We start from the raw sequence: 144,179 nt of genomic DNA on the forward strand, positions 1-144,179 counted from the left end.
CGAGGAAACAGTTAATGGCGGGAGACTCTGCGGAAACCGGTCATGAACCAGGGGGAGGGGCAACCAGGAGAGCATCTAACTCCCCCTGCTGACATCAACCCTAGGGATCGCGGCCTCATGCTATTCCTGGTGATCCCTAAGGCCTAGCACTGGTGTACCTGCTGTGGCAGCCGCGTCAGCTACTGTTTGGTAGTCTCTTCCCAAAACAGTGCGGCTGTGTCCGTATTCCATCTACTAAGCGGAATTGATGCCTTACCTTCTCTTCGTGCTCCGGCCACAGCCTGGTATCATCTGCTGTACCTGCTAGTATATCTGACACAGACGCCCGCCGAAACAACACTGTACTCGTGGGTAAGTGTTGTCGCGGCCCGGCGGAGAGTTGTTGGAGCGACTCTTTCTAAGCGTATAAGACGCTGTTTAGAAAAGATCACTCAAAAACTTAGTAAGACTAAAAAATAACATAAGAAAGCTTAGGGCTGCTAAAAGGTACAGCAGCCCTCTGACCATGGTCCGGCTCCTGCCAGACCAAACAAAAAACTGATTTGCCTGAGCTAGTGGGCAGGGATATATAGACAGGCCCGTCGCATCCCAGGAGGCCTGAAAGCTTTGGATTGTTTGGTGCCAATCCGCTGTCGCTCCATCATATCCCATTGTTATCCTGTGGATAACCTGTGGACCCTGCCGGAGAAAGTGCCCATATCTAATGCTTCTTCCAATGATATTGCAGCCTGTTTTATATGAGCTATATCGGATTTTTGCTCTCTAGAAGCTACAGAAAAATCCCCCTCCAACGTATCAGCCCAGGCTGCCACTGACTTTGCCATCCAAGCTGAAGCCATGGCTGGCCTTATGACTGCCCCAGACAGGGAAAATATGGTTTTTAGAAACCCATCCACTCTACTATCTGTGACATCATTTAGTGATGTTGAAGGTAAAGGTAATATAGATTTTCACACTAATCGAATCACATCCGTATCTACTGTACTTTAGGAGCCACCTCCCTTTTTAAACAATCCCCAGCTGAAAGAGTAAAATTGGAATCCCATTTTTTTAGGAATTCTAAACCTCTTATTGAGTGTAGCCCAAGCCTCTTCCATGATTTCTGTCAGCTGATCTGACCCTGGAAACTCAGTTTTAACTGTTTTGGGACATTTAAACACAGGTGCCTTGGTTTTCAACACAGGCTCTGCTGAATCCTCTAAGGATAGAATGGCTTCCATTGCTTTAATTAACTCAGCTATATCCACTAAGCTGAGACCTTCTTCCTCCTCTTCGTATGCCGAAGTAGAATTAATTGAGCTTTCATCTTCCTTTGAATCCTCCTCTGCCTCATGTGTAGCCTGTGAAGGTGAAGATTTACTTTTCATCGGTTTATCAGCTTGTTTCTTTTGAGAAGCTGCTGGTGGAATTGATATACCGTAGGTAGGGAGCTGCATGTAAGGGTTAATAGTGTAACCTATTCCTGGTACAGAAGCTGTAGGAATTATCCGTTCAGCTATACTGGATAAGGTCTGTGCAAACATAGCCCAAGGTGGATCCATCTGTACCTGACGTTGTACAGGGATCTGCCTTGTATTTTGCTGAAAACTAAAACAATTTGCACACAAACCATCCTGAATCAGATTCTGAGAGGATAATACAGTTTTGCAAGACAAACATGATATGAGTGTTGGTTTTGCTGTAAATGTACCTTCCTCACCTTTGCCGCTCTTAGACATGATAAATAATCAGCACTTTCACAGTGTACTACACAATTTGTGACTGTAATCACTTTAAACTTTCTAAAGTGACATACAATCTGGCCCTACCCATGCACCAGCATTGAGGATCAGAAAAACAAACTGACAGACATATAGTAAAGTCAGCAATCACACTAGCAGTCAGTCACATGTTATACATTAGTATAATTAGCAATATGACCACATCATCAACTACAAACACATTTTTAAGTATGTAGGAGAACATATTACTGATCATGTTTAAATGGATCTAACACATTCAGACGCAATGTGAAAGAAACAGCAGTAAATGTATGCAGACTCATGCAATAGGCACTTATCTAACTATTCGTATTCAAAAGGTAGGTAGAGATTATGGGGTCATTCCGAGTTGTTCACTCGCTAGCTGTTTTTAGCAGCCGTGCAAACGCTATGCCGCCTCCCACTGGGAGTGTATTTTAACTTAGCAGAAGTGCAAACGAAAGGATCGCAGAGCGGTTACAAAGTTTTTTATGCGCAGTTTTAGAGTAGCTCAATACCTACTCAGCGCTTGCGATGACTTCAGACTGTTCAGTTCCTGTTTTGATGTCACAAACACGACCTGCGTTCGCCCAGCCATGCCTGCGTTTTTTCCAAACACTCCCAGAAAATGGTCAGTTGACACCCAGAAACGCCCACTTCATGTCACTCTGCATCCAGCAGTGCAACTGAAAAGCTTCCCTAGACCCTGTGCGAAACTACATAGTTCGTTGTAACAGTACGTTGTGCGTGCGCATTGCGCCGCATACACATGCGCAGAAGTGCCTTTTTTCTGCCTCATCGCTGCACAGCGAATGAATGCAGCTAGCAATCAACTCGGAATGACCCCCTTAGTGCTGTATAACCCCTAGTCAGTAGAGTGGGATACAGGGAGACTCACCTCGCTTCCAGGATCGATCAATATGTTAGCAAACGCTGAGTGGATCCAGACACTACTAGTGTACACTGCCACTCCATGAACCTATAGTGAACACAGACGCACCGGTCACACAGCCGCCTATGCTGTGACCGGGTCTCCTCACGCACAGCGTCTGAGACGGAAGCGAGGAAACAGTTCACGGTGGGAGACTCAGAAGAAACTGGTCATGAATCGGGGGGAGGGGCGACCAGGAGAGCGTCTAACTCCCCCTGCTGACATCAACCCTAGGAATTGCGGCCTCATGCTATTCCTGGAGCCTATGATCCCTAAGGCCTAGCGCTGGTGCACCCGCGGTGGCAGCCGCATCAGCCGCACCAGCTGGTAACGTCTGCTGGACATGCTAGTATATCCGACACAGACGCCCGCCAAAACAACACTGTACTCGTGGGTAAGCGTTGTCATGACCCGGCGGAGAGTTGTTGGAGCGACTCTTTCTAATATACGTATAGGACGCTGGTTATAAAGATCACTCAAAAAACTAGTAAGACTATAAAAATAAAATAACAAAGTTAAGGGCTGCTAAAAAGCAGCAGCCCTCTGACCATGGTCCGGCTCCTGACACACCAAACAGAAAACTGATTTGCCTGAGCCAGGAGGCAGGGATATATGGACGGGCCTGTTGCATGCTGGGAGGCCGGAAAGCTTTGATCGATTGGTGCCAGTCCGCTGTCGCTTCATCATATCCCATTGTTATCCTGTGAATAACCTGTGGACCTTGCCAGAGAAATATACATTATGGTAAGAACTTACCGTTGATAACGGTATGTCTCCTATGTCCACAGGTTTCCACAGGATAACAATGGGATATGATGGAGCGATAGCGGATTGGCACCAAACGATCACAAGCTTTCAGTCCTCCCAGGATGCAACGCGCCCGTCCATATATCCCCGCCCACTGGCTCAGGCAAATCAGTTGGATTCCAAAGCATTTAGGCAGGAGCATTATGTAGAAACCTATTCAGGCAAGAAGAACACACATGCACATCCTTCCATGCAAGAGGGAAGAGTTTAGTGAGTATAAAGAACTTCAAATCAGGTGCGTCAGTGTGGGATCCCTGTGGAAGTTGGAAACCTGTGGACATAGGAGAAATACCGTTATCAATGGTAAGTTCTTACCATAACGTATATTTCTCTGGCAGGATCCACAGGATAACAATGTGATTTCCCAAAGCAATTTTTAGTGGTGGGGACGTTCCTGATTGGTAGAAGAACCCTTCGCTCGAATTCAGCATCATGAGAGGCAAAAGTATCCAAGGCATAATGTCTATGAGTGTGTTAATGGAAGACCATGTGGCTGCCTTACATATCTGTTCCTGCTGAAGCACCATGCTGTGCTGCCCATGAAGGACCTACCTTATGAGTAGAGTGAACAGAGACATTAGCAGGAACAGGGAGATCAGCTTGAGAGTATGCTTCTGAAATAGTCATTCAAAGCCATCTTGCCAGCGTCTGTTTAGTAGCAGGCCATCCTCTCATGTGAAATTCGTAGAGAATGAAGAGAGAATCTGTCTTTCTGACGGCACTGGCTTAATGCCTGGACTACGTCCAGCGACGCATCTCCCAAAGAAAGTCCTGATATCTGAAAAAACGGGACTACAATTTCTTCATTAAGGTGGAATTTAGACCCCACCTTAGGAAGATACCCAGATCTAGTTTTGAGAACTCCTCTATCTGGATAACATCAGAAAAGGAGATTAACATGACAGTGCTCCTAAATCTGATACTCTTCTAGCTGAAGCCATGGTCAGTATAAAGAGAACTTTAGCTGTTAACCATTTAAGATCCACTTTTTTAAGTGGTTCCAATGGAGCAACTTAAAGGGCTTTGAGGACTAGACTACAGTCCCAACGCACCGTAGGCGGAACAAAAGGAAGGCTGAATATGCAGCATTCCCTGGAAAAAGTGCGCACATCCTGAAAATTTGCCATTTTCTTTCGGAAACCATGCAGTCAATGCTGACACTTGCACTCTCAAGGAAGCCATCCTTAACCTTTATCCACGCCCGCCTGAAGGAATGCTAGAACCATGGAAATTCTGAAAGATTTTGGGCTCATAACTCTTCCATTACACCAATGATTATAGGATTGCTATATTCGGTGGTAAATATGAGCCGAGGAAGTCTTTCCTGCTCTAAACATTGTTTGATTCACCTGTGAGAATCCTCGACTTCAGGATATAGATTTCAAGATCCACGCCGTAAAAGACAGTTGATCCAGATGTCTTGTGATAACAAGGACCCTGCATTAGCAAATCTGGGCGTTTGAGCGTTCAGAAATGGAGCATCCATCGACATGTTCTACAGATCTGTGTACCAACACCTTCTGGGCCAAGCCGGAGCTATTAAAATCACGGCACCCTTAGCTTCTATTATCTTCCTCACTACCCTGTAGCAGGATGATTGGAGGAAAAAGATACGGCACCTTTGTTGTATTTTCCCCACCATCCTGGGTAGCACGATGATCTGAGGATACACATAAGTGAAATGAAATTCCCACTTTATCGAAAAACGTACACAAAGATCACTACCTGATCCCTTGTTTGGGTCTTTTGCCGATGGGATGTCCTGAGCTCTATCTCTGGCAAACCCCACTTGTCTACCAGAGTCTGAAAAGACTTTTGGGTGTAGAGCCCATTCGCTTAACTGAATGGCGTGTCGACTCTGAAAGTCTGTTCTCCAGTTTTAGGACTCCTGGAACGATTACTGCGGACAAGGCTGGAAGATAGAGTTCTGTCCACTTTAGTATGCGACTTACCTCCTTCCTTGTTGTTTAGCTGTGTGTTCCTCTCTGAAGGTTGAGGTACACTAATGCCATTGCCTTTTCTCTGTGGATCTGGACTGATTTTCCTTTAGGAATGTCCCTTGCCCGAACCATGACCATGTATATGGCCCGAATTACTAACAGGTTTATCAGCAGCCAACTTTCTTCTGTAGTCCATAGTCCCAGAATATTAATCTTTCGGACAATGGCCTTCCCCAGCCCCGAAGACTGGCATTTGTTATCAGGAACTCCCAACCTGATATCCAACAATGTTGTCCCCTTGTCTAAACGGGATATCTGTAGCCACCAAGCTAATGACTTTCTTACCTTCTGTGACAGTATCATTTCTGTTCGTTTACTGTCCATCTAGCCCACGTACAACACCTGGTATTCACAGGTGGTCTCCCATCAGAGATTTTAATCAGGCACAACACTGGTTAACTTCCAACATCAGATGAGATTGAACCCATCCAGTGTGATGCGGCTGTAGACAAAATCAGAAGCTGCAGAAGTCTTGAGTGGAATTGTTCATACTCCACCATGTCGAATGTTGACATTATCAAACCCATCATTCGCATGCTGCGTGAATTGATATTGTTTGACTGTGTAACACCTCCTGAGTCCTTGACTGTACCTTGGATATCTTATTCTGAGGTAAATATTTTCTGCAGGCTTTGATTCAGTTCAGCCTCCCGTGAGTCATCCGTTGTGACGGAACCAGGGATGACCTTGCCCCATTTATGAACCACCTGTACCTCTTCAGACAAGTTATTGTCTGTTCAAGATGGCACAGAAGCCTTTCCTGTAATTGTTCCAGAAAAAACAGGGTGGTCGAGGTATGGCAATTTTCTTATCCCCTGCTTGCGGAGATAAACTGCCATAATTTATTTTGGAACATACTCTGGGGCTGTGGTTACCCAAAGGGTAAGACCTAGAACTGAATGCTGCTGAAGGATGGTAAACTTTGAAATAACACTGATGGACAGTGCTATAGGAACCTGTAGCATCCTGACTATCCAGGGATACTATGTAATCTACTGGCTCCTTACCCATATATGGAGCGCATCCATGTGAATGGAAACTGGTCATGAACTGGGGGAGGGGCGACCAGGAGAGCGTCTGACTCCCGACCACTGACATCAACCCTAGGGATTGCAGCCTCATGCTATTCCTGGTGCCTTATGATCCCTAAGGCCTAGCGCTGGTGTACCCGTGGTGGCGGCGCGCCAGCTACTGTTTTGTAGTCTCCTCCCAATACAGTGCGGCTGTGTCCGTATTCCCCTTCTAAGCGCAACCAATGCCTTACCTTCTCCCCGTGCTCCGGCCACAGCCTGGTATCATCTGCTGGACCTGCTAGTATATCCGACACAGACGCCCATCGAGTCAGCACTTGTACCGTGGGTAAGCGTTGGTGCGACCCGTTGGAGAGTTGTTGGAGCGACTCTTTCTAATAGAAAGATCACTCAGAAAACATAGTAAGACTATAAAAATAAAATAATAAAGTTTAGGGCTGCCAAGAACAGCAGCCCTCTGACGATGGCCCAGCTCCTGCCACACCAAACAAAAAACTGGTTTGCCTGAGCCAGTGGGTGGGGATATATGGACGTTGCATCCTGGGAGGACTGAAAGCTTGTGATCGTTTGGTGCCAATCCGCTGTCGCTCCATCATATCCCATTGTTATCCTGTGGACCCTGCCGGAGAAATACTGAGTTCCAGTTAATTTATCGTTCTGATCATGGATAATGCGGATGTATCTGTGTGGAGAGGAGTATTCTCTCTGGAGTCTGTGTGACGTAGGGAGGTGAATGCCGGTTAGCTGGAGGAGAGGCTGTGCTGTCCAAACAGCTGCCAGTGAGAGCTCTCTACGGCGCAGCTGTTTGACATATGCCCAACAGCAATATAAATAGTAAAGAAGGTTGTAAAACCTAAGAGAAGATTTTTGTGAGATTTAATATTTTTCTGTAGTTTATATTATGAGCAACGATCCCTATTTTTTTGCTATTTTCTTTATATGTTCAATAGCAGATATGTGATTTCTTTAATAATAAAGACTGTCCTATAAACAATAAATGAAGGCTCTTGTACTCTGCAGTGATCTAAAACACATTAAGTTTGATTCATTAGTCCTCCAACTGGGGGACACTGGGAACATGTTGGGAATAGTGGTGTTGGAGGAGTGAGCACTTAATTCCAGCTCATCCGTAGATCCTGCTCCTGATACACTTTGCACGAAGGGAGCACTTTTTAAGTGCTTTGGGACTGTGGGAGCTTTTCTTCAGTGCTGCTCTGGCAGCTTTAGTTAGTTTTTATTTTAACCTATTCCAGGCTGAGGTCTGAAGACTGCAGCAGAGAGACTGCAAAGTGATGGCCGGTACAAGAGGTACCATAGCAGTATCTTCACAGCTGGGCCCACGATGCTGGGACACTACCGGGCAATACAATAACTGCTCTCCAGCAGCCACCGTACTGCTGTGCACCATAGAGATGGCTGACCGGATATATAAAACCTCTCCTTCATTCCGAGACAGGTCTTTTATGTTAGTTGTGGTAGGCTTTTTTTCCCCAGGGGTTTGTATTAATTTAGTGGTACAAGCCCCAGTTCATAGAGGCTTCACTCCTAAGACTCCACCTCCCCAGCTGACTTGCAAACTCTTTGTAGATGCAGCAAAGGTTTTAGGACCGTGCGTGCTGTGATTTAGCTTTGGATGCCAGTCATATGAGAACAATAATTGTGGCATCTGTAATTTCTGCATGCCGGAGCATGTGGTTAAAATCCTGGGAAGCAGATGTGGAGTCCCAGAAGGCCCTGTAAGTTCTGTTTCCCAAGTGGGGTCTTGTTGGTCCTAAGCAGGATGAATTGGTGTTTAATGTCCCTAACCTAGAGGTCCCAAATATTTGGGAATGAGGGTGTGAGAAAATGGGTTGGGATAAGAGAAAGCAAGAATGGGGAGGTGAAAGAGAGAGCAAGAGAATGAGTGTGGTCAAAGAGACAGAGGACTAGGGGAAGGTGAGAATGAACAGGGAGTGTGTGTGTGTGTGTGTGTGTGTGTGACAGCTCCTGCAACGCTAGCTGGCAAATGACAGGTTTAATATACTTGTCATATAGATCAGGCTTTAGAGACCGGTGGAACTTTAGCTTTTGTGGAAATACAAGTCCCACCAAACTTTGCATGTCATGTAGTTCCACAACACCTCAATTTACAGATTGCCTAGCAACAAGATTTAACAATAAATTTGCATATTTGCACAAATGACTCCACCTTCACCATAAACCTTAACTATGTTCAAATTAAGCCTGTGAAAAGAAGTTTTAACAATGGTATTGAATATCAAACTTACAACTGTTATTTCACAGTTTGTCTTGTTTGAAGCTTTAGCAGGGGCAATTGAATGTCCCCGTAGCTTACTAATAAAACGCATTTATTTATGTTTTTGCCAACATACGACTGTCACTGCGTTATTTGTAATCTGGAATATTATTTGATTGTGCATGCTCCACTCATGCCTAATGCCAATCCTATTTGTAGCATCTAAAGTGATGAGAAATAAGATAAATAATGCCGGTGTGTTTTATTGAACACTTATAGAAAAATAAAACCTAGTTTATTGTCTTTAAAGTCCAGCCTTACATATTAACAAGTTCTCCAAAGTGCGATATTGGTCCTTTCAACTTTCAAGGTGACTTATCACATGGTTATATTGGAGAAGAGTCGAGAGTGACAGAAATAGACCATTTTAATCTGTTTATTACAGACAATGCAAACTGGTAAAAACGGTTTCTTGTATCTTCCTATGTCCACACTTGTGTTGATCAATTTGTCAAACTGCAAAAGGGAGTACACCCGAAGTAGGCATCCCGACACGATGCTGAACCACAACTCCCAGCATGCTCCAGAAGCCATTGGGAACTGTAGTCCAAGAGAAGATTGATAGTTTTCAACGTAAACCTGTTATAAACTATAGGTAGATTTGTGAATAATTTACAGTTATTTGCTGAAAGGCACAATGAAAAGAAGAAAAAAAAAAAAAAAAAAAGAAATAAAATATATTAGATCCCATATATTAAACACATAAAATGTCCCAAATTCAGTCCAGTCCTTTATATTAAAAAAAGTGTTCTCTAGTGTGCACTTCATAAGCACATACATTATCCGAGTGGCTCAGTACAATGCATGTACAATGTATATACAGACATATACTCATACATGGAATGGTCGAATGATGGTCGGTTCCTCTATAACAACCAGTTTTATATGATAACCGCAGAATACAACTTTCAAAGCCCTGTTACTCCAAGATAGAGAACTAATTGGTACAAGTCGTCTTATAACATCGTATAAAAACTTCCTAATAGACAAGAATAAACTTGATGTATAAAATGCAGATCTGTACATTCGATTTCTGTACAATTATGTTCAAGTCTTTGTTTTGACGAGCGCAGAAGAATACTGAGTGTAAGCGCCAACCGCTGGTTACATGATGTACGTCCCGTCCTTGTAATATTTTATGGTGTCCGTGTGCTTGGTCATGACTAAGACATCATGAAAGCCTGTACTAAGGCCAGACATGTGCTGGAAGTAAGCCTCCTTCTCCACTTGTATCGTGAGATTATTAACTCCAGCGTCTTTTAGTACTGATGTAACCTTGAAAAAAAGCCAGGGGATATTGGATCAATAATAATAGGATGAATCACGTAGACAGGTGAGCAAAACTGTAACAATGTGTTTCTGATCTGAAAGTTATTTCACACAATTTATTTTTTATTATACTCTGTTCCAGGGGCCCTCTGCTGGCACTCGCACATGGCGCAGCTGTGGGGGGCCTCTGCTGGCACTCGCACATGGCGCAGCTGTGGGGGGCCTCTGCTGGCACTCGCACCTGGCGCAGCTGTGGGGGGGCCTCTGCTGGCACTCGCACCTGGCGCAGCTGTGGGGGGCCTCTGCTGGCACTCGCACCTGGCGCAGCTGTGGGGGGCCTCTGCTGGCACTCGCACATGGCGCAGCTGTGGGGGGGCTCTGCTGGCACTCGCACCTGGCGCAGCTGTGGGTGGGTGGGGGGCGCTCTACTGGCACTCGCACCTGGCGCAGCTGTGGGGTGCTCTGCTGGCACTCGCACCTGGCGCAGCTGTGGGGGGGCATTGCTGGCACTCGCACCTGGCGCAGCTGTGGGGGGGCTCAGCTGGCACTTCCACCTGGCGCAGCTATGGGGGAGCCTCTGCTGGCACTTCCACCAGGCCTGTGGGGGGCTTCTGCTGGCACTCGCACCTGGCGCAGCTGTGGTGGGCGACTGCCGGCACTCGCACCTGGCGCAGCTGGGGGGGGGGGGGGGCTCTGCTGGCACTCGAACCTGGCACAGCTGTGGGGGTGGAGTGGAGGGGGGCTCTGCTGGCACTCGCACCTGGCGCAGATGTGAGGGGGCCTCTGCTGGCACTCGCACCTGGCGCAGCTGTGGGGGGCCTCTGCTGGCACTCGAACCTGGCACAGCTGTGGGGGGGGGGGGGGGGGGGCAACTGCCAGCACTTCCACCTGGCACAGCTGTGGGGGTGGAGTGGAGGGGGGCTCTGCTGGCACTCGCACCTGGCGCAGATGTGAGGGGGCCTCTGCTGGCACTCGCACCTGGCGCAGCTGTGGGGGGCCTCTGCTGGCACTCGCACCTGGCGCAGCTGTGGGGGGCCTCTGCTGGCACTCGCACCTGGCGCAGCTGTGGGGGGGCGCTCTGCTGGCACTCACACCTGGCGCAGCTGTGGGGGGGGGGGGGCCTCTGCTGGCACTTCCACCTGGCACAGCTGTGGGGGGTGTTTAAGGTCTAATAACTTTAAAATCCTAATTTCTCTATCCCCTCTGCCTCCTCTTCAGCAAGAAACTCTGCTGGGGTAACACTAATTACAACACAGGTTATGATCTTTCACTGATGTTGTTCTCTCCTTTACATTTACAGCGCTGCAGGACTTTAGTTTAAAAAACAAATAAGCCAATCAGTGTAAGGATATTGCCTAAAGTCACACATTCTCCCACCAGCAGTTTTCTACACACAGTTAAACTTGAACAGGAAAATAATAACAATTACCTGTTGAACAATCCATTGTTCCACAACATCTGACATCACTTGAACATGTATAGTCCCTGCAATAATAGAGGCTGAGTGACGCCAAAAATGTGGGTCCCGGTAAGAGATCAGACCATCGATCTTAGAGATCTGCAAAGAGAAATATATACCAATATATTATATTCAACTTTATACAGCTGTTTCCCAGGTAAAGGTGTACACATTAAATGCAGACTTAGATTGTGAGAGAGGGTCGTACGCTACATTTGTGCAAGTATATTATAGCTAGAAAACTCTGTATAGAGCAGGGATGGGGAACCTTCGGCCCTCCAGCTGTTTAACTACACATCCCAGCATGCCCTTCAACAGTTTTAGCATCGCCAAATAGCAAAACTGTAGCAAGGCATGCTGGTATGTGTAGTTCAACAACAGCTGGAGGGCCGAAGGTTCCCCATCCCTGCTATAGAGGAACCCCATCTCAGTGATTTGTGACCCACGGTGTCCATTGCACATATACATTTTTTTTTTCTACACACATACTGTATATGACAAGGCTGTACTTAATCTTTTTGCATCACAGTATACATAATACAACAAATCAGGAAAGTGCTTAAATTATGTAGTGCAACTGAACTACTCCTTCTTATACATAATGCAAATAACTTTATGCAATCCGCTATAATATATATATATATATATGTGTATATACATACATACACATATATAGATAAAAGATTTCAGCTTACTGTTTTAAAGTTATAGTTATGTTGGTGCTTAATAAATACGGTACTTTGCCACTGGGGGAATCCGGGAGCGTGTCTAATGTGTGTGTCAGCGAATGCGCCCACAGTGCAGATGCGCTGTGTGCAACGCACCGCTGGCCCACACGTAGTTACGGCCCTGATACCATGTAATCTCTGCATAGACCTGTATTTTGTTCTTATTACATATGATGCTTGTTTCTCCTTTACTACATAATTAGTACTAAACGTTGCAGCTCACAAAGTCTCTGTTGATGTTGTCTGTCGTATGGGGGACAAACATTTGAGACGCTGAGAGTTCGGTATCCGAGAACCTATATTTATAACTTCTAATACTTAATCAAATGTGTAATACTGCTGCTACCTAGTGTCATACATAGAGATCATGCATTAAATACATGGCTAGTGTAAATTCACTACAAAATGACTTATGGGGACAGATCATCAGCAAAAAAAACAAAAACCCAATGAATTAATTTGCAACCTTTTAATTTGATTTAGACATGTTCCCTAATACACTTCCGGAACACGTTATGTGTATAGCCTAGGACTACTTGCACTAGTTACGGAGACTTGTACACATTTCACAAACTGCACTGGAAGTAATCTACTTCTTTCAACATAAAATACATTTTGCATATATAGAATTTACATTTTGCACATATAGAATTTATCTCACTTGTCCACACATTTTAATGAGAATTAGCCCTGGCTGTCTGGCACTGGGACTAATTGCTGAATAGTGCTGTCTGGTGTATTACAGTGCATCCGGAAAGTATTCACAGCGCTTCACTTTTTCCACATTTTGTTATGTTACAGCCTTATTCCAAAATGGAATTACTTTATTTTTTTCACTCAAAATTCTACACACAATACCCCATAATGACAACCTGAAAAGGTGGTTTTTTTTTTAGTTTTTTGCAAATTAATTAAAAATAAAAAACTAAGAAATCACATGTACATAAGTATTCACAGCCTTTGCTCAATACTTTGTTGATGCACCTTTGGCAGCAATTACAGCCTAAAGTATTGTTGAATATGATGCCACAAGCTTGGCACACCTATCTTTGAGCAGTTTCACCCATTCCTCTTTGCAGCACCTCTCAAGCTCCATCAGGTTGGATGGGAAGCGTCAGTGCACAGCCATTTTCAGATCTCTCCAAAGATGTTCAATCGGATTTAAGTCTGGGCTCTGGTTGGGCCACTCAAGGAAATTCACGGAGTTGTCCTGAAGCCACTCCTTTGATATCTTGGCTGTGTGTTTAGGATGAAAGATGAACCGCCGCCCCAGTCTGAGGTCAAGAGCGCTCTGGAGCAGTTTTTCATCCAGGATATATCTATACATTGCTGCATTCATCTTTCTCTCTATCCTAACTAGTCTCCCAGTTCCAGCCATTGAAAAACATCCCCACAGCATGATGCTGCCACCACCATGCTTCACTGTAGGGATGGTATTGGCCTGGTGATGAGTGTTGCCTGGTTTCCTCCAAACATGACGCCTAGCATTCACGCCAAAGCGTTCAATCTTTGTCTCATCAGACCAGAGAATTTTGTTTCTCGTGGTCTGAGAGTCCTTCAGGTGCATTTTGGCAAACTCCAGGAGGGCTGGCATGTGCTTTTTACTAACAAAGTGGCTTCCGTCTGGCCACTCTACCATACAGGCCTGATTGGTGGATTGCTCCCGAGACCGTTGTACTTCTGGAAGGTTCTCCTCTCTCCACAGAGGAATGCTGTAGCTCCGACAGAGTGATCATCAAGTTCTTGGTCACCTCCCTGACTAGGGCCCTTCTCCCCCGATCGCTCAGTTTAGACGGCCGTCCAGCTCTAGGAAGAGTCCTGGTGGTTCCGAACGTCTTCCATTTACGGATGATGGGGGCTACTGTGCTCATTGGGACTTTCAAAGCAGTAGATATTTTTCTGTACCCTTCCATAAATTTGTGCCTCTGTCTCAGAGGTCTACAGACAATTCCTTTAACTTCATGCTTGGTTTGTGCTCAGACATGCACTGTCAAGTGCAGGACCTTATATAGATAGGTGTGTGCCTTTCCAAATCATGTCCAATCAACTGAATTTACCACAGGTGGTCTCCAGTTAAGCTGTAGGAACATCTCAAGGATGATCAGTGGAAACAGGATGCACCAGAGATCAATTTTAAACTTCATGGCAAAGGCTGTGAATACTTATGTACATGTGATTTCTTCGTTTTTTATTTTTAATAAATTTGCAAAAATCTCAAAAAAACTTTTTTCACATTGTCATAGGGCATATGGGGTATTGTTTGTAGAATTTTGAGGGAAAAAATTTATTCCATTTTGGAATAAGACTGTAACATAACAAAATGTGGAAAAAGTGAAGTACTGTGAATACTTTTCGGATGCACTGTACTTCAATATTTAATAGTGTGCTCTAAGTAAGGATACTACAGCCTGGAAAACACACTGAAATGAATTGGGTGTCAAGAAACTCTGTTCTCCTTGTGTCCTGGGCATACTCACAAACGCATCCCCCGTCCTTTAACTACCATCTCACAATTTCCTTAGGAGCTCCCCAATCTCTCTCCAAGTACTGTATATTCTCCTGAGACCACAGACAGCGTACACTCTCTCCCCACATTTCCCGATGAAGCTACTGTAAAGTGCTGAGCTCTTGATGCATGCTGTGTATATATGCCATAAGCACACAGCTCAGTACTAGTCTATTACATAACTATGCAACACAGATCAATAGACCAAACAGCCTCACCTTCTCAAGGGCAATGTTTATCCCCTTCTCAATTTCAGGGGGCATCCTGAGGAGGATCACCTGGTAGGCGTCTTTCAGCAGGGGAATAACACTTCCAAAAATGAGGACGGCAATGAATAGGGAACACAGAGGATCTGCTATGAGCCAGCCAAACTGCTGAATCAGTATGGTAGATACTATAACTCCCACGCTGCCCAAAGTGTCCGCCAGCACGTGCAGAAACACACCTGGATGGGCACAAGAGTGGTCACTTCCATGTAGCACAATGTAAGCTGTACAGTAGATGTAACAATGGTGCCAACATCAGGAGTTACCATCAGGTCTGTAACCATTATATTGCATGACTTCTCTCTTCTGCACACACTTACCGCGCATGTTAGCATTCATCCCTCCTCCGCCAGACCCATGGGAATGGCCATGGTTGTGAGTATGTCCATGGTCGCCATGGGAGTTGCCGTGACCATGTCCATGGCTGTGGCCATGTCCGTGGTGAGAGTGGCCGTGGTCATGAGATGGGCATCCTCCTCCTCGTGAACCCCCATGGGAGTGGGCATGACTAAAGGCACATATACCAACAAGGTTGACAAGTAGCCCTCCGACAGAGACCGGCTGGCACAAGAAAGAAGAAATGGAGTTATTACTGGTAAAGCAAGACAGAAAGCACTTTGGGGGAGAGGTATAAAGCGGTGAAAACAGTAAAGTGGTGGACCAGTGGAGATCAGCTTCAAGGTAGAATTTATCAGGTGCATTCTATAAAATTCTGAAAAAAGCTCCGCACAGACCATAATAATGATGAAAGTATTATACCAATCAGTTTTCTCCCATATCCCTTATAAGGAAAATCACGAGGAATTGTCCTATTGTTCAATCTATTATTGTTACTAAATGGGGGTGCTCCCTGGAATAAATTGATCATGTAGACAAAAGAAAGAAAAAGTATTCCAAAATGGGGCACTCCTTTAGACTGATTGGGCTAATGTACCTAATTAGAATAAACAGAGGACCTCCCCAATAGATTAATAATAAAATAATAAGATTTTACTCACCGGTAAATCTATTTCTCGTAGTCCGTAGTGGATGCTGGGACTCCGTAAGGACCATGGGGAATAGCGGCTCCGCAGGAGACTGGGCACAACTAAAGAAAGCTTTAGGACTACCTGGTGTGCACTGGCTCCTCCCACTATGACCCTCATCCAGACCTCAGTTAGGATACTGTGCCCGGAAGAGCTGACACAAGAAGGAAGGATTTTGAATCCCGGGTAAGACTCATACCAGCCACACCAATCACCGTATAACTCGTGATACTATACCCAGTTAACAGTATGAAATATAACTGAGCCTCTCAACAGATGGCTCAACAATAACCCTCTAGTTAGGCAAAAACTATATACAAGTAATGCAGACAATCCGCACTTGGGATGGGCGCCCAGCATCCACTACGGACTACGAGAAATAGATTTACCGGTGAGTAACATCTTATTTTCTCTGACGTCCTAAGTGGATGCTGGGACTCCGTAAGGACCATGGGGATTATACCAAAGCTCCCAAACGGGCGGGAGAGTGCGGATGACTCTGCAGCACCGAATGAGCAAACTCTAGGTCCTCCTCAGCCAGGGTATCAAACTTGTAGACTCTTGCAAAAGTGTTTGAACCCGACCAAGTAACAGCTCGGCAAATTTGTAAAGCCGAGACCCCTCGGGCAGCCGCCCAAGAAGAGCCCACTTTCCTCGTGGAATGGGCTTTTACAGATTTAGGGTGCGGCAGTCCAGCCGCAGAATGTGCAAGTTGAATCGTGCCACAGATCCAGCGAGCAATAGTCTGCTTAGAAGCAGGAGCACCCAGCTTGTTAGGTGCATACAGGATAAATAGCGAGTCAGTTTTCCTGACTCCAGCCGTCCTGGAAACATATATTTTCCAGGGCCCTGACTACGTCCAGTAACTTGGAATCCTCCAAGTCCCAAGTAGCTGCAGGCACCACAATAGGTTGGTTCACATGAAAAACTGATACCACCTTAGGAAGGAATTGGGAACGAGTCCTCAATTCCGCCCTATCCATATAAAAAAATCAGATAAGGGCTTCTGCATGACAAAGCCGCCAATTCTGATACACGCCTGGCCGACGCCAAGGCCAACAGCATGACCACTTTCCACGTGAGGTATTTTAGCTCCACGGATTTAAGTGGCTCAACCCAATGAGACTTCAGGAAATCCAACGCCACGTTGAGATCCCACAGTGCCACTGGAGGCACAAACGGGGGCTGAATATGTAGCACTCCCTTAACAAAAGTCTGAACTTCAGGCAGTGAAGCCAGTTCTTTTTTGGAAGAAAATGTACAGAGCCGAAATCTGGACCTTAATGGAACTCAATTTTAGGCCCATAGTCACTCCTGACTGTAGGAAGTGCAGAAATCGACCCAGTTGAAATTCCTCCGTTGGGGCCTTCCTGGCCTCACACCAAGCAACATATTTTTGCCATATGCGGTGATAATGTTTTGCGATCACCTCTTTCCTAGCCTTAATCAGCGTAGGAATGACTTCCTCCGGAATGCCTTTTTCCTTTAGGATCCAGTGTTCAACCGCCATGCCGTCAAACGCAGCCGCGGTAAGTCTTGGAACAGACAGGGCCCCTGCTGCAGCAGGTCCTGTCTGAGCAGCAGAGGCCATGGGTCCTCTGAGATCACTTCTTGAAGTTCTGGGTACCAAGCTCTTCTTGGCCAATCCGGAACCACGAGTATAGTTCTTACTCCTCTCCTTTTTATTATTCTCAGTACCTTGGGTATGAGAGGCAGAGGAGGGAACACATACACCGACTGGTACACCTACGGTGTTACCAGAGCGTCCACAGCTATCACCTGAGGGTCCCTTGACCCAGCGCAACATATTTTTAGCTTTTAGTTGAGGCGGGACGCCGACATGTCCACCTGCGGCCTTTCCCAATGGTGTACAATCTTTTGGAAAACTTCCGGATGAAGTCCCCACTCTCCCGGGTGGAGGTCGTGCCTACTGAGAAAGTCTGTTTCCCAGTTGTCCACTCCGGGAATGAACACTGCTGACAGTGCTAACACATGATTTTCCGCCCATCGGAAAATCCTTGTGGCTTCTGCCATCGCCATCCTGCTTCTTGTGCCGCCCTGTTCGTTTACATGGGCGACCGCCGTGATGTTGTCTGACTGGATCAGCACCGGCTGGTGTTGAAGCAGGGTCTAGCCTGACTTAGGGCATTGTAAATGGCCCTTAGTTCCCGAATATTTATGTATAGGGAAGTCTCCTGACTCGACCATAGTCCTTGGAAGTTTCTTCCTTGTGTGACTGCCCCCCCAGCCTCGAAGGCTGGCCTCCGTGGTCACCAGGACCCAGTCCTGTATGCCGAATCTGCGGCCCTCTAGAAGATGAGCACTCTGCAGCCACCACAACAGCGACACCCTGGCCCTTGGAGACAGGGTTATCAGCCGATGCATCTGAAGATGCGACCCGGACCACTTGACCAACAGATCCCACTGGAAGATCCTTGCATGGAACCTGCCGAATGGATTTTCTTCGTAAGAAGCTACCATCTTTCCCAGGACTCGAGTGCATTGATGCACCGACACCTGTATTTGTTTTAGGAGGTCTCTGACTAGAGATGACAACTCCTTGGCCTTCTCCTGCGGGAGAAACCCTTTTTCCTGTTCTGTGTCCAGAACCATACCCAGGAACAGTAGACTCGTCGTAGGAACCAGCTGCGACTTTGGAATATTCAGAATCCAGCCGTGCTGTTGTAACACTTCCCGAGATAGTGCTACTCCGACCAACAACTGCTCCCTGGACCTCGCCTTTAAAAGGAGATCGTCCAAGTAAGGGATAATTATAACTCCCTTTTTTCGAAGGAGTATCATCATTTCGGCCATTACCTTGGTAAATACCCTCGGTGCCGGGGACAGACCAACGGCAACGTCTGGAATTGGTAATGACAGACCTGTACCACAATTTTGAGGTACTCCTGGTGAGGAGGGTAAATGGGGACATGCAGGTAAGCATCCTTGATGTCCAGTGATACCATGTAATCCCCTTCGTCCAGGCTTGCAATAACCGCCCTGAGCGATTCCATTTGAACTTGAACCTTCGTATATAAGTGTTCACAGATTTCAATTTTAGAATGGGTCTCACCGAACAGTCTGGTTTCGGTACCACAAACATTGTGGAATAGTAACCCCGGCCTTGTTGAAGGAGGGGTACCTTGATTATCACCTGCTGGAAGTACAGCTTGTGAATTGCCGCCAGTACTACCTCCCCTTTCTCCGAGGGCAGCAGGCATGGCTGATTTGAGGTAATGGCGAGGGGGAGTCGCCTCGAACTCCAGCTTGTATCCCTGTGATACTACCTGCAGAACCCAGGGATCCACCTGTGAGCGAGCCCACTGTTCGCTGAAGTTCCCGAGACACGCCCCCACCGCACCTGGCTCCACCTGTGGAGCCCTAGCGTCATGCGGTGGACTCCGATGAAGCGGGGGAAGATTTTTGATCCTGGGAACTGGCTGTCTGGTGCAGCTTTTTTCCCTCTTCCCTTGTCTCTGTGCAGAAAGGAAGCGCCTTTGACCCGCTTGCTTTTCTGAAGCCGAAAGGACTGTACCTGATAATACGGTGCTTTCTTAGGCTGTGAGGAAACCTGAGGTAAAATTTTTTCATTCCCAGCTGTTGCTGTGGATACGAGGTCCCAGAGACCATCCTCAAACAATTCCTCACCTTCATAAGGCAGAATCTCCATGTGCCTTTTAAAGCCAGCATCACCTGTCCACTGCCGGGTCCCTAACACCCTCCTGGCAGAATGGACATTGCATTAATTTTGGATGCCAGCCGGCAAATATCCCTCTGTGCATCCCTCATATATAAGACGACGTCTTTAACATGCTCTATGGTTAGCAAAATAGTATCCCTGTCTAGGGTATCAATATTATCTGACAGGGTATCAGACCGCGCTGCAGCAGCACTCTCCATGCTGAGGCAATTGCAGGTCTCAGTATAGTACCTGAGTGTGTATATACAGACTTCAGGATAGCCTCCTGCTTTTTATCAGCAGGCTCCTTCAAAGTGGCCGTATCCTAAGACGGCAGTGCCACCTTTTTTGACAAACGTGCGAGCGCCTTATCCACCCTAGGGGATATCTCCCCACGTGACCTATCCTCTGGCGGGAAAGGGTACGTCATCAGTAACTTTCTAGAAATTACCAGTTTCTTATCGGGGGAACCCACGCTTCATTCACTCATCTGATGGGGGAACAAAACACTGGCTGCTTTTTCTCCCCAAACATAAAACCCCTTTTTTGTGGTACTATGGGTTAATGTCAGAAATGTGTAACACATTTTTCATTGCCGAGATCATGCAACGGATGTTCCTAGTGGATTGTGTATATGTCTCAACCTCGTCGACACTGGAGTCCGACTCCGTGTCGACATCTGTATCTGCCATCTGAGGTAGCGGGCGTTTTTGAGCCCCTGATGGCCTTTGAGACGCCTGGGCAGGCGCGGGCTGAGAAGCCGGCTGTCCCATAGCTGTTATGTCATCCAGCCTTTTACATAAGGAGTACACACTGTCGGTTAATACCTTCCACTTATCCATCCACTCTGGTGTCGGCCCCACAGGGGGCGACATCACATTTATAGGCCTCTGCTGCGCCTCCACATATCCTGCTCAAACATGTCGACACAGCCGCACCGACACACCGCACACACACAGGGAATGCTCTGACTGAGGACAGGACCCCTCAAAGTCTTTTGGGGAGACAGAGAGAGAGAGTATGCCAGCACACACTAGAGCGCTATATAATGCAGGGATTAACACTATAACTGTGATTTTCCCCAATAGCTGCTTGTATACACAATATTGCGCCTAAATTTAGTGCCCCCCTCTCTTTTTAACCCTTTGAGCCTGAAAACTACAGGGGAGAGCCTGGGGAGCTGTCTTCCAGCTGCACTGCGAAGAAAAAATTGCGCCAGTGTGCTGAGTGAGATAGCCCCGCCCCTTTTTCGGCTGACTTTTCTCCCGCTTTTTTTATGGATTCTGGCAGGGGTATTTTACACATATATAGCCTATATGACTATATATTGTGTAGATTTGCCAGCCAAGGTGTTTTATATTGCTGCTCAGGGCCCCCCCCCCCAGCGCCCTGCACCCGTCAGTGACCGGAGTGTGAGGTGTGCATGAGGAGCAATGGCGCACAGCTGCAGTGCTGTGCGCTACCTTGGTGAAGACCGAAGTCTTCTGCCGCCGATTTCCAGGACCGCTTCTTGTTCTGTAAGGGGGACGGCGGCGCGGCTCCGGGACCGAACGATCGAGGTCGGGTCCTGTGTTCGATCCCTCTGGAGCTAATGGTGTCCAGTAGCCTAAGAAGCCCAAACTATCTCCAGTCAGGTAGGTTCGCTTCTTCTCCCCTTAGTCCCTCGTAGCAGTGAGTCTGTTGCCAGCAGATCTCACTGAAAATAAAAAACCTAAAATATACTTTCTTTTCTAGGAGCTCAGGAGAGCCCTTAGTGTGCATCCAGCTCAGCCGGGCACAAGATTCTAACTGAGGTCTGGAGGAGGGTCATAGTGGGAGGAGCCAGTGCACACCAGGTAGTCCTAAAGCTTTCTTTAGTTGTGCCCAGTCTCCTGCGGAGCCGCTATTCCCCATGGTCCTTACGGAGTCCCAGCATCCACTTAGGACGTCAGAGAAATAACCTTTATTATTTGTATAAAATACTGTAAAACACAGCGCCCAGAAGGTGGGCGGCGTGCCACCTTCTGGGTGCTGTGTTTTTTAATTGATCACACTGTCGTAATATGTTTAAACCATGACAAAATGGCAATTTACAATGTTATGAACACTTGACATCCAGGGTCATATTTTGATCTATATTAATGTACCATAGGATGATAATGTGATACTAAATACGTTATGAACAGAGACGCCGTTTTCCCTCAATAGGTACCCACGTGGACATATTATATATATATATATATATATATATATATATATATATATATATATATATATATATACACACACACACACACACACACACACACATATATATATATATATACACACACACACACATATATATATATATATATACACACACACACACACACATATATATATATATATATATATATATATATACATACAAATAGAGAATTCAGCACAAGATTAACCCCATAATATACAAACAAATATAGAAAACCACAGCACTCGCCACCCCAGAAGCGGGGTGCAGTGTCTGCACTCACCACTCATGGGATTAATCTTTGGTTGACTCTTTTTTTTTTTTTTTCAAATGTGTTTATTAAGTTTTCACAAGGTTTTTCATATAACAAAGTTTCGCAGTGTTGTACATGATAGACTTATAAAAGATAGAGTCATGAACATAAGTTCGTCATCTCTTAAAAGCAAGACACAGTCAAACTGGATAATATTTCGTCAGGGAGCTGATGGAGGAATCATCTAGAGGTAGATTTAGTCCCTTAAGAAATAAGACATTTTAGATGAATCGCTATAATTGGTGAGTTTGAAGCTTGACATCTAAGCCTGGGTGATGTTCTACAACACAGTTAGGTAGTCTCATAATATATTCATAAACCTCAGAAACATACAGGGTGTAAATATAAACAATTTTAACAAAGGGGGTGTAAGGGGGAAGGGGAGAGAGAAAAAAGGGGGGGGGGATGGGATTAACTAGGGGTGCTGCCTATATTCCTGAGAAGTATAGCGTATAAGAACCATTCCTATAGGTGAGTATAGCCTATCCCATAAGAGTCAGCATACCTCTCTTCTTGATTGATTATTAAATTGGGCCTGGCTAGGGGTGTCAGTAAATCCCAGCTCACCATGGAGAAAAGCGGAAAACAGTAGCTGGAATGAGGTGTTTCCCTATCATTACCTCACCATATCTTGGGGTTTTCCCTTTGGGTAGATTCTATATATAAGCCCCATTTCTTGTGAAATCCTACTGACCCATTACAATAATCAGACAGTACGTCATACCTGTCGAATGCCATATATTTCTCAAGTAAGTTAATCACTTCCCTCAATGAAGGAGACCTATGTTTAATCCAAGAGTTTAGGATGATTTTTTTAGCTACAGTGACTATCATAGTCAAAATAGGAATGAGTTGTCGTCTCCGAGTACCGAGATCCCAAACGTCAAAGTTGGCAAATAAAAGTGGGAGGGGATGTAATGTCAATTGCATGGTGAAAATGGCATTGAGATGGTGTAGTACCTTATACCAGAATTTCTTCACATGACCACATGTCCAGAAGTTGTGTATGAACGTCGCTGATGAAATCCTGCACTTTGGGCAGTTACCACTTTCTTCCGGCACATAATGGCTGCGTTGCCCCTGAGAAATGTATGCCCTGTGTGTGGTTTTCACATGAACCTCCTGGAGTACCGAGGATCGTACTGTCTTTAGCACTGAGTGATAATGTTTAAGTATAGTGTCATCTTGTATGTCTGTGGGAAAATCTGTTGTCCAGGGCCTCTCAATTTGTTTCCATGTGGGATCCTTATTAAGTTTTAATAAAGTTTCATAAGTGATCCTTGGTTTATATTTATTTAATGTACATTTAAGGAAAATGTGCTCCAATGGGTCTAAAGGTGAATGTTGTTTAGGTAGGGTAGGGAGGGTGAGAGCATAGTGTGTTAGTTGGGCATAAGCATAGTAATCCGCAGGTGTGATACCGTAAGTAGCCTGTAGTCGCACGAATGGGATAATGTGACCCCCTGGGTCGAACACCTGGGATATAGCTTTCAGGCCTTTTTGTCGAAAACGTTGAAAGGCAGCGTTTTCGATGCCCGGGCTAAATATAGGGTTGCCCCCCATTGGTAGCCACTGGGAATAACTGGGGTCCCTACCAAGCGAGGTGTGTATAGTATGCCAGGCTGAGTGAGTATCTCTGAGAAAAACATGGTTGTAAATCCGTTTGTCTATGGCCGATTTGGGAACATGTAATAAGGCCCCTGGGGATAATGGAGTAAACAAGGCGCATTCCACTTCATAATTTGTGTATTGACTGCGTTCTAGTAGCCAATCCATGGCATATCGGAAGTGTATGGCTTGAGTGTACAATGATAGGTCAGGGAAACCCAACCCGCCATCCTTTTTGGAGAGACACATTTTTTTGAGAGCTATCTTCGGTTTTTTAGATTGCCAGATAAACTTCGTACAGGCACTATTGAGGGACTTAATGCCTGCCTTAGTTATTTTGATAGGTAAAAGCTGCATAATATAGGTTAGTTTTGGGAGAAGGATGGATTTTATAACTTCCACTCTACCTAATAGGGATAGAGGTAAATCATGCCACTGTTTGAGATACTTTTCTAGTGACGACAGGATCGGGTGGAAATTCAGCTTATAAAGGTTCGCAAGGGTATGTGGGATCTGGATGCCTAAATATTTAATATGGGAGACGGCTAGTTTGATCGATGATATATCGTCCGTTTGAGGTAAACTAGGTGGCGGGCCCCTTAAAACTAATAATTCAGATTTGTTAATATTTATTTTGTAACCCGAAAAGGAGCTAAATTTGGATATGATCGAGATGGCTGTAGGGATTGAATGCTCTGGGTGTGATAGAAAGAGCAGCATATCGTCCGCAAAAAGCGATAGTCTAAGATCAGCCGAGCCTATCGATATGCCTTGGTAGAGGGGGGATTGTCTCAAGGCGACTGCTAGGGGTTCTAATGCAATCGCAAATAGTAAGGGGGATAGGGGGCATCCCTGTCTAGTGCCCCTCAAAATGGGGAAAGGGCCGGATAGAGTGCCATTACATAGTATGTTTGATGCTGAGTCTGTATATAAGGTTTGGAGGAAGTGTGTAAATTGTATTGGGAAGCCAAATTTGGAGAGGGAACGGAATAGGTGATCCCAGTGTACCATGTCAAAAGCTTTCTCTGCATCAAGAGACAGTATTGCCCTCCCTGAGTTTGACATGGCACCCTGGGAATCACTCACCGCAGCCAAAACCTTCCTGATATTGGTAACTGGATTCCTACCTTGGATAAAGCCCGTCTGGTCGGTGTGTATTAGGGTCGGTAAAAGGGGTTTCAATCTATCTGCTAAGAACTTGGTCATGATTTTATAATCTAAATTGAGGAGTGAGATAGGACGGTAGGAACCTGGATCAGAGAGGTCCCTTCCTGGTTTCGGCAGTAGTCTTAAGAGTGCTCTGTTAAAATAGATGGGAAGTGCGTTAGTGAAGAGAATTGTGTTATAAACTTTAGTCAAAATTGGTACAATGTGATCTGCCAGTAATTTGTAGTAATCCGCCGTGAGGCCATCTGGGCCTGGCGCTTTTCCCCTTTTAAGATGTGCTATACCGTCCCTTACTTCTTGCTGTGATATCTCAGAAATCAGGGTTAGGCTTTTATCTGTAGTCAACTGTGGCAGTGCTAGGTTTTCCCAAAACTCAGTTTCCTGGACTGTGTCAGAGTACGGGGCCGAGTATAGTTTTTGATAATAGTCAAGTAATACTTGCGCTATCTGTGCATTATCCGTGGTAAGACCACCATTAGTTGTTTTTAGCGGATGGATTATGGAGGGGGGGGCGGGTACCCTGGAGCATGTTTGATAGGAGCTTGCCCGACTTATTTCCAAATTTGTGGAATTTAGCATCTCTGGAAAAGGAGTAAGACATCTCCATCTTAATGAATACCTGTTCATGAATTAATTTGGCCTTTTGATAAGCGGATCTATTTTGTGGGGTGGGTTTGGCTGCAAATGAGAGGAACGTCCTAGAGATCAGATCGTGTGCTTCTAAATATTGTTTAGTTAATTGCTTTTTAATTGTAGAAGAGTGTGAGATAATCTCACCCCTTATAGTAGCTTTGGAAGCCTGCCAGAAGATGATGGGGTGTGTTTGTTTAGTGTCTGCGTTATGTGTGTCATAAGTAGCCCATGCATCTAGAACCGCCTGCTTCAGCTTGGAGGAGGTTGCCAAAGTGGATGGGCATCTCCAGTTGATATAGCTGCCCTTATCCCGTGAGAGTTGGATTTGAATCCAGATCAATGCGTGATCTGATAAATGTATTGGCTCCATATCAGCTATGAGCGTGGTTGATAAGAGTTTGGTGGAAACTAATATATAGTCAATACGTGACATTGTATGCTTGGCAGCAGATAGGCATGTAAAATTTCTATCCGTGGGGTGTAATATACGCCACAGATCTAGTAGTAGCAGTTGTCGTGCTAATTCTGGGACCCCCAGAGTGGGCAGTTTTCTTCTGCCAGTGCGCGGTTGTTGTCTATCTAGGTGTATGTTTGAGATCAGGTTAAAGTCACCTCCTAGCAAAACAAACATATGTAGACGTGGAGTTAGGATGGTTATGATGTGTTCGAAAAACTTTCTTTCATAAATATTAGGAGCGTATACATTCATGCAATAGAATAGCTGATGTTCAATCTTTAAAGTGCAAGAGACATATCTGCCAAGGGGGTCCGAAATTACATCAGACACCTCCACAGGGAAGTGTCGTCTCGCCAGTATAGCCACCCCTCTTGCTTTGGAATTATAGGAGGCCGAGGCGAGCACCACCCATCCTAGCATATTTAGTTTCAGGGTTTCAGGTGGGGTAAGGTGGGTTTCCTGTATATATACTAGGTCAAAGCGTAATTTACGGAGATAGATTAAAATGCGCTTCCGTTTTTGGGGCGAGTTTATGCCACCTACATTCCAGCAGCCTAGTTTAAGTGTCTGTGTCATCTAGAAAAAGGAGTGACGTGACATAACCCCACAGGCAGTATTCTAAGGACATTTTCAGGCAGCATAAGAGGTGTGGGAGGGGGAGGTGGTGGGGGGGGGGAGGCTAACTGGGGACGAAAGAAAAAAAAAAAAAAAAACCAACTAACAAACCTACATATAAGCATTCCTAATGAGGAATTCTCCTCAACAAACTGTTAGAAGATAAGATCCGTGTTCCTATACCGGAAGCACTATATCATGTGCACTCCTACGCCGGGGCGCCTCACGTGAACATCATGTGGAGCCTGCCAGCTTAATGCACTGGGCTCCTAATTAGAGCCTTAGGTCATAGAGGGGGGTGGTGGGGTAGGGGAGGGGGGGAGATAAGCGAAGTGCACATCAGGCAATATAGCTTAGCACGATAAGCATTAATAATTGCACAGATAACAAAAATCTAATGTTAGATCAGTGGAAAGAAGGCAACTCATAATCATACATTTCATTCACATTCAGACATGTGTGATCTTGAGCGAGCATTCTCAGCATATTCCTGGAGATAAGCCTTTGCGTCAGCTGGGCTTAGGAAGTCCAAGAAGGATGACCCATCATAGATACGCAGGCGTGCCGGGTAAAGAAGTGCAAATTTACATCCGTCCTGCACTAGTTGTGAGCAGATAGGAGCGAAATCCTTTCTCGCCTTGGATAACTCCGCAGAGTAGTCCTGGAAAATGAGAATCTTGTTTCCATTCCATATCAGATCTCTGCATCTGCGTGATGCTGTCCAGAGCAATTCTTTATGTAGATAATTAAGGCTTTTAAAAATAACAGCGCGTGGACGCGCTCCCTCTTGTTGGCGCTGCGGCCCCAGTCTGTGTGCTCTTTCTATTATTAAATCCTGGCATCTGTCAGCTACTTTGAGCAAGGATGGCAAGGTGATTCGGATAAAATCAAAGAGCGCTTGACCTTTGACCTCCTCAGGTAGACCTACAATTCTTAGATTTTGCCTGCGTGAACGATTCTCCAAATCCTGTACCTTATTGTGCAGCTGATGTATTTCATTTGCCTGTGCAGAGACTCGTTGTTTTAAAGAGCTGACGTCTGCAAAATTCTCCCCCAATCTATGTTCGGTATCTAGAACTCTCTGTGAGAGTGATGCCAGTTGCTGATTAATTTGAGCAGTCTGTGCTTTCAGAAGGGGATCAATAGCCAGTCTAACTGCCTGCACCATTTCCCCATAAGTAACAGGACGGTCCATATGTGGGATCACCCTGTCTGTTGTATCTGATAATGTAGGGGAGCGGGGGGGAGACTCACCCTCTGAGAAGTGCTGTGCTTCGATCCCGGGAGAGCGGACACGCTGAGGCAGGATGGCAGGAGAGGAGCATGCTGTGACTGTGCTGGCGTCCGGCGCCATCTTGGAATCTGCCCGGCGCTTCTCCTTGTCCTTAGCTCCGCGGTTCTTGGAGGACGGCATGGCGGTAAGATACTTGTCCATGTACTGGACTCTTCCCCTGATAATCGGTGGTGGCTGGCAGTGTTATGGAGGCGGCTAGCGCCGTGAAATCGGTAGTGAGGGGGCCCGGACAGCGGAGCTGAAGTGATCAGCAGCCGTTCATGCCGCTGCCGGAACCGGAAGTCCTTTGGTTGACTCTTATTAACCATGGTCACAGGCCTTTTCATGCACCCCTGTGTAATCTCAATTGTTCTAAACCTGTGTCAGCTGCTCCTTAGTAATTTACCGGCTGTGTCAGGTGACTAGTATGCCTTTAAAAGCCACTAGATATGTGGCAGGCATACATTAAACTTAGTGGGCATATTTGCAGTTATATTATGTGATACAGTTGCCAGGTTTTAATTCTTAAGGCTTTGTGATAGTGTAGGACCTGCATGTAGGTGGGGTACCGTGGAGCGGTATGCAGGCTTCCGTGCATTGGCCAATTCACTAACTAAACCCCCATCATTTATTTATTGATGTTGTGAGGACAAGTGAGCTTGCTATGGTGAGTGCTGAATTGTCTATTTGTATGTATTTGGGTAGGTGGCCATGGGCTGCATGCACCCCACCCTATGAGTGGTGAGTGCAGACACTGCACCCCGCTTCTGGGGTGGCGAGTGCTGTGGTTTTCTATATATGTATGTATATATATATATATATATATATATATATATATATATATATATATATATATATATATATGTGTACACACACACACACACAGGTTGAGTATCCCATATCCAAATATTCCGGAATACGGAATATTTCGAGATACGGACTTTTTTGAGTGAGATTGTGAAACCTTTGTTTTCTGATGGCTTAATGTACACAAACTTTGTTTAATACACAAAGTTATTAATAATATTGTATTACATGACCTTCAGGCTGTGTGTATAAGGTGTATATGAAACATAAATGAATTGTGTGAATGTAGAGACACTTTGTTTAATGCACAAAGTTATAAAAAATATTGGGTAAAATTACCTCCAGGCTGTGTGTATAAGGTGTATATGTAACATAAATGCATTCTGTGCTTAGATTTAGGTCCCATCACCATGATATCTCATTATGGTATGCAATTATTCCAAAATACGGCAAAATCCGATATCCAAAATACCTCTGGTCCCAAGCATTTTGGATAAGGGATACTCAACCTGTATATATTCTTGTACAGTCTACGCTCCAGCCTTATAAACTAGCTGCTGGGGTTGCATCCATATTTAGACATGTGTCACCTGGACCAGTCTATTCCAATGTAGTAATAAATTCTCAGGAGCACTCACCAGTCTTCATATGTGTTTTTATTGTTATTCCTGAGGCTATTAACACTAAAAAGACACATGAAGTAGAGATGAGCGGGTTCGGTTTCTTTGAATCCGAACCCGCACGAACTTCACTTTTTTTTTCACGGGTCCGAGCGACTCGGATCTTCCCGCCTTGCTCGGTTAACCCGAGCGCGCCCGAACGTCATCATGACGCTGTCGGATTCTCGCGAGACTCGGATTCTATATAAGGAGCCGCGCGTCGCCGCCATTTTCACACGTGCATTGAGATTGATAGGGAGAGGACGTGGCTGGCGTCCTCTCCATTAGAATAGATTAGAAGAGAGAGAGAGAGAGAGAGATTGTGCAGACAGAGTTTACCACAGTGACCAGTGCAGTTGTTGTTAAGTTAACTTTTATTTAATATATCCGTTCTCTGCTATATCCGTTCTCTGCCTGAAAAAAACGATACACAGCAGTCACACAGTGTGACTCAGTCTGTGTGCACTCAGCTCAGCCCAGTGTGCTGCACATCAATGTATAAAAGCTTATAATAATTGTGGGGGAGACTGGGGAGCACTGCAGGTTGTTATAGCAGGAGCCAGGAGTACATAATATTATATTAATTTAAAATTAAACAGTGCACACTTTTGCTGCAGGAGTGCCACTGCCAGTGTGACTAGTGGTGACCAGTGCCTGACCACCAGTATAGTAGTATATTGTTGTATACTATCTCTTTATCAACCAGTCTATATTAGCAGCAGACACAGTACAGTGCGGTAGTTCACGGCTGTGGCTACCTCTGTGTCGGCAGTCGGCACTCGGCAGGCAGTCCGTCCATCCATAATTGTATAATTATATACCACCTAACCGTGGTATTTTTTTTTCTTTCTTTATACCGTCGTCATAGTCATACTAGTTGTTACGAGTATACTACTATCTCTTTATCAACCAGTGTACAGTGCGGTAGTTCACGGCTGTGGCTACCTCTGTGTCGGCAGTCGGCAGGCAGTCCGTCCATCCATAATTGTATTATTATAATATATACCACCTAACCGTGGTTTTTTTTTCATTCTTTATACCGTCATAGTGTCATACTAGTTGTTACGAGTATACTACTATCTCTTTATCAACCAGTGTACAGTGCGGTAGTTCACGGCTGTGGCTACCTCTGTGTCGGCAGTCGGCAGGCAGTCCGTCCATCCATAATTGTATTATAATATATACCACCTAACCGTGGTTTTTTTTTCATTCTTTATACCGTCATAGTGTCATACTAGTTGTTACGAGTATACTACTATCTCTTTATCAACCAGTGTACAGTGCGGTAGTTCACGGCTGTGGCTACCTCTGTGTCGGCAGTCGGCAGGCAGTCCGTCCATCCATAATTGTATTATAATATATACCACCTAACCGTGGTTTTTTTTTCATTCTTTATACCGTCATAGTCAGTCATACTAGTTGTTACGAGTATACTACTATCTCTTTATCAACCAGTGTACAGTGCGGTAGTTCACGGCTGTGGCTACCTCTGTGTCGGCACTCGGCAGGCAGTCCGTCCATCCATAATTGTATTATAATATATACCACCTAACCGTGGTTTTTTTTTCATTCTTTATACCGTCATAGTGTCATACTAGTTGTTACGAGTATACTACTATCTCTTTATCAACCAGTGTACAGTGCGGTAGTTCACGGCTGTGGCTACCTCTGTGTCGGCAGTCGGCAGGCAGTCCGTCCATCCATAATTGTATTATAATATATACCACCTAACCGTGGTTTTTTTTTCATTCTTTATACCGTCATAGTGTCATACTAGTTGTTACGAGTATACTACTATCTCTTTATCAACCAGTGTACAGTGCGGTAGTTCACGGCTGTGGCTACCTCTGTGTCGGCAGTCGGCAGGCAGTCCGTCCATCCATAATTGTATTATAATATATACCACCTAACCGTGGTTTTTTTTTCATTCTTTATACCGTCATAGTCAGTCATACTAGTTGTTACGAGTATACTACTATCTCTTTATCAACCAGTGTACAGTGCGGTAGTTCACGGCTGTGGCTACCTCTGTGTCGGCAGTCGGCAGGCAGTCCGTCCATCCATAATTGTATTATTATAATATATACCACCTAACCGTGGTTTTTTTTTCATTCTTTATACCGTCATAGTGTCATACTAGTTGTTACGAGTATACTACTATCTCTTTATCAACCAGTGTACAGTGCGGTAGTTCACGGCTGTGGCTACCTCTGTGTCGGCAGTCGGCAGGCAGTCCGTCCATCCATAATTGTATTATAATATATACCACCTAACCGTGGTTTTTTTTTCATTCTTTATACCGTCATAGTCAGTCATACTAGTTGTTACGAGTATACTACTATCTCTTTATCAACCAGTGTACAGTGCGGTAGTTCACGGCTGTGGCTACCTCTGTGTCGGAACTCGGCAGGCAGTCCGTCCATCCATAATTGTATTATTATAATATATACCACCTAACCGTGGTTTTTTTTTCATTCTTTATACCGTCATAGTGTCATACTAGTTGTTACGAGTATACTACTATCTCTTTATCAACCAGTGTACAGTGCGGTAGTTCACGGCTGTGGCTACCTCTGTGTCGGCAGTCGGCAGGCAGTCCGTCCATCCATAATTGTATTATAATATATACCACCTAACCGTGTTTTTTTTTTCATTCTTTATACCGTCATAGTCAGTCATACTAGTTGTTACGAGTATACTACTATCTCTTTATCAACCAGTGTACAGTGCGGTAGTTCACGGCTGTGGCTACCTCTGTGTCGGAACTCGGCAGGCAGTCCGTCCATCCATAATTGTATTACAATATATACCACCTAACCGTGTTTTTTTTTTCATTCTTTATACCGTCATAGTCAGTCATACTAGTTGTTACGAGTATACTACTATCTCTTTATCAACCAGTGTACAGTGCGGTAGTTCACGGCTGTGGCTACCTCTGTGTCGGCACTCGGCAGGCAGTCCGTCCATCCATAATTGTATTACAATATATACCACCTAACCGTGGTTTTTTTATACCACCTAACCGTGGCAGTCCGTCCATAATTGTATACTAGTATCCAATCCATCCATCTCCATTGTTTACCTGAGGTGCCTTTTAGTTCTGCCTATAAAATATGGAGAACAAAAAAGTTGAGGTTCCAAAATTAGGGAAAGATCAAGATCCACTTCCACCTCGTGCTGAAGCTGCTGCCACTAGTCATGGCCGAGACGATGAAATGCCAGCAACGTCGTCTGCCAAGGCCGATGCCCAATGTCATAGTACAGAGCATGTCAAATCCAAAACACCAAATATCAGAAAAAAAAGGACTCCAAAACCTAAAATAAAATTGTCGGAGGAGAAGCGTAAACTTGCCAATATGCCATTTACCACACGGAGTGGCAAGGAACGGCTGAGGCCCTGGCCTATGTTCATGGCTAGTGGTTCAGCTTCACATGAGGATGGAAGCACTCAGCCTCTCGCTAGAAAACTGAAAAGACTCAAGCTGGCAAAAGCACCGCAAAGAACTGTGCGTTCTTTGAAATCCCAAATCCACAAGGAGAGTCCAATTGTGTCGGTTGCGATGCCTGACCTTCCCAACACTGGACGTGAAGAGCATGCGCCTTCCACTATTTGCATGCCCCCTGCAAGTGCTGGAAGGAGCACCCGCAGTCCAGTTCCTGATAGTCAGATTGAAGATGTCAGTGTTGAAGTACACCAGGATGAGGAGGATATGGGTGTTGCTGGCGCTGGGGAGGAAATTGACCAGAAGGATTCTGATGGTGAGGTGGTTTGTTTAAGTCAGGCACCTGGGGAGACACCTGTTGTCCGTGGGAGGAATATGGCCGTTGACATGCCAGGTGAAAATACCAAAAAAATCAGCTCTTCGGTGTGGAGGTATTTCACCAGAAATGCGGACAACAGGTGTCAAGCCGTGTGTTCCCTTTGTCAAGCTGTAATAAGTAGGGGTAAGGACGTTAACCACCTCGGAACATCCTCCCTTATACGTCACCTGCAGCGCATTCATAATAAGTCAGTGACAAGTTCAAAAACTTTGGGTGACAGCGGAAGCAGTCCACTGACCAGTAAATCCCTTCCTCTTGTAACCAAGCTCACGCAAACCACCCCACCAACTCCCTCAGTGTCAATTTCCTCCTTCCCCAGGAATGCCAATAGTCCTGCAGGCCATGTCACTGGCAAGTCTGACGAGTCCTCTCCTGCCTGGGATTCCTCCGATGCATCCTTGCGTGTAACGCCTACTGCTGCTGGCGCTGCTGTTGTTGCCGCTGGGAGTCGATGGTCATCCCAGAGGGGAAGTCGTAAGCCCACTTGTACTACTTCCAGTAAGCAATTGACTGTTCAACAGTCCTTTGCGAGGAAGATGAAATATCACAGCAGTCATCCTACTGCAAAGCGGATAACTGAGTCCTTGACAACTATGTTGGTGTTAGACGTGCGTCCGGTATCCGCCGTTAGTTCACAGGGAACTAGACAATTTATTGAGGCAGTGTGCCCCCGTTACCAAATACCATCTAGGTTCCACTTCTCTAGGCAGGCGATACCGAGAATGTACACGGACGTCAGAAAAAGACTCACCAGTGTCCTAAAAAATGCAGTTGTACCCAATGTCCACTTAACCACGGACATGTGGACAAGTGGAGCAGGGCAGGGTCAGGACTATATGACTGTGACAGCCCACTGGGTAGATGTATGGACTCCCGCCGCAAGAACAGCAGCGGCGGCACCAGTAGCAGCATCTCGCAAACGCCAACTCTTTCCTAGGCAGGCTACGCTTTGTATCACCGCTTTCCAGAATACGCACACAGCTGAAAACCTCTTACGGCAACTGAGGAAGATCATCGCGGAATGGCTTACCCCAATTGGACTCTCCTGTGGATTTGTGGCATCGGACAACGCCAGCAATATTGTGTGTGCATTAAATATGGGCAAATTCCAGCACGTCCCATGTTTTGCACATACCTTGAATTTGGTGGTGCAGAATTTTTTAAAAAACGACAGGGGCGTGCAAGAGATGCTGTCGGTGGCCAGAAAAATTGCGGGACACTTTCGGCGTACAGGCACCACGTACAGAAGACTGGAGCACCACCAAAAACTACTGAACCTGCCCTGCCATCATCTGAAGCAAGAAGTGGTAACGAGGTGGAATTCAACCCTCTATATGCTTCAGAGGTTGGAGGAGCAGCAAAAGGCCATTCAAGCCTATACAATTGAGCACGATATAGTAGGTGGAATGCACCTGTCTCAAGTGCAGTGGAGAATGATTTCAACGTTGTGCAAGGTTCTGATGCCCTTTGAACTTGCCACACGTGAAGTCAGTTCAGACACTGCCAGCCTGAGTCAGGTCATTCCCCTCATCAGGCTTTTGCAGAAGAAGCTGGAGGCATTGAAGAAGGAGCTAACACGGAGCGATTCCGCTAGGCATGTGGGACTTGTGGATGCAGCCCTTAATTCGCTTAACAAGGATTCACGGGTGGTCAATCTGTTGAAATCAGAGCACTACATTTTGGCCACCGTGCTCGATCCTAGATTTAAAGCCTACCTTGGATCTCTCTTTCCGGCAGACACAGGTCTGCTGGGGTTGAAAGACCTGCTGGTGACAAAATTGTCAAGTCAAGCGGAACGCGACCTGTCAACATCTCCTCCTTCACATTCTCCCGCAACTGGGGGTGCGAGGAAAAGGCTCAGAATTCCGAGCCCACCCGCTGGCGGTGATGCAGGGCAGTCTGGAGCGACTGCTGATGCTGACATCTGGTCCGGACTGAAGGACCTGACAACGATTACGGACATGTCGTCTACTGTCACTGCATATGATTCTCTCAACATTGATAGAATGGTGGAGGATTATATGAGTGACCGCATCCAAGTAGGCACGTCACACAGTCCGTACTTATACTGGCAGGAAAAAGAGGCAATTTGGAGGCCCTTGCACAAACTGGCTTTATTCTACCTAAGTTGCCCTCCCACAAGTGTGTACTCCGAAAGAGTGTTTAGTGCCGCCGCTCACCTTGTCAGCAATCGGCGTACGAGGTTACATCCAGAAAATGTGGAGAAGATGATGTTCATTAAAATGAATTATAATCAATTCCTCCGCGGAGACATTGACCAGCAGCAATTGCCTCCACAAAGTACACAGGGAGCTGAGATGGTGGATTCCAGTGGGGACGAATTGATAATCTGTGAGGAGGGGGATGTACACGGTGATATATCGGAGGGTGAAGATGAGGTGGACATCTTGCCTCTGTAGAGCCAGTTTGTGCAAGGAGAGATTAATTGCTTCTTTTTTGGGGGGGGTCCAAACCAACCCGTCATATCAGTCACAGTCGTGTGGCAGACCCTGTCACTGAAATGATGGGTTGGTTAAAGTGTGCATGTCCTGTTTTGTTTATACAACATAAGGGTGGGTGGGAGGGCCCAAGGATAATTCCATCTTGCACCTCTTTTTTCTTTTCTTTTTCTTTGCATCATGTGCTGATTGGGGAGGGTTTTTTGGAAGGGACATCCTGCGTGACACTGCAGTGCCACTCCTAGATGGGCCCGGTGTTTGTGTCGGCCACTAGGGTCGCTAATCTTACTCACACAGCTACCTCATTGCGCCTCTTTTTTTCTTTGCGTCATGTGCTGTTTGGGGAGGGTTTTTTGGAAGGGACATCCTGCGTGACACTGCAGTGCCACTCCTAGATGGGCCCGGTGTTTGTGTCGGCCACTAGGGTCGCTAATCTTACTCACACAGTCAGCTACCTCATTGCGCCTCTTTTTTTCTTTGCGTCATGTGCTGTTTGGGGAGGGTTTTTTGGAAGGGCCATCCTGCGTGACACTGCAGTGCCACTCCTAGATGGGCCCGGTGTTTGTGTCGGCCACTAGGGTCGCTAATCTTACTCACACAGCTACCTCATTGCGCCTCTTTTTTTCTTTGCGTCATGTGCTGTTTGGGGAGGGTTTTTTGGAAGGGCCATCCTGCGTGACACTGCAGTGCCACTCCTAGATGGGCCCGGTGTTTGTGTCGGCCACTAGGGTCGCTAATCTTACTCACACAGCTACCTCATTGCGCCTCTTTTTTTCTTTGCGTCATGTGCTGTTTGGGGAGGGTTTTTTGGAAGGGACATCCTGCGTGACACTGCAGTGCCACTCCTAGATGGGCCCGGTGTTTGTGTCGGCCACTAGGGTCGCTTATCTTACTCACACAGCGACCTCGGTGCAAATTTTAGGACTAAAAATAATATTGTGAGGTGTGAGGTATTCAGAATAGACTGAAAATGAGTGTAAATTATGGTTTTTGAGGTTAATAATACTTTGGGATCAAAATGACCCCCAAATTCTATGATTTAAGCTGTTTTTTAGTGTTTTTGGAAAAAAACACCCGAATCCAAAACACACCCGAATCCGACAAAAATAATTCGGTGAGGTTTTGCCAAAACGCGTTCGAACCCAAAACACGGCCGCGGAACCGAACCCAAAACCAAAACACAAAACCCGAAAAATTTCAGGCGCTCATCTCTAACATGAAGACTGGCGAGTGCTCCTGAGAATTTATTACTAATTATATATATATATATATATATATATATATAGCGTTAATGCAGTCCCCTGGGTGTAGCTATGTTAACTCAACCACAAAAAATAGCTTTTATATATAAAGTCAAAAGTTCAATACATAGTGCAAAAACAAACCGACGTTTCAACGCCCACTTTTTCACAACCAATCACCCGGAGATCTCATCGGATTCAACATTATGTGACCTGTACAACCCAGTTTGTAATTTACGTTATTTTTTGTCCATGCGGAGTTGTATATGTAGGCCAGACTATAAGGACATTTAGGGAGCGCATGGCCTTACATCGCTCTGCGATCAGGGGGGCCCTGGATGGGAAGAAAAGGGACCAACCGGTCGCCCGCCATTTTAAAATGGCGAATCATAAACTATCTGACTTGAGATATAAAATTCTGGACAATGTACCGGTATTGACATGTGGGGGTGATAGAGCGAAAGCACTGGCACAAAAAGAAGCCAGATGGATTTTTATCTTGAATTCACTTACCCCGCACGGTCTCAATGAGCAAATGCCCTGGAATGTTTTTTTTATAAACCTTAATTATGTGTATATTTTTTCTAATAGTCCTGGGCCTAGTGATAATTCTAAAATGGATGTGATTCTTAATCTGTATTATGCACTGTGAACATCTTATCTATGGTGCTTGTGCCTATTCTGAAGGGTGTTAGTGTCCGTTCCTATATAATGGTGATGAGGATAAACCTTTTATGGATGATTATTGTTTTCAATTGATTACATGGTGTCTACCCGTATTGCTGCATGCTTTAACCGTTCATTCTCCTGTGTCTCCTGTTTTTAATCTTTTATAATCTTTTATTATCTCTCTTAGTTTGAAGCACGTATGCACTTTCTATCCAATGTAAATGTAATTGTCCCCCTTCTCTGTTTAGCTGGAGCCGCGGCTAGAGTGCACATCGCGTCTGGTCACTTGGCAACGGTATGACGTAACTGACGGGCGCCGCTGACTCAGCCTTGGAGCGCGTGTGGCTCGCCACTGGCGTCCGGAAGCGGGAAGAGGTGAGACCTTACACGAGGTGGCTATTTAGGTGAGTACACTTGTGGTTTCTGTTCTTTGGTTGTTTTTCTTTATTCCTTTAGCACTGTGCACCTTGAAAAAAACGCCTGTGAGGCGTTGAAACGTCGGTTTGTTTTTGCACTATGTATTGAACTTTTGACTTTATATATATTAAAGTTATTTTTCTAAAATAAATCCGTGGAGTGCCGCCTGGTCCCTGGAGGGTGGTTGAGTTTACATAGCTACACCCAGGGGACTGCATGAACGCTATTTCCTTCATTGGAAGGCACCCCGGTGGTTGAACATACTGAGAGTGCCTGCTACTCCACTTCTTGTTTATATATATATATATATATATATATATATATATATATATATATATATAGATAGGTGTGTATATATATATATATATATATATACACACACACACATACACACCTATCTATATATATATATATATATATATATATATATGAAAATCTATTACCTTAATGGTCAGTATGACATGGTTAGGGGCATCAAACAGAAAGGATCAGAGTCACTGGGGACGGTATAACGTAGGCAGAGAACAGAAGTGCAGAGGGCCCTGACAGTAAGAGTTTACAGGCTAGGGCAGAAGTTCTCAAACGCGGTCCTCAAGGCACCCCAACAATCCAGGTTTTAACTTTATCCATGCTTGGCCACAGGTGACTTAATTAGCACCTCAGTCAATTTGATAATAATGGTGGCATACATAGATATTGTTTCCCCCATGTCTGGTATCAGAAACCTTTTTAATGATTCAATAGTTTTGGGTCTAAAGATGAATCAAAATTGTCAATAAAATGAATATGAATATTTATGTCTGCAGTGGGACTGTGTTAATGTTAGAGATGAGTGGTTCGGATTTACTAGTTTCTTTTCGCCTAACTAGTGCAAGTTTGGATTTATCTAATTGGCCATCAAAATCTTGTAAGCTGGATAGCCAATTACATGCCATTTAGAGATCCGAACATAACCGAGTAAATCCGAACAGCTGATCTCTAGTTTATGTATTAATAGAGTGCGATCACTCATCCTCAGTTATAACCAAGATTCAGATTAATCACTATACAATCTTGTGGTGGATTAAAAGGACACGTCAGTCATAGCCATCTTGGGCACACTCCTTGCCACATGTGTTAATTTCCATAATGATGAATCTCTCTTAAACTTACTGTTAACATATCGGTATTGATGTCTGGTGGATCAAATATTCTGGCCATAGCTTCAACAAACACGAAGAATGATATCACCACCAAGAAGAGCCCATTGATAAACCCAGACAGTATTTCCACTCGCCCATACCTACAATGATACGTGACAAGAAATGGAGAAGACTTATGATGTTTTCTTGTTCTTCTTCATGTGAAGTCTTGGAAAAAATAAGATTTTACTTACCAGTAAATCTATTTCTCGTAGTCCGTAGTGGATGCTGGGGACTCCGTAAGGACCATGGGGAATAGACGGGCTCCGCAGGAGACATGGGCACTTTAAGAAAGAATTTAGATTCTGGTGTGCTCTGGTTCCTCCCTCTATGTCCCTCCTCCAGACCTCAGTTAGAGAAACTGTGCCCGGAAGAGCTGACAGTACAAGGAAAGGATTTTGGAAATCCAGGGCAAGACTCATACCAACCACACCAATCACACCGTATAACTTGTGATAAACTTACCCAGTCAACAGTATGAACAACAACAGAGCATCAGTTCAACCCTGATGCAACCATAACATAACCCTTATTGCAGCAATAACAATATACAAGTATTGCAGAAGAAGTCCGCACTTGGGACGGGCGCCCAGCATCCACTACGGACTACGAGAAATAGATTTACCGGTAAGTAAAATCTTATTTTCTCTAACGTCCTAGTGGATGCTGGGGACTCCGTAAGGACCATGGGGATTATACCAAAGCTCCCAAATGGGCGGGAAAGTGCGGATGACTCTACAGCACCGAATGAGCAAACACAAGGTCCTCCTCAGCCAGGGTATCAAACTTGTAGAACTTTGCAAAAGTGTTTGAACCTGACCAAGTAGCCACTTGGCACAGCTGTAATGCCGAGACCCCTCGGGCATTACAAAGAAAGTTTAGGCCCAAAGTCACTCCTGACTGTAGGAAGTGAAGGAAACGGCCCAGCTGGAATTCCTCCGTAGGGGCATTCCTGGCCTCACACCAAGCAACATATTTTCGCCATATACGGTGATAATGTTGAGCTGTCACGTCCTTCCTAGCCTTTATCAGCGTAGGAATTACCTCATCTGGAATGCCTTTTTCCGCTAGGATCCGGCGTTCAACCGCCATGCCGTCAAACGCAGCCGCGGTAAGTCTTGGAACAGACAGGGCCCTTGTTGCAACAAGTCCTGTCTTAGAGGAAGAGGCCACGGGTCCTCTGTGAGCATTTCTTGCAGATCTGGATACCAAGTCCTTCTTGGCCAATCCGGAACAATGAGTATTGTTCTCACTCCTCTTTTTCTTATGATTCTCAACACCTTGGGTATGAGAGGAAGAGGAGGAAATACATAGTCCGATTGGAACACCCACGGTATCACCAGGGCGTCTACAGCTATCGCCTGAGGGTCTCTTGACCTGGCGCAATACCTCTGTAGTTTCTTGTTGAGGCGGGATGCCATCATGTCCACCTGTGGCAGTTCCCACCGACTTGCAACCTGTGCGAAGACTTCTTGATGAAGTCCCCACTCCCCCGGGTGGAGGTCGTGCCTGTTGAGGAAGTCTGCTTCATAGTTGTCTACCCCCGGGATGAACACTGCTGACAGTGCGCTTACATGATTCTCCGCCCAGCGAAGAATTCTGGTGGCTTCAGCCATCGCCACCCTGCTCCTTGTGCCGCCTTGTTGGTTCACATGAGCCACAGCGGTGATGTTGTCTGACTGAAACAGAACTGGTTGACTGCGAAGCAGGGTCTCTGCTTGACGTAGGGCGTTGTAAATGGCCCTTAGTTCCAGGATGTTGATGTGAAGGCAAGTCTCCTGACTTGACCACAGACCTTGGAAATTTCTTCCCTGTGTGACTGCTCCCCACCCTCGGAGGCTTGCATCCATGGTCACCAGGACCCAGTCCTGAATGCCGAATCTGCGGCCCTCGAGAAGGTGAGCACTCTGCAGCCACCACAGGAGAGACACCCTGGCCCTGGGGGATAGGGTGATTAACCGATACATCTGAAGATGTGATCCGGACCATTTGTCCAGTTAGTCCCATTGAAAGGTCCTCGCATGGAACCTGCCGAAGGGAATGGCCTCGTATGATGCCACCATCTTTCCCAGGACTCGAGTGCAGTGATGTACTGACACCTGTTTTGGTTTTAATAGGTCCCTGACCAGTGTCATGAGTTCCTGAACCTTCTCTATCGGGAGATAAACCCTTTTCTGGCTTGTGTCCAGAATCATGCCCAGGAAAGGCAGACGAGTCGTAGGAACCAACTGCGACTTTGGAATATTCAGAATCCAGCCGTGTTGCCGTAACACTTCCAGAGAACGTGCTACGCTGATCAGCAACTGCTCTCTTGACCTCGCTTTTATGAGGAGATCGTCCAAGTATGGGATAATTGTGACCCCTTGCTTCCGCAGGAGTACCATCATTTCCGCCATTACCTTGGTAAATATTCTCGGAGCCGTGGAGAGACCAAACGGCAACGTCTGAAATTGCTAATGACAATCCTGTACCACAAATCTGAGGTACGCCTGATGAGGTGGATAAATGGGGACATGAAGGTATGCATCCTTTATGTCCAGAGACACCAAAAAATGGGTGTGGTTCATCAAATCGACAGTATCTAGGTCGACAATGTTTAGGTCGACCACTATAGGTCGACAGTCACTAGGTCGACATGGATGGAAGGTCGACAGGGTTTCTAGGTCGACATGTGCTAGGACGACAGGTCTAAAGGTCGACATGAGTTGTTTTTTTTGGGTCGTTTTCTTCGTAGAGTGACCGGGATCCCAAATTAGTGCACCGCGTCCCCTCGCATGGCTCGCTTCGCTCGCCATGCTTCGGGCATGGTGCCTTCGCTCCGCTACCGCTTCGCTCGGCACACTTTACCGTTCCAATCGTAGTCCACGTGGATCGTTAAGTATGAAAAAATTCAAAAAAAGAAAAAAAAAATGTGAAAAACTCATGTCGACCTTTAGACCTGTCGACCTAGCACGTCGTCCTAGAAACCCTGTCGACCTTCCATCCATGTCGACCTAGTGACTGTCGACCTATAGTGGTCGACCTAAACATTGTCGACCTAGATACTGTCGATCTTCAGACCGGATCCCCATAAAATCCCCCCCTTCCAAGCTTGCAATGACCGCTCTCAGCGATTCCATCTTGAACCAGAACCTTTTTAGGTACATGTTCAGGGATTTTAAATTCAATATGGGTCTGACCGAACCGTCCTGTTTCGGTACCACAAACATGGTCGAATAATAACCCTTTCCTTGTTGAAGGAGGGGAACCTTGACCACCACCTGCTGAAGATACAATTTGTGAATTGCACTTAACACTATTTCCCTCTCTAAGGGGGAAGCTGGCAGGGCAGACTTGAGGTATCGGTGAGGGGGTATCTCTTCGAATTCCAGCTTGCATCCCTGAGACACAATATCTATTGCCCAGGGATCCAACTGTGAGTGAACCCACTTGTGGCTGAAATTTCGGAGATGCGCCCCCACCGGGCCTAGCTCCGCCTGTGGAGCCCCAGCGTCATGCGGTGGATTTAGTGGAAGCCGGGGAGGACTTCTGTTCCTGGGAACTAGCTGTGTTGTGCAGCTTCTTTCCTCTGCCCCTGCCTCTGGCAAGAAAAGACGCACCTCGGACTTTCTTGTTTTTCTGTGATCGAAAGGACTGCATTTGGTAATACAGTGCTTTCTTAGGTTGTGAGGAAACATATGGCAAAAAATTTGACTTACCAGCCGTAGCTGTGGAGACCAGGTCCGAGAGACCCTCCCCAAACAATTCCTCACCCTTGTAAGGTAAAACCTCCATGTACCTTTTTGAGTCGGCATCCCCTGTCCATTGCCGAGTCCACAAGACCCTTCTGGCAGAAATCGACATAGCATTTATTATGGAACCTAGTAGGCTAATGTCTCTCTGAGCATCTCTCATATAAAGGACAGCGTCTTTAATATGCCACAGGGTCATTAATATAGTATCCTTGTCTAAGGTATCAAGTTCCTCAGATAAGGTATCCGTCCATGCTGCTACAGCACTACACACCCAAGCCAACGTGATTGCCGGCCTCAGTAAGGTACCTGAATGTGTATAAATGGACTTCAGGGTAACCTCCTGTTTGCATCTTTGAGGGTAGCCGTATCCTGTGACGGCAGGGCTACCTTCTTGGATAAGCGTGTCAAAGGTTTGTCCACCCTAGGGGAGGATTCCCAGCGTAACCTGACCGTTGGCGGGAAAGGATACGCCATAAGAATCTTTTTGGAAATCTGCAGTTTTTTATCTGGAGATTCCCAAGCCTTTTCACATAACTCATTGAGCTCGTGTGAGGGGGGAAAAGCTACCTGCGACTTCTTTTCCCCATACATATGAACCCTCCCGTCAGGGACTGGGGTTTCCTCTGTGATGTGCAACACATTCTTAATAGCTATAATCATATAACGGATGGATTTAGCCAATTTTGGCTGTAACTTTGCATCATCGTAATCGACACTGGAGTCAGAATCTATGTCGGTATCCGTGTCAATAATTTGGGATAGTGGGCGCTTCCGAGACCCTGTCGGCCTCTGCGACATAGGATCAGGCATGGGTTGGGACCCTGACTGTCCTGAGGTTTCAGCTTTGTCTAACCTTTTATGCAAGGAATTAACATTATCATTTAAAACCTTCCACATATCCATGCAATCAGGTGTCGGTGCTGTCGGCAGAGACACCACATTCATTTGCTCCCGCTCTGCTTCCACATAGCCTTCCTCATCAGACATGTCGACACAAGCGTACCGACACACCATACACACAGGGAATGCCCTTTTTGAAGACAGTTCCCCCACAAGGCCCTTTGGTGAGACAGAGAGAGAGAGTATGCCAGCACACACCCCAGCGCTATATAACCCAGGAATAACACAGTAACTTAATGTTAACCCAATAGCTGCTGTATATTGTGTTTTTTGCGCCTAATTATGTGCCCCCCCTCTCCTTTTACCCTTTTCTACCGTGATCTGCAGGGGAGAGCCTGGGGAGCTTCTTCTCAGCGGAGCTGTGGAGAAAAAATGGCGCTGGTGAGTGCTGAGGGAGAAGCCCCGCCCCCTCGACGGCGAGTTTCTGTCCCACTAAAATACATATCTTTTTGGCGGGGGCTCATACATATATACAGTGCCCAACTGTATATATGATTACTTTTGCCAACAGAGGTCCATATGCTGCCCAGGGCGCCCCCCCCTGCGCCCTGCACCCTTACAGTGACCGGAGTATGTGAGGTGTTTGGAGCAATGGCGCACAGCTGCAGTGCTGTGCGTTACCTCATGTGAAGAACGGAGTCTTCTACCGCCGATTTCGAAGTCTTCTTGCTTCTCATACTCACCCGGCTTCGGTCTTCCGGCTCTGCGAGGGGGACGGCGGCGCGGCTCTGGGATCGGACGACGAGGGTGAGATCCTGTGTACGATCCCTATGGAGCTAATGGTGTCCAGTAGCCTAAGAAGCAGGACCTAGCTTCAGAGAGTAGGGCTGCTTCTCTCCCCTCAGTCCCACGATGCAGGGAGTCTGTTGCCAGCAGAGCTCCCTGAAAATAAAAAACCTAACAAAATACTTTTACAGCAAGCTCAGGAGAGCTCACTGAACAGCACCCAGCTCGTCCGGGCACAGATTCAAACTGAGGTCTGGAGGAGGGACATAGAGGGAGGAGCCAGAGCACACCAGAATCTAAATTCTTTCTTAAAGTGCCCATGTCTCCTGCGGAGCCCGTCTATTCCCCATGGTCCTTACGGAGTCCCCAGCATCCACTAGGACGTTAGAGAAAAGAAATAATAAATTGCGGGCTCACACATGAGTTATTCAGGGGCATTCGCTCAGAGCTATGGTTACTATGGCTGGACTGGCAGCTACACTACGATGTCAGTATACTCAGACACTTTCCAGGAACTTGAAGGTTCATGAACTTTGGGCCTAATTCAAGTTTGTAGCAAACCCCGATAGTTTCCGTACAAATATGATTGTGGTGGTGCTACGGATGTGCAGAACGGGTCTTGCGATGTCACTCACAGTTCTGTCAGCCGCAGCATAATTGAAATGCTGTGCCATTTGTGGGATGAAGCGGGGGCGGCACCCGGCGTCGTTCTTCAAATATCACGAGGATGTAAGAAGGTGGTAATGCAGCAGATATCAGGTCTGCCAATTTCAAGCAGCCTTGATAAGTTTCCATGGGGGCTGCTAGACTGTCAAGTGTACCAAGCTCCGGAATGTGAAACATTTCAGTACTTGGCCCAGATAACACTGGGGCAGATGTATTAAGCCTGGAGAAGTGATAAAGCAGTGATAAGTGGAAGGTTATAACGCACCAGCCAATCAGCTCCTGTCATTTTTCACACCCGTAATGATTGGCTGGTGCATTATCAACTTCCACTTATCACTGCTTTATCACTTCTCCAGGCTTAATACATCTGCCCCACTATCTTTAGATGGTATTAGCTAAAGTGCTACACACGGCAACATTCCTCCCTGGCAATCTCCACATTTACATGCAGTCTGATGACCGCGTGTGCGCAGGAACACAGCTGGTATTGGAGCTCCAACTAACATGAGCATATTAGAGATCAATTTACCGTATATACTCGAGTATAAGCCTACTTTTTCAGCACTTTTTTTTGTGCTGAAAAAGCCCCCTCGACTTATACTTGAGTCAGTGCAGGGAAGGAGTGGGGACACGTAGGGCAGTCAGTGCACTGTGAAGGAGGGACACGGAGGGCACAGCGCGCGCCTCTCCTGTGTCCCTCCTGCGTCTCCGGCGGCAGCAGCGGGTCTATTAGAGGAAGTACCCGTTCGTGAGCTCTGATTGGCTCACGAACCGGCACTTCATTTAACAGACAGGCCGCCGGAGACACAGGAGAGACACAGGAGAGGCGCGTGTTGTACCCTCCGTGTCCCTCCTTCACAAGACAGCGCGGGAGCGGCGGAACGTAAGTACCGTAACTGGCACTGGGGAAGTGCATATATGGCACTATGAGAGGGCATATCTGGCACTAGGAGGGGGAATATCTGGCACTATGAGGGCATATCTGGCTCTGAGGGGGCATATCTGGCACTGTGGGGCCATATCTGGCAGTGTGAGGGCATATCTGACACTGTGGGGGCATATCTGGCAGTGTGAGGGCATATCTGGCACTGTGGGGGGCATATCTGGCACTGTGGGGGGATATCTGGCAGTGTGATGGCTGTGTACGGCTAGATCTGCATTTCCCACCCTAGGCTTATACTAGTCAATAAGTTTTCCCAGGTTTTTGTGGTAAAATTAGGTGCCTCGGCTTATATTCGGGTCGACTTATACTCGAGTATATACGGTACTTTTTCTACATCGCAGCCTCAGTCCCTCTATATGAAGTTTAGTACATTCAGGCAATACTTAAATAAGAAATGAAGTATCGGAACCAATTTCTGATTATAAATATGCTCCGTAATGTACACTTATAAACATGTACAGTGCCACCAACTAAAGAAAAGTGGCCATATGGCAGATGGGGTTATACACGTCTATTTCCTTACTTACTGCACTTAGTGTATATCACTACATTATTTGAATAAGAGTATATTTAATGTTACAATCTAGGCTGTAAGAACGTGCAAATCCTTATGAAACGTATACACAGACATACCGGACTGTATAATGTGATCTACAAAAATATTTATCTGCAGATATAAGCACTTACTTACCCATAAGAGAATATGCGTGTTGCCTTCCATCGAGTCATCAGTGCAGCAATAAGCCCCATGACCAGAGCAGAGCAGTCAAACAACATGTGGAAGCCGTCAGATAACAATCCCAAACTATTGGTCCACACTCCGTAGAACAGTTCCACAAATGTAAATGCCTAAAACAAGAAGTATTGAGACAATGCTGTACATTACAGCATAAGGGATAGTTCTAGAATTATGTTATGGGCATCTCCTATATAATAGCCCAGATCTGTGATCTTGTGATTCATTTGCTAACGCTGGGCGGAGTCACAACAGTGGGCGGAGTTAGTCAAATGAGTCACAGATCTGGCCAAATCTATAGGACACTAGGAGCAGCTGCAGAAGCAGAGATAGTATGGACATGGCACAGGCAGGGTGCATACCTCCCAGCTTTCTCACACACACACACACACACGGCGAAAAGGGGGCGTGGCTTCACGGGAGGGCCCCGTTTTCGTCAGTGAGGGGGCATGCCCAGCGCTCTGTGAGCTGCTGGCATGCTCCCAGGGGCTGATTATGAGTCCGGGGGGCACAGGGTACTTGAGACAGGGGAGCCCTATCTCATTGCTGTGCCTGCTGGGGGTTGGTGGCGTGGCCTAATCGCGGGACGTGAGGCCACGCCCATTATGCAAATTCCGGGATGTTTTTTTTTTTTTTTTTTTTCTGTTTTTAATGGAATTTTGGCCCCTCAGCTAGGGCTAAATCCAGAGGAGGTGGTCGCTCCCCCTACACACCCGCACAGGCAGAAGAAAGCAGGGAGACTGCTGCCTCCCTGTAACACCACAGACCTGCCAATACGCAGCAGCGTGTGCTGACTGTAGCACAATGATGCCGCTGTTGCTGGCAGGACGGGGGAGCTTCTGAGCTGGGACAGAGCTACTCGAGCCGGGGGGGCCCCTAAAACTGTGGGGCCAACGGTACGTACCGCCTGCCCCCCCCTTAATCCGGCTCTGCTGCTGGAACCCCCCCTTAATCCGTACCCCCTGATGCCCCCTCTCCCTCTGTCTCCACTATTCACTGCTGCTCTGCTAAGCAGAACAGCGAGTACAGGAGCTTTCCAACTGCTCCCCCCCCACCGCAGGACACTGCGACCCGCGGGTGGGACAGACCCCAAAAAATGGGACTGTCCCGCGAAAATTGGGACATTTGGGAGGTATGGGGGTGTGTGAGGGGGTATGCCATACTTGACCCCCACATCAGCATACTCAGCAGGGTCTCTCTGGCGGGGAGGAGCGTCACATTCTGGCACACTCCACGCTTCTTAGCTGTAGTTTTGTGGGTCACCAGCCGCTGTGCACTTTCCGTACTGCCTCTGTTATCTCCAGCCCCTGCGACCCCACCGCTAGCTGCAGCGCTGCCACCCGCAGTGAGTTGCGCCCAGCTCCTTCACACACTTTAGCCGGCGGGTAGCGCTGCAGAAGTCCGCGCTGCTTGCAGGCTCTGACCCCCTCCTCCCTCCAGCATCAGCGTCTCCTGGGAGCTAACCAGTCACTCCCAGTCTCCCCTTACCATAGTGCCCAGCAGCCGTGAGGTCCGCGCCACGTGCATGCTATGACCCCCTCCTCCCTCCAGCCGCAGCATCTCCTGGGGGCTAACCAGTCACTCCCAGTCTCACCTTACCACAGTGCCCGGCAGCTGCGCGAGGTCTGCGGTGTGTGACTGAGGAGGGGGGGGAGTGATGCGGACGGGCAGAGGAAGCAGGAATACAGCCTAAGAGAGTCAGCCATGCCAAGTCTCTACCAGCAGCAGATGCCAACAGGTTGGAGTGGAACAGCAGCAGCCAGCAGCAGTGACTCCGGTAAGACACATCTGTCTGTCACCACTGTTCTGTCCCTAATACCAATCTCTCCCGTGCCCTGTGTTGTCCCTGTCACCCCTGGCCTTAACCTGCCACCCTTATCCTGGCCCTTTCACCCTTATCCTGGCCCTGTCACCCTTATGCTGGCCCTGCTACCCCTATCCTGGCCCTGTCACCCCTGTGCTTGCCCTGTCAACCCTATACTGGCCCTGTCACCCCTGTCCTGGTCCTGCCGCCCCTACACTGACCCTGTCACCCCTATCCTGTCCCTGTCATTTCTGTCCTGGCCCCGTCGCCCATGTCCTGGCCCCGTCACCCCTGTCCTGGCCCCGTCACCCCTGTTCTGACCCTGTCACCCCTGTTCTGACCCTGTCACCCCTGTCCTGGCCCAGTCAACCCTGTTCTGACCCGGTCACCCCTGTCCTGGCCCTGTTACTGCATACCCTCCAACTACCTTTTTGGCAGGTACAGTACCCGCAGCACCTCCAGACCTCTCCCCAATGCACCACACCTCCGCACCTTCCCCTCCACCACATGCGGCACTCCACCCCTCCCCCACATGCTGTGCCTCCAGACCCCCTACACCACCCGCGGCTCCCACTCCTCCGCCCCTTCACCACCCCCAGCAATCTCCAGGCCCCCTCTACCATTCACCCCCCTTATATGTCTCCCCCACACCTGCCCCCCTCCACCCGCAGCATCTGCAGACACCCTCCTCCATCCGCGGTCCCCCCCTCACCCACCCCTCCTCCACCAATGGCACCCCCGCACCTGCCCCACCACCACCTGCAGCACCTCCGGACCTCCTTCCCCATCTGCCGCAACACCTGTACCTGCCCCTCCCCTACCCATGGCGCCTATGGACCCCTACCCCACCAGTGGCACTCCCGCCCCTTCCCATCCCACAGCACCTCCGGAACCCTTCACCCATCTGCAACATCCCCACACCTGCCCCTCCCCCACCCATGGCACCCCTGCCCCTCCCCCACCTGCAGTGCCTCCGGACCCCTCCCCCATCTGCACCCCCCACTCCTCTGTCCCTCCCCCACCCGCAGCACCTCCCAACCCTTCCCCAGGGTTAAGGGGGCGTAGCCCCTTGCGACGGTGTGAAGAGCGCCCGTAGGGCGCGATGAAGCACCTAGTGTATCAATATCCATAAGCAAGCATGCATTTGCCCCTCCAGCAAGGGACCAGCACACCTCAGGATCCAGTGATCACTTACTTATACCACATGTTCTATTCCAGTTTGGTGGATCTGCGTTTGGTTCCAATGTTAACGTTAAGGTGAGCGATTGGGCTTCTGGAGCTATAATGGCGAGCTGAGTAACACACACCCTTGCAGTAAATAACGCAGTATGTGTACATTTTCTTGTAACATTACTGATAGAAAGAAACACCTAAGTTATGCACATATAAATGGCCAGGATCTGTTCAACACTACGGACACTACGGATGGCCATTAACCATCGATGACTCAAAACCATCAAATGGTCTATGGCCGATGTTGAATACTTTTACCATCAATGGTGTATAACAAGATGATTCTACACCATCGATGGTAACTGTATGCCCGATGTTTTAGTTTTTTCTTCCACCAGTCGTTTTCAGGCAGCCCTGCGCAGCCTCTGACTCTACAATGTAAGAGCCTGAAATGGTATGTCCCACCTCTTTCAGAGGCTGAGTTGTCATTCACAGCTCAGCCCCGCCCCCAGCTCTCACACAGAAGCAGAGCAGAGCTTTGACCATGGTCCGGCTCCAGCCGCACCAAACAAAAAACTGATTTGCCTGAGCCAGGAGGCGGGGAAATAGGGACGGGCACGTTGCATGCTGGAAGGCCAAAAGCTTTGACCGATTGGTGCAAATCCGCTGTCGCATCATCATATCCCAATGTTATCCTGTGGATAAGCTGTGGACCCTGCCGGAGAAAGTTACCTGCCATCAACGAAGGTAACGCAGATGGCCATCCCAACTCAACACATTGTCTGTCACTCGTATAAACAAGGGAGACTTACCAGATTTAGACAGAGAAAGTAGAAGATTTGCCGAGAGTCGTGCTCTTCAAGTATTTGTTTCAGAGAATCCTTAATGAACCTAGGCATAGACGGAGAGGTACTGTGTAGGGCATCCCCCATGAAGTTATACAGAGGGGTCCCTTCAGGCGAGTAACCCACAAGGGTGCCTTTCTGTCCCCTCCTGGACGTCATTGACAGGATGTTTGCAGCTGGAAAATGAGTCGGAATGGTACACATGATGAGAAGAGAGGTACTTACAGTATATCATACAATCTTAGAGAGCATCTGTTGGACAGGAGAATATTAGCAATTTGCTAGGATGCAGTAACAGGATAGAATGTTTTTTTTTCAATTTACGCTCTGCACACTCTTGAAAATTGGCCCAGTCCACATCATGTCTAGTAGAACCCACATGCCCCCCATTCATGCTTCAGTGCTGCAATATCCCTACTCTATGAGCTAATGTGCTGTATTCCCAGCTGTATGTTCAGACAATAAAACGGCTGCTGCTACTTTGTAAAGGAGATTGGATGATACACAGACCTACTTCCCCTTACAGCAACACAAGCACATAAAGAGTATCTACTGGGTATTGTGTGTTACTCAACCAATGAGAATAAGTACAGCTGCAACACCAATAGACAAGGAGAGGATACAACCACTTCCTCTAAAATGAAGGAATCCACTGTGCACTTAAGGGAAAAAAAAAGTAGAGTATTAGAAATTAGGTAAATGTAGAATCTGATTGCAGATAAAAACCACTTGGTCCATCTAGTCTGCCCTAAACACATGTACACACTTACACACTAGGGTCCATTTTATTTTTGGTCAGCAGCCAATTAACCTATGAGTATATATTTGGAGTGTGAGAGAAATCCGGAGTACCAGGAGGAAAGCCACGCAAGTACAGGGAGAATATATAGGGGGATATCCAATTATCCTCGGAAAAACATTGGGTCCGAAAAACGGCTTTTTCTGACTTTTTTCCCCAATGTTTCACCAATTTTTTTTTTTTTTTTACAGGCTACCAAGATTGATCGCCTGTATAAAAAAAAAAAAAAAAAAAAAAAAAAAAAAAAAAACCTTTCTCCCGAAAACACACAGGTTCAGTGAAACCCGAGTGTTTTCGTGTGAAACAGGCACGTTTTCGGACGAAAACGGGGCTGTTTCCGGGGATTCTGCTTCGCCTGCCGGAGGTAGGTGGAACAAAATCCCAGATAAACCGCGGCACGTGCCGGCTTATCGGGGCTAATGAGATAGCCCCCGGCGGGACAATTAGCCCCGGTAAATTACAGGGGCTAATTGGATATCCAACATAAACTCTGTGCAGGGCCGTGGTAAGAATCAAACCCATGACCTCACTACTGTGAGGCAGTAATGCTAACCATTACACCATCCGCACTGCCCCTAGCAGCTTCTAGGAGTTAACCTGTAATCCACCAAAGTCCAAGGTGAGGCCATCATATTCAAGCATGATTGTTAGTTCCTGAGATAAACTGCTGCAGCTACATTACCTACACCAGAAATATTTTACTCAGGGACATCAGTATGAAACAACCAGGATACATTATTAAAAATGTGCACCACAAAAATCACATTTATTCTAGAAGTTCTAAGATTTTATTCTTTATTGATAAATGTATTTGTATTTTGTATTAAATTCCAGTATATATATATATATATATATATATATATATAAAGAATTATGTACAAGTGTGGTTTCTATCACTCACAAATTCGCTACATATACACAAATTATACACACACAAACTCTACAGTGCCACCCAGTGGAAAAAAACATCATATAATGGTTGACTGCTTAACCCCGTTGTTACCAGACGTGGCCCTGAAGGCACCCCAACAGTCCAGGTTTTAGGGATAATCCTGCTTGTGCACAGATTGTATAATCAAACTGACTGGTACTAATTAAGTCACCTGTGTCTAAGCATGGATGGCCTTAAAACCTGGACTGTTGGGGTGCCTTGTGGACCACTGGCCTAATCATAAACACATTTTAAACAGAGACATAAAAGTGGACTTATTTCTGGCATAAAAAAAAAAAAAACAGGGTGGGCAAGGAAATGAGCAATTTTAAAAACTTTTTTTTTCTGGGTAGGGGTATGGTGGGGGGGGGGGGGGGTGGGGGGGGGGAATATGATACCCAACATCCTCTTGTCCACATCATGCCATTTAGCAGCCTGGCGACACGAAAATGCCGGCTCCTCCTCCGTGACAGTAACATTACATGCAGCACTAGGCTCCTGTCACAGTGTAGGAGCCGGCACTGCAGACAGTCTCCAGGGGCAACCCGGCGTCTACTTGACCCCCAGAGTGTGAAAACGGGGGGGGGGGGGGGGGGTTGGACTGTGAGGGCTTGCCCCCTTCCCGCTACATTACTTGGCCTCTAAGATCCCCAGACCTCTTGGCATGTGACTTTTTTTTCATGGGGGCACTTGAAAAGCAAAATGTATTCTTACAGGAAACATGCAATTAGATTAGATTAGAGGAATGCCTGCGCAGAGACGGAGGTCACCTCAAGGATGTGATATTCAAGAAATAAACGGCATGCTATGTACTTTAAGATAGCATATTTGTAACTTTGCAGATAAAAATTGGTTATTTAATTTCTGAGTGTTTAGAAATGCCCGTTTCCCCGCTCCACCCTGTACTTTTTAAATTCAGACATTTTGCTTCATCAGGGGTCTTTTACTAACAAATAAGAGGACTTTGGTACTTACCGATAAATCCATTTCTCTGAATCCTCTAGGGGACACTGGAGTCCTATACAGTAGGGGTGTGAAGCCTGCAACCGGAGGTGTGGCACAATCTAAAATTAGCATGGTCTGCACAGCCGGCTCCTCCCCCTTCACATCCCTCCTCCCTCAGTTTGAAAAATTTGACTGAGAGAATAGGACATGACACTATAGCACATGGCGAGGAACCGAACCGTACAACATATCAAACAGCGCCCAAGAACTCTTAACCGAATAACTAACGCTGTTTGCACGAACCGTTTATAACAAGAACTTTGAATACAGCAGGTTGACAGCACCGAGGCGGGCGTCCAGTGTCCCCTAGAGGATTCAGAGAAATGGATTTATCGGTAAGTACCAAAATCCTCTTTTCTCTTTCATCCACTAGGGGACACTGGAGTCCTATACAGTAGGGGACGTCCCAAAGTTTTCCCCCAGGGAGGGAGTGCTGTCGGTGGCCTGCAAAACTAAACGTCCGAACTTAAGAGTCTCCGGACGCAAAAGTATCAAACTTGTAAAATTTCGCGAACGTGTGGGCTGAAGACCATGTCGCCGCTCTGCAAAGTTGAGTAGTGGAAGCACCCCTGGCAGCCGCCCATGAGGCACCCACTGATCGGGTAGTATGAGCACCCGTCTGAACCGGAACCTGTTTGCCACAGGAAACATAAGCTTGCCGAATGGCAAGTCTAATCCATCTAGACAAAGACTGCTTAGATGCTGGCCAACCCTTCTTTGGCCCCTCATAAAGAACAAACAAATGGTCCGACTTTCTGAAAGACAACGTAACCTGTACGTATATCCGTAAAGCTCGGACAACATCTAATGACACGTCCCCATCTGTGAGACCCTGGAAAGATGGGACCACTATTGGCTGGTTTACGTGAAACCCCGAAACCACCTTCGGAAGGAAGTCTGCTCTTGTCTGTAGTTCCGACCTATCCTGATGAAAAACTAAAAAAAAAAGGACTCTTCCAGGATAAGGCTCCCAACTCAGAAACCCGCCTAGCCGAAGCCAAGGCAAGTAATAACGTGACCTTCCAATAGAGATATTTCAGGTCTGTTCTCGTCAACAGCTCAAAAGTCGGTGATTTCAAATATTCTAACACCAAATTTAAGTCCCATGGTGCCGTGGGAGGACGAAAAGGGGGTTGAATCCTCAGAACCCCCTGTAAAAAGGTTTGAATCTCTGGCAAGGATGCTAGCCGTTGTTGAAAAAGGATGGAGAGAGCCGAAATCTGAACCTTCAGAGAGCCCAGTCTGAGCCCTCCCTCTAGACCGGCCTGAAGGAAAAGTAGAAGTCGAGATAAGTGGAAGTTCGTTGAATTCCATCCCCGTTCCTGACACCAAGCCATGTACCATCTCCAAATCTGTAGTAGTGCCAGCTGTGACCGGCTTCCTAGCGGCAATCATTGTAGGAATGGCCGTTCATGGAATCCCTCTGTTTCTTAAGATCCGGGTTTCAATAGCCACGCCGTCAAACGCAGCCTGTTCAGGTCGGGGTGTAGGAACGGTCCCTGAGATAGCAGGTCCTCTCTCTGAGGTAACCTCCAAGGATCTTCCGCAAGTAACCCCCGCAGGTCTGAGTACCAACTCCTGCGGGGCCAATCTGGTGCGATTAGAATTGCCCACACTCGTTCCCGCTTCACCCTTTTCGGAACCCTGGGTATGAGTGGGAATGGTGGAAATATGGTAAACCCTCCTGTAACTCCAAGGAAGCGTTAATGCGTCCACTCCTTCTGCTGCTGGATCTCTTGTCCTGGACACATATCTGGGCAGCTGATGGTTTTGCAGAGACGCCATTAAGTCCACCTGAGGCAGACCCCATCTTCTCACAACCATGTCGAAAATCCGTGGATGTAGGCATCACTCTCCCGGATGCATGTCCTGGCGACTGAGGTAATCTGCTTCCCAGTTCTCCACACCTGGAATGAACACTGCCGAGAGGATGATATTTCGTTTTTCTGCCCACAACAAGATCTTTGTGGCTTCCTTTAACGTCATCCTGCTCTTTGTTCCTCCTTGACGGTTTATGTAAGCCGTCGTCGTGACATTGTCCGACTGAATCCTGATGTGTTGATTCATGACTAGGTCTTCTGCTAAGAGAAGCGCATTGTAAACTGCTCTTAGTTCGAGGATATTTATGGGTAGTTTGCTCTCCTGTAACGTCCACCGTCCTTGAAACTGATGGTCCACTAGGACGGCTCCCCAACCTCTGAAACTGGCGTCCGTTGTCAGGATCCTCCAATCCCAAATGCCGAATTTCTTGCCGGCTGCAAGGTTCTTGTTTAACGACCACCATATCAAGGAGACCCGTACTTGCGGTTGAAGTTGGATTTTCCGATGGAGAAGCCAGTGCGAGCCTTGTCCCTGAGCAATGAGGTTTATTTGGAATGGTCGGGAATGAAGTCTGCCGTACTGGAGAGCTTCGAACGACGCCACCATCTTCCCGAGAAGTTGCACACAGAGGTGCAGAGAAACAGTTTGCGTCCTTAGTACCTGAGCCAATAATCTCTGTAGGTCCTGGACCTTGTTCTCTGGTAGGAACACACGTAATAGTACCGTGTCCAAGATGAGACCGAGGAATTGAATCCGTTGAGTCGGTATGAGGTTGGACTTTTGGAAATTGACAATCCATCCATGTTGAATTAGAAATTGATGGGATGTCTGAACATCCTTGAGCAGTCGATTCTGAGATGGTGACTTGATCAGTAAATCGTCCAGATAAGGTATAATCGTGACCCCCAACAGTCTCAGTCCTGTAACCATGATTGCCATGATCTTTGTGAAGATTCTTGGGGCTGATGATAGACCGAACGGCAAGGCCCGGAATTGGTAGTGATCCGCCACCAGTGCGAACCTTAAGTAAGCCTGGTGAGGAGTCCAGATTGGAATATGCAGATATGCATCTTTTATGTCCATGGATACCATGAACTCGCCCTGTTTCTAAGCCTGCAATGACCGATTGGATTGATTCCATCTTTAATTTGTAGACCCTTAAAAACTGGTTGAAAACTTTTAAATTGAGTATTGGTCTGACCGTCCCGTCTGGCTTTGGCACGACAAAAAGATTGGAATAGAACCCCGTTCCACTCTGAGAAGCGGGAACCGGAATAATAACCTCTGCCTATAGCAATTTTAGAATTGCTGCCCGTAGTGCCCTCGCTTTTTGAGGGCACTGAGGCAATCCTGTTGTAAAAAACTGACTGTGAGGCCTCTGTTGAAATTCCAGTTTGTATCCCTGTGAGATTAAGTTGTTCACCCAAAGTTCTGGTGAGGTTTTGGCCCAGATGTCCTGAAAACCTTCCAGTCGGCCGCCCACCAAGGAGGACCCCAGGTGAGCTGGGAGGCCGTCATGCCACGGTCTTGTCAGCAGGTTTATCCTGCTTTCTGGTTGCTGCCTGTGAGCGGCCTCTACCTCTGCCCCCACGTGCTTGTGTACCGAAACCCCTTCCTCTGGCTCGAAAGGACTGTGATCTAAATGAAGTAAACGCTGGTCCCGAATAACCTCTCCTAGATTGTGGAGCGGTTCTCGTATAAGGAGTAGGCAGAAAAGTGGACTTCCCTGCTGTAACCTGCGAAATCCACTTGTCCAATTCTGGTCCGAACAGCATTTCACCCCCAAAGGGGATGGATTCTACAGCTTTCTGTGTGTCAGAGTCTCCTTGCCATTCTCTGAGCCATAAAATCCTTCTAGCCGATATGGCCGATGCAGATATGCGCGATGCTATTCTGCTAATATCCTTAGAAGCTTGACACAAGTATGAAGCAGATTCTTGAATGTGTTCCGCCAGTTGAGTAATCCCTTCTAAGCTATTTTACTCCTCAATAGCTTGTACAATACGCCCGGACCATGCACCTATGGCCTTGTTGACCCAAGCACAGACGATCGCAGGTCTCTGTGCTGCACCAGCTGCTACAAAAATTGACTTTAACGCAGTGTCAACTTTACGGTCTGACGCATCCTTTAAAGTAGTCACGTTAGGAATTGGTAAGATTGTCTTCTTTGACAACCTTCCTAGGGAAGCATCCACTACCGGCGGAGTCTCCCACTTGTCCATTACACCCTTAGGTAGGGGATAAGTTACCTGAAACCGTTTTGGAAATTGAAAGCGTTTGTCAGGTTGTTTCCAAGCCTCCTCCATCCGAGATTGGAGGGATTTAGGAATTGGAAACACTGCTGAACGCGGCTTTTGGGATTCGAACAAATCGAAATCTTCCGGCTCCCGTATTTCCTCGTCCTTAAAGCTTTGGATCTCCTTTACCGCGTCAATTAAGGAGTCCAGACCTGAAATTGCCGAGTCCTCTTCTGGAAAATCGGCGTCTAGGTTAGGTTCAATTAACTCACCTTCCTCCGTATCAAGAAGAAAACCGTCATCCTCCTCTGATTCTGGTATAATAGGAAGAGTTCTTTTAACAGAAAAAATATACTGGCGCCGGCTGAATCTCCAAAATGAAAGAACGGAAACAATGGTATCAATTAAAAAATAAAATAAAACATTTATTAAATAATATGAATGATGGGGAATAAATAAAAATAGCTGATGTAATATCAAGAGGGTAATTAAAATTATTCAATTGAGAGTCACTCAGTTTATCCTATGACCACTTGTATTTTCATTAGGCAGTAAATACTGGTATTCTGGCTAGAACTCAGTCCTCCAAGGTATCCTCATATAAAAATATGGATATTACCATGGTCTCAGATGAAGGTCCCCTTGGTTCTCAATAGCAAATCGAGGTCCAATAGCAGCAGGGGAATGGTAGAGACTTCAGATGGAAAATGATGATATGGATCCTGGAGGGTTTAAAGTCCAAATTTTGCCAGATAATTCCAGATGGTGGTTTGAAGTGCCCGTGGTCAAAAATGGATATAGCTTTGTAGCTCAACGCGTTTCGCTGGACTAGGTCACCGCCAGCTTCCTCAGGAGCATGTATCTTATGTGTACTGGGACATCTTTATATACCCCCATAACTATGGTTAAGATCAAACACCTGGCTGTAATGCTTGCCAGGTGAGAAGACAAACACATTAAAAGAAAATATATATATATTCAAAATACTGTTTAAATAATAGAGAAGGCAATCTTACTGGAATATATATCTTACTGTATTAGTATACTTTAAAAACGAGCATAGGATGAGGTAGAAAATTCAAATATTGAAAAGATCATCTGTATAGTTTCCCGATCATGTGATCCATTCCGATCACGTGGTTGGGCGGCATCCAATCATTGTGGCTGTGGTGTGTTTACTATACATAATGACAGCCGGAAAGTGTCCATATTAGGACTTGACCCGATCAAGTGACGTCATCCAACCACGTGACCGGGCAGACAGCAGTGATCCGTGTAATAGGAAATCTTACGGTCACGTGACTATGTTTTATCACGTGACCGGACAGATACAAGGAAGTGTAAAGAATGCACGTAGCGTGGGTAACGTTGCGTTCCACACGCGGAATTATTGTATATGACAGGTTGTCAAGGTGATCGCCCTCAATGGGCGGTACATTAAAAACAGCAGCATTTGAATGAAAAAGAAACGTCATTAATATACACAGGGTGAGAATAGATCATTATTACCGTATCTTATCCTCATTGTATTAAATAGGTATAGTCAAGGTTATTTTCCACATCAGTTACAATAAACCACCGTGTTTGATCAAGTATATTACATACGTATGCATAAATTAATAATAAGGATGCATAATAGTAGAAATATTAAATATAATATAAATGAAGATAGAAATAAATATAAAATACTAGTAGAGAAAATAATAATAATAATAATAGAAAGAATAAATAAATAAATTTAAAAATTTAAAAATGCATACAATCGCTTAGTCAGTAATCTATCTAGGGACTCGTACATTACGATGATCTTCTATATTAAATATACATAGATATCAAAGATTGTATAACCCAGTTATTGCATGTATATGTTGATGGAAACATTCAGATTCTATCAAACTGCAATGTATCACCTAAATTCATAAGGTATCATTGCAGAAATAGAGTCTAGAACAAAGGACTAAATAAGATAAGGAAAAGAATATATTGTAAATATAAATATAAATATAAAATCTAGAATCTGGAAGGATATATTCTAGCAGAAACTGGAGATTGTCATAAAATTATTATATTCTGAGGGAAATCCCAGGCGACTTATAGTATTATAATTGATATGTTTAATTAATAATCCAAATGGAAAAACTCTTTAATATGGTATTTCATTCCCAGTGGTGTGCTTAGTATAAGCTATCTACCATATATTGCAAGGGACTTGGTAGGTGGTGATTTGCCATGTTTTAATGTGTTGAGTGTGTATGAGAGAAGATTGTATACATATGTATATGTATACAAATTATAATATTGGTGATACCAAATATCATCAAGAGGGAAAGCTGAAAATAATTAAATAGATAAATGAATGATCAAAAAGACAGTATCACCCCTAAGGTATTGTGTTTAGTTCAATACTTTCATTAAGTCCATCTGGATGTAACGAATTCATTTTGAACATCCAGTATATTTCTCTACAGCATAATTTGTTAAATCTATCGCCTCCTCTTGGTGTGGGTATAATATGTTCTAAACATACCAATGTTAAACTTTTAGGATCACCATCATGAACTAGATTAAAGTGGCGTGAAACACTATGTAGATTATTACGTTTGATAATATTTCTACGGTGTTCCATAAATCGTACATGAACAGCCCTCGTGGTTCTCCCCACATAATTCAGACCACAACCACAAGTGAGTAAGTAAATAATAAATCTAGAGTCGCAATTCATAAATGACTCAAGTTTATAAGGATCTTCGTTGCCAGGTAATTGTATGATGGTAGTTTTTTTCTGCATATAAGAACATGTTGTACATCTGGATTTGCCACATCTGTGGCATCCTAATGGTTTTGTGGTTAGCCATTGATGTCCGAGGGAAGTTTCTTTGAATGTCCCCGGTGTCAGATGGCTAGGTGCCAGCATGGATTTTAATGATCTGTTTCTCTTGTATATTACACAGGGTTTAGAGGGCAATATATCATTCAGAACCTTATCCTGTTTTAACACTCTATAGTTTTTAGAAATGATGTTTTTAATTTCACTAGCACAATTATTATATTTGCAGACAAATCCAAATTGTCTGTTATCATCGTCTCTAGTTCTTTGGTTATTGAGGTTATTTAGGGAAGATTGTTGATGAGATTTCACCTGTAGAAGGTTATTTCTATCCATAAGAAGAACTTCCTTGTATGCTGTATCAAGGAGTTCTTCAGGATATTTACGTTGTTTAAGAGCATTCATCAATTCATGGGCCTGATTCTTGAAAGATTCTAAAGAGGAACAATTGCGTCGTAGGCGCATTAATTGTCCCTTAGGTATGTTGTGCTTCCAAGGTGCATAATGTGCACTGTCATAATGTAGGTAAGAATATGTATTAACTGGTTTTGAATAATTGGAAGTCGTAATTTGATTATCAATTATTAGGGGCTCGCCCAAAAAGTTATGCCAAGGACCACACAGACAGAAACAACTGGGGGGCAACAAAAAGAGGAAGAGACCCAAGCCAAGAGGCAGAAGGGGGGGAAGAATTAGGAAAGAAAAATCCAAGAAGAATGTAAGCAGAATGTTGGATAGTACAAATAGTAAACAAAATGTATTTAATCTTTCCTCCAAAAAACTAAATGACTCTGAACTCTCCCTTTTAGGGAAGGGTCTCAAATTTTCCCCAACCAGCGAACCTAATATGTTTGACTTATTTGTCGAACTAAATCGATATGTTCGTACAATGTGCCGAAAGCGGTATTTTGCTAAAAAGAACCTTCAGAAGTCTAAAGACGACTCTGTCCCTATCCTCCTGGACAGCGACGATGATTGTGCGGTCGCTGCCCTAGAGGAACTATGGGAACAGAACAATGTTGATCCTGATAAAACTATAAAAATTTATGATCAATCCAGGGAATTAACCAAATTTAAGAAAAAATCTGAATTTTTTTCCCATATGTGCAAAAAGCTCCCATGTAGAATCTTTTTACAAAATCACTTTGGAGGACTTCAAACATCTAGTGGTTCAACGTCAGGGGAATTCTAAATTTGCTTCCAACTTAACCCGACAAGAGAAAAGAGCCCTTAAGGAATTAACTAAGGACACTTCTCTTGTTATAAAAGAGGCAGATAAGGGTGGAGGCCTAGTAGTTATGGACCGTGCATATTATGTCCAGGAGGCCAACAGACAACTTTGTGACACAAAATATTATAAAAGGATGGACAATAATCCAACGGAAGCCTTTCTAGTCGAATTAAAATCACATCTAGATAGAGCTGTCATTAATGGGGTCATATCCAGGGAAGAATATAGGTTTTTGCTGCCTCAATTTCCCACCACACCCACTTTTTACTTTCTCCCCAAAATTCACAAATCACTCACTTCACCACCGGGGCGTCCTATCATCTCTGGTGTCAGCTCTCTTACCTCCAATCTCTCTTTTTATGTTGACTCTCACCTTCAGTCACGTGTTTCGGCACTTAGGTCACATCTCCGTGATACCACTCATTTTTTAAATAAGATTCAGACTATATCTTGGAAGGAATCGTATTCCTTCCTAACCCTTGACGTACAAGCTTTATATACACACATTCCCCATTCACTCGGGACAAGCATAATCTCCAAGAAACTTCGCGGGGATGCTGACCTCTGTGCCGAACACCAAACTTTCATTGTTGATTCTATTTCATTCATTCTTTCTCACAACTATTTTTTATTTCTTTGTCACTACTATTTACAAGTCATGGGTACGGCCATGGGGACCAGGTTCGCACCCAGTTATGCTAATCTCTACATGGGGGACCTAGAGGATTCGCTTGTGTGGGAAAGCGACTGGGAGGCGAACCTGGTCTTCTATGGCCGTTACATTGACGATCTATTTATCATTTGGGATGGGGATGTTTCTTCTATATCTGATTTTGTTTCCTATCTTAATAACAACACTTATAATTTGGCTTTCACTCACACACACAGCACTCAACGGATAGACTTCCTGGATGTGACCCTAGAAATAATTGATAATCAAATTACGACTTCCAATTATTCAAAACCAGTTAATACATATTCTTACCTACATTATGACAGTGCACATTATGCACCTTGGAAGCACAACATACCTAAGGGACAATTAATGCGCCTACGACGCAATTGTTCCTCTTTAGAATCTTTCAAGAATCAGGCCCATGAATTGATGAATGCTCTTAAACAACGTAAATATCCTGAAGAACTCCTTGATACAGCATACAAGGAAGTTCTTCTTATGGATAGAAATAACCTTCTACAGGTGAAATCTCATCAACAATCTTCCCTAAATAACCTCAATAACCAAAGAACTAGAGACGATGATAACAGACAATTTGCATTTGTCTGCAAATATAATAATTGTGCTAGTGAAATTAAAAACATCATTTCTAAAAACTATAGAGTGTTAAAACAGGATAAGGTTCTGAATGATATATTGCCCTCTAAACCCTGTGTAATATACAAGAGAAACAGATCATTAAAATCCATGCTGGCACCTAGCCATCTGACACCGGGGACATTCAAAGAAACTTCCCTCGGACATCAATGGCTAACCACAAAACCATTAGGATGCCACAGATGTGGCAAATCCAGATGTACAACATGTTCTTATATGCAGAAAAAAACTACCATCATACAATTACCTGGCAACGAAGATCCTTATAAACTTGAGTCATTTATGAATTGCGACTCTAGATTTATTATTTACTTACTCACTTGTGGTTGTGGTCTGAATTATGTGGGGAGAACCACGAGGGCTGTTCATGTACGATTTATGGAACACCGTAGAAATATTATCAAACGTAATAATCTACATAGTGTTTCACGCCACTTTAATCTAGTTCATGATGGTGATCCTAAAAGTTTAACATTGGTATGTTTAGAACATATTATACCCACACCAAGAGGAGGCGATAGATTTAACAAATTATGCTGTAGAGAAATATACTGGATGTTCAAAATGAATTCGTTACATCCAGATGGACTTAATGAAAGTATTGAACTAAACACAATACCTTAGGGGTGATACTGTCTCTTTGATCATTCATTTATCTATTTAATTATTTTCAGCTTTCCCTCTTGATGATATTTGGTATCACCAATATTATAATTTGTATACATATACATATGTATACAATCTTCTCTCATACACACTCAACACATTAAAACATGGCAAATCACCACCTACCAAGTCCCTTGCAATATATGGTAGATAGCTTATACTAAGCACACCACTGGGAATGAAATACCATATTAAAGAGTTTTTCCATTTGGATTATTAATTAAACATATCAATTATAATACTATAAGTCGCCTGGGATTTCCCTCAGAATATAATAATTTTATGACAATCTCCAGTTTCTGCTAGAATATATCCTTCCAGATTCTAGATTTTATATTTATATTTACAATATATTCTTTTCCTTATCTTATTTAGTCCTTTGTTCTAGACTCTATTTCTGCAATGATACCTTATGAATTTAGGTGATACATTGCAGTTTGATAGAATCTGAATGTTTCCATCAACATATACATGCAATAACTGGGTTATACAATCTTTGATATCTATGTATATTTAATATAGAAGATCATCGTAATGTACGAGTCCCTAGATAGATTACTGACTAAGCGATTGTATGCATTTTTTAATTTTTAAATTTATTTATTTATTCTTTCTATTATTATTATTATTATTTTCTCTACTAGTATTTTATATTTATTTCTATCTTCATTTATATTTATTATATTTAATATTTCTACTATTATGCATCCTTATTATTAATTTATGCATACGTATGTAATATACTTGATCAAACACGGTGGTTTATTGTAACTGATGTGGAAAATAACCTTGAATATACCTATTTAATACAATGAGGATAAGATACGGTAATAATGATCTATTCTCACCCTGTGTATATTAATGACGTTTCTTTTTCATTCAAATGCTGCTGTTTTTAATGTACCGCCCATTGAGGGCGATCACCTTGACAACCTGTCATATACAATAATTCCGCGTGTGGAACGCAACGTTACCCACGCTACGTGCATTCTTTACACTTCCTTGTATCTGTCCGGTCACGTGATAAAACATAGTCACGTGACCGTAAGATTTCCTATTACACGGATCACTGCTGTCTGCCCGGTCACGTGGTTGGATGACGTCACTTGATCGGGTCAAGTCCTAATATGGACACTTTCCGGCTGTCATTATGTATAGTAAACACACCACAGCCACAATGATTGGATGCCGCCCAACCACGTGATCGGAATGGATCACATGATCGGGAAACTATACAGATGATCTTTTCAATATTTGAATTTTCTACCTCATCCTATGCTCGTTTTTAAAGTATACTAATACAGTAAAATATATATTCCAGTAAGATTGCCTTCTCTATTATTTAAACAGTATTTTGAATATATATATTTTCTTTTAATGTGTTTGTCTTCTCACCTGGCAAGCATTACAGCCAGGTGTTTGATCTTAACCATAGTTATGGGGGTATATAAAGATGTCCCAGTACACATAAGATACATGCTCCTGAGGAAGCTGGCGGTGACCTAGTCCAGCGAAACGCGTTGAGCTACAAAGCTATATCCTTTTTTGACCACGGGCACTTCAAACCACCATCTGGAATTATCTGGCAAAATTTGGACTTTAAACCCTCCAGGATCCATATCATCATTTTCCATCTGAAGTCTCTACCATTCCCCTGCTGCTATTGGACCTCGATTTGCTATTAAGAACCAAGGGGACCTTCATCTGAGACCATGGTAATATCCATATTTTTATATGAGGATACCTTGGAGGACTGAGTTCTAGCCAGAATACCAGTATTTACTGCCTAATGAAAATACAAGTGGTCATAGGATAAACTGAGTGACTCTCAATTGAATAATTTTAATTACCCTCTTGATATTACATCAGCTATTTTTATTTATTCCCCATCATTCATATTATTTAATAAATGTTTTATTTTATTTTTTAATTGATACCATTGTTTCCGTTCTTTCATTTTGGAGATTCAGCCGGCGCCAGTATATTTTTTCTGTTTTGTATCTACTTTCTAGGGACTAACCATCCCTATACCGGCTGCCGCTGACAGCGCACTCACTCAATTGTCGTAGAGTTCTTTTAACAGCTTTGCGCACACTTGTCTCTGCGTGAGCGGGCGGCGTTAACTTGATGAGAAATTCCTCCATCGTCTTTGAGAATCCTGCAGCCCATTCCGATTGCTGTTTGCGCGATTCTGCCATCTCCTTGGAGATTCTATTAGCAAGGTTGTCTTCCCATGCCTTGGCCAGAGCACTGCTCCCAGGTGGAGCGTCCATGTGTAAGCATGAGTCGCACACCCCGGAGCTGCCAACCCGCGTGCTCTACTTGTTACATTTCGTACAAACATAGCAGGTCTTGGAGGTCTTGGTTGCCTTAGACATGTTGTTTTTAAACCCTTTACCAGGGTAGCACGCAGCGCTTTCACCCTTTAAACTAGGAAGAGAAGGACTGGGAGAAGACGGAAGCAAAGGTATTGGATCCGGCTGGAATTACCTGTCTGTTATATAAAACGATCAGGTCAAAATATTTTTACATAAAAAGATTAAATAAAAAAAATTAAAAATAAAATAAAACACCAGCCGACTCGCAACCCTCACACCCCAACTGTTAAATCAGCTACGATGTTAGAGTTGGTATCCGCTTGCTTCTGTGTATTTTCGTCAGGATCTTTGGAACAGAATTCCTTTGAAAATATAAGCAGTAATTAGTTTTCAGGAGATCCTCCGAGAACGTTATATATATATATATATATATATATATATATATATATATATATATATTTATTTTATATATCTTTTTATATCAGCAGGGGGAGCTATTAGTTTCTTCTAATCACTAATATATATATTTTACCAGTAGGGGGAGCTATGAGCATAAAGAATCTCTCCTCTGAATACTATTATATATTTCACCAGCAGGGGGTGCTAGATAGTGAAGTGAGATTTGGCGCCTTCGAGTATTAAAATGGGCGCCACTGAAGGGAAGATTCACCTTATGCGCTATGCTAAACAGCGCTGTGTCCCCCACTTGTATCTCTTACCGGAGGTCCGTTATACAGGTCCCCGCTGCCGCTGGCTGTGCGCTCCCACTGCTCGTCTCTCCCTGCCCACGGCTGAGGGAGTTTTCTCAGCTGCGCGGCAGAGATCTTTGTCCCTGTCGCGTCTTTTCCCCGACGGCCTGCGCGCGCCGGGACCGCTCTTATCGGGTCCCGTAGCGGCGCCTCTCCGTGACCACGGACCATCTGCGCAGCTACTAGGGGAGACTGTCTGCCGTCTGTGAGACCTTGCGCTGTCTCCCTGCTGTTGGCTGTGCCTTGCTGCTGGATGGAGCGTTTTTTTTCTATCTAAGCCACTTCGCTATTTTCTAAAGGGAAATGATATAATAAAAAAATAAAAAAATGTAACACTACTGGGGCTCTTGTAAACATGTTACTCACGTTGCTCAAGTCGATGAGGATCTCCTGTGAAGAGATGCAGGTCCCTTCAATAGGGATCTTTGTCTCTTCCAATCTTAAGCAGCCTTGTCTCCCTTTTATTAGGTGGACGCAGCACACTTTAAAGTTTTAGTCAGGAGCTCAGTGCTCCACGTGCTGTACCTCCAGCACAATTTTTCAAACTGAGGGAGGAGGGATGTGAAGGAGGAGGAGCCGGCTGTGCAGACAATGCTAATTTTAGATTTTGCCACACCTCCGGTTGCAGGCTTCACACCCCTACTGTATAGGACTCCAGTGTCCCATAGTGGATGAAAGAGAAATGAAGAAACCAATCAGCAACCAATCATCTTTGAGAGATCTAGTGTGGGACAAAAATAGGATTTTAAAACCTACCGGTAAAATCCTTTTCTCCTAGTCCGTAGAGGATGCTGGGGACTCCAAAAGGACCATGGGGTATAGACGGGATCCGCAGGAGACATGGGCACACTATAAGACTTTGAATGGGTGTGAACTGGCTCCTCCCTCTATGTCCCTCCTCCAGACCTCATTTATAGGAACTGTGCCCAGGGAGACAGATATTTCGAGGAAAAGGATTTTTGTTAACCAAGGGTGAGAAACACACCAGCTCACACCACAACACACCGTACAACATGGCTTTTAAGCAATACCAGTTAACAGCATGAACTAAACACAGCAACAAGCTGAACATAACCGATACACAACCTCCGTGTAACAGAAGCAATAACTATCAATACTACTGCAAAAAAAAACAGTCCGCACAGGGACGGGCGCCCAGCATCCTCTACGGACTAGGAGAAAAGGACTTACCGGTAGGTATTAAAATCCAATTTTCTCTTACGTCCTAGAGGGTGCTGGGGACTCCAAAAGGACCTTGGGGTCTATACCAAAGCTCCAGTCCGAGCAGGAGAGTGCGGACGACTCTGCAGCACCAATTGAGCAAACATGAGGTCCTCATCAGCCAGGGTATCAAACTTGTAGAACTTAGCAAAAGTGTTTGAACCCGGCCACGTAGCTGCTCGGCAAAGTTGAAGCGTCGAGACTCCTCGGGCAGCCGCCCAAGACGAGCCCACCTTCCTGGTAGAATGGGCTTTCACTGACTTCGGCAACGGCAATCCAGCCGTAGAATGAGCATGCCGAATCGTATTACAGATCCAGCGGGCAATAGTCTGCTTGGAAGCAGGAGCCCCAATTTTGTTGGGAGCATATAGGACAAACAGAGCCTCTGATTTCCTAATTTGAGCCGTTCTGGCAACATAAATTTTCAAAGCTCGGACTACATCGAGAGATTTTGAAACAGCCAAGGCATCCGTAGCCACAGGCACCACAATAGGCTGGTTTATGTGAAACGAAGAAACCACCTTCGGCAGAAATTGTTGACGAGTTCTCAATTCCGCTCTATCCACATGGAAAATCAAATAGGGGCTCTTGTGAGACAAAGCCGCCAATTCCGACACCCGTCTTGCGGACGCCAAGGCCAAAAACATGACCACCTTCCAAGTGAGAAATTTCAACTCAACCTTTCGCAAAGGTTCAAACCAGTGAGACATAAGAAATTGCAACACCACGTCAAGATCCCACGGTGCCACGGGTGGCACAAACGGAGGATGGATGTGCAGTACTCCCTTCACGAAAGTCTGAACCTCTGGAAGGGCGGGCAATTATTTTTGAGAGAAAATAGATAAAGCCGAAATCTGCACTTTAATGGAACCTAATTTCATGCCTGCATCTACACCTGCCTGCAAAAAATGGAGCATACGCCCCAGCTGAAACTCCTCCGTAGGAGCCTTCTTGGCTTCACACCAAGAGACATACTTTCTCCAAATACGGTGATAATGCTTCGCCGTGACCTCCTTTCTAGCCTTAAGGAGAGTGCGGATGACTTCCCCGGGAATACCCTTTCGAGCTAGGATTTGGCGTTCAACTTCCACGCCGTCAAACGCAACCACGGTAAGTCCTGGAAGACGCACGGCCCCTGCAGTAACAGATCCTCTCTGAGAGGAAGAGGCCAGGGATCTTCTATGAGCAATTCCTGAAGATCCGGATACCAGGCCCTCCGTGGCCAATCTGGAACAATGAGTACTGCCTGAACCCTTGTTCTTCTTATGATCCTTATCACTTTTGGAATGAGTGGAAGTGGAGGGAACACATATACCGACTGAAACACCCACGGAGTCACCCGGGCGTCCACTGCACTGGCTTGAGGGTCCCTCGACCTGGAACAATATCTCTGAAGCTTCTTGTTGAGGCGAGACGCCATCATGTCTATGTGAGGAATTCCCCAACGACTTGTCACTTCTGCAAAAACCTCTGGATGAAGACCCCATTCTCCTGGATGGAGATCGTGTCTGCTGAGGAAATCTGCTTCCCAGTTGTCCACGCCCGGAAGGAAGACTGCTGACAGAGCGCTTACATGTTTTTCCGCCCAGCGGAGAACTTTTGTGGCCTCCGCCATCGCTGCTCTGCTCTTTGTTCCGCCCTGGCGGTTTATGTACGCCACCGCTGTTACGTTGTCCGACTGAATCAGGACAGGTAGACCTTGAAGAAAGTGTTCCGCTTGCAGAAGGCCGTTGTAGATGGCTCTTCATTCCAGAACGTTTATGTGCAGACTGTTAGGCGCCGGGGTCCGCTCAGCCGTGCGGCCCGGCGCCTAGCAACCAGGGACGCCGTGCGCGTTCAGCCGCCGGCTCCCTGGCAACGCTAAGACGCCGGGCGCACGGAGCCGCTCTGACCTTAGCAACGGGGACGCCACGTTCAGCCGCGTTCCCCGTTGCTGGGTCTATTCTCATTACCCTGATTATGTGCTGGCCGTGCAGCATGCAAGCTGCACGGCATTTCTATTTGATTGTCCTGTCTGGATCCTGATTGGAGGGTGCCTGAATAAAGGCACCCTCAGGACTTCTTACAGACGCCGGTGATAGCTTCCTGTTTGCCTGTGTCTGCTGCAGAGAGTTCCCAGTCCCGGTCTTTTCGGTTGTTCCTGTACTCGGAAGTTACCATCTGTTCCTGGAGTCTGACCGAGCACCTTTAACATCTGGTGGTGTTCGTGAGTCGCGGCGCAGCCGTGTGTTGCGGCTTGTCCGCTTCTGTTTATTATTTTGTTTAATTGTGTTCTGGAGCTTTGCGGAGGATTCCGCTTCCACAGATCCACTCTGGTGTCCGGCGGTGCCGGATAGGAGTGTCGGATCAGTGGATCCTTGGTTGTCCTTTTTCCTGGCGGCTAGTCCGCACATACCTTTTGATTTAGTTAGTTAGCTTGTGACCCCTGGCCTGGTTGCGTAGTCAGAGGGCCCCTTGTTATCACCCTGTCTCGGACTTCCCCTTGTCTCCCATTAAGACCTGCGGGGGCATCGGGGTTGGGCAGACATAATCCGCCCTTCGAACGCGGCTGCCATGGGCTCAAGCAACCATAGTCTCGCAGGGGATTTCTGATAACACGGGCGAGACAACGGAGTTAGGGCGCCAGGGGTTACTAGGCTATCCAGCTCCCACAACCAGCTTATTTTCCTGTACTCAGATCCCTGCCATAAGATCTCCTCCGGTCTGGAGTACAGGAATCATAACATTATCACCGGCCTACAAAAGAAAAGATTTAACTTACAGTAAATTTTTTCACTTTTTAGTTGGGAGATTTTTGTCGGCCTTATGAATCCCACCGGTGTTGGGCCAAACCCTGGCCAGCTTCTTGTTAGTCAGATTCAGGAACTTACTCAGATGGTTCAGGATCTGTCCCTCCGGGTGAGGTCACAGGAAGATCTGTTACGGACTTCCCCGAGGGTCATCCCTGAACCAAAAATGCATCTGCCTGACCGTTTTTCTGGGGATAGAAAACAGTTTTTTAATTTTAAAGAATCTTGCAAACTGTATTTTCGTTTAAGACCAGTTACCTCAGGTACAGAGGCTCAGCGGGTTGGGATTATTATTTCTCTACTTCAGGGGGATCCTCAGACCTGGGCTTTTGGTTTAAAGACAGACGATCCGGCCTTATCGTCTGTAGACGCCTTTTTAAAATCTTTAGGGCTATTGTATGACGACCCTGATAGAGAGGCGTCCGCAGAAAGTCAGTTGCGTGCTCTTAGACAGGGTAGGAATCCCGCAGAGAATTATTGTACGGAGTTTCGCCGTTGGTCGAACGACTGTGGCTGGAATGACCCAGCCCTGCGCAGTCAGTTTCGCCTCGGCTTATCGGAATCTATAAAAGACAGTCTCCTCCAGTATCCCGCTCCTGAGACCCTCGATAACCTCATGGAGCTATCTATTAAAATAGATCGTCGGCTCAGAGAGCGGAGGGCTGAAAAAGGGGCATCTGTCGGGTCCTCTCCCTGGGTTCCTTCCATTCCTGTAGACATAGAGGAGCCTATGCAGATTGGTCTCTCCAAATTGTCTCCGGAAGAAAGAACCAGGAGGCAAAATTATGGTCTGTGTTTATACTGCGGAGGTAAGGGACATTTTGCCCGTAGTTGTCCAAACAAGTTGGGAAACTTCCTGACCAAGTGAATTGTGAGGGGGTTCACTTTGGTCTGCAGCTCATCTCCTCAAATAATTCACTGTTGGTTCCTGCTAAAGTTTCCTATGGCAGCCTCTGTTCCTCGGTCTCTGCTTTTGTGGACAGTGGAGCTGCAGGAAACTTTATGGATTTAACATGGGCCAAGGCCTTAGGTATTCCTCAGCTAACCTTAGGTAGGTGTATCACCATGCATGGTTTAGATGGGAGTCCTTTATCCAATGGGGTTATTTCTCTATGTACACCTCCTGTTTTGCTCTCGGTGGGAGCTCTGCATTCTGAAAAAATTGAGTTTTTCCTTACCCATTGTCCAGCAGTTCCTGTGGTTCTGGGTCATCCTTGGCTGGCCTTTCATAATCCCGTCATTGATTGGCAGTCTGGGGAGATCCTACAATGGGGTACCATCTGTGATAAAGAATGTATTACGCTTCCTATCCGAGTAGCTGCCGCCAGTTCCGCACATATTCCTGGGGAATACCAGGATTTTGTTGATGTGTTTTCCAAGGGCAATGCGGATATTTAGCCTCCCCATAGGCCTTATGATTGTGCCATTGAGTTAATTCCTGGTGCCACGTTGCCTAAAGGAAGGTTATATGCATTGTCTGGTCCTGAAACTGTGGCCATGAATGAGTATGTGAAAGAAAGCCTTGGGAAAGGGTTTATTCAGGCCATCTAAATCCCCTTTAAGTGCAGGTTTCTTTTTCGTAGAGAAGAAGGATGGTTCACTCAGACCCTGCATTGACTTTAGAGCTTTGAATAAAATCTCAGTAAAGAATACTTACCCTCTGCCGCTGATCTCTGTCCTCTTTGATCAGCTACGTTCGGCTGTTATTTTTTCTAAGATTGATCTTAGAGGAGCATATAACCTCATCAGAATCAGGTCAGGGGATGAGTGGAAAACGGCATTTAGTACTCAGTCGGGCCACTATGAGTATCTGGTCATGCCATTCGGCCTATCTAACGCTCCGGCAGTTTTCCAGGATCTCATTAATGATGTGCTCCGTGAGTTTCTGGGAAGATTCGTCGTGGTCTATTTAGACGATATTTTGATATATTCTGACTCCGTGGAACAACATGTTACCCAGGTGCGTCAGGTGCTAAAGAGATTACGTGAAAATCACTTATATGCCAAGCTGGAGAAGTGTGAATTTCATGTCACGGAAGTATCCTTTTTAGGGTACATTATTTCCCCTCGGGGATTCCGAATGGAACCAAAAAAGCTCCAAGCCATCCTTAGTTGGGCGCAACCCACCAATTTAAAAGCAATTCAGCGCTTTTTAGGGTTTGCAAACTACTATAGAAGATTTATTCACTCTCTCTCTGACCTAGTTGCTCCCATTGTGGCACTTACGAAGAAGGGAGCAGATCCTACCAATTGGTCATGTGAAGCGGAGTTATCTTTTCAGGCCTTAAAACAAGCCTTTGTCTCAGCCCCTGTCCTTAGACATCCCAACCCAGAATTACCTTTCATTATTGAGGTGGATGCCTCGGAGGTTGGAGTAGGGGCTATCCTTTCTCAGAAGGATCCAGATTCCCTTGGAGTTACATCCTTGTGCCTTTATGTCTAGGAAATTCTCATCTGCAGAATCCAACTACGATGTTGGTAACCGGGAATTGCTGGCTATTAAATGGGCTTTCGAGGAGTGGAGACATTGGCTTGAAGGAGCTACCCACACCATTTCAGTTTTGACTGATCACAAAAATCTTCAATACATTGAATCGGCTAAACGACTGAATGCCCGACAGGCTCGTTGGGCTTTATTTTTTACTCGTTTCAAATTCATTATCACCTTCAGACCAGGTTCCAAGAATACTAAGGCAGATGCCCTGTCACGCAGTTTCCTTCCGGTTCAAGACAACAGTCCTGTTACTCCCATACTTCCGCCTTCAGTCATTCAGGCAGGTCTCACACAGGATGTATTTTCCCAATTAAAGCTGCTTCAACATCAAGCTCCGGGAAATACTCCTGCTAGTCGTCTTTTTGTTCCTGAGTTTTTGAGAGCAACTGTGTTGGCGGAATTTCATGATAGCAAAGTTGCAGGGCATCCGGGAATCGCTAAGACTTTGGAATTAGTATCCCGCTCAGTATGGTGGCCTGGTCTTTCCAAAGACATTAAAGAGTTTGTTTTTTCGTGTCAGGTCTGTGCACAGCATAAAGTTCCCCGTTCTTTGCCTATTGGTCAACTTATGCCCTTGAAAGTTCCTCTTAGGCCATGGTCGCATATCTCCATGGATTTTGTGGTGGATCTCCCTCTGTCAGCCGGATGCCGAGTCATATGGGTGGTAGTGGACCGTTTTAGCAAGATGGCCCATTTTATTGCTCTTCCCCGATTGCCATCTGCCCAGGGATTGGCAGTCTTGTTCCTCCGTCATGTTTTCAGACTCCATGGGTTACCCACTGATATTGTTTCTGACAGGGGTCCACAATTCATTGCGCAATTTTGGAAGTCTTTTTGTGCTTCATTAAAGATGAAATTATCATTAACCTCCGGCTATCATCCACAATCCAATGGACAGACTGAGCGAGTTAACCAATCTCTAAAACAATATTTGCGTTTGTACTCGGCCAAACTCCAAAATGACTGGTCTGAGTTTCTTCCATTGGCGGAGTTTGCTTATAATAATGCCTGTCATTCCTCCACCAATGTGTCTCCATTTTTTGCAGTTTTTGGTTTCCACCCCAGAGCTAATTCATTTTTTCAACATTCCTCTGTCTCCTCTCTGGCCCTGACCTCTCATCTTAAACTTATTTGGAAAAAAGTGCACCTGGCTCTCAGAAAAGCAGCTTTCCGGGAAAAATTTTTTTTTCTGACAGGCTCCGGCGGCCGTGCACTTTTAAAGTAGGAGACAGGGTGTGGTTGTCGACTCGCAACATCAAACTTCGACAAACCTCAGCCAGATTGGGTCCTAGATATATTGGACCATTTCTCATTATCAAAAAAGTCAATCCAGTTGCTTTCCGGTTACGTTTACCAAAAACTTTACGGATCGGAAATACCTTCCATTGCTCATTGCTTAAACCATATGTTTCGTCCAGCAGATTTCCTCGTAAAAAATCTCAGGGGAGATCACCAGTTAATCTACAGGGTCAGCAAGAGTTCTTGGTTGAGAAGGTTCTCGATTCCAAGTTGTCCCGGGGTCGGCTTTATTTTTTGGTGCATTGGAGAGGTTATGGGCCAGAGGAAAGGTCGTGGGTCCTGGATGAAGACCTTCATGCCCCAAAGCTCAAAAGGGCATTTTTTCGTGAATTTCCTCGGAAACCTGGCTTTAGGGGTTCCTTGACCCCTCCTCAAGGGGGGGGTACTGTTAGGCGCCGGGGTCCGCTCGGCCGTGCGGCCTGGCGCCTAGCAACCAGGGACGCCGTGCGCGTTCAGCCGCCGGCTCCCTGGCAACGCTAAGACGCCGGGCGCACGGAGCCGCTCTGACCTTAGCAACGGGGACGCCACGTTCAGCCGCGTTCCCCGTTGCTGGGTCTATTCTCATTACCCTGATTATGTGCTGGCCGTGCAGCATGCAAGCTGCACGGCATTTCTATTTGATTGTCCTGTCTGGATCCTGATTGGAGGGTGCCTGAATAAAGGCACCCTCAGGACTTCTTACAGACGCCGGTGATAGCTTCCTGTTTGCCTGTGTCTGCTGCAGAGAGTTCCCAGTCCCGGTCTTTTCGGTTGTTCCTGTACTCGGAAGTTACCATCTGTTCCTGGAGTCTGACCGAGCACCTTTAACATCTGGTGGTGTTCGTGAGTCGCGGCGCAGCCGTGTGTTGCGGCTTGTCCGCTTCTGTTTATTATTTTGTTTAATTGTGTTCTGGAGCTTTGCGGAGGATTCCGCTTCCACAGATCCACTCTGGTGTCCGGCGGTGCCGGATAGGAGTGTCGGATCAGTGGATCCTTGGTTGTCCTTTTTCCTGGCGGCTAGTCCGCACATACCTTTTGATTTAGTTAGTTAGCTTGTGACCCCTGGCCTGGTTGCGTAGTCAGAGGGCCCCTTGTTATCACCCTGTCTCGGACTTCCCCTTGTCTCCCATTAAGACCTGCGGGGGCATCGGGGTTGGGCAGACATAATCCGCCCTTCGAACGCGGCTGCCATGGGCTCAAGCAACCATAGTCTCGCAGGGGATTTCTGATAACACGGGCGAGACAACGGAGTTAGGGCGCCAGGGGTTACTAGGCTATCCAGCTCCCACAACCAGCTTATTTTCCTGTACTCAGATCCCTGCCATAAGATCTCCTCCGGTCTGGAGTACAGGAATCATAACACAGACAAGCTTCCTGGCTGGACCATTTTCCCTGGAAATTTTTTCCCTGTGTGACTGCTCCCCAGCCTCGGAGACTTGCATCCGTGGTCACCAGGACCCAATCCTGGATCCCGAACCTGCGTCCCTCTAGGAGGTGAGAACTTTGAAACCACCACAGGAGAGATATTCTGGTCCTGGAAAATAGACTTATTTTCCAGTGCATGTGCAGGTGAGACCCGGACCACTTGTCCAACAGGTCCCACTGAAACACCCGGGCATGAAACCTGCCAAACGGAATGGCTTCGTAAGCTGCAACCATCTTCCCCAGCACCCGAGTGCATTGATGGATCAATACTCTTGCTGGTTTCAGAAGCTCCTTGACCATGGTCTGGGTTTCCAGAGCTTTTTCCGCTGGGAGAAACACTCTCTGCAGTTCCGTGTCCAGGATCATGCCCAAGAAAGACAGCCGAGTTGTCGGAATCAACTGTGACTTTGGCAAATTTAGAATCCAACCATGTTGTTGCAGAACTGTCAGGGAGAGTGCCACGTTTCTTAACAACTGCTCCTTTGATCTCGCCTTTATCAGGAGATCGTCCAAGTACGGGATAATTGTGACACCCTGCTTGCGCAGTAGTACCATCATTTCCGCCATTACTTTGGTGAAGACCCTCGGCGCCGTGGAAAGACCAAACGGCAACGTCTGAAATTGGTAATGACAATCCTGAACCGCAAACCTCAGGAAAGCTTGATGTGGAGGATATATTGGGACATGTAAGTAGGCATCCTTTATGTCTACAGACGCCATAAAATCCCCCCTTCCAGACTGGAGATCACTGCGCGAAGAGATTCCATCTTGAACTTGAAAGTTTTCAAATACAGATTGAGGGATTTTAGGTTCAGGATCGGTCTGACCGAGCCATCCGGCTTTGGTACGACAAATAGGCTCGAATAAAACCCGACGGGGGTACCGAGACAATGACACACTGTTGACACAGCTTTTGCATCGCAGCCCGCACTACTTCCCTTTCTGGGATAGAAACTGGCAAGGCTGATTTGAAAAATCGGGGGGGGGGCGGCACTTCTTGAAACTCCAGTTTGTACCCTTGGGACACCATGTCTAACACCCAAGGATCCAGGCCAGAGTGAAACCAGACCTGACTGAAGAGTCGGAGACATGCTCCCCACCGGAACGGACTCCCGTAGAGGAGCCCCAGCGTCATGCGGTGGACTTGGCAAAAGCAGGGGAGCACTTCTGCTCCTGGGAGCCTGGCACAGCAGGCGACCGTTTTCCTCTTCCTCTACCTTTAGAGGCAAGGAAGGACGACCCTCTTCCTTTTTTGTATTTATTAGGCCGAAAGTACTGCACCTGATAATGCGGCGTCTTTTTCTATTGTGCAGGAACATAAGGAAGAAAGGATGACTTACCCGCTGTAGCTGTAGACACCAGATCAGCGAGGCAGTCACCAAACAAGACCCTACCTTTATAAGGGAGAGCTTCCATAGCTTTCTTAGAGTCGGCATCAGCATTCCATTGATGAATCCACAGCGCTATCCTGGCCGAGACTGCCATGGCATTGGCCCTTGATCCCAAGAGGCCAATATCCCTTGCCGCATCCTTTAGGTAAGCCGCAACGTCCCTGATATAACCGAGTCAAAAGAATGCTATCCCTATCCAGGGTATCCATGTCAGATGGCAAATTATCTGCCCATTTGCCAATAGCACTACTCACCCATGCCGACGCCACGGCAGGTCTGAGCAGCGCACCCGTAGTGACATAAATGGATTCAAGGTCGTTTCCTGCTTACGATCCGCAGGGTCCTTTAGGGAGCAGTGTCAGGAGACGGAAGCGCCACCTTCTTGGACAGTCGCGACAGAGCCTTGTCCACATTGGGAGACGACTCCCACTTTTCCCTGCCATCAGAGGGGAAAGGATATGCCACTAGAATTCTTTTGGGAATCTGCCACCTTTTGTCAGGAGATTCCCAAACGTTTTCACAAAGAGTGTTCAGCTCATGAGAGGGGGGAAACGTCACCTCAGGCTTTTTTCCCTTATACAAACAAACCCTTGTATCAGGAACAGTAGGTACTTCAGAAATATGTAAAACGTCTTTAATTGCCACAATCATGTACTGAATACTCTTAACCAGTTTCGGATTTTTTTTTTTTAATTCAACAATTTTTATTAGATTTTTATATAGAAATACAAAAACAGGGAAGACCTTCATGGTACAGACAAACCAAAAACCGGAGAGAAACCGGTATAGTTACAGTGTTCCAACGTAAAGTGCTTTTAAATCACATCAGTGAAATCAACAAATACATATATAGTCGGTAGCTGTGGGCTTGGGTAAGAGGCAAAGGATGGATAATCTTAATCTACATGAGGTCTAGGAAATGATGAAAACAGTACCCGTGTACGTCTCAGCATACGAAATCATCATATACCCAAGGTCAAGCACCTAGTTTTACCTGAGAATTCACAGAACATCAATATATCGGAGAGGTCAATGAAGAAGACAGACAGGAGGAGGGGGGGGGGAACAAATGGGGAAGACAATACAAGTATGATCAGTTCATGAATGAGTAACGGCCAAAGACATCTTAATTAAGAATAGTAAAAAGGCATTTCCGGCATGGTTAGCCACTCTAACCAAAGAGAAGGTTCAGTATCTAATTGGCCTCGGACTAAACATACAGCGTGGGGTATTAAAATTAGTATGATTACATTTCCTAGGAAAAGAACAGGAGGTCTCAAAGGAACAGTACATAGGCCTAAGTTATCAAGAGGCCCTATCGATTTGTCTATATAGGTACCACTTTGTGGTCTCAAAAAGTTTATAGATGAAAGATTGTATGTCCGGATCTAGAGTATCAATGTACCTCTCCCACTTCTTGGCAAACCGCCTGACCCCCATTTCTATATCAGGAAGAGTAGCACGCCTCTCAAAATAAATAATTCGGAGGGTCATGTGTTTCACAGCCATCAAAGAAGGGGTAGACGGTTTGATCCAATTATTAAGAATTTGTTTCTTGGCAATTGTCAAAATGACAGAGATTACCAGAACAATATCTCTATCTTCAGGCCCAAGAGACCATTCCCTAAAATCAAGTAACAAGCAAGCCTTAGGACGTTTTATTAACCGTAAGTTAAATACTGTGTTGAGATAAACGACCACCTTATACCAAAACTTAGATATTTTCCGGCAAGACCACATATTGTGGTACAAGGTGGCATTCTGCGCAGTACATTTGATGCAACAGCCAGTGTCGTCTGGGACCATGTGTGCCCTCTGATTAGGTGCTATATATGCCCTTTGGAGCGTTTTCAAGTGTACCTCTTGAAAAGAGGCAGAGTATAAGGACCTAAAAATGGGTAAAATGTTATCTAATAATTCAGCGCTCGATCCCATATTGGGGATATCTCTGGACCATGAGGACAGCGCGGGTTCCCAGAGCCGGTCTCTATATGAGACCCTAAAGGTGTTTCTGAAATAATTGAGATGGTATGGACAATCTTTAGTGAGCACCATTAGGGTGCGCAGCGGGTCTGTGGTAGCCTCAGAAATCATAGGATGAGACTGGGATTGAGCAAAATGTCTAGCCTGTAGGTACATAAAAAATTCCCGGTGGGATATACCAAATTTTATCTGGATGTCAGAGAAAGAAAGCACTGCGTTGCCTCCTGGGTCGTATATGTATCGAATAGCTGCGATCCCCTTTTCTCTCCAACTCAAAAAATGTGTGTTATCAAGGCCAGGAAGGAAACATGGGTTACCCCAGAATGTAGTGTGAAGAGAGGTGTCAGGTTTTCTCTGTGCTTTAGTGTGTGTGGCTTGCCATGCTCGATATGTATGCCAAAACAAAATATTCTGTTTTATCCCAGATGGGAGACGGGAGTTTGGGGTGTGTAAGAGTGCAGCAGGGGAGAAAGGGTGAAATACGGCCAGTTCAAGTGTCAGGTTCGTAAATACTGACCTGCCCCAAAGCCAGTCTGTGATATACCTGTACATTGCTGCTCTACTAAATAGGACAGGATCCGGGATTCCCATACCTCCCTCTTCACGTAATAGCTGCAATCTAGCGTAGGGGACTCTTGGTCGTTTTCCGGCCCATAGAAATCTAGTGAAACATTGTTTAAGGAAAAGGACATCTTTCTCAACGAGGGCAATAGGGAGCATAAGCAGATTTAATAACTTCTGCACGACCCATAAGAGATAAGGGCAGGAACGCCCAGTCAGTAAGTATTTTAGACACCTTGGACAAAATAGGACCAAAATTCATCGCATATAGATCCGGGAGAGAAGTAGGGATCTGAACTCTTAAATATTTAAGACTATCTCGGGTCACTGGGAATCGGGACAGGACCGGGTGTGATGGAAAGAGGGAAGAGTCCCCTGAAAGGAGGAGGAGCTTGGATTTAGATATATTAATCTTGTATCCCGCAAAAGAACCAAATTGTTCAATCAGGGAGACAATCGCAGGGATGGACGTATCAGGATGGGAAATAAATAGCAGCATGTCGTCGGCATACAGTGATAATTTTACCGTGGTGTCCATGATTTTTATGCCTGCAAATTCGGGAGAGTTTCTCAGGGAAACAGCTAAGGGTTCTAAAGCTAAGGCAAATAATAAAGGTGACAAGGGGCAGCCCTGTCGTGTGCCACTCTGGATAAGGAAAGGGGAAGAGAGAATACTATTCCCAAAAACTTGAGTGGAGGGAGATTCATATAGACGGGAAATAAAGAGAGACAAAGTCCTCAGGTGCACCAAAGCGATGGAGCGTTTCATATAGATGGTCCCAGGTGACCAGGTCGAACGCCTTTTCGGCATCAATGGATAATAATACATTAGTATCAGTGGGTTTGGAAAGCTGAAAGGCCTGCATAACAGTCAAGACCTTTTGGATATTGCTCACTGATTGCCGACCCCAGACAAATCCAGTCTGGTCCGTATGCACTATGTCAGGGACTATGAATTTGAGTCTATTTGAGAGGATTTTAGTGAATAATTTATAATCGGTGTTTAAAAGGGAGATCGGACGATAAGAGCTGGGAGACTCAGGATCCCGGCCAGGCTTCGGGATAACCTTTATGACGGCTGAATTAAAATATTGGGGCAAGGAAGCACCCTGCATAAAAGAATTAAATAAGACAGAAAGAGGTTCGCTCAGTCTAGTAGATAGAATTTTATAGTAGTCATTGGCGAAACCGTCAGGGCCCGGAGTCTTCCCAGTCTTCAGCCCAGCTATTGCTAGAGAAACTTCCTCAGTGGTGATAGGTGCAAGAAGAGAGGTACAGAGCGACTCAGACATTTGAGGCAGATCAGTAGAAGACCAAAAGCTAGACTTGTGTGTCTGGTTGATAATAGGACGTGCATACAGAGTGGAATAGAAAGACTGTAGCACCTCAGCAATCTCGGCCGAGGTCCGTACTCTGTCTCCACCTTGGGTGAGCAGAGAGTGAATGACCACTTTAGGGTGTCTGCCCTTTAATAAACGTGATAACAGTTTGCCAGACTTGTTGCCATATCTGTAAATGCTACAGTCTCTTGAAAATGAATATTTCGCTTCCAATTGAGAAAGGAGTGTATCGAACAGTGTTTTTTGTGTAAGGTACCGTTCTCTAGTAGAAGGGGAGGGGGAGGACTTAAATTCCTGGAAAGCGAGAGTGAGAGCCGCCTGGGCTTCCAAATATTGTGAATTTAAATCTAAATCCCTTTTTTTACTATAGGAGATAATGTGTCCCCGGATAACTGATTTTGACGCCTGCCAGAAAAGAGCAGGGTCGTCACTCAGAGTTTCTCCATTGTGCATATGATAATGCAGCCACGCTGCATCTAATGAGGAGCGGAATTTTAGAGAGCCACTTAAATGAGAGGGGAAGTGCCAGGAGCGGAATGGGGATTTTTCTGAGAGGAGCATCAATTTCATCCAGCATAGAGCATGGTCTGAAATACAGATATTCTCGATTTTTGAGTCAGCCACTTTTGAGAAAAGGGATTCAGATAACAGCAGGTAATCAATCCGCGAGAACGTGTGGTGCGCAGCTGAGAGACATGTAAATTCCCTTTCTAATGGATAGCATGCGCGCCACACATCCACTAAGGACAGCTGCGAGCAAATATAGGGGATACCAATACGCGGTAGCGAGGGGGGAGTGCAGGGGGGAGGGGATTTATCCATGGTTGAAGAAGAATATATATTAAAATCTCCACCCATTATTATGGGAATTTCAGAGTAACTTAGTAGCTTAGTGACCATGTTCGTATAGAATTGCCTAGAGTACTGATTAGGGGCATAAATATTACAAAGTAGGAACCTGGATGCATACAATGTGACATCTGCCAGTACATACCTACCCTGAGTGTCATCTATAATAGCTTGGACAGAGATAGGGACCGTGTGTCGTGCTAATATAATCACTCCTCTAGCCTTAGAAGAGAAGGAGGAAGAGGCCACCACAGACCAACCCATAGTGTTCAGTTTCACCACCTCATTTGGCATAAGGTGAGATTCCTGAATGAAAACTACATCCATCCCCACCTTCCGAAGATAGAGTAAAATCTTTCTGCGTTTAGCTGGGGAGTTGATCCCTCCCACATTCCACGTGCCTACACTCAGACTAGCCATGCATCAAATGACCTGGGAGAACCTGAAAACATGCACAGTAACCATAATATCTACAGCCGTCGAGAAACAAATACCAAACATACCGGGGTGGACACATAAGGAAAAGAAGGGGAGGGGGAGAAGAAAAGAAGAACAAAAACATAGAAAACACACAGAATATAACATTAAAATTGTGAAAGAAAGTCCTGCTAAGGACGATCATAACTTCAGAAAACAAGAACAACCGGTTCGAGCAAGCACAGAGACCGTCATAGACCACCACTGAGCCAGCCAGAATTTGATAACCTGAGAAAAAAGTGAGGGAGGGGGCGCCCTTACCCACCCTCGGCAACATATTATATGAAAATATACCTAAGAAAATTAACCAGAAAATATCAGAGCACACAGAGCATGTTACAGAAAAAGAAAAATGCAGCCTGTCACATAAATAAAAGGGGGGAAATATCTCCTCTAAACATATGTAAGCATTCTAGAAAGATTGCATTTCCAGGAGAAAACAGCAGATGTATAAGAAAAATCTAAAACATAAAACAGAGTAAAATGGTTCGGCCCGTTGTATAAGACCAAATGCTCTTTTGGGGGGAAAAACACCTGCTGCAGCTTCTACTGCAATAATTAAATTATATTAGATTGGCGGGCATCGCCAGAAACAGAGAAGTCCAGGAGCAATACTCAGCCATCCCTCTCCAGGGTGTTGTCCACCTGAGAGGAGTCGTCATCTGCCTGGGAGGCCTCGGAAACATAAGCCTCTGCATCTGCAAGATTTGTAAAGTCTCGAAAAGAATTTCCATCAAACAGGGAAGAGCAGAGCAAATTTTTTATTCGCCTTTACCAAACGAGAGCAAAGGGGGGTAAATTCTCGACGGGCCCGGGAAACCTCCGCGGAGTAGTCCTGGAAAATGGCCAAACGAGCTCCCTCCCATTGTAAATTTCTATGCTTCCTGGATGCCGACCATATTGCCTCCTTATGGAGAAAGTTCAGACATTTAAATATGACCACACGTGGTCTGCTATTAGGTGCAGAACGTGGGGGACCCAGTCTGTGGGCTCTCTCAATAACTAAGCCGGTGCATTCATCTTGGATATGCAGTAAATCAAGGAGGGACATTTGCAAAAACAGAGTCAAATCAGGACCTTTCAGTGACTCAGGGAGCCCCAGTACCCGCAGATTCGATCTCCTCGATCTATTTTCAAGATCATCAACCTTGTTCAGCAGTTGAAAGTGAGATTTCTGGAGCTCATCATATCTGTGCTTAAGATCCCCAACATCCTGAAAAGTCTCCCCCAGCCTTTGTTCATTTGTAAGAACAGTCTTGGTGAGCTGCTTGATTTGGGATTTTAGATCTTTTACTGCCTGCTTCATTTTAACAGCATGTGCATCCATGATAGGCTCCATGGCATCCCCAACAGCTCTTACTACATCAGCATAAGTCACTGGAGAGACAGGGGTACAGTCAGGCTCACCTGAGGGAGAAGTGTGTTTTGCAGAAGCCTGTTTGGTGCTGCCAGCAGCCTGCAGACTCGTTTGTGAGTTAGATGCGGCGGCCATCTTGGATTCTCCCGGCCGTTTTTCAGACCTCGATCTCTGGACTTTAGGGGGCATATGGGAGGACAGAAATCTCTCCATCCAGTTCTCTACACCTTCCCACTGGTATTGTGCAGCCGGCGCGGAGAAAAGCCGCGAATTGGAGGCGCTGTGTGCTCCGGTTGCCAAGGGTGCAGGAGAGCTGCAGCAATCAGCTTCTCCTCACATGGGCGCCGGAACCGGAAGTCAACCAGTTTCGGATTTAAACTGGCCTCACTATAGTCGACACTGGAATCAGAGTCCGTGTCGGTATCAGTATCCGCCATCTGTGTAAATGAACGCTTTTGTGACTCTGAAGGGGCCTGTACCTGAGACAAGGCGTCCTCCATGGATTTTCTCCACATTTGTGTCTGAGAATCAGATTTATCCAGCCTTTTAGTCAATAACGCCACATTTGCATTTAATGTACTCAACATATCCACCCAATCAGCAGTCGGCGGTGCCGACAGAATCACTCCCAGAGCCCTATCTGCCCCCACTGCAACATCCTCCGGGGAGGAGCACTCGGCCTCAGACATGTCGACACACACGTACCGACACGCACAAACACACTGGCTATAGGGGACAGACCCACAGGAAAGCCTGTTAGAGAAACACAGAGGGAGTTTACCAGCTCACACCCCAGCGCCTATCCCGGCACTGAGAGCAATACACGCTGCCTCAGACCTGTTTGCGCTGCTATTATAATGGGTTAATCGCACCAAAGTACTGTGCCCCCCCCCCCCGTTTTGCTCCCTGTTACTTGTGCATGAGAGTGGAGGTCCGGGCCAGCGTCTCTGTCCTGTGAAGAGAAAATGGCGCTGGTAAGCGGTGAGGGCTAAGCCACGCCCCCTCACCGGCGCGCTGTAGTCCCGCTCGAATTTAAAATATTTATACTGGCGGGGGCTATATCAAGTGCCTAGGCACTGCAGACATATATACTTTGGCCAATTATTTGTTAGACGCCAGTAATCATGCTGCCCAGGGCGCCCCCCCTGCGCTCTGCACCCTGCAAGTGCCGCCTGAAGTGTGTGTGGGGGCATGGCGCACAGCGCGACCGCTGCGCGGTACCTCATTACTGAAGTCTTCTACCGTCACTGAAGTCTTCTGATCTTCTTTATACTCACCCGGCTTCTTTCTTCTGGCTCTGTGAGGGGGTTGACGGCACGGCTACGGGAACAAGCAGCTAGGCGCACCAAGTGATCGAACTCTCTGGAGCTAATGGTGTCCAGTAGCCTAAGAAGCAGAGCCTTTGAACTCAGAAGAAGTAGGTCTGCTTCTCTCCCCTCACTCCCACGAAGCAGGGAGCCTGTAGTTAGCAGGTCTCCCTGAAAATAAAAAACCTAAAAGTCTTTTCAGAGAAACTCAAGAGAGCTCCCCTACTGTGTGTCCAGTCTCTCTGGGCACAGAATCTAACTGAGGTCTGGAGGAGGGGCATAGAGGGAGGAGCCAGTTCACACCCATTCAAAGTCTTATAGTGTGCCCATGTATCCTGCGGATCCCATCTATACCCCATGGTCCTTTTGGAGTCCCCAGCATCCTCTAGGACGTAAGAGAAAATAAGAATTTACTTACCGATAATTCTATTTCTCGGAGTCCGTAGTGGATGCTGGGGTTCCTGAAAGGACCATGGGGAATAGCGGCTCCGCAGGAGACAGGGCACAAAAAGTAAAGCTTTAGGATCAGGTGGTGTGCACTGGCTCCTCCCCCCATGACCCTCCTCCAAGCCTCAGTTAGGATACTGTGCCCGGACGAGCGTACACAATAAGGAAGGATTTTGAATCCCGGGTAAGACTCATACCAGCCACACCAATCACACTGTACAACCTGTGATCTGAACCCAGTTAACAGTATGATAACAGCGGAGCCTCTGAAAAGATGGCTCACAACAATAATAACCCGATTTTTGTAACTATGTACAAGTATTGCAGATAATCCGCACTTGGGATGGGCGCCCAGCATCCACTACGGACTCCGAGAAATAGAATTATCGGTAAGTAAATTCTTATTTTCTCTATCGTCCTAGTGGATGCTGGGGTTCCTGAAAGGACCATGGGGATAATACCAAAGCTCCCAAACGGGCGGGAGAGTGCGGATGACTCTGCAGCACCGAATGAGAGAACTCCAGGTCCTCCTTAGCCAGGGTATCAAATTTGTAGGATTTTACCAACGTGTTTGCCCCTGACTAAATAGCCGCTCGGCAAAGTTGTAAAGCCGAGACCCCTCGGGCAGCCGCCCAAGATAAGCCCACCTTCCTTGTGGAATGGGCATTTACATATTTTGGCTGTGGCAGGCCTGCCACAGAATGTGCAAGCTGAATTGTATTACACATCCAACTAGCAATAGTCTGCTTAGAAGCAAGAGCACCCAGTTTGTTGGGTGCATACAGGATAACAGCAAGTCAGTTTTCCTGACTCCAGCTGTCCTGGAACCTATATTTACAGGGCCCTGACAACATCTAGCAACCTGGAGTCCTCCAAGTCCCTAGTAGGCGCAAGGCACCAAAATAAGCTGGTTCAGGTGAAACACTGACACCACCTTAGGGAGAGAACTGGGGACGAGTCCGCAGCTCTGCCCTGTCCAAATGGACAACCAGATATGGGCTTTTTTGAGAAAAAAAAAAAACCCACCAATTTGACACTCGCCTGGTCCAGGCCAGGGCCAAGAGCATGGTCACTTTTCATGTGAGATGCTTCAAATCCACAGATTTGACTGGTTTTAAACCAATGTGATTTGAGGAATCCCAGAACTACGTTGAGATCCCACAGTGCCACTGGAGGCACAAAAGGGGGTTGTATATGCAATACTCCCTTGACAAACTTCTGGACTTCAGGAACTGAAGCCACTTCTTTCTGGAAGAAAATCGACAGGGCCGAAATTTGAACCTTAATGGACCCCAATTTGAGGCCCATAGACACTCCTGTTTGCAGGAAATGCAGGAATCGACCGAGTTGAAATTTCTTCGTGGGGCCTTTCTGGCCTCACACCACGCAACATATTTTTGCCACATGTGGTGATAATGTTGTGCGGTCACCTCCTTTCTGGCTTTGACCAGGGTAGGAATGACCTCTTCCGGAATGCCTTTTTCCCTTAGGATCCGGCGTTCCACCGCCATGCCGTCAAACGCAGCTGCGGTAAGTCTTGGAACAGACATGGTACTTGCTGAAACAAGTCCCTTCTTAGCGGCAGAGGCCATAAGTCCTCTGTGAGCATCTCTTGAAGTTCCGGGTACCAAGTCCTTCTTGGCCAATCCGGAGCCATGAGTATAGTTCTTACTCCTCTACGTCTTATAAGTCTCAGTACCTTAGGTATGAGAAGCAGAGGATGGAACACATACACCGACTGGTACATCCATGGTGTTACCAGAACGTCCACAGCTATTGCCTGAGGGTCTCTTAACCTGGCGCAATACCTGTCCCGTTTTTTGTTCAGACGGGACGCCATCATGTCCACCTTTGGTATTTCCCAACGGTTTACAATCATGTGGAAAACTTCCCGACGAAGTTTCCATTCTGCCGGGTGGAGGTCGTGCCTGCTGAGGAAGTCTGCTTCCCAGTTTCCATTCCCAGAATGAAACACTGCTGACAGTGCTATCACATGATTTTCCGCCCAGCGAAAAGTCCTTGCAGTTTTTGCCATTGCCCTCCTGCTTCTTGTGCCGCCCTGTCTATTTACGTGGGCGACTGCCGTGATGTTTTTCCCACTGGATCAATACCGGCTGACCTTGAAGCAGAGGTCTTGCTAAGCTTAGAGTATTATAAATTTACCCTTAGCTCCAGTATATTTATGTGGAGAAAAGTCTCCAGACTTGATCACACTCCCTGGAAATTTTTTCCTTGTGTGACTGCTCCCCAGCCTCTCGGGCTGGCCTCCGTGGTCACCAGCATCCAATCCTGAATGCCGAATCTGCGGCCCTCTAGAAGATGAGCACTCTGTAACCACCACAGGAGAGACACCCTTGTCCTTGGATATAGGGTTATCCGCTGATGCATCTGAAGATGCGATCCGGACCATTTGTCCAGCAGATCCCACTGAAAAATTCTTGCGTGAAATCTGCCGAATGGAATTGCTTCGTAGGAAGTCACCATCTTTACCAGGACCCTTGTGCAATGATGCACTGATTTTAGGAGGTTCCTGACTAGCTCGGATAACTCCCTGGCTTTCTCTTCCGGGAGAAACACCTTTTTCTGGACTGTGTCCAGAATCATCGCTAGGCACAGCAGACTTGTCGTCGGGATCAGCTGCGATTTTGGAATATTTAGAATCCACCCGTGCTGTTGTAGCAGTATCCGAGATAGTGCTACTCCGACCTCCAACTGTTCCCTGGACTTTGCCCTTATCAGGAGATCGTCCAAGTAAGGGATAATTAAGACGCCTTTTCTTCGAAGAAGAATCATCATTTCGGCCATTACCTTGGTAAAGACCCGGGGTGCCGTGGACAATCCAAACGGCAGCGTCTGAAACTGATAGTGACAGTTCTGTACCACGAACCTGAGGTACCCTTAGTGAGAAGGGCAAATTTTGGACATGGAGGTAAGCATCCCTGATGTCTCGGGACACTATATAGTCCCCTTCTTCCTGGTTCGTTATCACTGCTCTGAGTGACTCCATCTTGATTTGAACCTTTGTAAGTGTTCAAATTTTTTTTAGATTTAGAATAGGTCTCACCTAGCCTTCTGGCTTCAGTACCACAATATAATGTGGAATAATACCCCTTTTCTTTTTGTAGGAGGGGTAATTTGATTATCACCTGCTGGGAATACAGCTTGTGAATTGTTTCCCATACTGCCTCCTTGTCGGAGGGAGACCTTGGTAAACCAGACTTCAGGAGCCTGCGAAGGGGAAACGTCTCGACATTCCAATCTGTACCCCTGGGATACTACATGTAGGATCCAGGGGTCCTGTACGGTCCCAGCGTCATGCTGAGAGCTTGGCAGAAGCGGTGGAACGCTTCTGTTCCTGGGAATGGGCTGCCTGCTGCAGTCTTCTTCCCTTTCCTCTATCCCTGGGCAGATATGACTCTTATAGGGACGAAAGGACTGAGGCTGAAAAGACGGTGTCTTTTTCTGCAGAGATGTGACTTAGGGTAAAAACGGTGGATTTTCCAGCAGTTGCCGTGGCCACCAGGTCCGATGGACCGACCCCAAATAACTCCTCTTCCTGTATACGGCAATACACCTTTGTGCCGTTTGGAATCTGCATCACCTGACCACTGTCGTGTCCATAAACATCTTCTGGCAGATATGGACATCGCACTTACTCTTGATGCCAGAGTGCAAATATCCCTCTGTGCATCTCGCATATATAGAAAATGCATCCTTTAAATGCTCTATAGTCAATAAAATACTGTCCCTGTCAAGGGTATCAATATTTTTAGTCAGGGAATCCGACCAAGCCACCCCAGCTCTGCACATCCAGGCTGAGGCGATCGCTGGTCGCAGTATAACACCAGTATGTGTGTATATACTTTTTATGATATTTTCCAGCCTCCTGTCAGCTGGCTCCTTGAGGACGGCCCTATCTATAGACGGTACCGCCACTTGTTTTGATAAGCGTGTGAGCGCCTTATCCACCCTAAGGGGTGTTTCCCAACGCGCCCTAACTTCTGGCGGGAAAGGGTATACCGCCCATAATTTTCTATCGGGGGGAACCCACGCATCATCACACACTTCATTTAATTTATCTGATTAAGGAAAAACTACGGTAGTTTTTTCACATCCCACATAATACCCTCTTTTGTGGTACTTGTAGTATCAGAAATATGTAACACCTCCTTCATTGCCCTTAACGTGTGGCCCTAATAAGGAATACGTTTGTTTATTCACCGTCGACACTGGATTCAGTGTCCGTGTCTGTGTCGACCGACTAAAGTAAACGGGCGTTTTAAAACCCCTGACGGTGTTTCTGAGACGTCTGGACCGGTACTAATTGTTTGTCGGCCGTCTCATGTCGTCAACCGACCTTGCAGCGTGTTGACATTATCACCTAATTCCCTAAATAAGCCATCCATTCCGGTGTCGACTCCCTAGAGAGTGACATCACCATTACAGGCAATTGCTCCGCCTCCTCACCAACATCGTCCTCATACATGTCGACACACACGTACCGACACACAGCACACACACAGGGAATGCTCTGATAGAGGACAGGACCCACTAGCCCTTTGGAGAGACAGAGGGAGAGTTTGCCAGCACACACCAAAAACGCTATAATTATATAGGGACAACCTTATATAAGTGTTTTCCCTTATAGCATCTTTTATATATTTCTAACGCCAAATTAGTGCCCCCCCTCTCTGTTTTAACCCTGTTTCTGTAGTGCAGTGCAGGGGAGAGCCTGGGAGCCTTCCCTCCAGCCTTTCTGTGAGGGAAAATGGCGCTGTGTGCTGAGGAGATAGGCCCCGCCCCTTTTTCGGCGGGCTCGTCTCCCGCTCTTTAATGGATTCTGGCAGGGGTTAAATATCTCCATATAGCCCCCGGAGGCTATATGTGAGGTATTTTTAGCCAAAAAAGGTTTTCATTTGCCTCCCAGGGCGCCCCCCTCCCAGCGCCCTGCACCCTCAGTGACTGCCGTGTGAAGTGTGCTGAGAGGAAATGGCGCACAGCTGCAGTGCTGTGCGCTACCTTAAGAAGACTGAGGAGTCTTCTGCCGCCGATTCTGGACCTCTTCTCGTTTCAGCATCTGCAAGGGGGCCGGCGGCGAGGCTCCGGTGACCATCCAGGCTGTACCTGTGATCGTCCCTCTGGAGCTAATGTCCAGTAGCCAAAGAAGCCAATCCATCCTGCACGCAGGTGAGTTCACTTCTTCTCCCCTAAGTCCCTCGTTGCAGTGATCCTGTTGCCAGCAGGACTCACTGTAAAATAAAAAACCTAAGCTAAACTTTTCTAAGCAGCTCTTTAGGAGAGCCACCTAGATTGCACCCTTCTCGGCCGGGCACAAAAATCTAACTGAGGCTTGGAGGAGGGTCATGGGGGGAGGAGCCAGTGCACACCACCTGATCCTAAAGCTTTACTTTTTGTGCCCTGTCTCCTGCGGAGCCGCTATTCCCCATGGTCCTTTCAGGAACCCCAGCATCCACTAGGACGATAGAGAAATAAATGAAAGTAAAAGGTCACATCAGTTGCTACGGTTTGAAACACATTTGAACTTGGTTTTATAACTCATGAGGTCTCTTTATAATAGGATACTAGTACAGCACCTGGGTCGGTTCCACAAGCCGGAGGCTTAACATCACCACCTTGATGCAATACTTACACAACATAAAGAAAATGGAGCTGACCACCACTCCTCCGGAGAGCACGTGCTCGGTGCTGGGCTGGTGAGCCGGCTTATTCATGGCTCGGAGCTGATCTGTTATGGGATGAGTCCAGAAATTCCCGAGCAGCAGAGCACTGAGCACGATGACCAGAGATCCATAGCGGGCGCACTTGGACACTTCCATTTTAAGAGAGCAAACGGATTCTACGTAGAAATCCAGAATCATGACGGAGAAAATGACGGTGATGAAAGGCATTATTAGAGAGGACCAAGACTCCACTTTACTCTGAAACAGACACGGAAACCAGTCAGCACTTACGTTTGGGTGGGGAGGACAGAAACAGACACAACAAAACCAGGCAGCTACCTGCCTAATGTATGGCGCACTAGGCACTTCAAATAAATATAATCTATATTCTTCAGAGGGAACCATACATCACTGGCAGGGCCGTAAGAGGGCGGCAGTGTGCCCTGTGCTGGACCAACCCCCTAAACCAGTGACATCATGACGTGATGCCGCCGCCTCTGGGATGTTCCGGGAAGCTCAGCGGTAGCATTACTGGCTACATGGGGCCGTTCAATGCATCCTGCAAGCCACATGCATGTGCTGTGTGGCAGCGATGGTGGCGCCCAAGGAGCTTGCAGGAGCAGGGTATACGATGCATTTAATAACCACTGGTTTGTTTTTTTTGCTTGTTTTTTAAATCAGTATTTCCTTACGCTGGTGCGGGCAGGGTATCCATGCACGTTCAAAAATGGGGAGAGATCTTCCAGGGAGGGGGTGCAGCCCCATTGGGGGTGCGCCCAGGACTTATGGGCATACTAGGTTGCCCCCAAGCTCTCCTCTCACAGTATCTATTTACCGGCGATGATCATTAACTGCAACTTTTCCCACCCGCGGGCCACAGTGACAGAAGTGGGCAGACTGTTCCGGCGGGGCACCCCCAGACGGGCAGGATGCATTTTGCAGTTTTAAAATCGGGCCGGTGCCCGCTGAAACAGCCTGGCGTGAGCACTACATACAAGTTACTGTTTCAGCTATGGTTTCTCATATATAGTGACATCCTCTTACTGGGCTAGTTTGGATGGTTCTGTCTGTACTGAACCTCGGCAATAAGTCTTTCAACCCTAACAGTTGTTGCAAAACTTACATCTCCAATAGATCACAGACGAAACCAAACAAACCAACCTTAAAGTCATATTTTAGCCCCTAAGCAGTGAGGTAGGTGTATAAGAGTTTAGCTGCATTTCAGTGATGTCTGAAGCATAGGGCAGTGTTTCCCAACCTTGGTCTTCAAAGCACAGTAACAGTCCAGGTTTTAGTGATATCCATACTTGAGCACAGATGGTTAAATCAAAATAATTGGAATACCAATGGTCACCTGTGTTCAAGTATGGCTATACTTAAAACCTGGACATGTCGGTGATATTTGCCTTCATGCAGTCAAAGTGGCCGATTCAGGTGAGTCTACACACTTCATGATCAGCCGCTCAATGGGTCAGGACACCCAGCTCTGCAGGCAGTTGAATTTGCCTCACCAGTTGTGACATCATGCCTTGCAGCAAGTATATGGGCGGTCGGTGGACACAGCCAGATGCGTGGATATATCTTTAGACATATTGGCCACCGGCTGTGCTGCACAGCTAACGTGATATGTCTGTGAACTACGTCATTCACAGACATAACCAGGTATACACACCCACCGATGGGATCGCCATATAGCAGCCGTTTGAACGGCAGATATATCACCTAGTGTGTACCCAGCTTGAGGCACAGCGTGGACATATTTGTTTGGCATTCAGATAAAGAATTACTGATATATACTTTCAGGTGATTTTTGTCTTCAACTTACTTCAGATTTGATACTAACTACCTGTTCAAGCTATTGGGCTATATTGCCAGTCATTTACTAGAATTATGGCCAATTAGAATGATATGGAAGCAGGATTACAGAAAGCTGCTTCCAAATCAAATCCATGTGTATGCCAGGTCTTCAAGACAAAGCACAACAAGTCTGAGGCTGGACTCCGCTAACAGATGTAGACAGCTCTGCTCAGTCTCTCCTACACTTATCATAATGTAATATTTCCCCAGCCGATGTAATCTGGACAGTTGTACAATACATGACTTGTCTACAGATGGAAATGGCGATTACCTCAGTAGTTGCAGTGAGCACGATGACCCATGGGCACAGTAATATGACAGAGACAAGGTGAGACAATGCCTGCAGACGCTTGGCTCCACCAATATCTAAAGAGAGCTTTCGGGAAGCTGTGTGGAAACCAACATTGAAACATAAAGCCAACACAAGCAACAGTACTCCTCCCTGAAACCAACAAGAAAACAGATGCACTTCAATTAATAAATAACTTGTAATATAGAAAAAGGTCACAACCAAAAAAAGAAATAAAATCAAAATAAAATGAAGATGCCAAAAACACACAGGGATCTAACGCAGGCCACACACATGCAGACTTTTCTGAGTTGGGTGGGGTGGGAACAGGGTAGTACAGACATTGCAAGGTGCCACCCTGAAAATGATCATTCTAACGAGTGGGTAAATACTGAAAGGAGTAACAACCCATAAAGAAAGCAATTATTCTAAAGGGCCCCATACACTAACGCGACATGGCCGACCGTCATGTCGCAGGCGATCACCCTGGCAGCCTCCCAGGCGGCAGGATCGGCCAAGATACATCATATGATGTCCTTTTGCATACAATGTATCTTGGGCGATCCCAGCCATGCCTGCGGGGTCGGACATGATCGTAAGTGCAGCACGGTCAATCTGGAGGATCTGATGCTTACGGGAACACGGATCGGATCGTAAACGCCTCCAAAATGCCCGATTTCATCCGATATATCGGGACGAATGCCCAAAATCGGATGAAATCGGGCATTATCGTTCTAGTGTATGGGGCCCTTAAAACATCACAATCTAACACAATTTTCTAGCTCACAGCAAACAGTCGGATCAGCCCTGTGTTTATATGGTCACACAACCACCAGAGAAGTAAGAAGTACAAACTTTACTTTTATATCTGGGTCTTCAGAGACCTCTGTTCTATATGCTCCTTAAATAATACACCAATCTGGTCATTAGGTGTGTCAGCCAAGCAACCACATCAGATGTAATACACTTGTGTGCTGTAACTGTAAGTCAATGATTCCTGAAGTGTGAAGAACTACAAGACTAGCTGTACGTCACAGGGAAATATATGGCCGTTATGTGACAAAATGAAGGAGATTTATGGTGCAAACTGCACAATGATGAGTTTTCGTTGTGGATTTAATGAAATAAAAATAAAAATGAGAAACTACCCACTAAACTTAATGCTGAACCCGTGTGTACAGATACAATCATTAATAACATATAAAGGCAGCATGCAGTTGTTGTTTTTATCTTTAACTATTGACTACAGTTAAAGCCCCAATTATATATCAATATATATCAATCAGCGGGAATTAGTCTGTCAGTGGACCTCTTGCTAAGCAATATCGGGGAAGAACGCTTACCTTGTGATCAGCAACCCCAAGCAGCGAGAATGCCGTGTACAGGAAGTGCGTGAGCGCACTGTCATGGTGTCCTTCAGCTGTTCCAGCTGGGTTAAGGGAAAGATTTACAAACATTGCGACAACTAAAATCTATTAATTTAATACATCACCATGTCAGAAGCGACATCATGCAGATGACTTCAAATGGCCACTACGTGTAAATGACAAGCATGACTGATATATGTAAGTACAATTTTTCCTGTAACAGGCTGTTACAAATGGGTAGGAGGTTAAGCATTTTGTGTAGAAGGCCCACTTTACGGACATCAGGTTATAATCTGCATGGGACACACACATGAAACCATGGAGCCCCCCCCCCTCCTGCACCCATCACAAGAAGAATTCAGTGGCGTCAGTAAAAGATACGGTGCTCAGCAATTTTGGCCATTAGATCATCATTGTCAAACAGAAGTAAGCAGATAACAGCAATGATGAAGAAGGCAGCACCACGAGTCTGGGAAGGAGAAGAAGAAGAAGGGAAAGGCATTAATACTTCTGTGTCACGTCACTGGGAAGCTGTAGAACAACAGTACAGCAGTATGATATACTAATAACATCAATACAAGGATGCAGTTATTAGAAAAGACATAAAACAGCTATAAAAAGATTGTGGTTTCTTATTTATATTACCAAGTACAGTGACTTTGGACAGTCTTCATACACAATTATCATAATCTATACCAATACGTTTTATTCAACATTTACCGGTAAGTAGAATCTATTTTTACCACCAATGCTATACAGACTGTGTAAGAGACCAGGAAATAAATACCTTAGACGGCACCCCGCTGGAACCAGTGAAAAGTACAGTAAGCAATGTTAGAACGACAATGTCACTATGCTCAAACAGCAGCAAGGTCCTAGAAAACAAAGATAACATCTTGCAACCAATGGAATACAGACAGTATCATGCTTAAATGTAATTAATAAAAATTACCATCATATCCTTCTCAAAAATATGCACAAGGTGTGCGGACTCTGTGCCACCATATTTTTGTTGAGTGTTCTCCATATACACTCAGAGTATACACAACACTGTAATAGGCAGCCTGTGCTCCTACTGATCTGGATGCACTTGCACTGCTGGATGCCGCTGACCTCTGTAATCTCCACTAAGAAGGTTTAAAGTAGTGCTGGAAAGATGACACCCTCCAAAGGAATATGCAGAGAAAAAAAAATCCAGGGGTTCTCTTACAAGTTTCAGCCCAATATTTGGGGGTTCCAGCGCAACTTGGAAAATTCTATTGGAGATTACAGTGGTCAGTGACATCCAGCTATTAATAGCATACACTATTTTCTTAAAATTATTTTTGGGTGGCACCCACTAGCTCTTACTAAAAGGGCTTTTTCCCTTATAGGATTATCCTTTCCAGATATCTTTCACCTATATAATACATGTAGTATTACACATTGGTTGGAGTATTACCTCTATTACCACTGGTAGATATAGGCTTCTTGATTTGATGACAAGTTGGAGACATATTGCGTTGGCCCTGCAGCACAGCCAGTTACCGATATAGCTGCAGATATATCACACATCATGCTGTGTGTGTGTACGAGTGGTTATACACTTGCTGCAGAGGCCATCGGTGACACACAGAACATATGGACAGGCACATGTAACTGCCCACCCAGTCAGGCACAACACAGGCCGACGGTAGTTAATGGTGTATGCACTCCCCGATCGTCAGATAGGTCGGCGTATCAGACAACTGGCCAATTTGTCGGCCTAGTGTGTACCTGGCATAACGGTCCAAGTTTTAAGTATATCCATGCTTGGCCACAGGTGACTTAGTACCTATGATTTAACCATCTGTGCTGAGCCACGGATACCTTTAAAACTTGGACTGTTAATGCTCCTTGAGGACCAAGTTTGGGAACCACTGTGAAGGGCATACTGCACAAGCTTATACTCTGACGAGGCAAACTATTCTAATTAGACATCATTTGCTTTGGAGCCTTCTCCTCACTGTATCTGTAGGAGAACGGTTTCCTCTGGTAGAGAGGGATAACCATTCATGTTCATGTAGCTAGCAGTTACAGCTACTAAATGTACTGTATGTAGTTTTCACACCCTTACCTGGGTGAGAAAACTACATACAGTAAGGGTGAAAAACTACATACAGTACATTTACTTGTAATAGAAATATTTTGAAGAAAACTGATAAACCCATGACTGTAATAATTAAAATGAAAGTATAACCTCTCTCAACTCTTTCTTTTTACACTCCAAGATGTAATCATCATTCAGACCTCGCCAAGTTCTAACACTTGAAAAATCTAATCTCACAACAGATTTTAGTCATTACTTATTCAACAAAAAATTAAGCCAAACGTAGATTTAACAGTGTTCATGACTGTATGCAATGCTTAAAAGACAAGCAATGGTGGTGTCTAGGTGCAACCAGACAAGAAAGGAATACAGTTTTACATTTCCATGTGATAAGCATATAATATACCACTGCAAGTAAAATATTTAAAGATGAACATGAGCTTTCCCCTGGAAAAGAGCATGCTACATATGGACAACAAAGATAATCCTCTGGTGTATATACTACTGACCGAAATTTCTTAAGCCAAGACGGAGACGTCAGAGTTTATTACAAATATGGCAGCATCCAGTGGCTAATATTTTTTCAGCCCACAAAACTTTTTTGTGGATTCACTTTGCCTTTAAATATGACTGCACCAATGGCAAATGGGCATCTAATTATTTATAGTATACAAACACTTTAATTCCAAAAGGTCCATACACACTCTATGAGCGACGTTGTCTAGCGTTTCCCCTCTCGGGCTGGGCGGTTGGCGGCCGCCCGTACTCACTGAGCGATATGACCGTTCATATCACTCGGTGACGTCACACAGCAGCTGGTCGTGCATGCAGTTCCTAGACGACAGTCCAGATAGAGCATGCATGCACTGCCGACCCGCGGGGCCGCACTCTGATCGTAGCTGGCGGCATACACACTTGAGAAAATGAGCGATGTTGCTGAAGAAGGTGGAAAATGAGCAACATCGTTCATTTTTCTCAGCAAGTGTGTTTGGGCCTTAACAAGTACATGGTCTTTTAGAGATCAGTGTAGAAGTTGTTAAGGCTACATCACGGTGAGGAACATGACTGTAAACCACCTGTATCTTGAGTGGTTTCTCCAAACATATGGTCGCTGTTTTTTATTTTAAAGAGCAAAGAAAGAAAAGACAGAAAGAAAAAAAAAAAAAGGGACAAGAGATGCAATTACCTTAATGGCCCGCAAAGAGTGAGGCCAAAGAACCACAGGAGTGAGATAATACAGCCAACAAAAGCATGTTTCACAATACTGATCCACTAGAAAAAATGAGGACACAATTAATAATTTTATTATAAAATAAATACATTGAATAGCATTCACCTCCCCCTTTTAATCCAGTCACTGCTCAGAGGTTTATTTTTTTTGGTTTTTGTGTGTGTCACGTGATGGATATTATATGTGGAGGTGGCTGTACTTGGCAGCTGTGGAAAGCAGCAAGGCTGAACAATGACATAATTAACTAAGCTATAGTTAAATACAATACTGTCTATTTAAAAAGATTAAACTACCATTATAATGGCTTATAGTTGCAAACAAAGCAGCACAAAACCAACAGCACAATGATACTGATGTTTCTCTCATTAAAATTATGTCTGGGAATATATGGAAGTTTGGATACTCTGGGCAAGATGTATTAAGCCTGGTGAAGTGATAAAGTGGAAGGTGATAACGCACCAGCCAATCAGCTCCTAACTTACATGTTACAGGCTGGGTTTGAAAAATGACAGTTAGGAGATGACTGGCTGGTGCGTTATCTCCTTCCACTTTATCACTTCACCTGGCTTAATACATCTGCCCCATTGTCCCTGAAATATATGTGTTCATATGTCAGACTTTCCCTGCTTAAGCTGCCTACACACACACACTATCAGTTTTGCATTGTATGTACCCAGCATCACTAATTTCCTAATGTACTTGCTCAACAAGTTGCACTTAGGGGCTGGTTCAATTAGTTGCGGGTCATATCACACGGTCTGTTCTCCCAGGTAACGTGCCCAGAGCTAATCAATTAGGGACCTGCAATCAAGCAACAAGTAGCAGTTAACGCTTATATCTGCCTACACCGCTGGAGCATTAATTGATGTCTTGAGGTTGATTGTAGGCGTGCCACTGAGTAACCCAGACCTGGCATTTTGGTGAAAAAGGGGTATACATGAAACATGGGGGTAAATTTACTAAGGTGGGAGATTTTTAGAACTGGTGATGTTGCCCATAGCAACCAATCAGATTATATCTATTATCTGCTAGAAGCAGCTAGATAAATGGTAAGTAGAATCTGATTGGTTGCCACGGGCAACATCACCAGTTCTAAAAATCTCCCACCTTAGTAAATTTACCCTATGGTGTTGTAGAACAGTTGCTCAATGGGAGCATGAACCAGCGTCAGACCAGTAAGAGAAGGATACAATGTAGGAGACCACTGAATGGTATGTATTCGGGTTGGCAGCTCTGTCATGCACTGCTCATATTACACACTAGGATATGTTCTGCATTGCCTTTCTAAGTCCTTCACGTCTCATAAATAGTAACTAATGCTCCATACAAATGGGGCGACTTGTGCTGTGTGCTAAGCGATCTAGGTTAGCACGGATCGCTCAGCACACATCAATATACACACAGCGATGTGTGCTGAGCGATCTGTGCCAACCAGTGTTCTTTATGCACATGCTGGGCCATCTAACTAGATCTTGCCTGCATGTGCTAAAGATCTGAGCGGTTTATTTGGCGACGCACGGGACCGCGCATTGCCATCGCTATGGGGTGTACACACAGAGCGAATTGTGCTTAATTTCTAAGCAATCTAGACAGTTCGCTTAGAAAATAGGCAAAAATCGCCCCGTGTGCATGGGGCATTAGATAAAGGGAGTGTTGAGTAACTTGCCTGATATTTACCACTGACTGGTAACTTACTTGGCGCTTTGTAACTGACTTCCCCGAAGAAAAAGGCTTTTGAAACAAAACCATAAAAAATGCAGATCTGAGGAGAGAAAAGAGAAATGGGGTTAATGCAAGATACTCACCGCTGCACTTACTATTCATCTATCACACAGGCATATTGTAGAACTACAAGTCCCCACATTCCCCACTAGCCAGAGGCCTAGACTTGTATTTCCAGATAGAGTTGCCATGACATGCTGTACTTGTGTAATCCCAAAAGTAAACAATCACAACCATACACTTTGTGCCGCTAGTTCAAGTAAAACAGGTTCTCTAACACCTCGTGTCAGTCTACAGGATGCAAAACACTACACAAACCTCCTCATGCACTAAACGTTACAGCTCATGGCCATAAAGGCTTTTATCATTCACATGTAACACTAAAGGAAATGCAGCTACATTAAAGGACTATACTAATAACAGTTAATTGCAAATATTGTTTTTATTGGACAAGGAAAAATTAATTATATACCATGGTTGACCATAAGCTTGCTAAGTTTTGGAAGGCTGGGGAGATTATGAGCGGACATAGCACAGTGTTCCGCAGACTCGGGAGCTGTGCGTGGATGTGCACAGAGAGAGAGAGCTTACGAGAGGGTAAAGATACATACTGTAGGTGCTGGGAGGGGAGAAAAGGGCAACTGATAGCGTTAAGTAATGAGGTCATTAATGTACACATCACAATTATAGAGCAGATTTAAGCGGTGTCAGCACTATACTTTGTAATGTAAACGTGGCAGCTGCTTTGCAGATTGGTTCACAGCCCAGGACTTGTGTGAAAGTCTTCAGATTGCACACACAATACACATGAATTATTTTCTTCCCACAGGTGGCAAAATTGTAATTTATAATTTAAGTTTTGTATATAGAAAAAAACTACTGGTTGGTAGATTTCCAAATACAGATTGCACTTTGGACATTACTATCGGTGATGATCATTTCTGTTCTCAATCCTTTTTGCCAGATGCCATTAAAATTCAATACAGATTTTTCAGGCATAATTATCTTATGGTTAGATTTGATAGAAGCCAAACTTATCTCCTGGGGTGTAGTATGGTATGCCGGTGGATGGTATACCGACAGCTGGGCGAGCGCAAATGAGCCCCTTGCAGGCTCGCCACGCTGCGGGCATGGTGACGCGCTACACACGCAACGCTATTTATTCTCCCTCCAGGGGGGTCGTGGACACCCAAGAGGGAGAATAGTTGTCGGTATGCCGGGTGTCAGGATTCCGGCGCCGGAATACTGAGCGCTGGGATCCCAACAGCCGGCATACTGAATACCACCCATCTCCTGATGTCAGCATGCTCACTATTATGTCCCGCACTGATTACAGTCTTCCAGCACCTGTATATACACTGCTCCTAACCATTAAAGCAGTGTTTCTCAAACAATGTCCTCATGGATCCCTAGAAGGTGCGTACACACGCATCGATGCAGGCTAACGGCCGATACTGACTATATTGTGCCCAGAGGCATGTAGTTAGTATCAGCCCACGCCTTCACCCACTATATTTTCTTGAGATGCCGATCCTGTGGGAGCGCGCATTGGCATCGCAACTGCATACACATGGTGCTATATGCACTATGTTCCCATGTGATATGGACTATATAGCCCAGATCGCACAGAAATTCACACCGTATGTATGCAGCTTTACAGTGCATGTTTTCCAGATCATCTAGCTAGAGCACAGGTGTGTTAAATAACTAACACAATATATACAGGTGGTACCAATTACTCCTGAGGAAACCTCGAAAACATACTGTTAGGTTCATGAGGACAGAGGGCCCGATTCAGAGCTGGACGCACTGGCGATTTGGTCCCAATTGACCGATGACTTGTTTTTTGTGCATGTTCTGGAGCCACAGTCTGCATTTGTTGCGCTCTGGTCGCAGTGTTGTGTTAACAGGAGCCTGATTGACAGGCTGCAGACATTTAGGGGCAGAAGATAGGAAGCGGCTTTGAAACTGGAGGCATGCCGAAGCCAGTGATTGCGTCGTCGGGTGCAGATTCACAGGCCCCTGCAGCAGGACATTCTGAACAAGTATAGAGTTGCTCAGCTATCCAAAGGAACACACGATGGTGATCTGAAGCAGTGCCTTCTGATGCACGCAGAGGATCTGAGAATCGGGAGTGGGCGTCTTGATACCTCCTGCGCCATTAGCATAAATTCTCAGATCTTCTGCGACCAGGATGCAGCACCAGCCTCTACTGCTTCCACCTCTGAATCATGCCTAGAGTGTAATAAACAGTACTAAAGGGATTAAGTTCCACCAATTTTTGGTAAATGTTCACATGGCCTATACGGCAACCAGGTAATAAAAATGAGGTATGACTGTTAATCAATCAATTATATGAAACAGCAAAAATTTACACAAAATGCAGACTGACGCATTTCTCCGAAGTCCTAGATTCAATTCAAGGCTAATTCCTTGTTCGGTGATATATGGGACGTTACACCTGAACATAAAATATTTACTTGTGTTCTATGATTGGCTGGTCCCCACCTGACATCTGATGCAATCAGGGTTGGACATCCTCGCTCCTGCCTGCGGCAAGTTGACAATGGACAACACAATGTCTATATGAAAACAGGGTTTGCTCTTACCAAGGCAGACATTGGGTAATCTTCACAGCCATGGAGAGACAGCCATCTTACTACAGTGTGCTGTGTACAGTCATCATACTGCCAGCGGGAGTGACAAGGATGTCGTCTGACCTTAGCAGGAGTCAGGTACCTGCCTGAATACTGTACAGGCCGAACACAAGCAGTATTCTATCTGCGTTATTAAATACAACCTGAATCCTCAGATTTGGGGGAGTTATGGCATGATTAGCCTACTGCTGATAAAGGATTTGTACAATGATAAGAATGCTGTGTATTTTTACCACTTATTCATTCAAAGAATCAATAAAATAACTTGTATCCAGGCAAAAAACAAAATGGCATCGGATAACAAATTACTTAAATCAAAACTAATACTTACCCTAATTTTAATATAAAGATAAACTGTACAATATGAACTACTTTCAGAAGATCGTACGACTCAAAGATTCCAAGAGCCTTCAAGAACTTTGTGAAGCAAAGTAGTACAAGGTATCTGGTCAGCCTGTAAGACAAACACAAGATATTAATACTAATCACATCATCTATGTGCAACTAATACAGTCATAAAAAACAAACAAAACAAAAAACTCATTTCATTTTCTTTTGCTGTCCTTATATTTAAATCCATCAAGATTTTCATTAGTGGATTATATCTTAAAGGTTATGTATTAGAGATGACTAATATACACATAAAACACCTAACTGAAAAAAAGTACATGAGATAATTACTATAGGGGGTGCAAGACATACACAAATAAAATTGAAATGACAATAAAACATATAATAACACAATAAAGGCTGAGGTTCATGGGTGTACACATAAAATAAGCCTGCAGTGCTCTCTGTCACTCCTTTTCAGCTGGCTGCTATGTCAGTATGGAGGAACCTCTGTAACTAAACAGGCAGAGTTTGTGTGACAGCTTTGCAGACTTGCTATGCCAAAATGCACTGTGTTAATTGGTGGATCCATAAAAAGGGGCGGGACCAGTACCACATTAAATGACAACATTCTCAGCTTTTCGATTTTTAACAGACACTCCTATCTGTAAAGAAATACTCCCTAAACATACTAATATATTAACATTTAATACCACCAGGAAAAGTGTAGTGCAGCCACTGCTACGGTGCCAAAGAAAACTGCCTCTATCTGCACCATCTACCGGCATGTTGTCTGCACCATCTACTGGCATGTTGTCTCCAGGCCAGCGCCTTATCTCTGCAATGCCAACGCTCATAGCCTATGCTACACTGGCCCACCATCTGTCTACCTCCCAGACCACAAGGACGGCTGCTAGTACCAGTGATGACTGCATTTTTCCTATATACTGTACATGACCTCTATTCTTATTTGTATAGCACTTTCATCTACCTGTCATGTCTCCACTAATTAGATTGTAAACCCTTCTACTCTGTACTATATCTAAGGTGAATGTTAGTCCTAATTTTGTGACATGCATTAACTGCATGTATTGTATCTGGCCCAACAGGTGGAGGATTTACAGATGTGTCCAAATACACCCATCCTCGCATCGCACAAAACAGCCCAGTTGGCGTGCCACGGACTTTGAGACTTTGCCATGCCAAGCGCCCTGTCAGAGACTTTTTCTCAAACTATGGGGCATATGTATCGGAGAGGGATAAAGTGGAGATAAATGACCAATTAGCTCCTGTCATGTTACATTCTGTGTTTTAAAAATGACAGGAGATGATTGGCTGATATTTTATCTCTTTCCGAGCTTTGATACATATGCCCCTTTACATCTTATTCACATCACTAGTGTGACAAGGGTACAATGCAGGGGTACCCAGTCTACCGGCGCTGGTATTTCATGCAGCTTCGGTGTACGACTCAGCCACTGGGTAATCTGGGCACAGAAGCAAAAGACAAGAGATCTGATCAGAGCGACCCACGCCATGTATCATTATGCTCACTCTGCAACCGGTACACCGTGTATGCCTCTGCAAAGCCAATAAGACACAAAATCCAAGAAAGTCACAAATCACTAGTCGTAACGTAGCGCCAAGTGTCTCGTGCCATATGGTACAGACTCGCTGGGTGACTGGGTTACACATGTGTAGCAGGGATCAGCTCAGCTACATGGAAAGCATCACGTGCTGCACTGACATAAGCACACAGATGAACTACAAGTCCCAGCATGCAGGGGCAAGCCACGCTGGCACACACAGAATGTCAGAGCCTCTCATACCTGGATTCTGGGGCATCCACAGGCCCCAGCCTGCCGGTACTCATCACATTGCTGCTGTACTTCTCCTCCATAGCTACCTGCTATCTGCTGCTACCCAGACTCTCCACTTAGAGCCTCATCTAGGAGCGCCTGGGTCCACTATAAAGATTCAGCACCTGTGGCCGTCTCCAGGCCCCACTCCGGCTGCTCAAAGTGCCTGCAGCCGCACACAGGAGACATATTCCGGGTACACAGCCTCCGGCACTGCCAGCTAGCCGGCCAGCGCTGATGATGGAGCAGGGAGCGTCAGCCAGTGCGTGACGTCAACAGCAGCAGGCTACGGGAGGCCGGCAGGGACAACTTCCTCACACCGCCTGCTTCCTTCGGCTAGTACACTACAGGGAGCGTGTTGGGACAGAATTCCTCACACTGGCGTGATTCGCGTCTTCTCCCAGTGCAGTGCCACTGTGTGGTGACTCATAGCTGCTGATGCAATCTAACGCCAGCTTCATAACCCATTGTCATCACAGTGATACAAAGGTCAATATTTTCTTGAATATCTAGGGGTAAAATAAGAGCTTTTAGTCGTAGACGTTGGCAACGATGATCACGTAATAAATATAATATCATACCCTCCAACTGTACCTTTTTACCCGGTACAGTACCTTTTTTTTATGGTCTGTACCAATTTTTGGCTCTTCAAACTTCCTTTAAAAGTATAGGAAAATGGTTCTAAATCGGAGTTTGAGAAGGGACCTTCTGACGTCACTCGGAGAGGAGACACGTCACCAGGGGGAGGAGCTACGGCCGAACAGGGTACCCGAAAAGTACCCTCGCGGGCTCGCTTCGCTCGACGCGCTTCGGGCTCGGTGGCTCGCTCCGCTCGCCACCTGATTACTAAAGGTAATAGTTGGTGGCGTGGATAGTAGAGGAACTATCCCGCTGGCCTAGCTCCTCCCCCTTGTGTCGTGGCTCCTCCCCTAACGTAAAAGGTCCCTTAGGCCACTTGAATCTAGCATCAACCGTGTACATAGGGCCTTATTCAGAGGTGGAAGGATGCGATTGCATAGTGACTGACAGGCAACGGGAATGTGGGGTGTTGGGGGAAAGGCATGCTGCATGGGCAGGGCTCAACCTCTATTCGATCGCAGTTGAATGCTGGGTGGCCACCTGTATGTGAGTAGTATGCAGGGTTGAACTGGCCCACAAGGGAAACACCCGGTGGGCCCCACTGTCCGGGTTGCCCTCCACCTCTTCCTCTAGGCATCAGGTTCCGGACTGTGCACTTATATACATATTTCTCTTACGTCCTTGGGGATACTGGGAATCCATTTAGTACCATGGGGTATAGATGGGTCCACTAGGAGTCTTGGGCACTTTAAGAATTTGATAGTGTGCGCTGGCTCCTCCCTCTATGCCCCTCCTACCAGACTCAGTTTAGAAAATGTGCCTGGAGGAGCCGGTCACGTCGCTAGAAGCTCCTGAAGAGTTTTCTGCATTTATTCTGTATGTTTGTTATTTTCAGGCAGGACTGGCTAGCACCAGCCTGCCTGCTTTGTGAGACTTGGTGGTGGTGGTGGGGGGGTGGGGACGGCCCAACCTCTTAAAGGGTTAATGGTCCCATTCCCTGCTGACAGGATATTAGCTCCTGAGGGAACTATTCGCAAGGCCCACCACGGCGAGCGTACATTCCCGCAGCACGCCGCCACCCTAACAGAGCCAGAAGATAGAAGAGTGATGAGTACTAACCCGGCGTCCCAGTTAGTGGGTCGCCGGCCATTATGGCGGCATGAGGGCACGGAGACGCACAGCTTCTACATGGGGTGGCTGGATCTCCAGACTCACTACACAGTGTGGACGCACCACTTCTGAGGGAGCGAACTGAGTCTAAGTACACTACGTGTGTACACAGTACCCAGACTGGCATTACAGACTTAAAAGGCCGCTGACTCCATTTTAAGAACTATAATTACCTCCGCCAGTATAAAAAAGTGCGGGAAGACTGCGCGCCATTGAAGGGGAAGGGCTTCACTCTGAGCGGATTCAGCAGCTCACCAGCACCATTTTCCCGTTGCAGTGGACACAGACGCTGACTGATAGGAACGCGCAGCTCCTCCGGAGAGACTCCAGATTACCTCAGCGGTACCAGGGGGTCATAGCAGGGGGGGGGGGGGGGGGAGCGCTTACTAGTGTTCTAAGTCCCCAGTCTGGGAACTTAGTCTGCGACCCGGCTAAGCTGGCATTAGCACTGAGGGCACTGTGTGCTGGCTCCATACTATCTCTGTGTCTCTCTGGAAGGGCTCTTTGTGGGTTAATTGTGCATTTAACGTGTGTGTGTGTGTGTGTGTGCTGTCACTGTATGTCAGACAAAGAGTGTGTTTCATGTAAGGCACAGTGTGATCCACTTCTCCAGGGGATTCACTGCAGTGTACTCAGTGCAGTGTATCCTCCCAGGCTAGCGGGGCAGAGGATTACTAAGGCCATCGCCAAATGGTCAGGTAACCTACTTGAGGGGTTAGGTACATTGCCTCAGGGGGATATTATTTTACTCCTGCAACATATACAGGACTCTGCAAATTTTATGGTGGGAGCCATAAAGGAAATAGGCTTGCTTAATGCACGCACCACTGCTATGGCAGTGTCAGCATGCATAGGCATATGACTACACCAGTGGACTGCTGACGCGGACTCCAGGAAAGGCGTGGAAGGCCTACCCTTCAAATGAGAGGTCTTATTTGGAGATGAACTAGACACATGGATCTCCAAAGATACTACGGGTAAGTCCACGTACCTTCCTTCTGCAGCTCCCCCAGCCAGAAAGGCCTATTCAAGACCTAATCTACAGTCCTTTCGGACTGCCAAGTTTAAGGGAAAAACCAGAGGTTCTTCTACAGCCACCAGAGGTGCTAGAGGTAAACCACGCAAACCAGCAACTGCTGGTTCACAGGAACAGAGCTCAAGCTCTGCTTCCTCAAAGCCTTCAGCATGACGGTGGACCGCGAAGCCTAGAGGACTGGCAGGTGGGAGCCCGACTAAAATTTTTTAGTCACATCTGGACAAGTTCGTGCCAGGATCCCTGGGTCATAGATCTTATTTCCCGGGGCTACAGACTGGAGTTTCAGGATCTCCCACCTCACAGATTCTTTAAGTCAGGCTTACTAGTCTCACAAGAGGCAAGTATAACCTTACAGGACGCCATTCAAAAACTGGTACAGACTCAGGTCATTGTTCCAGTTCCACCTCATCTGCAAAATAAGGGATATGGGGGGTCATTCCGAGTTGATTGCTCGCTAGCAGTTTTAAGCAGCCGTGCAAATGCATTGTTGCCACGCACTGGGGAGTGTATTTTCGCTTTGCAGAAGTGTGAACACTTGTGCAGCAGAGCGCCTGCAAAATCTTTTTGTGCAAAACAAGACCAGCCCTATAGTTACTCTTCGTGTGCGTTGATTCTAACGACGGATGGACGGCTTTTGACGTCACACACCCGCCCAGCCACGCCTGCGTTTTCCCCGACACGCCTGCGTTTTTCTAAGCACTCTCTGAAAACAGTCGGTTGCCACCCAGAAACGCCCACGTCAATCTTCCTGCGTTCGGCCGTGCAACTGAAAGCTTCGCTAGAACTTGTGCAAACTCACGATGTTCATTGTACCCGTACGACGCGCCTGCGCATGGCGGTGCATACACATGCGCAGAAATGCCGATTTTTAGTCCAATCGCTGCGCTGAGAACAACGGCAGCTAGCGAACAACTCGGAATGACCCCCATTATTCCAACTTGTTTGTAGTACCGAAACCGGACGGTTCGGTAAGACCGATTTTGAACCTCAAGTCGTTGAACCCGTACTTAGGAGTGTTCAAATTCAAGATGGAGTCTCTGAGAGCGGTGATCTCAGGTCTGGAAGAGGGTGAATTCTTAGTGTCTCTGGATATCAAGGATGCGTACCCTCTCATTCCAATCTGGCCACTTCATCAGGCTTATCTACGGTTTGCACTGCAGGACTGTCACTACCAGTTCCAGGCCCTGCCATTTGGTTTCTCCATGGCACCGAGAGTGTTCACCAAGGTGATGGCAGAGATGATGCTTCTATTCCGCAAACAGGGAATGAATATAGGGGGTAATTCCAAGTTGATCGCAGCAGGACATTTTTTAGCAGTTGGGCAAAACCATGTGCACTGCAGGGGAGGCAGATATTACATGTGTAGAGAGAGATAGATTTGGGTGTGGTGAGTTCAATCTGTAATCTAAATTGCAGTGTAAAAATAAAGCAGCCAGTATTTACCCTGCACAGAAACAAAATAACCCACCCAAATCAAACTCTCTCTGCAAATGTTATATCTGCCCCCCCCTGCAGTGCACATGGTTTTGCCCAACTGCTAAAAAATTTCCTGCTGCGATCAACTTGGAATTACCCCCATAATTCCGTACCTGGACGATCTTCTGATAAAGGCACCATCCAAGGAACGGTTGTTGGACAGCATTGGCCTCTCAACCAGGCTACTCCTGAATCACAGGTGGATTCTGAACTTACCAAAATCTCATCTGGAACCAACACAGAGGCTTCCTTTCCTGGGAATGATACTGGACACAGAGTCTCAGAGAGTGTTCCTTCCCTTGGAGAAAGCTATCGTAATCCAGTTGATGGTTCGAGCTGTCCTGAAGCCAACCTGGATCTCGGTGCACCTGTGCATTCGCTGTTAAGTTTGTTTAAATTACAAGGAAAAAAAACAATACATACTGTACGCACACTGTGGTTTGAGCCGCTGCAGCCACTAATCATATACATATAACCACTAAATTGTGTAACTACGTTGCGTATACACACCGACACGTTATGCGCACAGTAGAGCGACACGTGTAGCTGAATACACTTTAGCCCAAACAGGAATGGAATGCGACTACAGTAGTTAGATGTAATGTTGTGGTCCAACGCATCAACTGTATTTACTTGAAAATATACAGATAAAAGGCACAACAATATACAGAGAAGTGCTACAACCAATAATACATACGTTTGAACACGAGTGCTCCTGGATCCAGGCCTCAGTCAGTCTTGGCAAGGTGACCTCAGAGAATAGGGACTGAGCCTGGTCAGGAGGCCTCTCTTTTATACAGTTTGTCCAAATACAGTACAAAGGGGAATATAAGCTCTTCTTTTATAGGTCTGGGGGCAATTCATTTACAGTACATGAGGGGTCATAGGTCGGTTTGAATGATTGGGCGATGCTTGGTCCAGGGTGCACTTGTAGACGTTCGCCACTGGGTTCCCGCCGAATATCAAAAGTACAGTATAACAGCAGTTTGCGAATATTACATTTCTGTGTATATCTACACTCAGAAACATGTGATAAACTGTAAATAGCATCCGGAATATAGATCTTAAAATACTGCACATCTGGATACGAAACACTAAGTCCTAACACTGCTCCGTCCCCTCACACCATGTAAAGATGAATAGCTCCGTTGTTTTACCTTTAAAATGTATGCAAGTTGCTGACAATGTGTATGGGGACTATGTGTAAATTATGCACTATATGAATAAGGTATTATTTATGTCTTTGTGGCTTTTCTGTGCAAATGTGTATGCTACCGTATACACTCTTGCCATGCGTTAATACGCAAGGCTCGTGAACCTGTATACGTATCGTGTGTGTATGCGTACACACGGCGGTAACGCGCACGATCAGAGGCCACTCTGTTTGGAGTTTGCATGTTGTGTGTATGTATTATTTTTGACTTTGACATCGCCTTCTGGGGAAAATGGTGGCTTCTTATGGAGCTCTTCAGTTCGGAAAGGTTTCATGCGAGGCCCTTCCAGCTGGATCTGTTAGACAAATGGTCCGGATCGCATCTTCACATGCACCAGAGGATCTGTCTGTCACCAAGAGCCAGAATCTTCCTTCTGTGGTGGCTACAGACTTCTCACCTTGTCGAAGGTCAGAGGTTTGGGATTCAGAATTGGATTCTGCTAACCACAGACGCAAGCCTCAGAGGTTGGGGAGCAGTCACCCAGGGGGTGCAATTTCAAGGAAGATGGTCAAGTGGAGACGTCGTCCTTCCAGTAAACATCTTGGACTCAGGGCAATCTACAACGTCCTTGTGCAGGCCTCATCTCTACTTTGGATCAAGCCGTTCAAGGCCAGTCAGACAATGTGACGGCGGTAACGTACATATACCGACAGGGCGGAACGAAAAGCAGAGCAGCGATGTCAGAGGTGTCAAGAATTCTCCTCTGGGCGGAAAAACATGCCATGGCATTGTCAGCGGTCTTCATTCTGGGACTAGACAACTGGGAAGCAGACTTCTTCAGCACCCGGGAGAGTGGGGCCTCCACCCGGAGGTGTTCAGGTGGTTGAAACGTCGGTGGGGATATCCACAGATCGACATGATGGCTTCTTGACTCAACAAGAAGCTCAAGCGGTATTGTTTCAGGTCGAGAGACCCACAAGCAGTGGCGGTAGACGCTCTGACAACTCCGTGGGTCTACCAGCTGGTGTACGTGTTTCCTCTACTTCCTCTGATCCCAAGAATTCTAAAGAGAATTAAAAGGGAAAAGGTTCAAGCAATCCTCATTGCTCCAGACTGGCCTCGAAGGGTCTGGTATGCGGATCTTCTCGGGATGCTGATTGAAGATCCGTGGCCTCTACCTCTTCGTGAGGATCTTCTGAAATGGGGCCCGTTCGTCTACCAAGACTTACCGTGGCTACATTTAACGGCATGGAAGTTGAACGGCTGATTCTAGCCAGGAGAGGGATTCCTGACAGGGTCATCCTGACTATGATCCAAGCCAGGAAGGGGGTAATGTCTAAACATTACCTCCATATATGGAAAAAGTATGTCTCTTGGTGTGAGGGCAGACAATATTCTGCAGTGGTCTTTCATCTGGAACGTCTCCTGCTTTTTCTGCAGTCGGGAGTGGATGTGGGCCTACGCCTAGGCTCAATTAAAGTCCAGATTTCGGCCTTGTCTATTTACTTTCAGAAACAATTGGCTTCTCTCCCTGAGGTCCAGACATTCTTGAAAGGTGTTCTGCACATCCAGCCTCCCTTTGTGCCTCCCACGGCACCTTGGGATCTCAATTTGGTGCTACAGTTCCTCCAATTGGACTGGTTTGAACCGATACAGGAGGTTGAGCTGAACTCTAAACTCGTCAGCAATTTCTTCCTACCTCTAATACTTCAAAGTCTTTGGATGTTGTGAGGGCTTTGAAGGTGTATGTAAAGAGAACAGCTTGTCACAGGAAATCTGACTCGCTGTTCATTCTCTATGATCCCAATAAAATTGGGTGTCCTGCTTCAAAGCAGTCTATTGCATGCTGGATCAGGCTCACTATCCAAGATCTGTACAGGCCCACTCTACTAGGTCGGTGGGTTCTTCTTGGGCGGCTGCCCTGGGTGTCTCTGCTTTACAGCTCTGCTGAACAGCTACTTGGTCAGGTTCGAAGATGTTTGCAAAGTTTTACAAGTTCGATACTTTGGCCTCTGAGGACCTTCAGTTTGGTCAATCAGTTCTGCAGGAACCTCAGCACTCTCCCATCCGGTTTGGGAGCTTTGGTATTTCCCCATGGTACTAAATGGATTCTCAGTATCCCCAAGAACGTAAGAGAAAATAGTATTTTAATTATCTACCGGTAAATCCTTTTCTCATAGTCCGTAGGGTATACTGGGCGCCCGCTCGGTGCTTCGTTCTTCCTGCACTGTTACTTAGTTAAGTATTCTGGTTTGTTCAGCTGTTGCTGTTCATGTTTCAAGTTTGGTTAGCATGGCTTTCCTATTGTTCTGGTTGTGCTGGTTCGTAATCTCACCACTTTCCTTATCTATCCTTCTCTCAATGTATGTCCGTCTCCTCTGGCACAGTTTCCTAGACTGAGTCTGGTAGGAGGGGCATAGAGGGAAGAGCTAGCGCACACTATCAAATTCTTAAAGTGCCCAAGGCTCCTAGTGGACCCATCTATACCCCATGGTACTAAATGGATTCCCAGTATCCCCTACGGACTACAAGAAAAGGATTTACCGGTAGGTAATTAAAATCCCTATACTGCACAGGACTATGGTGTATTTTCTACAGTACATTGCTGTTACTAATCTGGTACATTGTCATGTATGCACTAGTGACTAGCAGTATTTACTATATGTATTTATCAAGGGGCCCAGACCATATACTCTCTGATAGTTTGGCAAACTAATGTGGCGGCTGGCCACACCCCTTCTGCATACTGGCCACACCCCTAAACATGGGCCCCTACCACTGCACTCCCCCAGGGCCCTTCATACCCCAGTCCGACACTGGTAGTATGGTTGCAGATTTTGCAGTGATAGCAAAATCTGAGACCATCTCTGAATAACCCCCATAGTGCCCCCATTGTACCCAGCAGTATACACACTAACAATTGTCACACTGACTCCCTAACTCCCTGAAGAGTCTATCAGTCTCCCTGATTGCACCTAACACCGATTATGTAGCTGTTAGATAATTGAAAAACAAGATCAAAGATATATACATTCAAAATGTATGACCAGTACCTTTTCCCTGCATTGGTTAGAAGGCACAATGATCCCTATGGCTACATGCATTTTCAAATAAGGTTTCTCTTTGCCAATATATGCGTCTATGTAACTGCTGAATGTAAGTCAGTTTTATGACATGCCTCTCAGACGCAGCAGTACACGTAACATAGCATAGCATTGAAATGCTTTTTCAAAAGTAGGCAAGTATATACTGTAGTACCAGTATATAGTTTCCAGTTGTAAAGCGCAACGGAATTTGCTGCGCTATACAGTGCCTTGCTAAAGTATTCCCCCCCTTGGCTTTTTACCTATTTTGTTACATTACAACCTGTAATTTATTTATTTTTCTGCAGCGGCGTACACTGGGGTTCCACAGGGATAACATTGGGGTGTAGAGTTGGATCTTGATCCGAGGCACCAACAGGCTAAAAGCTTTGACTGTTCCCATGATGCACAGCGCCGTCTTCTCTATAACCCGCCTCCGTGCACAGGAGCTCAGTTTGTAAGTTGGTGCCTGCAGTGCAGGCAGCTAACAGGGAGGTCTGCGCTAGGCAGCCCTGAAAAGAGCTTTTTTAGAAGACAGAAGACTTCAAGGGCACTTAAAAGTGCTATATATCATTCTGACATATCGTGCTGCGGCTCCCTCACCTCCCCCAGCAGCACTGTATACTCCCACGCCCTGGTTGCCGGGTACTTACAGCGGAGGGCTCCGGTTTCTCTTCAGGCACACACACTTGCCGCTGCTCTCCAGGATCGCGAGGTCGCATTACAGGGAGGAGGTAAGAGGGTCCCCCAGACGAGACCCACTGAAAACCGCGATCCGTTGCGGTCTCTAGGAGACGGGCCGTGCGCGCTGGCGTGGACACTGTGGCCGTACAGGGACCCCACTAGACCACCAGGGCAAGGGGCACAGGTCGGATTACCTCATAATCCGCTTTAATAGGCCCTGCCGTACCCGGTGGTGAAGTCCAGCAAAGGGATAAGGCTCTGACCTGTAGCCCCTCCCCCAGCCCCAGGCGCCATTTACTGCTAATGTTCCCGCCCTGGAGCTGCATCTCTCAGTATCCCTCACGCTCTGTCAGCGTTTGGGTGTCATTACACACATGCTGAGCTGATTCTGGGACTGCTGGGCAATGTCTCCTCTGTAAAGCCGCCTGCATCATCAGCGCTGTGCATTTACAGGACACTTAAGTATACTACGTGTCATTTAGACAGTGTTAGTTAAGAACAAGTGCATTACTTCAGGGATATTTAGTACAAGTACCCTGTGATATACATCCAGTCTTTACTGTACATTGTTATACAGGTTGAGTATCCCATATCCAAATATTCCGAAATACGGAATATTCCGAAATACAGACTTTTCTCTAACGTCCTAGTGGATGCTGGGGACTCCGTCAGGACCATGGGGAATAGCGGGCTCCGCAGGAGACAGGGCACATCTAAAAAGCTTTTTAGGTCACATGGTGTGTACTGGCTCCTCCCCCTATGACCCTCCTCCAAGCCTCAGTTAGGTTTTTGTGCCCGTCCGAGAAGGGTGCAAACTGGATGGCTCTCTTAAGGAGCTGTTTAGTAAAGTTTTTTTTTAGGTTTCTAATCAGTGATTCCTGCTGGCGACAGGATCACTGCAACGAGGGACTTAGGGGAGAGACTTGCAACTCACCTGCGTGCAGGAGGATTGAAGTTTTAGGCTACTGGACACTGAGCTCCAGAGGGAGTCGGAACACAGGTCAGCCTGGGGTTCGTCCCGGAGCCGCGCCGCCGATCCCCCTTACAGACGCTGAAGAAAGACGGCGGAACGGAGGTCCGGAAACAGGCGGCAGAAGACTTCACAGTCTTCAGAGAGGTAGCGCACAGCACTGCAGCTGTGCGCCATTGTTGCTACACGGCTCACTGACACGGTCACGGAGGGTGCAGGGCGCTGCTGGGGGCGCCCTGGGCAGCAATATAAATACCTATTTGGCAAATAAATACATCACATATAGCCATTAAGGCTATATGTATGTATTTAACCCAGGCCAGTTTTCCTAATAACCGGGAGAAAAGCCCGCCGTGAAAGGGGCGGAGCTTATTCTCCTCAGCACTCAGCGCCATTTTCCTGACCAGCTCCGCTGGTGAGGAAGGCTCCCACTCTCCCCTGCACTACAGAAACAGGGTTAAAGAGAAGGGGGGCATAAATTGGCGATATAATTATATATTAAGAGCCCATATATAGAAACAACACCTTCTAGGGTTGTTATATACATTATGGCGCTTTTGGTGTGTGCTGGCAAACTCTCCCTCTGTCTCCCCAAAGGGCTAGTGGGTCCTGTCCTCTATCAGAGCATTCCCTGTATGTGTGTGCTGTAGGTCGGTACGTGTGTGTCGACATGTATGAGGAAAATGTTGGTGAGGAGACGGAGAAAATTGCCTGTAATGGTGATGTCACTCTCTAGGGAGTCGACACCAGAATGGATGGCTTACTTATGGAATTACGTGATAATGTCAACACGCTGCAAGCCGGTTGACGACATGAGACAGCCGGCGGACAAATTAGTATCGGTCCAGGCGTCTCAGACACCGTCAGGGGCTTGTAAAAACGCCCATTTACCTCAGTCGGTCGACAGACACTGACACGGACACTGACCCCAGTGTCGACGGTGAAGAAACAAACGTATTTTTCCTTTAGGGCCACAAGTTACATGTTAAGGGCAATGAAGGAGGTGTTACGTATTTCTGATACCACAAGTACCACAAATAAGGGTATTTTGTAGGGTGGGAAAAAACTACTTGTAGTTTTGCCTAAATCAGATAAATTAAATGAAGTGTGTGATGATACGTGGGGTTCCTCCGACAGAAAGTTATGGGCGGTATACCCTTTTTCCCGCCAGTAGTAAGGGCGAGTTGGAAAACACACCTTAGGGTGGACAAGGCGCTCACACGCTTATAAAAAACATGGCGTTACCGTTTCCAGATACGGCCGCCCTCAAGGAGCCAGCTGATAGGAAGCTGGAAAATATCATAACAGTATATACACACATACTGGTGTTATACTACGACCAACAATCGCCTCAGCCTGGATGTGCAGCGCTGAGGGGGCTTGGTCGGATTTCCTGACTGAAAATTTTGATACCCTTGACAGGGACAGGATTTTATTGTCTATAGAGCATTTTAAGGATGCATTTCTATATATGTGTGATGCGCAGAGGCATATTTGCATTCTGGCATCAAGAGTAAATGTGATGTACATATCTGCCAGACGAAGACACGACAGTGGTCAGGTGAGGCAGATTCCAGACGGCATATGGAAGTATTGCCGTATAAAGGGGCGGTCCATTGGACCTGGTGGCCATGGCAACAGCTGAAAAATCCACCTTTTGTTACCCCGAGTCACATATTGGCAGAAAAGGACACAGTCTTTTCAGTCTCAGTCCTTTCGTCCCCATACGGGCAGGCGGGCGAAGGCCAGTCATATCTGCCCAGGGGGAGAGGAAAGGGAAGAAGACTGCAGCAAGCAGCTCATTCCCAGGAACAGAAGCTCCTCACGGCTTCTGCCAAGTCCGCAGCATAACGCTGGGGCCGTACAAGCGGACTCAGGTGCGGTAGGGGGTCATCTCAAGAGTTTCAGCAACACTCGCAAGGGAACTCCGGGATCCTACATGTAATATCCCAGGTGTACATTGGAAATTCGAGACGTCTCCCCCTCACACAATTCACAGGCTGTATTCCCAGCAGGTGATAATCAAAGTACCCTTCTTACAACAAGGAAGGGGGTAGTATTCCACACTATATTGTGGTACTGAAGCCAACCGGCTCGGTGAGATCTGAAATATTTGAACACTTACATACAAGCGTTCAAATCAAGATGGAGTCACTCGGAGCAGTGATAGCGAACCAGGAAGAAGGGGACGATATGATGTCACTGGATATCAGGGACGTTTACCTACAGGTCCAAATTTGCCCTTCTCACCAAGGGTACTTCAGGTTCCTGGTACAGAACTGTCACTATCAGTTCAGACGCTGCCGTTTGGATGGTCCACGGCGCCCCGGGTCTTTACCAAGGTAATGGCCGGAATGATGATTTTTCTTAAAAGAAACATGGACGCTTTCCTGATAAGGGCAAGGTCCAGAGAACAGTTGGAGGTCGGAGTAGCACTATCTTAAGTAGTTCTACGACAGCACGAGTGGATTCTAAATATTCCAAAATCGCAGCTTTTTCCGACGACACGTCTACTGTTCCTAGGGAAGATTCTGGACACAGTCCAGAAAAACGTGTTTCTCCCAGTGGAGAAAACCAGGGAGTTATCCGAGCTAATCGGGATCCTCCTAAAACCAGGAAAAGTGTCAGTGCATCATTGCACAAGAGTCCTGGTAAAAATGGTGGCTTATTACGAAGCAATTCCATTCGGCAGATTTCCCGCAAGAACTCTTCAGTGGGATCTGCTGGACAAATGGTCCGGATCGCATCCTCAGATGCATCAGCGGATAACCCTATATCCAAGGAAAAGGGTGTCTCTCCTGTGGTGATTACAGAGTGCTCATCTTCTAGAGGGCCGCAGATTCGGCATTCAGGATTGGATGCCGGTGACCACGGAGGCCAGCCTGAGAGGCTGGGGAACAGTCACACAGGGAAAAAATTTCCAGGGAAGTGTGATTAAGTCTGGAGAATTCTCTCCGCATAAATAAGCTTAGAGCAAATTTATAATGCTCTAAACTTAGCTAGACCTCTGCTTCAAGGTCAGCCGGTATTGATCCAGTGGGATAACATCACGGCAGTCGCCCACGTAAACAGAAGGGCGGCACAAGAAGCAGGAGGGCAGGGAAAACTGCAAGGATTTTTCGCTAGGCGGAAAATCATGTGATAGCACTGTCAGCAGTGTTCTTTCCGGGAGTGGACGACTGGGAAGCAGACTTCCTCAGCAGGCATGACCTCCACCCGGGAGAGTGGAAACTTCATAGGGAAGTTTTTCAACATGATTGTGGACCGTTGGCAAAGACCAAAGGTGGACATGATGGCGTCCCGCCCGAACAAAAACGGGACAGGTATTCCGCCAGGTCATGAGACCTTCAGGCGATAGCTGTGGATGTTCTGGTAACACCGTGGGTGTACCAGTCTGTGTATGTGTTCCCTCCTCTGTTTCTCATAACCAGGGTATTGAGAATTATAAGACATAGAGGAGTATGAACTATACTAGTGGCTCCGGATTGGCCAAGAGGGACTTGGTACCCGGAACTTCAAGAAATGCTCACAGAGGACTAAGGGCCTGGGGAGCTAAGAAGGGACTTGATTCAGCAAGTACCATGTCTATTCCAAGACTTACCGCGGCTGCGTTTGACGGCATGGCGGTTGAATGCCGGATCCTGAGGGGAAAAGGCATTCCATAAGAGGTCATACCTACCCTGGTCAAAGCCAGGAAGGAGGTGACCGCACAACGTCATCACCACATGTGGTGAAAATATGTTGCGTGGGTGAGGCCAGGAAGGCTCCACGACGGAAATTCAACTAGGTCGATTTCTACACTTCCTGAAAACAGGAGTGTTTTGGACCTCAAATTGGGGTTCATTAACATTTAAATTTCGGCCCTGTAGATTTTCTTCCAGAAAGAATTGACTTCTGTTCCTGAAGTCCAGATTGTAAAGGATGTATTGCATATACAGCTTTTTTGTGCCCCTAGGGGCACCGTGAGATCTCAACATAGTGTTGGGATTTCTTAAAATCATATTGGTTTGAACCGCTCAAATCTGTGGATTTGAAATATCTCACATGGAAAGTGACCATGCTGTTGACAAATATCTCACATGGGAAGTGACCATGTTGTTAGCCCTGGCCTCGGCCAGGCGATTGTCAGAATGGGCGGCTTTGTCTTACAAAAGCCCATATTAAAATTTTCCATTTGAACAGGACAGAACTGGGACTCGTCTCCAGTTTCTTCATGAAGGGGTGTCAGCGTTTTCACCTGAAACAACCTCTTGTGGTGCCTGCGGCTACTAGGGACTTGGAGGACTCCAAGTTACTAGACGTGGTCAGGGCCCTAAAAATATATATATATATATATAGTTAGGACGGCTGGAGTCAGAAAGTCTGACTTGCTGTTTATACTGTATACACCCAACAAGCTGGGTGCTCATGCTTCTAAGCAGTCTATTGCACGCTGGATTTGTAGTACAATTCAGCTTGCACATTCTGTGGCAGGCCTGCCACAGACGAAATATGTAGATGCCCATTCCACAAGGAAGGTGGGCTCATCCTGGGCGGCTGCCCGAGGAGTCTCGGCATTACAACTTTGCCGAGCAGCTACGTGGTCAGGGGAGAACACGTTTGTAAAATTTTACAAATTTTGATACTCTGGCTAAGGAGGACCTGGAGTTCTCTCATTCGGTGCTGCAGAGTCATCCGCACTCTCCCGCCCGTTTGGGAGCTTTGGTATAATCCCCATGGTCCTGACGGAGTCCCCAGCATCCACTAGGACGTTAGAGAAAATAAGAATTTACTTACCGATAATTCTATTTCTCGTAGTCCGTAGTGGATGCTGGGCGCCCATCCCAAGTGCGGATTGTCTGCAATGCTTGTACATAGTTATTGTTACAAAAATCGGGTTATTACTATTGTTGTGAGCCATCTTTTCGGAGGCTACTTCGTTTGTTATCATACTGTTAACTGGGTTCAGATCACAAGTTGTACGGTGTGATTGGTGTGGCTGGTATGAGTCTTACCCGGGATTCAAGATCCTTCCTTATTGTGTACGCTCGTCCGGGCACAGTACCTAACTGAGGCTTGGAGGAGGGTCATAGGGGGAGGAGCCAGTACACACCATGTGACCTAAAAAGCTTTTTAGATGTGCCCTGTCTCCTGCGGAGCCCGCTATTCCCCATGGTCCTGACGGAGTCCCCAGCATCCACTACGGACTACGAGAAATAGAATTATCGGTAAGTAAATTCTTATTTTTTGCGTGAGAGTGAGATAGTGAAACCTTTGTTTTTTGATGGCTCAATGTACACAAACTTTGTTTAATACACACAGTTATTAAAAATATTGTATTAAATGACCTTCAGGCTGTGTGTATAAGGCGTATATGAAACATAAATGAATTGTGTGAATGTACACATACTTTGTTCAATGCACAAAGTTACAAAAAATATTGGCTAAAATGACCTTCAGGCTGTGTGTATAAGGTGTATGTAAAACATAAATGCATTCTGTGCTTCGATTTAGGTCCCATCACCATGATATCTCATTATAGGATGCAATTATTCCAAAATACGGAAAAATCCGATAACCAAAATACCTCTGGTCCCAAGCATTTTGGATAAGGGATACTCAACCTGTATCTATATACCTATATAGCTTTACTTAGTGGTACAGTTTGTACTTAGTATTGCTAGTCCAGTGCAGTTTTATTGTTTGTAATAATTTCTGCATTGTATATGTGACTGAATGTGTGCCAATAGCTGCTGTGTGACCTCTATTCCGTGTATCTCACACATATGGCTATTCCTGTATTCGGTACCCTGAGGGGGGCTAAGTGCATCAGGGTTCTCATATAATATAGTGTCTCACAGGATATACCGTATATATACTCGAGTATAAATCGACCCGAATATAAGCCGAGGCACCTAATTTTACCACAGAAACCTGGGAAAACTTATTGACTCGAGTATAAGCCTAGGGTGGGAAATGCAACTCTAGCCGTACACAGCCCTCACACTGCCAGATATGCCACTTGCAAATAATGTCTGCTAAACAGGGTGGTAGATCCATTGCTGATTCTGCACCATGCAGTGCTGATGCCACGGATTACTCGGAGGAAAACATAGCAGCTAAGGGTTCAGGTACTGGGGGTTCTATAACCCATCGTCAGTCTGTAGCAATGGGGGCAAATCAAGACCCACCTTGGGCTCCTTTCTCTAATTTGCTGACTACGCTAGTAACTAGACTTACGCCCCCTACGGGACCTCCTGTGCCATTACAGCCACATATTGTCCCTGCAGTTAATCCGCCATGGGCAGATACTCTGTCCTCTCAGTTACAGCAATTAAATCAGTCTCCGGCTAAGCAAAATCCTGACTCTCGCCCGCTTAAGACCAAGGGGTCATCTAAACGGGCCATTACTTCCTCACAATCCACACATGTTTCGGATACCTCATCCGATGAAGATGGCCCTTACACTGACCCTTCAGACACTGATGCAGATGCTTCTGATGGGGCATCTCTGACACAGGTGGATGTTCCTGACCTCTTGGAGGCTATCAGGCTGATGCTTCAAATCGATGATGACGAAGAGCCTCCAGCTACCGCTAAGAAACCAGATAAGTTTAAACGTCGAAGGTTACTAAATTAATTTACCTCATTCTGACCACTTGGTTGACATTCGTCAGGAATCCTGGGAAAATCCAGGAAATAAATTTTCCCTGTCTAAAAAGATGCTAGCTCGTTATCCCCTCGCTGCAGAGTTAAGTAAAAATTGGGAAACACCTCCGCCGGTGGATTCACAAGTCGCGCATCTGGTGGTGTCCTCTGCTCTGCCTGTCACTACCATCACCTAGCTGAAGGAACCGACGGATAAGCGTGTGGAGGGTTGCTTGAAGTCCATTTACACTCTTGCTGGAGCTGTGCATAGACCCACTATTGCGGCGGCAAAAGCTATTGAAGCCTGGATTCAGAAAGTTGAAGTGGAACTACCGTCGGATTTTCCTGATAATGCTAGACAATGTCTTTCATATGTTATTACAGCCTCTCATTATATTCATGAGGCGGCATCTGATGCAGGTGTCCTGGCAGCCAAGGCGTCTACTACGTCCATTCTGGCTCACCGGATTCTCTGGTTGCGGTCCTAGTCCGTAGATCTGGACTCTAAAAAGACCTTGGAGGTGATCCTTTTTAAGGGAAACATTCTTTTTGGGGAAGATCTCAACAAGATTGTTGCTAACTTGGCATCAGCTAAGACGGCATGTCTGCCTAGTACGTCTCCTTCGGCTCCGAAGGCTAAGAGTACTTCCTTTCGTTCCTTTTGACCTCCAGGTAAAGCAAAGGGTCAGGCGTACACGAAACAGGCTCGCACTTCCAAGACCTCTAAGCCCAAACCTAAACGTGCCTGTGCTGCCCATCAGCCTGCTTCCAAAACAGACAAGCCTGCTGCATGATGGGGCAGGCCTCCCCCTGGGGGATCCCTGGGTGGGAGGCAGACTTCTACGGTTTGCTCAGGCGTGGTTACAAACCACTTCAGACGCCTGGGTAAGGGAAGTCGTCACTCACGGATACGCCATCTCTTTCAAGAAACGTCCCCCTCGCCATTTTTGCTCAACAAACATCCCTTCGGATCAGGTAAAAGCAAAAACTCTCCATTTGGTGGTACAATCTCTCCTGGATACGGGAGTGATAGTGCCGGTGCCTTTGGCTCAGAGAGGCAGGGGGTAATTTTCCATGCTGTTCCTAGTCCCGAAATCGAATGGGTCCTCTCAGCCCATTCTCAACCTCAAGTCTTTGAACAAATTTGTGAAAGTTTCCAAATTCCGTATGGAAACGCTTCGCTCTATTGTTCTGGCTTTGGAGCCCAAGGATGCTTACCTGCATATACATATTGCAGTGTCGCATCAAGAATACCTGTGGTTTGCTATTGGCAACCTACATTTTCAATTCCAGGCCTTACCTTTCGGTCTGACTACGGCTCCAAGAATTTTCACCAAGGTAATGGCGGTCATGACGGCTCTACTCCGCCGTCAGGGTATCAGGATCCTGCCGTATCTGGACGACTTGTTGATCCTGGCAAACTCTCCAGAGGTTCTCCTCTGTCATCTGGAACTGATGGTCCAATTCCTGCGAGCCCACGGGTGGCTCATCAACTGGAAGAAATCTTCCCTGGCCCCTGCTCAGAGCATGGTGCATCTGGGAGCGCTATTGGACACCCACTAGCAGCGGTTGTTTTTGTCTCCGGAAAAGATCCTGAAACTTCAGGACAAGATAAGATGCTTCCTCTCTCGCCCACGTGTGTCGATACACTCGGCGACGCAAGTACTAGGCCTCATGGTAGAATACACTCAATTTCATTCCCGCCCTCTGCAGCGGTTGATACTCTCCAAGTGGGATGACCTGCCTCACTGGATCAGGACTCACATGACCTCCTTGACTCCAGAGGTCTGCTTGTCTTTGAGCTGGTGGCTCCAGGACCAGCAACTGAGCAGGGGTGGTCCCTTCTGGATCTCCAACTGGGTCCTTCTGACGATGGATGCCAGTCTGCGGGGCTGGGGGGCGGTGTTGGAGCAACACTCTCTTCAGGGTCGGTGGACCAGGGAGGAATCTCTCCTCCCGATAAACATTCTGGATTTGCGGGCAGTGTTCAATGCATTGACACTAGCCATGCCTCTAGTACAGAACAGGCCTGTTCAAGTACAGTCGGACAACACCACCACGGTGGCGTACATAAATCATCAAGGCGGCACTCGAAGCCGCATGGCAATGATGGAAGTGTCAAAAATCCTTCGTTGGGCGGAACACCATCTGCAAGCCATATTGGCAGTGTTCATTCCCGGAGTCCTCAACTGGGAAGCGGACTTCCTCAGTCATCAGCACGTACACGCCGGAGAGTGGAGTCTTCATTCGGAAGTCTTTCAACTCCTAGTGGACAAGTGGGGCCTACCAGATGTAGACCTCATGGCGTCTTGACACAATCACAAGGTTCTGGTCTTTGGAGCAAGAACAAGGGATCCTCAAGCAGCGTTCGTGGATGCACTGGCAATTCCATGGAACTTTCGGCTGCCGTATGTGTTCCCTCCGGTGTCACTTCTGCCCAGGGTGATAAGGAAGTTCAAGCAAGAAGGAGGAATACTACTTCTAATCGCTCCAGCGTGGCTCAGACGGCATTGATTCTCAGACCTGCAGGGTCCCTCGACAGAGCGTCCTCTTCTACTTCCACAGCGCCCAGACCTCCTCGTTCAGGGCCCTTGTGTCTACCAGGATTTGGCCCGGCTAGCTTTGACGGCGTGGCTCTTGAAGCTTCCGTACTGAGGGCCAAAGGATTTTCTGAGGCGGTCATTCAAACTATGTTGAATGCCCATAAACCGGCGTCTGCTCGGATTTATTATAGGGTCTGGAATTCTTACTTCGCTTGGTGTGCGACTAACCATTATGACCAATACAAGTTCAGTACTGCCAAGCTTTTGGCTTTCCTGCAACAGGGCCTGGACTTAGGCTTTCGTCTTTCCTCCCTCAAGGTTCATATTTCTGCCTTGTCGATATGGTTTCAGAGAAAAATTGCGACTCTGCCTGATGTTAATACATTCACTCGGGGTGTTTTACGGATTCAACCTTCCTATGTCCCGCCTGTGGCTCCTTGGGATTTGTTGGTTGTTCTGGAGGCCTTACAAGAGTCTCCGTTTGAACCTCTTGAGTCTGTGGACCTTAAGTGGCTTACTCTTAAGGTCATGTTCTTCCTGGCCTTTGCCTCTGCTAGATGGGTTTCAGACTTGTAGGTCTCCCTTTCTGATTTTTCACCGTGATCGGGGGGTTCTTAGGACTTGTCCTGGTTATTTGCCTAAGGTGGTGTCGTCTTTCCACCTTAACCAAGAGATTGTGGTTCCGGCCTTTACCTCTCCAGGTTTATCTTCCAAAGAGCGGTCTTTGGATGTGGTACGGGCTCCCCGTATTTATGTGAAGAGAACAGCTTTGCTTAGGAGATCTGATTCTCTCTTTGTTCCTTTGGGTTTTCACAAACGTGGCTGGCCTGCTAATAAACAGATTTTGGCCAGATGGATTAGAATGGTGATTGCACATGCTTATGTACAGGCTGGCCTTCCAGCTCCTGCTACCATCAAAGCCCATTCTACTCAGACTGTTGGATCTTCTTGGGCGGCCCGCCGTGGTGCGACCCTTGAACAATTGTGCAAGGCGGCTACGTGGTCCTCAGTGAACATGTTCATAAGGTTCTATGCCTTCAACACTTCTGCCTCCCAGGATGCCTCCTTTGGACGCCAGGTTCTTGTGCCCGCTACAGGGCGTCCCCTCCCATGAGGAACTGCTTTAGGACATCCCCAATGTTATTCCCGTGGAACCCCAGTGTACCCAGCTGCAGAAAAGGAGATTTATGGTAAGAACCTACCTTTGTTAAATCTCTTTCTGCGAGGTACACTAGGTTCCACAGGGCGCCCACCCTGATGCACTTAGCTTCTTTGGGTTTGTATGGCATTAGCCGCTGGTACCTTCTCCTGTCGCGAGAATGTGGTAAATGTGGCTACTAACAGTTGTCGTCTCTTTTACCTGCTACTGCATTGGACTGGTTAACAAAACTGAGCTCCTCTACACAGAGGCGGGGTTATAGAGGAAGCAGCGCTTTGCATCTTGGCAACAGTTAAAGATTTTAGCCTGTTTGTGCCTCGGATCAAGATCCAACTCTACACCCCGATGTTATCCCTGTGGAACCCAGTGTACCTCGCAGAAAGAGACTTAACAAAGGTAAGTTCTTACCATAAATCTCCTTTTTTTAATCTGAATTTTATGTGATGGATATGCACAAAATAGTCTAAGTTGATGAAGTGAAATGAGAAAAATGTATATAACAATTTTTATAAATAAATTTTTAAATTGGCATGTGCATATGTATTCACCCTCTTTGCTATGAAGCCCCTCAAAAGTTTTGGTGCAACCAATTACCTTCAGAAGTCACATAATTAGTGAAATGAAGTCCACCTGTGTGCAATAAGTGTCACACCTTTTCTGAAAGGCCCCAGATGCCAAGAAGTGTCACACCTTTTCTGAAAGGCCCCAGAGGCTGCAACACCACTAAGCAAGAGGCATCACACCAAGAAGACCAAGGAGCTCTCCAAACAAATCAAGGATAAAGTTGTTGAGAAGTACAAGTTATGGTTGGGTTATAAAAACATTATCCAAATCTTTGATGATCCACCAGAGAACCATCAAATCCATCATGTTCAAATGGAAAGAACATGGTACCACAACAAACCTGCCAAGAGAGGGCCGGTCACCAAAACTCAGACTGGGCAAGGAGGGCATTAATCAGAGAGGCAGCACAGAGACCAAAGGTAACCCTGGAGGAGCTGCAGAGTTCCACAGCAGAGACTGGTGTATCTGCGCTTGTGACCACAATAAGCCGTACACTCCATAGAGCTGGGCTTTATGGAAGAGTGACCAGAAAAAAAGCCATTGCTTAGTGTTAAAAATAAGAAGGCACATTTTGAGTTTGCCAAAAGGCATGTGGACGACTCCTCAAATGTATGGAGGAAAGTGCTCTGGTCAGATGAGACTAAAATTGAACTTTTCGGCCAGCAAGGAAAACTGTATGTTTGGCGCAAACCCAACACATCCCATCACCCCAAGAACAGCATCCCCACAGTGAGACATAGTGGTGGCAACATCATGCTGTGGGATGTTTTTCAGCAGCAGGGACTGGGAAACTGTTTTGAGTTGAGGGAAAGATGGTTGGTACTAAATACAGGGATATTCTTGAGCAAAACCTATTTCAATCTGCCTGTGATTTGAGACTGGGATGGAGGTTTACCTTCAAGCAGGACAATGACCCGAAGCATACTGCTAAAGCAACACTCAAGTTTTCTAAGGGGAAACATTTAAATGTGTTGGAATGGCCTAGTCAAAGCCCAGATCTCAATCCAATTGAGAATCTGTGGTCAAACTTGAACATTGCTGTTCACAAGCGGAAACCATCCAACATGAAGAAGCTGGAGCAGTTTTGCCTTGAGGAATGGGCACAAATCCCAGTGGCAAGATGTGGCAAGTTTATAGAGACTTACTCAAAGCGACTTGCAGCTGTAATTGCCGCAAAAGGTAGCTCTACAAAGTACTGACTTTAGGGGAGTGAATAGTGAATAGTTATGCACGCTGAAGTTTTCTGTTATTTTGTCCTATTTGTTGTTTGCTTCACAATTAAAAAAAAAACATCTTCAAAGTTGTAGCCATGTTCTGTGAATGAAATTATGCAAACCTTCAAACAATTAATTTTAATTCCAGGTTGTGAGGCAACAAAACATGAGAAATGCAAAGAGGGGTGACTACTTTAGCAAGGTACTGTATAAGAAACTGTTAATAAATACATAAATAGTACTCAGCAGTACACGCAGTGCCCATAGTATCCAGTAGTATGCACAGTGGGGGTTATTCAGGTTTGTTAGCAAACCGAAAAAGCAATTGGGCAAAACCATGTTGCACTGCACGTGGGGCAGATGTAACACGTGCAGAGAAATTTAGATTTGCATACTGAAGCCCTTCTAGAGTGTGCGCACACTCAGAAGCCGCACTGCGCGTACGCACACAGTTAGATGCGACAGCATCTCATATATGTGAACTCCTCTGCCTGATTGATAGGCAGAGGAGTTTGCAGGGGGGGTTGACGTTTTGGGGACTGCATTGTGGTGTTGGGGGCCGCTGCGAGCCTAAACATGGCGAGTAGACATCTGCCTTTGCAGCTAGGCTGCGCAGGCAGAGGGCTACCCTTAACATGCCAGCACTTCACTGCCGAGTGAAGCGTTCACATGTTAGTGGGGCGGGGGGGGGGGAGCAGCATGCGGGGCAGACTTGCTTTGTGCTAGGCAACCCCCCGCATGCTAGTGTAGTTGGGTTGTAGTTGTGCATGGGGGCTGGTGCTATTTACCCGGAACCAGGTCTGATGGAGGGACTCAAGTCTGTCCCTCCTCCTTATCTGACACCAGCACTTGCAGCTGATCTCAGCCCATCACAGTGTGCAGGGCCGTGCCTTCCATGATTAGCACAAATCCTGATCGCTGTGCTAGGGGTCAGTCTGTCAGAATCTGGACTGTCCCGGCAAAATAGCTGCATGGTTGGGAGGTATGAGGTACTATGTACTACAGTAGTGTGGTGCTGTTAAATCTGAATATATAATGTTTATTGTACAACAAATTGCAGCACAGTTGCAACCTGCTGCACTCTAATACCCCTTTTCCACTAAAGCACGGGTCGCAGCTGTGTCGCCTGACATGGCTGCGACTCGTGCTACAGCCCCCTTTTGAACAGCGCTCACCAACCCGGCATATTGCTGCTAGTGATGCGGCAGGGGCAGCGCTGAGAGATCACATGATCTCCCAGCGCCGCCCTCCCATACACAGTGAACGGGAGCCGTGTCGCCTCGACACGGCTCCCGTTCACACTAGACAGCTAGCCGGGTTGAACACGTGTTCAACCCGGCTAGCTACTCGGGTAGGATTCCCGGATCACTTGATCCGGGAATTTGCCGGGGGACCCTTTTCCACTAGGGAAAAACACTGGTAAATGCGCGCCCCCGCACATTTACCCGTGTTTCTAAGAGCTAGTGGAAAAGGGGTATTAGACGTACTGAATAATGCAATGATCACGTTCTCATCCTGTAATTTTCTGAAATCAGAGTTTTTTTTCTTCTGTTAGTACTGTTTTTACTACGACTACTACAAATATATATATATATATATATATACAGTATATATATATTAGGGATGTGCACTTGAAATTTTTCGGGTTTTGTGTTTTGGTTTTGGGTTCGGTTCCGCGGCCGTGTTTTGGGTTCGACCGCGTTTTGGCAAAACCTCACCGAATTTTTTTTGTCGGATTCGGGTGTGTTTTGGATTTGGGTGTTTTTTTCAAAAAACCCTAAAAAACAGCTTAAATCATAGAATTTGGGGGTAATTTTGATCCCAAAGTATTATTAACCTCAAAAACCATAATTTCCACTCATTTTCAGTCTATTCTGAATACCTCACACCTCACAATATTATTTTTAGTCCTAAAATTTGCACCGAGGTCGCTGGATGACTAAGCTAAGCGACCCTAGTGGCCGACACAAACACCTGGCCCATCTAGGAGTGGCACGGCAGTGTCACGCAGGATGGCCCTTCCAAAAAACACTCCCCAAACAGCACATGACGCAAAGAAGAAAAAAAGAGGTGCAATGAGGTAGCTGTGTGAGTAAGCTAAGCGACCCTAGTGGCCGACACAAACACCTGGCCCATCTAGGAGTGGCACTGCAGTGTCACGCAGGATGGCCCTTCCAAAAAACACTCCCCAAACAGCACATGACGCAAAGAAGAAAAAAAGAGGTGCAATGAGGTAGCTGTGTGAGTAAGATAAGCGACCCTAGTGGCCGACACAAACACCTGGCCCATCTAGGAGTGGCACTGCAGTGTCACGCAGGATGGCCCTTCCAAAAAACACTCCCCAAACAGCACATGACGCAAAGAAGAAAAAAAGAGGCGCAATGAGGTAGCTGTGTGAGTAAGCTAAGCGACCCTAGTGGCCGACACAAACACCTGGCCCATCTAGGAGTGGCACTGCAGTGTCACGCAGGATGGCCCTTCCAAAAAACACTCCCCAAACAGCACATGACGCAAAGAAGAAAAAAAGAGGCGCAATGAGGTAGCTGTGTGAGTAAGCTAAGCGACCCTAGTGGCCGACACAAACACCTGGCCCATCTAGGAGTGGCACTGCAGTGTCACGCAGGATGGCCCTTCCAAAAAACACTCCCCAAACAGCACATGACGCAAATAAAAATGAAAGAAAAAAGAGGTGCAAGATGGAATTGTCCTTGGGCCCTCCCACCCACCCTTATGTTGTATAAACAGGACATGCACACTTTAACCAACCCATCATTTCAGTGACAGGGTCTGCCACACGACTGTGACTGAAATGACGGGTTGGTTTGGACCCCCACCGAAAAAGAAGCAATTAATCTCTCCTTGCACAAACTGGCTCTACAGAGGCAAGATGTCCACCTCATCATCATCCTCCGATATATCACCGTGTACATCCCGCTCCTCACAGATTATCAATTCGTCCCCACTGGAATCCACCATCTCAGCTCCCTGTGTACTTTGTGGAGGCAATTGCTGCTGGTCAATGTCTCCACGGAGGAATTGATTATAATTCATTTTAATGAACATCATCTTCTCCACATTTTCTGGAAGTAACCTCGTACGCAGATTGCTGACAAGGTGAGCGGCGGCACTAAACACTCTTTCGGAGTACACACTTGTGGGAGGGCAACTTAGGTAGAATAAAGCCAGTTTGTGCAAGGGCCTCCAAATTGCCTCTTTTTCCTGCCAGTATAAGTACGGACTGTCTGACGTGCCTACTTGGATGCGGTCACTCATATAATCCTCCACCATTCTTTCAATGGTGAGAGAATCATATGCAGTGACAGTAGACGACATGTCCGTAATCGTTGTCAGGTCCTTCAGTCCGGACCAGATGTCAGCATCAGCAGTCGCTCCAGACTGCCCTGCATCACCGCCAGCGGGTGGGCTCGGAATTCTGATCCTTTTCCTCGCACCCCCAGTTGCGGGAGAATGTGAAGGAGGAGATGTTGACAGGTCGCGTTCCGCTTGACTTGACAATTTTGTCACCAGCAGGTCTTTGAACCCCAGCAGACTTGTGTCTGCCGGAAAGAGAGATCCAAGGTAGGTTTTAAATCTAGGATCGAGCACGGTGGCCAAAATGTAGTGCTCTGATTTCAACAGATTGACCACCCGTGAATCCTTGTTAAGCGAATTAAGGGCTCCATCCACAAGTCCCACATGCCTAGCGGAATCGCTCCCTTTTAGCTCCTCCTTCAATGCCTCCAGCTTCTTCTGCAAAAGCCTGATGAGGGGAATGACCTGACTCAGGCTGGCAGTGTCTGAACTGACTTCACGTGTGGCAAGTTCAAAAGGTTGCAGAACCTTGCACAACGTTGAAATCATTCTCCACTGCGCTTGAGACAGGTACATTCCACCTCCTATATCGTGCTCAATTGTATAGGCTTGAATGGCCTTTTGCTGCTCCTCCAACCTCTGAAGCATATAGAGGGTTGAATTCCACCTCGTTACCACTTCTTGCTTCAGATGATGGCAGGGCAGGTTCAGGCGTTTTTGGTGGTGCTCCAGTCTTCTGTACGTGGTGCCTGTACGCCGAAAGTGTCCCGCAATTCTTCTGGCCACCGACAGCATCTCTTGCACGCCCCTGTCGTTTTTAAAAAAATTCTGCACCACCAAATTCAAGGTATGTGCAAAACATGGGACGTGCTGGAATTTGCCCATATTTAATGCACACACAATATTGCTGGCGTTGTCCGATGCCACAAATCCACAGGAGAGTCCAATTGGGGTAAGCCATTCCGCGATGATCTTCCTCAGTTGCCGTAAGAGGTTTTCAGCTGTGTGCGTATTCTGGAAACCGGTGATACAAAGCGTAGCCTGCCTAGGAAAGAGTTGGCGTTTGCGAGATGCTGCTACTGGTGCCGCCGCTGCTGTTCTTGCGGCGGGAGTCCATACATCTACCCAGTGGGCTGTCACAGTCATATAGTCCTGACCCTGCCCTGCTCCACTTGTCCACATGTCCGTGGTTAAGTGGACATTGGGTACAACTGCATTTTTTAGGACACTGGTGAGTCTTTTTCTGACGTCCGTGTACATTCTCGGTATCGCCTGCCTAGAGAAGTGGAACCTAGATGGTATTTGGTAACGGGGGCACACTACCTCAATAAATTGTCTAGTTCCCTGTGAACTAACGGCGGATACCGGACGCACGTCTAACACCAACATAGTTGTCAAGGCCTCAGTTATCCGCTTTGCAACAGGATGACTGCTGTGATATTTCATCTTCCTCGCAAAGGACTGTTGGACAGTCAATTGCTTGGTGGAAGTAGTAAAAGTGGGCTTACGACTTCCCCTTTGGGATGACCATCGACTCCCAGCAGCAACAACAGCAGCGCCAGCAGCAGTAGGCGTTACACGCAAGGATGCATCGGAGGAATCCCAGGCAGGAGAGGACTCGTCAGAATTGCCAGTGACATGGCATGCAGGACTATTGGCATTCCTGGGGAAGGAGGAAATTGACACTGAGGGAGTTGGTGGGGTGGTTTGCGTGAGCTTGGTTACAAGAGGAAGGGATTTACTGGTCAGTGGACTGCTTCCGCTGTCGCCCAAAGTTTTTGAACTTGTCACTGACTTATTATGAATGCGCTGCAGGTGACGTATAAGGGAGGATGTTCCGAGGTGGTTAACGTCCTTACCCCTACTTATTACAGCTTGACAAAGGCAACACACGGCTTGACAAATGTTGTCCGCATTTCTGGTGAAATACTTCCACACCGAAGAGCTGATTTTTTGGGTATTTTCACCAGGCATGTCAACGGCCCTATTCCTCCCACGGACAACAGGTGTCTCCCCGGGTGCCTGACTTAAACAAACCACCTCACCATCAGAATCCTCCTTGTCAATTTCCTCCCCAGCGCCAGCAACACCCATATCCTCCTCATCCTGGTGTACTTCAACACTGACATCTTCAATCTGACTATCAGGAACTGGACTGCGGGTGCTCCTTCCAGCACTTGCAGGGGGCGTGCAAATGGTGGAAGGCGCATGCTCTTCACGTCCAGTGTTGGGAAGGTCAGGCATCGCAACCGACACAATTGGACTCTCCTTGTGGATTTGGGATTTCGAAGAACGCACAGTTCTTTGCGGTGCTTTTGCCAGCTTGAGTCTTTTCAGTTTTCTAGCGAGAGGCTGAGTGCTTCCATCCTCATGTGAAGCTGAACCACTAGCCATGAACATAGGCCAGGGCCTCAGCCGTTCCTTGCCACTCCGTGTGGTAAATGGCATATTGGCAAGTTTACGCTTCTCCTCCGACAATTTTATTTTAGATTTTGGAGTCCTTTTTTTACTGATATTTGGTGTTTTGGATTTTACATGCTCTGTACTATGACATTGGGCATCGGCCTTGGCAGACGACGTTGCTGGCATTTCATCGTCTCGGCCATGACTAGTGGCAGCAGCTTCAGCACGAGGTGGAAGTGGATCTTGATCTTTCCCTAATTTTGGAACCTCAACATTTTTGTTCTCCATATTTTAATAGGCACAACTAAAAGGCACCTCAGGTAAACAATGTAGATGGATGGATACTAGTATACTTATGGATGGACGAGCGACTGCCGACACAGAGGTAGCTACAGCCGTGGACTACCGTACTGTGTCTGCTGCTAATATAGACTGGATGATAATGAGATGAAATCAATATATATATATATATATATAATATCACTAGTACTGCAGCCGGACAGGTATATATATTTAGAGACTTCAATAGGCGTAAAATGAGGTTCCATAGACACAGAAGGGAGTCATTCAATCCAACCAAGATGGATAAGATTTTTTCTCAAATGTCTTTTTGTGTGACACAGACAGTCCCCAAAAATCTTGGTTCTCTTATTCCTTCCAGATAGATTCACTTTAAAGATGTATTCGGAATATACCCAAAAAGGAAAGAAACGATAATAGTGTAATTCTGTATATATTAATAATATGGAAATAGTGTAGATGCACTTACATTCCAAAAGTTAAATGAAGGCATGTATCTCACACAATGGTGAGTAATTCCCAGGATCAGGATAATTCTCTCTTTTGAAGATGGTTTCTACTGGGTGGTCTTCCAGGGCAGTGTCACCAAATAAAGAGAGAATGTACAATAGTGCAAATAACGTCTTTTTTAAAAACAACGATATCTTTAATAAATTGCACTCACATTATAAAAAACAAATATAGGCATATCTACCCAACATCTGGGTCCAGGAGTTAAAATTTCAAGCAGCAGGTTATCCTCACAGATGGAAAAGTGCACGTGCAGTGAATAAAACCAGCCTCCTCAAGATAACCCCAGGGTCCACAGAGTACAGACAGCAGAAGCTGCTGTCTGTACTCTGTGGACCCTGGGGTTATCTTGACTCCTGGGGTTAATTTTAACTCCTGGACCCAGATGTTGGGTAGATATGCCTATATTTGTTTTTTATAATGTGAGTGCAATTTATTAAAGATATCGTTGTTTTTAAAAAAGACGTTATTTGCACTATTGTACATTCTCTCTTTATTTGGTGACACTGCCCTGGAAGACCACCCAGTAGAAACCATCTTCAAAAGAGAGAATTATCCTGATCCTGGGAATTACTCACCATTGTGTGAGATACATGCCTTCATTTAACTTTTGGAATGTAAGTGCATCTACACTATTTCCATATTATTAATATATACAGAATTACACTATTATCGTTTCTTTCCTTTTTGGGTATATTCCGAATACATCTTTAAAGTGAATCTATCTGGAAGGAATAAGAGAACCAAGATTTTTGGGGACTGTCTGTGTCACACAAAAAGACATTTGAGAAAAAATCTTATCCATCTTGGTTGGATTGAATGACTCCCTTCTGTGTCTATGGAACCTCATTTTACGCCTATTGAAGTCTCTAATTTTGTTCTTTTTGTATCCATTTGAAGTTGGGTGTAACTTCTGAGAGACTTTTTGTGCTGTTGGTGTGAGGTGCAGTGCGCCTATTCATATATCATCACCATTTAGGTATATATATTTATTATGTAATGACTGATGACGGACCTGCTGGACACTGTCAGCTCAGCAGCACCGCAGACTGCTACAGTAAGCTACTATAGTAGTATGTATAAAGAAGAAAGAAAAAAAAAAACCACGGGTAGGTGGTATACAATTATGGATGGACGAGCGACTGCCGACACAGAGGTAGCTACAGCCGTGGACTACCGTACTGTGTCTGCTGCTAATATAGACTGGATGATAAGGAGATGAAATCAATATATATATATAATATCACTAGTACTGCAGCCGGACAGGTATATATATTTATTATGTAATGACTGATGACGGACCTGCTGGACACTGTCAGCTCAGCAGCACCGCAGACTGCTACAGTAAGCTACTATAGTAGTATGTATAAAGAAGAAAAAAAAAAAAAAAAACCACGGGTAGGTGGTATACAATTATGGATGGACGAGCGACTGCCGACACAGAGGTAGCTACAGCCGTGGACTACCGTACTGTGTCTGCTGCTAATATAGACTGGATGATAAGGAGATGAAATCAATATATATATATATATATATATAATATCACTAGTACTGCAGCCGGACAGGTATATATATTTATTATGTAATGACTGATGACGGACCTGCTGGACACTGTCAGCTCAGCAGCACCGCAGACTGCTACAGTAAGCTACTATAGTAGTATGTATAAAGAAGAAAGAAAAGAAAAAAAACCACGGGTAGGTGGTATACAATTATGGATGGACGAGCGACTGCCGACACAGAGGTAGCTACAGCCGTGGACTACCATACTGTGTCTGCTGCTAATATAGACTGGATGATGAGATGAAATCAATATATATATATAAATATATATATATAATATCACTAGTACTGCAGCCGGACAGGTATATATATTTATTATGTAATGACTGATGACGGACCTGCTGGACACTGTCAGCTCAGCAGCACCGCAGACTGCTACAGTAAGCTACTATAGTAGTATGTATAAAGAAGAAAGAAAAAAAAAAAACCACGGGTAGGTGGTATACAATTATGGATGGACGAGCGACTGTCGACACAGAGGTAGCTACAGCCGTGGACTACCGTACTGTGTCTGCTGCTAATATAGACTGGATGATAAGGAGATGAAATCAATATATATATATATATATATATATAATATCACTAGTACTGCAGCCGGACAGGTATATATATTTATTATGTAATGACTGATGACGGACCTGCTGGACACTGTCAGCTCAGCAGCACCGCAGACTGCTACAGTAAGCTACTATAGTAGTATGTATAAAGAAGAAAGAAAAAAAAAAAACCACGGGTAGGTGGTATACAATTATGGATGGACGAGCGACTGCCGACACAGAGGTAGCCACAGCCGTGGACTACCGTACTGTGTCTGCTGCTAATATAGACTGGATGATAATGAGATGAAATCAATATATATATATATATATATATATAATATCACTAGTACTGCAGCCGGACAGGTATATATATTTATTATGTAATGACTGATGACGGACCCGCTGGACACAGTCAGCTCAGCAGCACCGCAGACTGCTACAGTAAGCTACTATAGTAGTATGTATAAAGAAGAAAGAAAAAAAAAAAACCACGGGTAGGTGGTATACAATATTATATATATATTATATACAATTATATATATATATATATATATATATATATATATATATTAAACTGGTGGTGACTGGTGGTCAGGTCACTGGTCACACTATCAGCAACTTGCAAGTAGTACTCCTAAGCAGACAATCACAATATATATTATACTGGTGGTCAGTGTGGTCACAATGGCAGTGTGGCACTCTGGCAGCAAAAGTGTGCACTGTACGTTATATGTACTCCTGAGTCCTGCTCTCAGACTCTAACTGCTCCCCACTGTCAGTGTCTCCCCCACAAGTCAGATAATATACAGTCACACTATCTATCACTTCAGCAAGTAACTAGTACTCCTCCTAATGCTCCCCAAAATTACTACTGTGTCTCTCTCTACTGTCTCACTCTCTTCTCTATAAACGGAGAGGACGCCAGCCACGTCCTCTCCCTATGAATCTCAATGCACGTGTGAAAATGGCGGCGACGCGCGGCTCCTTATATAGAATCCGAGTCTCGCGAGAATCCGACAGCGGGATGATGACGTTCGGGCGCGCTCGGGTTAACCGAGCAAGGCGGGAAGATCCGAGTCGCTCGGCCCCGTGTAAAAAAACATGAAGTTCGGGCGGGTTCGGATTCCGAGGAACCGAACCCGCTCATCCCTAATATATATATATATATATATATATATGTATGTATATATATATATATATATATATATATATATATATATATTGGCTAATACATTACAGTAACTATTGCTTACATGTTTTCATTAATAACATCCATTTCTGTGTGGGGTTTAAGCAGGGGGATTTCATATAGTGGTGGTGTGCTAGATGTTAAAGGACATTTTTCCCTGATCACAGTCAGGAATGGTCTCTAGAGCTCAGGCATCTATACCTGGTAACAAGTGACAGAAGCAGGAGCCAATAGAAAGAGGTATATGACATCATGCTATTGTCCTATTGGATACTTGCTCTGTCGCTGTGCTTCCATTCTGCCAGCAGCAGTTTTACATAAGAGTCAGACTGTATTAGGAATACTAACATTTTACCTTCATTTAGAAACTCTTGTCTGACAAAACTTGAAAAGTGCCCCAGTGGTAAAACTTACACAGTACATACATTAATAACAAACTAAAGGTGTTATATATATATATATATATATATATATATATATATATATATAGGCGTAGCTGCCATAGGTGCAGGTAGTACAGCTGCTATGGGGCCCAGACCTAAGAGGGGCCAGGTACAGTATACATTTTTCACCATTGGTAGATACATAGGGGCAAACTTTTACCTTGGGGGCTACAATAGATTTAGTTATGCCCCTAGACCTGCTCATTGTAATATGGTATAAAATGAACTGGAGGGCATTATACTGTTACATCATATAAACTAAAGCACTGTAATGTGGCACAATATAAAGTGGAGGGACTATAGTGTGGCATAATATCAATTGTATCATAATGTGATTTGGGGATACGGTGTTGCATAATGTGTACTGGCAGCCCTGCAATGTGATATAATGTGAATTAGAGCACTACAGTGGTTCATAAAATATACTAGCACACTACTATGGCATACCCTCCAACATTTTACACATAAAAATCGGTACAAACTCAAAAAGGGGGCGTGGGCACAGGTAAAGGGGAGCGTGGCCACACCCCTTTCCCTATACTTTCAATGAAAGTTTGTAGAGCCAAAAATTGGTACAGACCATAAAAAAAGGTACTGTACCTGCCAAAAAGGTACAGTTGGAGGGTATGCTATGGGGCATAACATTATCTAAGTCACGGCTATGGTTCAGAAAATGAACTAGGCCACTATTATAGGGAATAAAATTAACATCTGCCACGGAGAGGCGTCTCTCTTGAAGCACTGGGACAGAAGCCCTTCAAAATGTTGCTATGGGGCCCATTAAGGTCTGGCTACGCCCCTGTATATATATATATATATATATATATATATACACACATATATATATATATAATTCTGTTTCTAATACTATGACTATAATAAATAAGTTGATAAAATGTCTGTCGCTGACATGCGCAATGAGAAAATGAGAGCCAGTGGTAGACACATGCGTTTCCCCCATATGTCCCCCCGCTCACAGCTCCCACTGGAACCAGGGACATACTGCTGTTGAGAGTACAATTCTAGGTTTGCAGGAGTTACATCTAAAGAGGAGCCCAGGTGTAGCGGCAGCATCCAGCCAGGGCCGTCTTCCTCCACCACCATGGGCACATCATGTGGCAAGGACATAACTAGCAAAAAGAAATTGGCCACTGAGAGTTGAAGGAAAGGAACAACAATGCAGTGAGGAAGAGCAGACACAAGGCAAAGAAGTGCAACATGGACATGCAGCAGAAGCTCAGCTGTATCTCAGAGCTCAGCAGCCAGTGGGAGACTGAAGAAAGAGGAGGAGAGAGAGGTTCTGTTTGGTGCTGGCACCGGAGGGACAGAGGGATGCAGACGGCACATGCAAGCAGCGGCATACTGAAGGAAGGAGGAGGCAGCTTCCAGCAGTAGGTAACCATACATATAATGGCCATGTAACAAGTCAGATTTCTAGGGAGCGGCCAATAAATGAGACTATAGAAGACGGAGGACCTGAGTCAGAGGTGGATGCGGTTGCTTTCACAACTGTATATTCAGACACAACGGATCTGAAAAAATATGCTAATGATGCTGCCGCAGCGACAGGGCGGATCTACTGTGAAACTAATGAAGCAAGCTTCGGGGCCCCTAATCCCGGAGGGGCCCATTTTCACCTCTTGATTGTATGTACTGTATAATTATAGCTAGTCACCAATAACAACATGACAGCCAAGCTTCTAGTACAGCATAGCTGCTATTACAGCTTGGATGTGCGTCACTTAGTACTGCAGAAGCTGCTGGGAGTTGCAGTCTAGCTCTGTGATTTGCACTCTGTAATGCCCCTTTTCCACTGCCATAAATATCCTAGGTTATTGCACGTGAATGCGCTGCAACCCGGGATATTGTGCAGTGTGAAAGTACCAGGTTGAAATAAGCCGAGTCGAGTGACGTGTGTTCACCCCGGCTTGCTGTGCTGTGTGAATGGATACGTGGGGTCGATGCAACCCGACACCCATTGGCTGTATAGGAAGAGGCAGCGCATTAGAGATCCTCATCTCCAAGCGCCGCCTCTGGGACATGTCGCTGGTGACGTCACCAATCCGGCATATTGCCGGGTCAGACCACCGGTCTGAAAGAGGTCTCATACTGGGTCGCACCCAGGAAGGACCCATGTACAGGTCCGTGGGTGTGACCCGGTATTGCAGTGGAAAAGGGGTATAAATAGCGTGAAACATCTATCTGTTTTAAACTACAATTCCCGACAGCCTGCAGAACTTCTCTTTGTGACATTTTCCAGAAATGGTAGAGCCTGAGAGGGCCCATCCTAGGAAGGAGACTGGGAGCAATGAAAGGTGAGAAAGAGCCCAGGCAAGGAGGCATCTAATAAAATAATTCTGCAGGCGCTGAGTAGTGCGTGCTGTCCGGTGATTATTGAAGAGAGTGGGGAAAGAGCGTGCTGTGAGGTGATTAATGAAGTGAGGGTTTTGTGAGGTGATTCTTGAAGGGTGTGTGTGTGTGCTGTGAGAGGTAGCCATTAAAGGGGCATGGGGGAAGGGGGGATGCCGTAGCCAGACTCTCTCACCGTGTCAAATACCTGACCTGTTCCCGCAGACACAGGCTGGTGGAAAGGGGACCATTTCAAGGCCTCCGCCCCACCACCCCATTCTCCGCAATTTGAGCCTCAAGGTCCTTGCAAGGGCAACCTTGTTGGATGTTGCCCTAATTGTTGCTGGTTATGAAGGAGTCCCTATAACAGTTCAAGCTTCAGGGCCCCAAAAAATTAGGTCCGCCATTGCGCGGGGATTTGTACAGAGGTGTCCACTGGCGGTGGCTCTGATCCACCACTTGTATACAAAGATGCACCATCAGACACACATCGGTTGCACCATCGATAATCTGAGCAACCCGGAGCCTAGTGCTCACTCTAGGAGCAGGAGGCTGATCAGGAAAAAGAGTATATTTAATTTTGAAGGGCAAAATTGTAGGCGTGATGTATTGCTATGGCAACAGTAGCTGTAGCAATATATCATGTCTAAAATTTTGTCCTTCAAAAATGTAAATATGCCCCCCTCACTGATCAGCAGCCTGGCTGCACCTAGAGTGAGCAGTAGGAGCCTTTACCAATCTGTACAGAGAACCAGTCGCAGGCTCAGACACAGCTGCCTCCAACATGGTCGCGACACAACTGTATTTTTGAAGCCACCTGTTCATTACTTCCTTCAAATGCTCACTACCAATGACTAGTATTTTATATTGGTTAGCACAGTGCAGTAATTATTGCTTACAATTGTTCACTAATAACATCCATTTCTGTGTGGGGTATAAGCAGAGATTTCATACAGTGGTGGTGTGCTAGATGTTAGAAAACATTTTTCCTGATTACAGTCAGGGAATGGTCTCTGGAGAAATCTATACTTGGTAACAAGTGACAGAAGCAGCAGCCAATAGAAGCTGGTCTATGACATCATCATACGGTCCTATTTTCCTACGTGCTCAGACATTGTGCTTCCATTCTGTCAGCTACAGTATTAAATAATGGCTCCTGCTGTATTATGTGTTACCTTCATTTGCAAACTCAGGTCTCACAATAGTGCCTCAGTGTCAAATTTTACAATGTAATTTTGCTTTTTAATCCATTTTTTTAAGTACCATCTATAGCACACAAAACCAAATTATCCACTATTGCTACTAGAGATGAGCGGGTTCGGTTCCTCGGAAACCGAACCCCCCCGAACTTCACCCATTTTACACGGGTCCGAGGCATACTCGGATTCTCCCGCATGGCTCGGTTAACCCGAGCGTGCCTGAACGTCATCATCCCGCTGTCGGATTCTCGCGAGATTCGGATTCTATATAAGGAGCCGCGCGTCGCCGCCATTTTTCACTCGTGCATTGGAAATGATAGTGAGAGGACGTGGCTGGCGTCCTCTCACTTTGTTTCAGGGGGCTGCATATCTTTATTCTGGGGACCACCAGTATTATAGGAGGAGTACAGTGCAGAGTTTTGCTGACCAGTGACCACCAGTATACGTTGTCTGCCTGAAAAACGCTCCATATCTGTGCTCAGTGTGCTGCATATATCTGTGCTCACCCTGCTTTATTGTGGGGACTGGGGACCAGCAGTATTATATAGGAGGAGTACAGTGCAGAGTTTTGCTGACCAGTGACCACCAGTATTATACGTTGTCTGCCTGAAAAACGCTCAATATCTGTGCTCAGTGTGCTGCATATATCTGTGCTCACACTGCTTTATTGTGGGTACTGGGGACCACCAGTATATTATATAGGAGGAGTACAGTGCAGAGTTTTGCTGACCAGTGACCACCAGTATACGTTGTCTGCCTGAAAAACGCTCCATATCTGTGCTCAGTGTGCTGCATATATCTGTGCTCACACTGCTTTATTGTGGGTACTGGGGACCACCAGTATATTATATAGGAGGAGTACAGTGCAGAGTTTTGCTGACCAGTGACCACCAGTATTATACGTTGTCTGCCTGAAAAACGCTCCATATCTGTGCTCAGTGTGCTGCATATATCTGTGCTCACACTGCTTTATTGTGGGTACTGGGGACCACCAGTATATTATATAGGAGGAGTACAGTGCAGAGTTTTGCTGACCAGTGACCACCAGTATTATACGTTGTCTGCCTGAAAAACGCTCCATATCTGTGCTCAGTATGCTGCATATATCTGTGCTCACACTGCTTTATTGTGGGTACTGGGGACCACCAGTATATTATATAGGAGGAGTACAGTGCAGAGTTTTGCTGACCAGTGACCACCAGCATACGTTGTCTGCCTGAAAAACGCTCCATATCTGTGCTCAGTGTGCTGCATATATCTGTGCTCACACTGCTTTATTGTGGGTACTGGGGACCACCAGTATATTATATAGGAGGAGTACAGTGCAGAGTTTTACTGACCAGTGACCACCAGTATTATACGTTGTCTGCCTGAAAAACGCTCCATATCTGTGCTCAGTGTGCTGCATATATCTGTGCTCACACTGCTTTATTGTGGGGACTGGGGACCAGCAGTATTATATAGGAGGAGTACAGTGCAGAGTTTTGCTGATCAGTGACCACCAGTATTATACGTTCTCTGCCTGAAAAACGCTCCATATCTGTGCTGCATTGTAGTATATAGCAGGAGTACAGTGCATAATTTTGCTGACCACCAGTATATAATATATAGGAGTACGGTACAGAAGGCCACTGCTCTACCTACCTCTGTCTCGTCAAGTATACTATCCATCCATACCTGTGGTGCATTTCAGTTTTGCACAGTTTGCTGACCACCAGTATATAATATATAGCAGTACGGTACAGTAGGCCACTGCTCTACCTACCTCTGTGTCGTCAAGTATACTATCCATCCATACCTGTGGTGCATTTAAGTTTTGCACAGTTTGCTGACCACCAGTATATAATATATAGCAGTACGGTACAGTAGGCCACTGCTCTACCTACCTCTGTGTCGTCAAGTAGACTATCCATCCATACCTGTGGTGCATTTAAGTTTTGCACAGTTTGCTGACCACCAGTATATAATATATAGCAGTACGGTACAGTAGGCCACTGCTCTACCTACCTCTGTGTCGTCAAGTATACTATCCATACATACCTGTGGTGCATTTAAGTTTTGCACAGTTTGCTGACCACCAGTATATAATATATAGCATTACGGTACAGTAAACCACTGCTGTACCTACCTCTGTGTCGTCAAGTATACTATCCATCCATACCTGTGGTGCATTTCAGTTTTGCACAGTTTGCTGATCACCAGTATATAATATATAACAGTACAGTACAGTAGGACACTGCTCTACCTACATCTGTGTCGTCAAGTATACTATCCATCTATACCTGTGGTGCATTTCAGTTGTGCACAGTATATATAGTAGTAGGCCATTGCTATTGATACTGGCATATAATTCCACACATTAAAAAATGGAGAACAAAAATGTGGAGGGTAAAATAGGGAAAGATCAAGATCCACTTCCACCTCGTGCTGAAGCTGCTGCCACTAGTCATAGCCGAGATGATGAAATGCCATCAACGTCGTCTGCCAAGGCCGATGCCCAATGTCATAGTAGAGAGCATGTAAAATCCAAAACACAAAAGTTCAGTAAAATGACCCAAAAATCAAAATTAAAAGCGTCTGAGGAGAAGCGTAAACTTGCCAATATGCCATTTACGACACGGAGTGGCAAGGAACGGCTGAGGCCCTGGCCTATGTTCATGGCTAGTGGTTCAGCTTCACATGAGGATGGAAGCACTCATCCTCTTGCTAGAAAAATGAAAAGACTTAAGCTGGCAAAAGCACAGCAAAGAACTGTGCATTCTTCTAAATCACAAGTCCCCAAGGAGAGTCCAATTGTGTCGGCTGCGATGCCTGACCTTCCCAACACTGGACGAGAAGAGGTGGCGCCTTCCACCATTTGCACGCCCCCTGCAAGTGCTGGAAGGAGCACCCGCAGTCCAGTTCCTGATAGTCAAATTGAAGATGTCAATGTTGAAGTACACCAGGATGAGGATATGGGAGTTGCTGGCGCTGAGGAGGAAATTGACAAGGAGGATTCTGATGGTGAGGTGGTTTGTTTAAGTCAGGCACCCGGAGAGACACCTGTTGTCCGTGGGACGAATATGGCCATTGACATGCCTGGTCAAATTACAAAAAAAAATCACCTCTTCGGTGTGGAATTATTTTAACACAAATGCGGACAACAGGTGTCAAGCCGTGTGTTGCCTTTGTCAAGCTGTAATAAGTAGGGGTAAGGACGTTAACCACCTCGGAACATCCTCCCTTATACGTCACCTGCAGCGCATTCATCATAAGTCTTGGTTCAAAAACTTTGGATGACAGTGGAAGCAGTCCACTGACCACTAAATCCCTTCCTCTTGTAACCAAGCTCCTGTAAACCACACCACCAACTCCCTCAGTGTCAATTTCCTCCTTACACAGGAAAGCCAATAGTCCTGCATGCCATGTCACTGTCAAGTCTGA

General features: G+C 46.0%; 1 protein-coding gene across 1 annotated transcript; it reads right to left on the minus strand.

The window, feature by feature from the left end:
* Nucleotides 1–9,002: 9,002 nt before the first annotated feature.
* On the minus strand, nt 9,003–105,007 carry SLC30A5 (solute carrier family 30 member 5). Its single transcript, XM_063963367.1, has 16 exons — nt 104,661–105,007; nt 102,833–102,955; nt 99,818–99,884; nt 98,078–98,163; nt 95,611–95,698; nt 95,205–95,292; nt 94,800–94,876; nt 93,439–93,609; nt 91,280–91,568; nt 50,761–50,969; nt 46,927–47,084; nt 39,238–39,367; nt 15,353–15,593; nt 14,985–15,211; nt 11,503–11,631; nt 9,003–10,079 (listed from the first exon to the last, which is right to left on the minus strand). The coding sequence occupies exons 1-16, from the start codon at nt 104,729–104,731 to the stop codon at nt 9,909–9,911; spliced, it is 2,325 nt and encodes a 774-aa protein (XP_063819437.1). The 5' UTR covers nt 104,732–105,007; the 3' UTR covers nt 9,003–9,908.
* Between the last annotated feature and the right edge of the window lie 39,172 nt (nt 105,008–144,179).

The sequence above is a fragment of the Pseudophryne corroboree genome, chromosome 1 (genome assembly GCF_028390025.1).
Source record: "Pseudophryne corroboree isolate aPseCor3 chromosome 1, aPseCor3.hap2, whole genome shotgun sequence".
Taxonomy (NCBI): Eukaryota; Metazoa; Chordata; class Amphibia; order Anura; family Myobatrachidae; genus Pseudophryne; species Pseudophryne corroboree.

What these genes read in the sequence shown, in the direction of transcription:
- SLC30A5 (XM_063963367.1), bottom strand. Translation starts at nt 104,731, where the DNA reads ATGGAGGAGAAGTACAGCAGCAATGTGATGAGTACCGGCAGGCTGGGG. An exon ending in AGTCAGTTACAAAGCGCCAA is followed by an intron (nt 98,164 to 99,817) that starts GTAAGTTACCAG and finishes CATTTTTTCTAG; the next exon opens with TGGATCAGTATTGTGAAACA. An exon ending in ACACGCATATTCTCTTATGG is followed by an intron (nt 39,368 to 46,926) that starts GTAAGTAAGTGC and finishes GTATCATTGTAG; the next exon opens with GTATGGGCGAGTGGAAATAC.